Source organism: Arachis ipaensis, chromosome B1, assembly GCF_059453495.1.
Source record: "Arachis ipaensis isolate K30076 ecotype BB chromosome B1, ASM5945349v1, whole genome shotgun sequence".
Classification (NCBI taxonomy): Eukaryota; Viridiplantae; Streptophyta; class Magnoliopsida; order Fabales; family Fabaceae; genus Arachis; species Arachis ipaensis.
In genome coordinates this window covers 1,286,054-1,417,765 of record NC_142436.1, presented here as the reverse complement: position 1 = coordinate 1,417,765, position 131,712 = coordinate 1,286,054, and the positions used below count along the sequence as shown (strand labels likewise).

General features: G+C 30.0%; 13 protein-coding genes and 4 pseudogenes across 21 annotated transcripts; 7 read left to right on the top strand and 10 right to left on the bottom strand.

The window, feature by feature from the left end:
* Positions 1-5,635: 5,635 nt before the first annotated feature.
* On the bottom strand, positions 5,636-9,591 carry LOC107630341 (ACT domain-containing protein ACR4). 2 transcript variants are annotated; one of them, XM_016333476.3, is made up of 8 exons: positions 9,426-9,591; positions 8,695-8,779; positions 8,564-8,609; positions 8,311-8,425; positions 8,006-8,073; positions 7,290-7,880; positions 7,072-7,176; positions 5,636-6,336 (listed from the first exon to the last, which is right to left on the bottom strand). In XM_016333476.3, exons 1-8 carry the CDS (start codon positions 9,427-9,429, stop codon positions 5,992-5,994), a joined length of 1,359 nt encoding a protein of 452 aa, XP_016188962.1. In that variant the 5' UTR covers positions 9,430-9,591; the 3' UTR covers positions 5,636-5,991. The 2 variants fall into 2 exon arrangements, with proteins under 2 accessions (XP_016188962.1, XP_016189031.1); XM_016333545.3 differs by having other exon boundaries at positions 8,695-8,767; positions 9,426-9,584.
* A 19,640-nt stretch (positions 9,592-29,231) lies between these two features.
* LOC107643918 (cytosolic sulfotransferase 12 pseudogene) lies at positions 29,232-30,224 on the top strand (annotated as a pseudogene).
* Positions 30,225-35,242: 5,018 nt separating this feature from the next.
* On the bottom strand, positions 35,243-36,366 carry LOC107643910 (cytosolic sulfotransferase 12 pseudogene; annotated as a pseudogene).
* Positions 36,367-41,448: 5,082 nt separating this feature from the next.
* On the bottom strand, positions 41,449-42,444 carry LOC107643900 (cytosolic sulfotransferase 12-like). Its single transcript, XM_016347653.3, has one exon. The coding sequence runs from the start codon at positions 42,442-42,444 to the stop codon at positions 41,449-41,451; it is 996 nt and encodes a 331-aa protein (XP_016203139.1).
* Positions 42,445-44,266: 1,822 nt separating this feature from the next.
* LOC107630253 (cytosolic sulfotransferase 5) lies at positions 44,267-45,402 on the bottom strand. Its single transcript, XM_016333383.3, has one exon. The coding sequence runs from the start codon at positions 45,342-45,344 to the stop codon at positions 44,325-44,327; it is 1,020 nt and encodes a 339-aa protein (XP_016188869.1). The 5' UTR covers positions 45,345-45,402; the 3' UTR covers positions 44,267-44,324.
* Positions 45,403-53,545: 8,143 nt separating this feature from the next.
* Positions 53,546-54,738, bottom strand: LOC107630174 (cytosolic sulfotransferase 12). The gene has a single exon (XM_016333275.3). It carries the CDS (start codon positions 54,651-54,653, stop codon positions 53,634-53,636), a length of 1,020 nt encoding a protein of 339 aa, XP_016188761.1. The 5' UTR covers positions 54,654-54,738; the 3' UTR covers positions 53,546-53,633.
* A 1,950-nt stretch (positions 54,739-56,688) lies between these two features.
* On the bottom strand, positions 56,689-57,853 carry LOC107615909 (cytosolic sulfotransferase 12 pseudogene; annotated as a pseudogene). Its single transcript, XR_015902658.1, has one exon. The product of XR_015902658.1 is annotated as a cytosolic sulfotransferase 12 pseudogene (transcript).
* A 3,323-nt stretch (positions 57,854-61,176) lies between these two features.
* LOC107615902 (cytosolic sulfotransferase 12 pseudogene) lies at positions 61,177-62,181 on the top strand (annotated as a pseudogene).
* Positions 62,182-63,066: 885 nt separating this feature from the next.
* LOC107630095 (Translin family protein) lies at positions 63,067-66,981 on the bottom strand. The gene is made up of 8 exons (XM_088500767.1): positions 66,816-66,981; positions 66,598-66,707; positions 65,742-65,821; positions 65,094-65,235; positions 64,869-65,018; positions 64,385-64,586; positions 63,440-63,541; positions 63,067-63,318 (listed from the first exon to the last, which is right to left on the bottom strand). The coding sequence occupies exons 1-7, from the start codon at positions 66,898-66,900 to the stop codon at positions 63,441-63,443; spliced, it is 870 nt and encodes a 289-aa protein (XP_088356893.1). The 5' UTR covers positions 66,901-66,981; the 3' UTR covers positions 63,067-63,318; position 63,440.
* Positions 66,982-67,635: 654 nt separating this feature from the next.
* On the top strand, positions 67,636-72,005 carry LOC107630018 (pentatricopeptide repeat-containing protein At5g06540-like). Of its 2 annotated transcripts, XM_088500765.1 has the most exons (5): positions 67,668-69,821; positions 69,907-70,039; positions 70,448-70,604; positions 71,328-71,406; positions 71,527-72,005. In XM_088500765.1, the coding sequence occupies exon 1, from the start codon at positions 67,747-67,749 to the stop codon at positions 69,349-69,351; it is 1,605 nt and encodes a 534-aa protein (XP_088356891.1). In that variant the 5' UTR covers positions 67,668-67,746; the 3' UTR covers positions 69,352-69,821; positions 69,907-70,039; positions 70,448-70,604; positions 71,328-71,406; positions 71,527-72,005. The 2 variants fall into 2 exon arrangements, with proteins under 2 accessions (XP_088356892.1, XP_088356891.1); XM_088500766.1 differs by lacking the exon at positions 70,448-70,604 and having other exon boundaries at positions 67,636-69,821.
* A 373-nt stretch (positions 72,006-72,378) lies between these two features.
* On the top strand, positions 72,379-77,059 carry GEK1 (D-aminoacyl-tRNA deacylase). Its single transcript, XM_016332681.3, has 9 exons — positions 72,379-72,902; positions 73,161-73,344; positions 73,891-74,033; positions 74,303-74,366; positions 75,153-75,205; positions 75,402-75,457; positions 75,822-75,896; positions 75,996-76,181; positions 76,586-77,059. The coding sequence occupies exons 1-9, from the start codon at positions 72,573-72,575 to the stop codon at positions 76,671-76,673; spliced, it is 1,179 nt and encodes a 392-aa protein (XP_016188167.1). The 5' UTR covers positions 72,379-72,572; the 3' UTR covers positions 76,674-77,059.
* A 2,892-nt stretch (positions 77,060-79,951) lies between these two features.
* On the top strand, positions 79,952-82,008 carry LOC107643890 (uncharacterized). Its single transcript, XM_016347642.3, has 4 exons — positions 79,952-80,069; positions 80,208-80,269; positions 80,375-80,438; positions 81,848-82,008. The coding sequence occupies exons 1-4, from the start codon at positions 79,952-79,954 to the stop codon at positions 82,006-82,008; spliced, it is 405 nt and encodes a 134-aa protein (XP_016203128.1).
* Positions 82,009-87,377: 5,369 nt separating this feature from the next.
* Positions 87,378-90,314, top strand: LOC107629841 (bromodomain testis-specific protein). 2 transcript variants are annotated; one of them, XM_016332867.3, is made up of 8 exons: positions 87,378-87,536; positions 87,641-87,776; positions 87,940-88,282; positions 88,559-88,753; positions 88,872-88,961; positions 89,118-89,176; positions 89,658-89,808; positions 89,954-90,314. In XM_016332867.3, the coding sequence occupies exons 3-8, from the start codon at positions 87,971-87,973 to the stop codon at positions 90,035-90,037; spliced, it is 891 nt and encodes a 296-aa protein (XP_016188353.1). In that variant the 5' UTR covers positions 87,378-87,536; positions 87,641-87,776; positions 87,940-87,970; the 3' UTR covers positions 90,038-90,314. The 2 variants fall into 2 exon arrangements, with proteins under 2 accessions (XP_016188353.1, XP_016188287.1); XM_016332801.3 differs by having other exon boundaries at positions 87,641-87,808.
* Positions 90,315-92,582: 2,268 nt separating this feature from the next.
* LOC107629683 (phosphatidylinositol 4-kinase gamma 5) lies at positions 92,583-96,101 on the top strand. Its single transcript, XM_016332572.3, has 2 exons — positions 92,583-92,943; positions 93,534-96,101. Exon 2 carries the CDS (start codon positions 93,812-93,814, stop codon positions 95,741-95,743), a length of 1,932 nt encoding a protein of 643 aa, XP_016188058.1. The 5' UTR covers positions 92,583-92,943; positions 93,534-93,811; the 3' UTR covers positions 95,744-96,101.
* A 5,798-nt stretch (positions 96,102-101,899) lies between these two features.
* On the bottom strand, positions 101,900-105,105 carry LOC107629501 (S-adenosyl-L-methionine-dependent methyltransferases superfamily protein). 4 transcript variants are annotated; one of them, XR_015902149.1, is made up of 3 exons: positions 104,932-105,105; positions 101,977-103,621; positions 101,900-101,928 (listed from the first exon to the last, which is right to left on the bottom strand). XR_015902149.1 is itself a non-coding variant. In XM_016332349.3 (2 exons), exon 2 carries the CDS (start codon positions 103,529-103,531, stop codon positions 102,110-102,112), a length of 1,422 nt encoding a protein of 473 aa, XP_016187835.1. In that variant the 5' UTR covers positions 103,532-103,657; positions 104,932-105,104; the 3' UTR covers positions 101,900-102,109. The 4 variants fall into 4 exon arrangements, 2 of the variants coding, with proteins under 2 accessions (XP_016187835.1, XP_088356889.1); XR_015902148.1 differs by lacking the exon at positions 104,932-105,105 and having other exon boundaries at positions 101,977-103,975; XM_016332349.3 differs by having other exon boundaries at positions 101,900-103,657; positions 104,932-105,104.
* A 1,099-nt stretch (positions 105,106-106,204) lies between these two features.
* On the bottom strand, positions 106,205-111,367 carry LOC107615895 (uncharacterized). 2 transcript variants are annotated; one of them, XM_088502368.1, is made up of 5 exons: positions 110,784-111,367; positions 108,805-108,862; positions 108,389-108,472; positions 108,033-108,174; positions 106,205-106,578 (listed from the first exon to the last, which is right to left on the bottom strand). In XM_088502368.1, the coding sequence occupies exons 1-5, from the start codon at positions 111,286-111,288 to the stop codon at positions 106,300-106,302; spliced, it is 1,068 nt and encodes a 355-aa protein (XP_088358494.1). In that variant the 5' UTR covers positions 111,289-111,367; the 3' UTR covers positions 106,205-106,299. The 2 variants fall into 2 exon arrangements, with proteins under 2 accessions (XP_088358494.1, XP_088358495.1); XM_088502369.1 differs by lacking the exon at positions 108,389-108,472 and having other exon boundaries at positions 106,226-106,578.
* Positions 111,368-115,982: 4,615 nt separating this feature from the next.
* LOC148575530 (protein GOLVEN 7-like) lies at positions 115,983-117,296 on the bottom strand. The gene is made up of 3 exons (XM_088503344.1): positions 117,161-117,296; positions 116,893-116,930; positions 115,983-116,373 (listed from the first exon to the last, which is right to left on the bottom strand). The coding sequence occupies exons 1-3, from the start codon at positions 117,252-117,254 to the stop codon at positions 116,161-116,163; spliced, it is 345 nt and encodes a 114-aa protein (XP_088359470.1). The 5' UTR covers positions 117,255-117,296; the 3' UTR covers positions 115,983-116,160.
* Positions 117,297-131,712: the final 14,416 nt, after the last annotated feature.

Sequence of the window (131,712 nt, the reverse complement as noted above, 5' to 3'; positions counted from 1 at the left end):
ATAATGAATAAAATTATTAGAGATTATTTTACAAAAAATTTAAGATTAAAATTATTTAATATTTTTATATTTAATATAATAAAAAAATATTTTAGTTTAAAAAATATGTTTGTATTAAAGGAAAATGTTTTAATTCGCTGGATTTCAAAACATTATTATTCACCTTACTTGTTTCTAATGAAAAGAGTGTATTAATATGTTAGTGCCATGTCGACATGCACAAAGCTAAGTTAATAATAATAATAATTGACATATAGTAAAATTAAATTGACAGTGACTATTATGTCTGATAGAGAAAAATGTTGAAGATTGATCTGCGTATTAATTTTTCTGAGAACTAAAATATCGGCTTTTAAAATCCTTAGAGACTAATTTGAATAATTACTCTATCTAAAAATAAATTAGAGATTAATTTATCTGCTAGAATAAAATTTTAAGAATTAATTTATATATTATTTTTTTTAAGAATTAAAATATCCACCTAAAATTCTTTAGGACTGATTTGGCTGGATAACCCATCATTTTAATAAGAATTCTCCTAATACGCCAAGAAAAAGAAGTATTAAATAATTTTTAAAGGTTATTTATTTCTTTAGTGTTTTTAGATTATCATTTAATGCAATTTGATCTATTCTTTAATTTTTCTGTATAATATTATTAATATTATATTTTGCATTAAACAACATTTCATAAATTTGTTTTTAAATTTTTTTTTAAATGGATTTTCCTTTGTCCACTGACTTTGAATCCTATATGTCAAAGTTTTTATTGCTTTGTAAATTTTTATCTTTTTCATTATTCTATTCTGTAAGTATAATCTTAAAATGAATCACACTCTTTTAAAGTTAACACGGTAAAGTGATAAAAATAATATTTTTATCATTTTTTGGTCAATGTAATTAGATTCATATATAATAAAAACTTTTAAAGACAAACATTTACCTCTATTTATTATTATGAAAAGTTTCAAATTCTTACTTTTAAATAAAAACTTTTTTATTTTTAACAAAATATTTTATTATCAAATGCTCTAAAAGCACTAGTTAAAATTTTCTAAGTTTTATACATTTTTCACATATACAAAATACTTTAAAAGCTTAATTAACCCTTTTTGATTTTTCAATATAATTTTTTCCCAATATTTTTAACTAATATACCTTTAGAGCATTCTTAATTAAATCTTTTCATGAAATGCTAATCATAAAAACTCTTATTATTATGCATGTTTGTTGCTACAATAAATTCATTCATATTCTCTTTGTCCCTAGCGGATTCAATGGAGGTGGGGTTGAAGAAAGAGAGCGACTGGTCCTTAATTTGGGCTGACCAAATAAATTTTCATATTTCATTAATTATTGAATTTAATTAGGGGTGAGCACGGGTAGCGGGTACTTGATTATCCGTTCGAATTCGAACCGAACTAATTAAATTGGTTCTGAAATCAATGGGTAATCGAGTCTAACCCAAACTAAACCGATGATTTTTGTTGGCAATTGGTTCGAGTATCGGTTTTGGGGGGCAGAATCTGAACCAACCCGCGAACCTGATCATATATTAATTAAATAAAAATATATATATGACTTTTTCATTAGACAATGATTATTCATTATTAATATGTTTGGATTTTAATGAATTTAGTTTTTAATGTATTTGGTGTTTAACATGTTTGAATTATTTCTATTGATGTTACATGTTTATTGTACTTGTTGAATTTTTAAGATAAAAAATTGATTTTTTTTTTATGAATTTTAAAGTCATCGGGTACCCAATTATCCGAACCGAACCAATCCGTTCTCAATCGGTTTGGTTTGGTTCGGATACATGTACAAAAAAATACAAATCTGAACCAAACCAAACCAATTATATTTTGATCGAATCGATTCTAATTTTACTATAAACCCAACCAAACCGACCCGTGCTCACCCCTAAATTTAATTATGAATTTAGCTATTTTATATCCTAAAAACACAATTTAAGAGGATAATAATATTTTTTTAAGTTTTTAATTCATTCGATACATTGAATATAAAAATGTTTATTTTTTAATAATAATTTTAAAATGTACCTTTAGATACATGTCAGCAAATTCTTTTAATTATTATGAATTTTACTAAACACTTATTAAAAATATCCATTATTTATGGATAAAAAATTAATCACTATATATTTGTGTATAAATATATATTATTGTTTAACTCATTTTTAATATGTATTTATATTTTAACACATACTTTCTATATAATTGACTGATTTTTTTTTGTATACATCTAATATAGTGTTTAGTTATACATGAAAAATTTGTATTGAAAAATAAAATATTGAATCTTTTATATATTATAGTTGTATGTAACTTTCTTAATTTTATTGATAATAGAATAAATATATTATTTTATTATTTTTAGTCATATATAAAAATGTAATAAGGGTTATTTCGATTCCTATAAAATATGTAATTTTTTAGACTAAAATAAAAAAGGTTCTTTTTTTAATTAATCATATTATAAAAAAAAATTTGATTAAAATTTAAAAGAATATTTATAAAAATATTTGTATTTAAACCATATGCGAAATAATAAAAGCAAGAGAAATTAGTAAATTTAAAAAATATATTAAAAATTTTAAATTTATAGAACAAAATTAGAAAAATTTGGTCTGAAAATTAATTTACATAATATTCAAATTTATGTCCTAAAATAAGTTACTTAATAAAACAAAGTTGATGACCAAATTAATTCACTTACAAAGTTACAATAATGACATATCGGATGATATGTAGTTATAATACGTAATATTGTTATCCATGTTATTACTTCATTATATATGGCTAAACCACAATATTATGCATAACACTATTATTTTGTATTATCAAATCACATCAGCATGTCGCTAACGAAAAATGAGTATGAACTAATGTAGTTTATATATTGACCAATTTTAGAATTTTTTTTTTTTTGTAATTTGAATGTTATAGACACGGTTTTGATATGTTTTAGTCCAATATATTTATTACTTAAAGAAATATAAATCATTTTCTAATTGATGTTATTAATAAGTCAACTTAGCTGGCCAAACCTTTTAATTATTTTCTACTATGCTCATTGTAGAAATACCATTCTATCTCTTTCTTCATTAAAATTTTCATTTGAAGTGGTATAATTTAAAAAGTCTTGTTAATATGTGTATTAAGAAAACATTTTAAGAATGATAAAATAGAAAATGTTTGACTAAAAATTTTTGAAAAAATTATTTTTTTTATACTTTTGATATATTAAATACATAAAAACTTTAACCATTTTCAATTTGTCTTAGTGTACTCTTAAAATGTGTTCTTAACTAAGTTTTAGTTTAAAAGTAAAATACGTTCTTATTTTGAAAGCCTTAAAAAAATTCAGTTTTCAACCATAAAATAGTACTCGAAGATGAAAAAACAATAATAAAAAAAAAGACTAATTTTGTTTAATAAATCCGATTATTAGTCATATGAGCCACATTAGTTCACACTTCAGACCCATTAATTGTAGCTCATATTACTAATATGTTTGTTATAAGCCCTAGGAAAATTAGTATAATTTTCTCTAAAACAATAATCTCTTTAAACTAAATTATCATAAATTATCAAAATCATATTTATAGGATAAAAATAAAGTTTTATTTTATTTTATTTTTTTACGGTATTTTCTGTCTGGCAGGACAAGAACTAATCTGTTACGAATAAGAGTTTCATTTAAAGATTTGTCACGGACTAATTGATTGCTTCATGCATAAGACGAGATTCGAACTCTGACACTTGTTTAAGCGGACTAGTAAACTATCAACTAAATCAACTCAGGTCAATTTTATTTTTTATTTTTATTTTTAAAAAATACTTGTCTTAATTTGCACAAAGGCCCAACGGCTCCAATAAGTGTTTCTCTTTTATTTATAGCCTATTTTCTTAAGAGTGGAGTAAAAATAAAAAATAGAAAAAAAAAGGAGGAGGGGGAGGGAGATGCAATTAGATCACAAAATTAGACTCAATCCACCCAACACTTTATTGTTGGTATCATTAGATTCTGATTCTTCTTTGATTGGACTCGCCACCATAAAAATTCATTGTATTAAAGTTCCTTGGAGAAGGTGGAAATATATTCCTTCAATTAAATGGTTGATACATGAATTTTATTATTAAAAATTTATTTAATTGAATCTAATTGAAGTATTATAAAAAGAATAGATATTTTCCAACGATTTTTTTTTCATTTTTAGAATTGAGAACTTGATCTTTAATTATGTATTTGATTTTGTTATTGATAAAAAGAAAATCATACACAAAACCCATTACCCCACATAAATAAACTTTTTTTTTACAGTATTTTTTAATCCGACAGACTAAAAAATAATTATTTGCTCATCCACTATTTATTGGTTGATTATTGCTCTGTGAAAAATATTGATTTTGGAAACCGAAATAAAATAAAAGTTTGGAAGATTTTTTATATGGAATGATCCAATTTTTTTTTTTGTTTACTAGAAAAAGAAAAGGTTAGGCGCCACTAACTTTGGTTTTGGAAGGAAGATATTCCTTGCAAAAAGTATGGGAATTGCACATTACTCCCACAAACATAGAAAATAAAAAAATATCTCAAGTTTCTGACTCAATACAGTGTCTTTCCATGTAATTCACCATTAAGAATCTTCAAATTAATTTATAATATGAATACATGATTAGACTCAAACTAATATTTTAGGTTCTAGATTCTAGCTTATCAAATAAGACAAGGAAAAAACAAAAGAAAACAAAAGAAGGATTATTAATTTATTATATTTATAATTTTATATAGACAATTTGCTGGAAAACTGAAAATGAAGTTGCTGATCATCATTCAATCATTCAATTTTAAAAAAATCACTATTAGTGTCACAACTTAAATGTTGAACACAATAATCATATGCTAAATTTCATTTCTAAATTTTTTTTTGTTTACTCAAACGGTATCCCCCAACCCGACAGGTTAAGAACTAATCCGTCAGCATGCACAAAGCGGAGTTCGAACTCCGGCACTTGCTTAAGCGGACGAGTGAGCTGACCACTCGACCAACTCAAGTTGGTTTCATTTCTAAATTTTACTCCTTCTAGTTCCTTAAGCTTAATAGTACTTTCGGATGATAGATTTTCAATGTTAAAAAAATACTAAGAGCCTAACACTTTTATTAAAACAAAAATAGAAAATTAATTAGTACTTATTCAAATACAATAAAAAAAAATTTTAGACACCAAAAAATACAAGAAAAAAAATGATCATTTAATATTTCTCAAAAAAAAAAAAAGACTTTAATTTTTTTGTTTTTTGTGACTAGACTTTAATTAATATATATAGGTAATAATTTTGATTAAAAAAATGTACTTGATTTTTCTTGTAAGATTAATACCTCTAACAAGAATGAACCTTTCCCTTTACCTAGATTTCTATATTCACAAAAAGTTCCTATATTTTAATTTATTTTCAACATCTAATTTCCTAATGTAAAGTAACACATGATTTTTATACTGAAGATATATAAAACTTAAATCCAATTAATGTTATTAAAAATTATATATATTCAAATAATGTTCCTAAATTTTTCTAATTAAAAAAAAAAAATTCAAGAACAAGAATGAAGACACCAGATAAATCAGATCATGGTTGAGAAATTTATATACAAATTGTTTGATACTTGACCTAATTGTTTCAATTGAATTACACAAATAAGGCTCAACCTGCTATCAACATCAATAATCCAACTTTATGATTGGATCCAATGATGAACAACAAAACCAAACCTTGAGAACAGAAACTTGAGGCTTGAATTTACACAATATAATTGTATCTAAAAAGGGTTCAAATCTGCTACTAGGGTTCCTAATTCCCTACACTAAAAAGTCACACTTTTCCATGTACAAGAAAATGAAATAGATAGTGATAGAATCAGAGAAGAAGAGAGCATATTTTACACTTTCACCAAACCTTATTCTCATGAATAAGACTTTATCAAACCAAAGTTAACAAAGGACCTTGATTTGAAAAACCCACCAAAGAGGAACCTTGTCGGAGAATCCTGCGTCGTTGCCGGTTCCAACTCTTCCGGCCTACCCTTTACTTTTAGTATGGTGTTTCCGATTGCTTGCCGAATGGTGTCTATGGTTTTAGAATCTACGGGGCAACCGGATGCGCCACTAACATAAAATGTGTTAACGGCTTTGCCACCTTTGGTCGTCACTTCCGCCCTGTTAACTGTGAGGCTGTTCTCTCGAAAGATACGCGTGACATCGGACAGAAGTCCGAATCTGTCGGTTGTGCAGAGTTCTAGCTTCAAACCCTAATATGAAGAAAGTAATACATTAATTTTCAGATTATATGAACTGAAATAGTTTTCAAATCTTCAAATATTTACATCATTCTTTATGGTATTTACTGTGTTGCTTGCAATAATTAATGGATTTAATTTCTGTGCACTATCAGCATATTAAAAAAAAAGAAAGAAAAAATTAAAACAGGGACTTTTGATGTACAGCCACTTAAGTGGTAAATTAACAATTAAAAAAATTTAATGATCACAACTCACAATAACAGAAATACATACATGTAATACAAATATTTTGGATATCTACTTTTAAGGTTTGTTTATTTAGCAGGAAAAAAAAGAAAACAAAAATATGCATGACTTGCATTTTGTATAAATAATTGAGAGATGAGTATTTATAGGGTAGTAAGACTTTTGGAGCATAGAATATTAATTAATTTAGCAGAATCATACAGCGAAAGTCAAACCATAAAACATGATGGGTCATTTTCAATGTATGCTAGCTTCTGATTGAAATAATGCAGAAAATTCAGAAAATATAGGCTGAGTTTGGTTCTGATTCTTTTTAGAGAAAGTGATTTTAGTGAATACTGATTTTACAGAGAAGCTACTTTACTTATCTTTTCCATAAAGATTTCAAATTAATTATTTTTCTTTAAAATTCTGATCATAGTATAAACTTATGCAAATACATAAAAAGTGAAATTTTTGCTAGAAAAAGCGGAAAACAAACACACCCTAATGACGTACCTCGGATACTCTTCTCTGAATTGCAGCTTCAAGACACTGAATCACTCTTTGTCTTTCTGCATCCGATTTTACGGGGGATCCATCTATGTGTTTAATGTAATATTCCTGCATATAAAGACAGAAAGTATTTACCATTTTGCTTCATAAATGTCATTTAAACATATCGAAGGAATACACATGGTGCTCCAAGCGTGTATATGAGCATAATACATTAATACCTGAAATGCATTTGGACCCTCCGTATCGATACTTGCATGGAAAACCACATACTGCATATCTGTCAAAGTACAAACAATATCGAACAGAAGCTTTGCTCGATCCTTGCATCGGATAGTAACAACAGAGTAATCTTTGTCGGACCAATTCACAACGGTCACTTTTGGTCTTCTCTTCTCATCAAACTCATTGTCGTCGGGTCGTTCATAATCCCTATCGGCAAACATCATCTGGTGAAGCCTTCTATCAGTATGCGTAACTTGTTCGGTGACTACACTGCTAGCTCCCCTGACTTTGTTGCCACCACCAAGCACATTGGCTAGGAGTTCTTTAATTAGTGAGAGCCTTTGAGGGTCGGTGATTGCAGCGCCGGTTTCTTCGTCCGTTACATGCATCACGGAGGCTGCACGGGTATTGTGAGTCCACACCTCTGCATTGATTATGTTGCACTTGAGGTCAGTTAGCACCGCACTCACTTCTGAAAGCAATCCTGGCCTATCGCTTCCCATTAGTTCTATGGCGGTGTGGTCCATAGTTTGCTTGACCCCGACAGATCTCATGGACGATGTACAGCATGATTCTGGACCGAGTGACTGAAAAGGATAAAACAAACAAGGTTGTCAAACTCGAGAACTCGTCGACTCAAATGATTTTAGGAGTTAATTCAAGAGCCTATTAACCACGGAAAACCAGTTCAAGATCACTGAATGAGTCTAACCTTTCGAATGTAGTCCAGAATAGCTTCATCCATGACCTTGTTTCCGTCCTGGTCAGTGACATTAAACACTGGTACAATATAGCAAAAAAATAAAGTTTTCTTGTCAAAATTTTTTTGATTATAAGTATATTATTAAAACATAAAGTATCATGGAAATTAAATTGAATAAGAAATCCTCATATCCCCAAATATCACACACATGCGCGCGCGTGCGCGAGTGCACACATATTGACCTAAAGTATAATATAGTTTCAGAATTCTCAATGTACTAGTACTAGCAAAAGCAAGTGCGAATTTGACATTACCATCCATGAACCATCCTCCATCTGAAGAGATGTAAGCCTTATTTACGATGAGGTTTAGATCGGTCAGAATTTGCACGACTTCAAGGAGTATTCCATGCTTGTTTGCACTATCAACCTGCGAAACAAACCGAATTTCGTTAGCAAAAGGCGCAAAACTCTTCAATAAGATGGCGAAAACCACGAATTATGTAAACAAAAATGAATTGCAGAACTCAAAAAATCAAAGAACTAGACATCGAATTCAACTCCATACCCTTATAACAGTGGCTTTCTTGCTGGATTCATTATCAATTACAACTCTGAAACGAGAATCACACAAGTCAACAAACATGTGGAATCAAAAATTCAAACTAAGGGGGAAAAAACTTGAAGAAAATTTGGTACCTTGGTGGATTCATTCTTCTGAAGAGTTTCTCATATTCATCATCCATATAGTGAGAGAAACTCATATTAACCTCTGAAATTAAAGCTATTTATGCATGAGACAAGATAAATCAATCAGATGAAAGAGAAACATAATATTGAATTATAAATACAATAAGAAAAAAACACAAACCCATAAAGCTATTGAAACTCAAAATTCCAAATAAAAGAAGTGATAAAACACAAGAACAACAAGTAAATGAAGGAAAAAAAACCAGAACCACAAATGAAAAAACGGTTGTAGATTAAGGGAAGTGTTAAGACACGTGGTGTGGCATAGCTGTTTAATAATTATGCTTAAACAGAAGAAGGAATCAAGGAACAGAAAAACTCCATGAGTGTAAACCAAACAAGACAAAGAGAACAAAAACTCAAATCAAATCAACACTATGAGAATAACAATTCACACTCTCCCTTTATTTATTTTCTTTCCTATGGAACCAAATAAAAAAAAGGAATTGATTGAACAAATTCGCTATTGCAAAGAACAGAACTTTCACTCAAGAAAAGAAAAATTCCCCCCAAAACGAAAACCCCATATTTTGTTTCTTAGCCATACAATTATGGATGCAAAGAAAATCAAAAAAGGAAAGAAAAAAATCAAACTTTATGTGGAAAAAGCAGCGATTAAGAAAACCCAGAAGGTAGAAGTAAGAATTGAAGGGTAGAATAGGGATTAAGATAAGACATACCCATTGGAAGTGTTGGAAGATTGGTGAGAAGAGAAGATGATAAGCTTTTGTTGTTATAAGAGAAAGAAAGAGAAGAGAAGAGAAGAGAAAGAGAAGAGTGCGTAGTAAGTGGTTACTATATAACTCAGCGCAGTCACACACCCCTATTTTGCTGCCTTCATATTCTAACTTAGGAAACTTAATATTTTATATCATATCTACCTTTTTTTTGGGGGGGGGGGGGGGGGTGGTATAATATGCTGAGTTAATACTCTGTGGGGGGGGGGGGGTGGGTGGTATAATATGCTGAGTTAATACTCTGTACTGAAATTTTTGGGTGGAATTTAAATTGATTTCTAAAATTATAATGGACTCAATTTATATTTTACAAATTAATTATAGTAATTTATGTTAGTTTTTAACCAAGTTGGGTTGGTCTAGTGGTTAGCTCACTAGTCCGCTTAAGTAAGTGTCGGGGGTTCGAATCCCGCCTTGTGCATGCAGCAACCCATTGGCCAGCGGCAAACCCTTAAATGGAGCTCAGTACCGCGACGGATTAGTCTTTGACCTGTCGGGTTGGGGGATACCGTGGGAAACCAAAAAAAAAAAATTTATGTTAGTTTTTGAATTAATTTTTGTGAATAACGTATTGATTTTATAAATTAATTTATCAAATTTTAAATTTTTCGCTTAAATTTTGTGAGTGAGATCTATTAGACCTTTTATAAGTTTGACTAGCTTTTCAACATCTTTATGAGACGATAATAATAAGTTCAATTTAAAAAATTTGGGGCTTTGAAAACAACAGACAAACTTTTATAAGCTCTAATAAGTCTCGATCATGTGAAACTTGGGCGAGAAATCTAAATCGGAGCAAAAATTCATGCGAGTTACCATTACAAATTTTGAAATCTAACAAGTCCATTGAAATTTCGAGAATCAAATTGATGAGTCTAGTCTTAAATTTCAAGGACCAAACTAAATATTAACTCTATTAAACTAAGGACATTTAATAATAATAATAATAATAATAATAATAATAATAATAATAATAATCTAACACTATATAATAACAGAATTGCTACACATTCAAGTATTTTTTCATTCAAGTTTATTCAATTAGGTCCAATACCAACAAAAATCACTCTCATTAAAAAAAAGCGTAATTACATGCGTTTTTTTCTTCTTCTCCTCCCTTGCGGTTCTTCTTTTAAATACACGCATACGTCCTCTCCTCCTCTTCTTCTCCTCTTTCGTTATCATCATTATCAACAACACCAATATTTTGCTAATGGGTTATTTTTTCAATCGAATTGAATGGAATGTAATTGCTAAATTGAATTGAATGGACGCATGTGTTCTGAATTGAATTGAATTGATAATCTCTAAATTGTAGACACGTGTTTTTTGAAGTTGATTTTATATAATGGATAATGTTCCGTTCATTTAGTACTATACAGTTATTTCACCTTAATAACGTGTTCGGTTCATTATGCAGAAACCTGTTTTGAATTTGATTTTATATAATGGATAATGTTCCGTTAATTTAGTACTATACAATTGTTTCACCTTAATAACATGTTTGGTGCAAAAATCTGTTTTGAATGATTTTATATAATGGATAATATTCCGTTCATTTAATATTATACAATTGTTTCACCTTAATAACATGTTCGATTTATTATGAATTGAATTGAATTGAATAAATGGACGCATGTGTTCTAAATTGAATTGAATTGATAATCTCTATCTGGAGGAGGAGAAAAAGGAAAGAAGAAAAATCTGCGTGTGCAAATTTGGAAAGAAGAAGAAGAAGGAAAGAAGAAGAAGAACCTGCACGAATTTGGAAGAAGAAGAAGAAATACGAGGAGGAAGAGAAGGAGAAGGAGAAAGAAACGGAGAAGGAGAAGGAGAAGAAGGAAAGAAGAAAAAGCTGCGTGGACAAATTTGGAAAGAAGAAGAAGAAGAACCTGCGCAAATTTGGAAGAAGGAAAAGGGGAAGGAGAAGGAGGGCGTGATTTAAAAAATTGTTACAACAATTTGAATAGACTTAGATAAAAATTTTGTTTGAATGTAGAGATTTATTCTATAAAATATAGATATGCAAGAGAATTGGTATATAATTTTTTTTGGTAAAAATTCATATATAATAGTCTTTAAATAAAATTTGTAGTTAAAAACTGTTAGATAATTTAACATATTTAACTAAATTATTATTTAATATTTTTTAACAATTAATTTTACGTAAAAACAAATAAATGAGTTTTCGTTTTTTTTTTTCTAAAATATCCTTCATTATATATAATTTATAAAAAAATTATACTTTTACTATTTCAAAGATTGGAATCCAATTTTTTTTAGTTAAAAAATAAAAATTTACCATATCGACTAATCTTATCTTTTTTATTATTATATATATTTACTAGTAATAATAATTGTGTTTTAAAATAAATATTTTATTACCATTTTGTTAAATTTACAGTATGTGTTTTATTTATAATATCTAGACTAGATAGTATTGAATTTTCTTTATATATTTTTATTTTTATATATTTTTTTAAATTAAGAGTAAGATTCAAATTCTAAGATTTTTAAGTAAAAATAGAGAGATTATGTCATTTAAAGTATAGTTTAACCTTTATATTAATTCTACATGTGATGGGAGAAATAATGATGTGATGAATTAATTATACTATTAGAAGTTTATGTTTTTCTTCAAGGGCAATTTTGTCTATTCATGTAATCTAGATTTTATATGTTTTTCTTAGTTCATGTGAATTTTGCATTTTGGTTTTTTGTTTTATATATATTATGTGCTGTTTTGGGTATATAAGCTAAGGATATGGGATAATAATTAACCCCTTTATTTATTATTTAGAATTAAAGGTAAAAAAATATTTGCTAGCTGTGATTTCATGTTATAGAATGAATGTTTTGTTTTCAAGAACTTTTCAAACTAATATTTTATGTTTGTACTCTCTTTGTTTATAAGTGTACTAATTTAGCGTTTGAAAAAAAAAAGAAAAGAAAAAAAAAGAAAAAATTGCTAGTCGTGATTTATGCTAGAAAATGGAGATTTTGTTTTCAATAACTTTTCACAATCATATTTTATACTATAAACTTTTTTGGTATGTAAGTTAGGCAAATGATAATTTAATAATCTACATATTTTAATTTTTCCTTTCATGTTATTGCATCAGAAGAATTTCAGGGATTCATGAAATCCTGATGTTATAGTAATTTTAGCCATTAATTTTAATTATAAAAAATATATAATATATATTATTTGAAATTAATGATAAAAATTATTGGAATACTCATATTTTGGAAATATTTGAAAATTTTTTCTATTGCATATACAATTATACATGTATATAAATATAACTATTACTTGAACGAAAAAAATTGCTAAAAGATCAATATTTATTATTTTATATATTAATAGTTGAAAAATAAAAAAACATTTAAGTAGATACAAAAATTATTATATAAAATAATAAAAATATTATTTATACACTAAAATTACTTACTATATTTATATAAAAATATATGTGTAGTTTAATTTATTTTTAATATATTTTTTATATTACAATATATATTCTATTCTAGTGGCTGAGAGTATAATAATAACGATAACATATTAAAAATGAAAATAAATAACTGATTATCCATTTTTTTAATTTTAAAGAAGAGGTTATAACTAAAGAATCAATTTCTTTTTTAAAAATGAATATAAATACAATATATACGTGTGTATTTTCTTATAGTAAAATGATCGACTTTTAAAACAATCAAAATTAAAAAAAAAAATCAAAGCTTTTCCAACAAAATGTCAAACATTGGTCAATATTATACCGAATATTAGTTAAAAAAGTTATAGTATAATTGAATTTTATTTTTATTTTCCATTTTTAATTTTTAATATTTTTTTAATTTTATACAAAAATAAAAAACAAATTTTATTTTCTCTCTTAACAAATTATTACAAACAAAAATCATTCAAAACAAAAAACATTCTTAAACTAAACCAACATTATTATTTTCCAATTTTTCTAGTAAAAATATAAGTTATAATTTATAAACATCTCGACACAACGCCAAATAATTATTTTATGGTCAAACAATGTCGTAATATACATACATGTGATTTAGAAGGAGTGTATAATATTAACGTTGTAATCACTCCACAAATCGAATGATCTATTTTGATATTAAATAGTTAAAGCATTAAAAAATTTTATAACATCAAAATTGAAGGGTTCGATTTCTGTCTTCAGAAAATTAAAATATTTTTTAAATTAAAATCGGACTCCAATTTTACTTTTCACACAATTATAAAATTTAAAATTAAAATCAGATTCTCTAATTTTTATTTTAAAAAAATAAAAAATAAAAAATAAAAAATAAATCAGACTTTGGTTTATTTTGGTAAATAATGTCCACATTAAAAAAAAGTAAAAAATACAATATATTTAAAAATATAATATTTTAGCCCTATATTTAAATTTTCCAACTCCGACACAATGTTCCACTTTTTTATTTTTTATATTGGATTAGTGGTGGTGTATAACCGCACTATGAGAGTGTAGGGTGCTTGACGGGAGTGTGGCACCTAGAAATCGTTGGGTCCGATTTTATGGCCCTTAAAATTTTTTTCCCTCTTGCCAATAAATCGTTGGGTCCGATTTCCTTGTGCAAAAGAAAAATCTGAACATTAAGCATAAAATCGGTGGGTCCGATTTCTATGCACTGCCCTCCATGAACCACAAATCGAACGGTCTAATTTGTGTCCCTTTTCAGCTGCAATAAATCGGACCGTCCGATTACTTCTCTTCACCTAAACGCCGCCACACCAGTATAAAACTCTCCATAGTTCCGTAACCGAGCATTACAACACAGTTGGTGTCATATCAAAAAAAATTAGCCCACAATGTTCCAAAAGACAAACTTACAAGGCTACAACTTGACCAAGTACCTTTCAAATAAAAAAAAAAGTAAAATAAAATACAGTAGCCACTCTCCACCAATCACTTTTTTTTTTCTGAATTTTCCATTAAAAAAATAAATAAAAAGAAGCACATTATTTTGGTACACAACATCGTGATAACTTGAGTCACTAAAATTGGTGGAAGAAAACTAATCAAAATGAAAGAGGAGATTAGGCGAGGGATCCCATGGCGCATGTTAGCAAGATACGGTCCAAGAACTGCGGAAAGCAATTAAGGAACCAAGTGGAGAGGAGCATATTTGCCTCTGCTAAAGTGCGCAGGTAGGTAGGGTCAACTCTCAAGTGTCAACTTCTTTTGTGGAGTGTAATGTTTTGTCGGTCTAGAAATTTTATTCTCATTATTGGACAAAATCCTATAATTGGTAATTGTTTTTTGAAATTGAAATTAAAAAATTGAAAATAAAAAGAAAATGAAAAGATACTTAGTTATCATCTATGAACATGTGTCTATATTAAACATAGGAAAAAATGACAAATAGGTCCCTGATCTTTTGTCCCGCGGACATTTCTGTCCCTAATCATTGAAAAATATTTTTAAGTCCCTGACCTTCACAAAATTTGGACGGATCAGTCCCTCCGTCCAAATGCCTCCATCAGGGACTGATCCGTCCAAGTTTTGTGAAGATTAGAGACTTAAAAATATTTTTCAATGGTAAAAAACGAAAATATATGCGGAACAAAAGGTCAGGGACCTATTTGTCCTTTTTTCTAAACATAGAGAATCAACTTTTTTTTTTTTTGATAAATATTCAGTTAGAACTAAAGTAAGAGAAGAATGAGAGATATTAGAGTGATAAAAAAAAAAAATTCTACACATGATATATCTAATGATTTAGTAAGGGCATATAGTAAGGTTAAGAGACATTTTATGAAAGATTTTGGAGAAAAAAAATATTAAGAATTGCATATGATTGTGCAATTTAGAACATGCATAATGAAATTATAATTAATGTGAGATTCAAAGATAGTACGACATAAGAATTTTTTTTATTGTATAATATTACACCAAGAGTTATACATAAGTCTCTATATTTTTATATTAATTTTGAAGTTACATACTAATATATCTAATAAAAAAATTATAAAAGTATATAATAAACCTTCAAACTTCTTCTTATTTATGTTAAGCTCATAAATAAATAAATAAATGGTTTAAAGATATCAAATCTTCCTTTCATTTTCCGTTCCTCTCCTTCTAAATCATTCCATTTACTTTTTCTCGCAACTCTCAAACATGATATCTGCAATCACTTTCAAATCATCAATTATGTGTTGATTTTCCGATACCAATGTCCATATTTGAATAACTCCAATTTATTGAATAAAAATAAAGTTGAATTTTGATGCACTCATAATGTAAAGTATTTTATATAGTTATGTAATTACATATGTTTTTTTGGATATCTATTCACGTAGTAAAAAATGTGAAAGGTAATTATTTTTATTGATATGACATTACGTAATTAAATACACGTTTAAAATAATTTTCTGCTAATAGTACATCAAAATTAAATTCATACAAATAAATGCCTTAACGATTTATATATTATACTCATTCACCTCTCTAATTTGTTTTCTTTAACATTCAATTCAATATAAAAATGTAAAAGCAAAATTTGAGAAATAAAATGAAATAATATCGACTAAATTTTTAAAATGGTCTCTGAAATTGACGTTATGCATCAAAATCATTTATGAGATTCTAATTACACCATATTAGTCCATGATCCGTTTTTCGTCACGCTGGCGTGGACTTTTAGTGACACATGTCACCTCATGATTTAACTACGTGTAACGGTGTGATGACATATCGGTAGCGACACGTGACATGTTGACATGGATGGTTATGTCACGTGTCACAATACTATTTTGCCACATGTCGAATTATGCCACGTGTCACCATGTTATTTGTCCACGTGTCATCTACTATGTATCATTACATATACATAAAATTGGTCCCTTACTTTACATCAAATGACTCATTTTAATTTTTGATATTGAATGTCGTGCACCAAACTAGTTCATTCATCAACAGATTATTCTCATTTTTTTATAAATTTAAAATCCTCAATATTTTTTGATATACTAATTTTTGATATACTAATTTATAATTTCACAACTATTTTAATAAATTTCACATTAAAAGTTGATCAAGAAAGATCATCATCAAAGAAGTTGAGTTTTGAGCAAAGAGAGATCATACCATTATTTTTTTTTTTTTTAAGAATTAAAATTTTATTTCCTTCCAAGTTCCATCTTGTATATAAAACTAAGTATCAAATAAAAGAACGTAGTTGAAAAATCATTTCTGATATACACCACAAATTTGAATTGAAACAAAGTCAATCATTGAGAGCAGAAGAAATAAATCAAGAAAGTATTTAAGTATATATAAAATTTATAATTGTAAAAAAAAATTCCAAGGACCTTCTTCCATACATCAAGTCAGTGACATTAAGTATAAGGTCAACTATGTTCACTATATAGACCCCATGTTCTTCTGGTCACTTGTCATATCAAAGGAAAAAAAAAAAAACATTCTCCTACCAAATCTGCAACTATTATTAGCCTCCAAAATGGATCAAAAGAACACTGTAATGGATTCCATGAGAATCAAAATCTAGATAATACTAGATATTCATTTCTTTTTTCCTTTTTAGGTCATCAAAGTTTTTGGAAAAGAATAGATTTCCATTTTAAATTTTTTGTATATATATAAACTGGGCCGTTAAGATGGGCCACTACAATAACTAATCGAAATCAATTGAGTTGGGCTTTATATCCACTACCCAACCCATTACAAATCCCCCGTCACCCAATTTTAATATTTACAAACAAAAAAAAAATGATGTTCTATTTTGTTTATTCTATTGTGGAAATTCAGGTGCAGTTAACTTCATGTAAAGTTGATAACTGAGAATCATTAGATAAAAATTTAGTCAAATCAGTCAAATCATTTAACCGTTCTCAACTATCAACTTCACATGAAGTAAACTGCACTTGAGTTTTTACCTTATTCTATTTCTATCCTGATTATTCTATTCCCAGACACGGAGTGGTTGAGGATTTTTTATTTTAATAAATAAAATAAATATAATAATTACCAAAATAAATAATTTAAAAAATATTTACCGATTTAAATTTTTCAGTCTTATCTCGTTTACACTGTAAACGAGATGACATTTTGTGTATCTCGTTTACAGTGTAAACGAGATAAGACACGTCAGCTGCAACGTGTCTATCTCATTTACACTGTAAACGAGATAATCCCTGTGCACACCTATAAGTAGAAAGTCGTTTACAGCGGCTGTGGGGTCCCTAATTTGACTTAGTCAACCTCTTTTGACCCTTTCCTACCATATTTTAGACTGATACAGTGATGGCGCGCCAGGCGGGGAACGACGGAGATATCAACAGGCTGAATGAGACGTCGCATTACGTTAGGGCGACCGACTTCGAGGTTAGTTGCGTTATTTTTGTTTAATCTAAGTATGTGGCTATTGTTAGGGTAGTTCTGAAGTGACAAGAATGTAGTTAAATGGTTTAGTGATAGGTCTGTAGGAGGAACTCTGTTTTTCTTGTGCTAGGTTGTTAGTATTTATTACGTTCTACTTAGGAAAGGCTTTCTGGCATATGTAAGTTAGAGACATGTGTAGGCTAGAAATATGGAAGTATGTTCTTAAGTAGAAGTAACTGTAAGTTAGATAGAAATATTTGCTGTGTATCACATTAAGGTGATTTAATTACTAAAAAAAATAAAAAGTAAGAATTCAGTAATGTGCATAAATTTATGATCATCTGTTTATAAGGCTGAATTTTTTTTTATTCTTTAGAGGCCTCGCCTTCTACTGCCCCGGCGAGTGAGCCATACCCTTCCTCCACCCGACGCCATTGTTCCATATCTGGCTGAGGCCGGATTCGGCGACACGGTGCCACTCAGGGACTTCACTTTGGACAATTCCCTGATTTCGGCACTCATGGAGCGATGGCGTCCGGAGACGTACACGTTGGCTACTGCTTCTCCGGGACTTCAGGGAGTGTACGATGCTTTCCTAGGGCTCAGCTGTGTTGATCTGTACGTACTAGTCACTTTGTTCGGCGGCACAACAGGGCATCACATACATCGCCGGTTGCACTCCGCTAGGGGTGTGCAAAAAAAAAACTAGTTTTACTGAACTGAATTGAAACTGTTTTAAATAAACCAGTTTTTTTAAATAAAAAACTGTACTGAAACCATAGTTTTTATGAAAATCAGCTTATTAAAAACCAGTTTTTATAGTTCAGTTTAGTTTTAAACCAAATTAAAATTGGTTTTATTTAAACTCCAAAATTAGTTTTTACATACTCTTTCTCTCTCCCTTCACTCTCTCTCCCTTTCCTCTCTCTCTCTCTCTCTCTCTCCTCTTTCTCCCCCTCATCTCTCCCTTCTCTCTCTTTCCCCTTTCTTCCTTCTCTCTCTCTCTCTCTCTCTCTCTCTCTCTCTCTCCCTTTCCGTCTCTCTTTCTCTCCCTCCTTTCCCTATATCTTCCCCTTTCTTTTTCTCTCTCTCCTTTTCCCCCTCTCCCTCTCTCTCTCCCCTTTTCTCTCTCTCTCTCTCTCTCTCTCTCTCCTCTCCTTCCTCTTTCTCTCTCTCTCTCTCTCTCTCTCTCTTTCTCTCTCTCTCTCTCTCCCCCTCCCCTCTTTCTTCCTCTCTCTCCTTCTCTTCTTTCTCCCCTTCCTCTCTCTCTCTCCTTTTCCTCTCACTCTCTCTCCCTCTCTTTTCTTTTTCTCCCCTCTCCCTCACTCTCCCTCCCTTCCCCCTTCTCTCTCTCTCTCTTCCTCCCTTCTCCCTTTTTGATGCACGAAAAACTTGTCTCATAACAAATTTTCTTTTGGCAAGTGTACCGAATTTGTCGTCAAGTAAAAACTCACAATAGAGTGAGGTCGAATCCCACAGGGATTGATTGATCAAGCAACTTTAATTAGAGGAATGTTTTAGTTGAGCGAATCAGAATTTGAGTTGAGAATTGCAGAAAATTAAATGGCGGGAAAGTAAATAACAGAAAAGTAAATGCTAGAAATAAAGAGCTGAATGTAGATGACGGAAAGTAAATTGCAGAATCTTAAATGGGAATGGGGTAATTGCTCATAAAAGTAAATGACAGAAATTAAAGAGAATGGGTAAGATCAGAAATGGGGAGTTCATTGGGCTCAGGAGATGTTGCATTCTCCGGATCAATTTTATTTTCATCTCTTCCTCAATCAATGCACTCATTGATCTCCTTGGCAATCTTAAGTGATCGAATTACAATTCCTTGTAATTCAATCTCTCAAATCTTGATCAATAGCCAATTCCTTGGTCAATTGCTCATGAGAAGAGATGAAGTATGGTCACTGATTATACCACATGCATTTCCCAAATCAAGTGTTGAGAGGATTATAGTCACATATCCATCCAAACCCAATTTGGTCCAGCATGAGAAAATATTTCTAGCATGATCTCTTCATTCCTCTTTCAAGGTTCAAAAGAGATCCAAGTTTGAATAGCTTCTTTTCCAAGATAACTACCCAATTGGATGAAGATCGAAAGCTTTCAAGTAAAATCAAGAGAAAAGATAGAAGAAGAATAATGAAAACTAGTATTGATCCATCAAATTACAACAGAGCTCCCTAACCCAATGAAAGGAGTTTAGTTGTTCATAGCTCTGGAAAATGAAAACAAAGATGGAGAATACATGATGAAACTAGAAGTGCAGAGAAAGTAAAATATAGAGAGTAGTTTTATGCCAAGAGGCTCCCTATAATTTCCAACTCCCAAAATAATTCAAAACTACTCCTATATATACTACTCTTCTGATCTTCTAGTTGGCTCTTCAAGTCTTGGGTATGGGCCTTTGGATCTTGAGTTTGAAGCAGCTATCTTCTTCATTGGGCTTGGCTTTACTTGCAGAGAGAAAGTATGAAGTGGGCAGAGACTTTAGCTCAGGACGTTAGTGGTGTTAACGTTCAGTGAAAATATGGGTTCGAGAACGTTAGTGACAATCACCTTTTTCACTAACGTTCCTCACCCAAGTAAGAGCCACGTTAACTTCAACGTTAGTGGCACAAACGTTGCCACTAACGTTGCCTCTTTGTCCTTCGCACACGTTATTGGGACTTACCTTTCCCAATAACGTTGAGAAGCCTCCTCCTTCCCTACGTTAGAGTCCACGTTAACTTAGTTAACGTGGCTCCTTAACGTAGGCTTGCCAATCTTCGAGAACGTTAGTGACACTTACCTTTGTCACTAACATTCCAATGTGCCCCTAGCTCCCACGTTAGAGTCCACGTTAACTAGGTTAACGTGGCCTTTAACGTGGCTGTGCTAGCCATCTCCAACGTTAGTGACAAAGGTGAATGTCACTAACGTTGGCTCATCATCTCTCCTCCTCACGTTAGCTTCCACGTTAACTAAGTTAACGTAGAAGTTAACGTGGCTCATTGTGGCTTGTGTGGGCTCCTTCCAACGTTAGTGACAATGTTAGGTGTCACTAACGTTGGCGATTACCTTCCTTCTTCACTTTAGCTTCCCCGTTAACTAGGTTAACGTGGGAGTTAACGTGGCTTATTGGGGCTTGTGTGGGTTAATCCCAACGTTAGTGACAATGTTTGGTGTCACTAACGTTGTTGATCACCCACTTTCTTCACGTTAGCTTCCACGTTAACTAGGTTAACGTGGGAGTTAACGTGGCTTATTGTGACTTAGCTAACGTTAGTGACAAAGTTGAATGTCACTAACGTTGGCTTCCCCTTTACTTCTTAACGTTAGAGGCCACGTTAACTAAGTTAACGTGGCAACTAATGTGGCCACTTATGAGCTTGGCCCAACGTTAGTGACAAAGGTAAGTGTCACTAACGTTGGCTCCATTTTCTTTTCTCCACGTTGGAGTTCACGTTAACTTAGTTAACGTGACTCTTAACGTGGGCTATGATGGCTTCGAGGACGTTATTGGCGATTACTTTTCTCATTAACTTTGCAAGCTAGCCTCCATTCCACGTTAGAAGTCACGTTAGTGAGATTAACGTGGTTCTTCCTTGCTTCCTTTGTCCTGAAATCAAGCAATAAAGTGCATCAAAGTTCTAGTCCAAGTCATGGGAATTGCAACATCCAATTTGTCATTAAATTCATGCAAAATCCTCATGAAATCATGTAAAGTGCACAGTGGATGCTTGAATCAAGATGTAAGTGAATATCTACCCAAAACTAACTTATTTTCTAAAGAAATGCATGAAACTACCCTAAAAACAGTAAAGAAAAGGTCAGTGAAACTGGCCAAAATGCCCTGGCATCACTTTTCTTTCTCTCTCTCTCTCTCTCTCTCTCTCTCTCTCTCTCTCTCTCTCCCTCTTTTCCCCTTTTATTTCTCTCTCTCCTCCTATTTCTCTCTCTTTTTTTCTCTTTTCTCTCTTTCTCTCTCCTATTTCTCTCTCTTCCCTTCTCTTCTTTCTCTCTCCTCTTCTCTCTCTTTCTTCTCCTTCCTCTCTCTCTTTCTCTCTTTTCTCTTTCTCTCTCAGCCTTTTCTCACTCTATATCCCTCTTCTCTCTCTCTCCTCCTATTTTCTCCAAAACAAGAGAGAAAAGGAGAGAGAGAAAAGGGAAAAAAGAGGGGAGAATGAGAGATAGGAAAAAGAAAGAGAGAGGAGGAGGATGAGAGAGAAAGAGAGAGAAGGGAGGGGGAGAAAAGAGCGCAAGGAGAGAGAGAGGGAGAGAAAGTGAGAGAGAGAGAGGGAAGGAGAGAGGGAGAGAGAGAGAGGAAGGGGAGAGAAAAGGTGAGAAGGAGAGAGAGAGAGTGGGAGAGAGGGAGAGAAGAAGAGAGAGAGAGAGAGAAGGAGAAGGAAATGAGAGAGAGAGAGGGAGGAAAAGGAGATAGAGCAGGGAGAGGGAGAGGGGAGAGAGAGAGGGGGCGGAGAGGAGGGGGAGAGAGAATGGGAGAGAGAGAAAATGTAAATACTAATTTTATATATGTTAAACGTTAAAACTAGTTTTATCCTATAAACCAGTTTAAACTGATTTTTTCAATTAAAACTGGTTTTATTTTTATGAACTATTTAAACTGGTACAATGTATTGTAAACTGGTTTAAAACTAGTTTCTTATGTGACAAAGTAGTTTGGTTCAGTTTCTAAACTATTTAAAATGGTTTAGTACAGTTTCAGTTCAGTTTATGAAAAAAACTAAACCATGAACACCCCTACTCCGCTGTTGATGAGCTGGTTCTGTCAGAGATTTCCTCAGTGGTATCCACCAGATAGAGAAATCTACCAGTATCCGCTGGCTGCAAGGTAACGACTGTTTATTTATGTATTTCCATTATATATTGTTGTCACCTCATATGGGATGTTACTTAACGAACTGTATATATCTTCTTGGGACCTGTCAGGTTGGATGGATTGCAGCAGTAGAGTAGGGATCAGCATCAGGCGAGGGTCCTCCATTGGAGGGTTTCGATCGATCGGTTACGGTTCGATAAGTTGAGTCATGAAATAAAATATATTATGATTTTGGGAGGTTATGTGTAGTTTTACATTAAATTTTTTATATTTACATAGGTATCATGTGGTTAATTATGTCGGTAAATCTTCAATTCAGTTTGCATGGAGAGTCTACGATGATCCTGCGATGCAGGCTTTGTGCCCGCCCTGGTTCCGTGACGAAGAGGAGTGGGGGACCTGGTTGTCAGCCATCCCCTTGGTGTGCTTCAATATTGTACGGTTTCACCACGTTGATCGGTGAAACGACAGTTCAATGGGGAGCAGCAGGTGTCAGGAACTCCGGTGAATCTTGACAGGTATGCACGGTGTATTAATCTTCGAAACTTATATGAGTTTAGATGTTTGTTATTCTGATAGTGACAGTCGTCCATACACATCCTGTGTTTAATGATAGGTATCTGACTACCACTGGCCGTGGTGAGGATGTTTGGTGGCCGGAGCGACTGCAATAGTGGTACGACAGTTGGACCCAGAGGTTCGATCCCGATCGCAGGATCATTGTGCATCATACGTTTGACAGCAGGCCGACCAGAGAGTACTACGATTGGTGGCATGGGGATTGCCGTGTTTGGCATCTGTCGGGGCATGAGGTTTTGGAGGACCCGAGGCTCGTAAAGTTCCCCCCGACGTACAGCCCACTATCAGCCAGCTGAGGGACGATCTCACCCTTTCAAGGGGCGTGCCGAATTGGCGGAGACGTGCGAGGGAGGTCAGAGAGGATACTCGACGACCTGCTAGGAGGGAGAGGGTGATGCCTCGTTGGGTTAGGGTTGATGCAGACTCCAACGAGGAGTCGGAGTACGACCATCAGGAGGATCCCGGTGATATCCCATAGCACGATGTGGCTTCACCTCCGGGTCCGACTCCTCCACCTCCTCCCCCTCCCCTGGCGCATGGAGCGTGGCATTCATCATGTTCAGGTGGCCAGCAGGATCGGCAGCATGGTATACATCACCGTCTGGTTGGTATGAAAGAGGTCCATCTGGGACCCACCAGGACGAGGAGGAGATGCTCGACAAGATCTTTCTTGATGACGCCTTCCAGCTTCACACCGCCGTGCCTGTTATCATGTATCGGATAGCCGAGTCATTCCGTAAAGGCAGGGAGGTTGGTATCGGGGAGTACCAGCACCCATCAGCTCCCACGCAGACCACTTCCTGGATGCCCCAGATATCACCGGCATCTGGCTCGTCATACGGGGAGGGTATCTGGCCAGGTAGCCATGGTGGGTGCCAGACAACTGTGCACTCCACCAACCCTCTGAACCTCCCTGAACACAACAAAATAGTATTGCTTCAGCCATATCTCAAACATACTTAATATATCGTACAGAAGTAATGAAAAGCACAAGTAAAGTTAAACTTACCAGTATCCAAGGTTCTGCCGAAGGGCCATACGGAGGCTCTATTGACACCCATTCTCACCTTGACAGCACTGCACATGGTACTTTAACCGGTCCAATTCGATTACCCGGTACTCCGCACTCCTGCGAATACTGTAGTTCTTCACACCCTACAGCACTGCCTCTCGGCTTCTAAACTTGTGGCCGACCCGAAACTCTACACCACCGTTTAGGTTGTAATCCTCTTCATCCGTGTCAGAAAACGGAGTCCTCTCATGCATGGCGTCCAGATCCAGACTGTGATAGTGAGTTGGCACTGCCGATAGTGCCGGAATTGGGTGAGGTGGAGGCAGGACATGGCGGGCCACAGTCTGGACAGGTGTCTCCAGAACACACTCATCCTCATCCCCACCATCAGACGAGTCGCTGTCCGCACTGTCTGCCATGTAATCATCGTCCGACTCCTCCTCGCCCTCCTCTGCCTCATCCACTGGAATGGCGACATGAATGGGCGGTGGTGCGAGAGGTCGGTCGTCCTGTACATAGGTCGAGTAAACGAAAATCCCACCACCACTGTGTCCCACCTAGGTGGAAAGCTCCATTACCTGCTCCACTATGATCCTCCCATGGATGTCGAACATCAGTCGCACATGCTCGTCCCCTTGAAGTTAGAATAGTCAAAACTGGAAGACTTTGTTATCCATGGGTGTCAGCAACCTATACGCCACCCTTCCGATCTCCCTCACTTCTGTACCACTGAGCTTGCTCGATATCAAACTCTTCAAATTCGACAACGTATTCAGTATTCACATGCTGCGTGCGAAACAATATCGGATTCTCACACTTAAATGTCACCCCGTTGTCGCCATTTCTCATACGACAATTGGGATAAACAAGCACAACTATGTATGGACTATTACTGGCCATTGATGCCTTGTTTTCGTGAGAAATATGAGACAAAAATGATAGGAAAAGTTTGTGAAGAATACCAAGGGTTACGCATTCTTTTATAGCTGTTGCCGTTGTCTTCTATATATCTCGTTTACACTGTAAACGAGATGGACAATTCATGTATCTCGTTTACAGTGTAAACGATATATATATGTATCTCGTTCACACTATAAACGATATATATGCAGTGACGGATCCAGAAAATTTTGTCAGTGGGGGCAATGTATATATAATATGACCATAATTTTTATAATTATATTTTGTTATTGTAAAATATAATTAATTTTTAAATTATCTAGCGAATAAATTTAAACACTAAAATAGTAAGTTAAATAGGTTTTATATTTTCTTTTAATTGTCAATACAATCAAATATTTTTCTTTCTATATATGCTATTGAATAATTATTTAAAAATTTATTTTCTATATGATTATAAAATCGACTCGTTATAATATTTATAGCTAAAAAGTTTCTTTAACTAATATTGTTGTTATTGGCAAACCTAAAAGTTTTAAAAAAATACTAATAAAAAAATAATATTCTTTCGAGTCTCTGTAACAATATTTTTTTTATTTTAGAAACTAAACCATTTGATTTTAGACAACGTTTTTTTTTTTTTTATTTTCATATATATTTTACTATAAATGAGATATACGAAATGTCATTTCGTTTACTATATAAACAAGATAAGACTGAAAAATTTAAATTGATAAATATTTTTAAAATTATTTATTTTAATAACTATTATATTTATTTTATTTATTAAAATAAAAAATCCGAGTGGTTGATAGTGGAGTAATGGTGGTAAAGTGACGTGGCCGTGGTTGATGGTCGTGAGCGACTGAGCAGAATGGACAAGGGACATGAACATGCAAAATAGAACGCTTTAAGTCAATATGAATATAAGTAGTAGACATGGATAGATTGAGTGGTACAAAAATAGAGAGATAGTGAAGAGGAGAGGAGAGGAGAGGAGAGGAGGGAGAAGAAATTTTTTATTTTTGAAAAAAAAAATTTTAATTATAATAAAAACGTGTCATTTGTTATAATATTTGACTAAATTTTTATAGTAATTTTTTAAATTCATGACTTTTATTAGTTTGGTTTTTTAGATTTAATTTCACTATAGTAGTCTTTGATATTAAATTCGGAATATCATAATAGTTTTTTAATTCTTTTTCTGCCTTGGCTCAACAAATACAGTGATAATCTAACACTCCTATTTGTCCCTGGTCAAAGAAATTTTGTTTTGTCAATCTCTCTTTGTTGCTTGACAAGTTATTTAAAGAAAAAATTAAAAATAATTAAATTGAAATAAGAATTAGAATGTTATAATTTAGTAGATGTTAGAAGTTATTCTATAAATATTATTTATACACACTTTTATTATCTTAATTTTTTTTAATTTTTTAATATATATTTTTTATTTTTTTGACTGAAATTTTGCTAATATTTTTTTTAAATAATGTACAACAGTTGCTACAAATAGCAGAGATTCATGACTTTTCTGACATATTGAATTAGGGATGGCAAAATTCTGCGGGAACTGTCCCAAATGGAGATCCGACTGTGAGGAATTTTTTTCGCAGGGATGAGGATGGAGGACGAAATTTCTCCGAGGCAGGTGCGGGACCCGAGCGGAGATCTTCACCCCATCTCCGCTAATCTCCGAAATTCTAAATTTGTTTAACTGTCCTTATTTGCATAACCTTTCTTTAGTTCATAGATCTCTAACATCATCCATATTCCATCCAACCTCTCTGCAGCCACCCCCTCGCCACTCTCCCGTCTCACTGCATTGTCACCCTTCACCGCTCCATCATTCTCACCGTGTTGTTCTCTATATTCGTGGCGTTCTTTTCTACAATTCTATCGTCCTGTCCATTCTCCTCTCTGATGCCATGTCCCCTACCTCGTCCACTGCTATGTGCTCTGGCTCGCCATAACGTCTTCCATTGCGTCATTTTGAAAGTCACCATCTTGACGTTTAGACTTTTTGTATAAAATCTTGCTGTTTTTGTATAGGATGGATACTTTCAACTCTACTATAAAAATTAATAATTAGTTAAAACTATTAGAGAGATGGAGAATGGGGTTCTCGCGAAAAATGGGGCCCTATAAAAAAATGAAAATGGGGAGCAATATTCTCTCACGGTGAAGAATGAAAATGGAGATGGGGAGTAAATCTGGGGGTGAAGATGGGGAGCAAGGAGGCCTTCCCGCCCCCACCCTGTCCCGTTGACATCTCTATATTTGATGACACCGACTGCGTGCATTGGCAATAAAAAAAATATTAAAAAACATAAAAAGGTATATGAACATACGTGAATGATTATCGTAAGATACAATTTTAATCATAGTGCTTGAGATTTTGACTCTTGAAATTTTTAGATATGATATGTATTTTTTAGAATTTCTAGTTATCAACATGTTAAATTGATGACCTCTGTTCGAAAATATTCCAAAAGATCGTATTCTATCATTGACAATCATGACATTATGTGGTACTATCAATAGTAATAAATTACACTATTAATAAGACTTAAGTTAACACTTCCTATTAAAGAATAGAGTGAGAAACATACATCTTTAGTCCTTATTTATTGTTTATGACATAAAAATTTACATAAAATTATTTTTTATAATAAATAAACAATAAATAAAAATTGTGGTAAATTTTTTATTGAAGTTTTTCTTAATCTCATTTCTTAGAGCCAAATCAGAGTTATTGGAATCAGAACGAAAATGTTTGGTAACAAAAAAAAAATAACAAAAAATAGCAATAACTTGTCTTATTTAACATTTATTAATTGTTGAGAATTAAATTAGAATTACTTGCATACATAATAGAGACATCAACTACAAGGGAAAAATCTTGATTGCTGCCATGCATGTTTATTAATTTTTCTTTCAAAATATCATCACCAACTACTCTGCTTGTTTTGGCAATATAGTTAATTGCTATTTATGACATTCTGTAAGATCAAGGACAATTTTAGGTGCGGTTATAAAATTAATTTACATGCTTGTATATGTATGTCACTATCATCAATCAACATGCACCCACATACATATAATAGCACTATCTTGTAAGATTTCTGAACATAATAAATGAAGGAAACATCATAAGAGTTTGGATTTTGATGGTTCAATTAAACTGATTATAAGAATAGAATAAAAAAAGATATTAAAAATAAGATATAAAAAATAAAAATATAAAAATTAAATTTTTCGATCATATCAATTTTGATACTATCTCATAATATCACTTCTCTCAAAAAATTAAACTAATAAAAAAAATATAAATAATTATATATCTATCAAACATAAAGAAATTCCACTTATTACCAAGCACCCTATAAAGGCCGTCTTCAAAAATTACATAATTAGGTGATTATTGGTGAAAAGAAATGAGAGCTAATTAATAAAATATTTAACTTCAATAAAAAACGGAAGTTGTGTAAGTTTTTTCACTTCATATAAATAAGGGACACATCACAACATAAACTACATCAATACGCTAATTTTAAGTATTTGTTAGATAAGAGAACACGACATATATAAAATATAAAATTTTATAGATAAATTATAATCATATCTTGGTATTTTATTGTTATATTAAAGTACAAATAACTTTTTTATTAGTTTTAATATTTTAATTATATAAAGAATTTTAGATATTTTTTTAATAATTAACAACACATTATTTTTAAACTCAGTTCATCAAAAATATTTTAAAAAATAAAGTTGGATACGCTTTTATATAATCGTATAATTGGATGTGTTGAAGCATATTCAAATGAGTATTTTTATAATTTTTTTAAAGACAATATTAAATACAAAATTAAACGAATGTCGTATTTAAAATGTATCTGACACGCTTGAACATATCCATTCAACGAAATGTCCGTATTTAATAAATTAGGGCAAATTACCTTATTCTCCCCTCTTATATATGCATGAGAGCGAAACCTAATTAGCCATTGAATTCTCAAATAGCTCCCTTTACTCAAACCATGCCTCAAGCCAATAACATAATGCCTAAATACTTGCAAGAGTGTGAAGTGTCCCAAGAATGCAAGGATTTGATAGCAACCTTGCCAATGGAGAAAGGTTGGCTTGCAAGCCACTTACATCAATACCAAGGGTTTTGGCATATCACTAGGCAATTGCAAGGAGTATTGTCTTGCCAAAAACACTTCAATGCTCTTAACTCAGATATTCTCATTGTTACAACTCCAAAATCAGGTACCACTTGGCTTAAGGCATTGACATTTGCATTGCTTAACCGCCACAAATACCCTAAAATGTTCCAAAACCACCCTTTGCTCACTAAAAACCCTCATTTTCTTGTACCCTTTTTAGAGCTTGATTTATACAATGATAAGGATTTAGTACCTGATCTAAATTCAATCCCTTCACCAAGGCTTTTCTCCACACATATTCCTTATGTTTCGTTGCCGAAATCAGTAATCGATTCAGATTGTAAAATAGTATATCTTTGTAGAGATCCTAAAGACACATTTATCTCGTTGTGGCATTTCACGAACGAACTTAAAATGGAAGGTACATGTGCCAATTCACTTGAAGATTCATTGGAGAAGTTTTGTAATGGGGTGAGCCTATGTGGACCCTTTTGGGATCATGTTTTAGGGTATTGGAAGGAAAGCTTGGAACAACCAAAGAAGATAATGTTGATGAGATATGAAGAGATGAAGAAGAACCCTAGCTTTGTGTTGAAAGAGCTTGCTAGGTTTGTTGGGTGCCCCTTTTCAAAAGAAGAGGAAGATGAAGGTGTCATTGATGATATTTTGAAGCTATGTAGTTTCAAGAACTTGAGCAACTTGGAGGTGAATAAGAAAGGAAAGTTGTCAAGTGGTGAAGAACATAGGGCTTTCTTCCGATGTGGCAAAGTTGGAGATTTCGAAAATTATCTCACTATTGAGATGATTGAACAACTTGATATTATTACCGAAAAGAAGCTAGGACATTATGGATTTAGATTCTAGATATAATATTAAGTGATTTTAATTGTATATTTAATTTCGTTGTCCGGTCCATTTGGAAAAGTGAGGTGTGATCTTAATTTATTTATTTGAATTAAAATGCAATTCATGAAATGATGAAGTGAATTATATATATAAATATATATTATTGTTTTCGATAACTTTGACTGTCGATTCGACTGAATTAATTGAAAATAATTAACCACCACACTAATTTTATTTAGTATAAAAATCGGTTTTCAGCAATTCCATCAAAACTAAAAAAATTAAATCGATTAAAATAGAATAAAATAAATAATGTGAGATATATATACCGAGATTAACAGAAATAAATAATGAAAATGTGCTGGAAAAAAATGTTATATATAATTCCTTTATATTTTATGGGAAGAAATGAAATGGAAAATCAAGTATGACAAACTCTTAGCTTCCGATTCATTAGAATGTGTGTGTTTATTTATAGGTACAGAGGATACTGAAATAAAGATAAAGATATATTAAATTATAGTCGACAGATCAGACATAAATAAAAATATTATGTCCAGAGATATTAAATTAATATATTTTATGTTTATCCTAACAAAAAGAATATAAATACACTAATAAGATATATAACTTATTTTTTATTTTTTTATTATTTTTATTAATTTATCATAATTATATTTTTATTATTATATTTTTTAATTTAAAAAATAATAAATTAAATTTTTATAATTTATTTTAATTTATCATCAAATTTTTTATTTTTTAAAAGAAAAAAATAAGATAAGATAAATAAAAAGAGAAAAAAAGTTCATATAATAATTTAAACAAACTCAAAAGAAATTTTTGTTTGAGGAGATAGGTTAGAAATATAACAATTCATATGTCTCTTTTTATCATCTAAAAGTTATATATGAAAGAGATAAAAATTTACATACAGTTATCTTTATATGAAGTTGATAGTTGAGATAATTTATTGATAAATTTAGTTAAATTATTATTTAACGATTTTTAATTATCAACTTTAATTTATACAAAAACAATTGCATATGAATTTTCACATTTAGAAAGAGTGACATCATGACAACCTCAACCAATCATAGTTAAAGAAGAGAAAATATCAAAATTTATTCATCTTTTCTCTATTGTAGACAATAATTCAGTTGATATGATAAATTGATTCAAAAAATTTTAAATTTTATTTCGTACTTAATTAGGCAATAATTGAATTGTTAACACTAAAACTTGTTATAACAATAAATTTATAAAATGCAACAAAACAAAAAATATGTTGATGAAATAAAGACTAATTTTTTTATATTAATTAAATATATATGTAATACATTGTTATTGGAAGATTGAGTGTTTTTCTTTGATATGATATTTTTTTTTAATTGATATTATTCAAATCGGATGGTCCGACTTGTTTAAAGAAAAAAATAAACTACAAATCTAATTTTTTAATTTTTTTTTTTTTTGAAAATAAAAATCGGATGGTCCGATCTTAACATTAAATTTTTTTTTTATTTTCTAAACCACAAATCGGACCGTTTGATTTGTGATTGTTTATTTAAAAAAATAAAACAGTACAAAAAAATTGAAGACACCGATTTGTGTAACCCATAACAACATAAAACACTTCTCTCCTCACACCATCCTGTAATACACATCTCTCTCACATGAAAAAGAATAAACGTGAAATAAAAATTACATCATCGCTGAAGTTCAGTGCATGAGAGTAATTGTTCACTGTACACTCGCATGTGAATCTCAATTATTATATTGCAACAGAATTGACATAAATGGCATGACCTAGCTAGGTTGGATCGGATATTATTGGTAACTACTTGATTTGTTAATAATAAATGAATGAAAAAGACTTGACATGAAAAAGTTCTCAAGAGAATCAGGGTTGTTATGAAGCACACATAATTTGAGTACGATGTGTTGCCAAAAATAGGGTTTCCAAACAGCAACAAGAAAAAGTGCAGCAAAAACCAACCATGTAATGTGAATGATTTCACCTTTAATTTGTCTTCTTAGGGATATCAAATGGACCATGCAAATCTGTTTAAGGTTTTTGACGAGTTTAGGATCTCACAATAACTGAATAATGAAGATTCACGTACAGTTATTTTCATGTAAAGTTAATAGTCGAAAACCGTTACATGAGAATTTAATCAAATCTGTCAAATTCTCTAACGGTTTTCGACTATCAATTTCACATTATGACAATTGCAGGTAAATTTTTATCTAATCGAATCTGTTTTTTTTTTTTTCATGAAAATTCATTTTTATAATTGTTTTGTTTATAGTTAATTTGCGAGTCTGATCCGATTGATTGTTTATTTATTTATTTTAAAGATAAAAACTAATATAAAGTTGAAAACACATTATGTTAAATTATTTTTAATAATAATGCTAAAAAAATTTAGCAATAAATACTCCCCTTAAGATCAAATTCATGAATCCAAATTGAAAATTGGAAGCATAATGAGAGAATGAATAACATCAATAAGATACAAATTAAAGTGTGGACAAACCAATGATATGATATGATAGGGAGAATATTATCCGATACTAGTGAGAATTCCAAAAGAAAAAAAAAGGTTGAAGAAGTGAATCTTACATAAATAACCAAAATTAAATTATAAAATTATGTGTTAAATATTAAAATTTATGTATCTCTATTTAATAGTTTAAATTTTAAAGATAAATAATTTAATAATATAATATCAAAATATTTATGACTTAAAAATTAAAATTTAATTTTTTGTTGTCTAATATTTTTTAAAATAAAAAAAGTTAAGCATAAAACAAAAGTATCTATATATAATAAAAAATATGTTAAATATATAACTATTTTTATATATTTATATTTAATTATTTAAATTTTTAAAATGAGTAATTTATTAATATATAGTTAAAATAATGTTTAATTAGATTGGTCCCTAAAATTATGCGCTTTTGAAATGAATTTGAATATTAATTCATTCGGCTAATTCCTTGATCATAATATATGGATAATTTTAGTTAATAAATTATAATTTAAATAACATAATTTTTTTATATTTATCTAAAAACTTGTGGGTTTAAATCTATCTGTAACAAAAAGAATAATGTGAATAATTTTAAACGTGTCTAATAACATTAATTAAAGAGAGCAAAAGAATAAAGCATTGAATGGGTTCCACTATTATTGAATGCTGCTGCAGTGCTGCCGATCCCATGTGGCCATGTGCATGCTGTAAAGGCAAATTTCACTTCTATATTATTATTATTATTATTATTATTATTATTATTATTATTATTGGGCTTTTTTATGATATACATGTATACGTCGTACATGTGTACATGTTTTTCTCTTCCTGTGAGTATAACTAAATATCTATGCTGTCTATCACATGATTTTATTATTTACCCTCTGTATTATTTAAGTAAGCATCAAGAATTTGAATTTAATTTTTTATATATATACAATAATTATTTGATTATTTATTAACAATAAAATTTTAAATAAAATTTTAATTTATAATATATTAATTTTTAATTTATCAAGTTAAAAATTATTATAAAAAACAAAAATAAAAAATAATATAATAATATTAATATTAGTCCTTTAAGCTGGCTATAAAATTGTGCTGGTTAGAAGTAATTAAATGATAATTAAAGGTAACGACATTGAAATTCGTGTCTTTATAGGTGGCTAAATTTTTTGGACTTTTTAGCAACGAAACAATTAAAGTAATTGGTTTAGTGACGATATCAAACTATTCTACTTCATCAGCTTACATTAATAATAAAATTATCTCAATTTAGTTCATATAAAGTGATTAAATTTATTAAATTAATTAGAGTTTTTATCACATACTGTTCTATTTTTATATTTTATCAGAAGAAAAAGTGATCAAATATAAAAAAAGCATATAATAAAAACACTAATTAATTTAGTGAATTTAATTTCTTTATATAGACTATATAAATTGATATAATTTTATTACTAATATGGACTAATAAAATAAAATAGTTTTATATGCGATATAATAACATGTTATAAGTACTTCTAAAGCTAAATAATTGGGCTATATTTTTTATGTTTGTGTTTAGAATGTTTAAACTTTAAAGGGCTTATGGTTTTATTGGAATTTAGGGGCTTTTGGCGTGATTGTGTGAATATTATTAAAGGCCAATGTGATTAAAGAAAATATACTCCTAATTTCTACCATTTTGTTGTGTCATTTTCTTCGTATATATGTTAAAATACTAATTAAAAAATATTAAGGTGACATCCCATATTTGGGTTAAAAAAATATTGTTTTAAAATACATTTACATGTTATAGTGTCTCTAATTACGACGACTATAGTGACTCTAAGTGTTAAGAAAATTAAAATAATATTTTTTAATTTAAAAAATAAAAAATATTATGAAAATATAAAAAAAGTAACTTTATTTAATTTTAGCAATGTTTTTAATTTTAAGTGTTACCAAAATTATTTAGCCGTCGTAACTACTGTAATCATACACTTCGTATTGACAATATTATATTAACAACAATGGTGCGGATCATATATTTCATGTGTACTTAGGTTGGGTTTGTTTATTTTCTTGTCTAACTCTTAGAGAGAAGAAAATTAAATTAATATAAAATGATATTATTATTTCATCAATACATTTTAAAATACACCACATGCAAAACAAACATCCATTAATTAATATAGCACACAAGACACAACTATCATAACCGATAAAGATGAAGGAAGCTATATATAGAGATATAGCAAAGATATATATAATACTTTAGGATTTTCTATTTAAATAAATTAAATAAATATTTTAATTATTAAATAAATAATTATAAAAATTATTATCGTAATCCGTCCTCTAGTCTTATCTTGTTTACAATAAACGAAATAAATTTGCACAGTGTAAACGAGATAAAATATATAAGTGTGATACTATATATCTCCTTTACAGTGTAAACGAGATACGTACAATCTTATTTCGTTTATATAGTAAGCGAGATAAGGATGAGGGACGGATTTTGATAATGACTCTTATCATTATTTATTTCAGTAATTAAATTATTTATTTAATTTATTTAGATAAAAAATTCTAATACTTTATATATAATGCAAATTAAAATCCTAAAATTTAAACCCAAAAATAGCCATTTTGTTTTCAACAATAGTATTCAATTGGTCAATCATTTCGTGGGTGAGATGATTCTTCCAATCTCCAATTTCACCACGACGGAAGTAAGCTTTGTTTGCAATTCCAGATGGCCTTTTACCATTTTTATTCACTTCCAAATTCTTCAAGTTCTCAAAGCTACATAGCTTCAAGATATCATCCACCAACCCTTCATCTTCCTCCTCTTTGGAAAAAGGACACCCTAAAAACTCAGCTAGATTCTTCAAAACAAAACTAGTATTCATTTTCAATTCTTCATATCTCAAAAACATTACCTTCTTCTTTGGCTTCTCCAAGCTCAACAAGCTCTCCTTCCAATAGCTCAATATATGGTCCCAAAAGGGTCCACCAACATTGATTCCTCTACAAAACTGATCAAAGGAATCTTTAAGGGAATTCGCCCCTTTAAATAATCTTAACGAATTAGAAAAATGCCAAAGCGAAATAAAAGTATCTTTCGGATCCCTGCAAAGATACACTATCTTACAGTCAGAATCTTTCACTGATTCTGGCAACGAGACATAAGGAAGGTGAGTAGCGAAAAGCCTCGGAGAAGAGAACGAGCTTAGATCCGGAACTACATCTTTGACATGAAAAAGGTCAAACTCCAAAAAGGGTACAAGAGCATGAGGATTGTTAGAGAATAAAGGGTGATCATGGTTTAGGGTTATAGGGTATTTGGTTTTGCGGTTGATCAAGGAAAATGTTAATGCCTTGAGCCAAGTGGTGCCTGATTTTGGTTGAGTTGCAAGGAGAATATCAGTGTCTTGGGCTTGGAAGTGTTTTTGACAATTTAAGAGTCCTTGCAATTGCCTAGGGACATGCCAAAATCCATTGTATTGGTAGATGGTGTTTACAAACCAACCTTTATCGGTTGGTAAGGTTGATATCAAATCCCTAACATCTTCGCTTAGTTCATCTTCTTGCAAATATTTGGGTACAATAATGGAGGAGGGTTGCCCTTCAGCCATGGTGTATGTGTAAACTAGTTAACTAGTTAGGTTTAAAGTTGATGCTTGAGTTTGCATGGAATTGTTGGTTATATATATAACGATTTCATGAGGAGGAGTGTTAGGGATCAGCAACTTTTGTATTTTGTAACTATCAATTGGTTATCAATAGTGTTTTTAATAGTGTGAGATTACATTCAATGGTGGGAGCGAGATCACTCACTTTTCTTTTGATGGTTAAGTGCTCGCCACAAAACACAAAAGTTGCTGGCCTCTAAACTTTTTTTTTTCATGAGATATGAAATATTGATAATAAATTAAGTTAAAAGTTTTCTTTAATAATTAATCAACAATAATAATGTTGATATTAAAATAAAAAATATTTTGAAATGTAATTTTTTTGACAAATATTATAAAATAAAAAAGTGTTACTAATTAAATGTTGTCATGAAATCTTCATCATAAAAATTTATTTTTCCGGCAATATATTATGTACAATATTTGTGTGTTTGAAACAGAGGGATATGCGTATATCATTATTTAATAATTGATTTAGTAATGGTTGGCTTTTAAACTGCCGCTAAATTTGGAGAATTTATAGCACAATCTAAATTTGCCACTAAAACGTGTGTCTGTTGTAGTGATAGTCTTTTTTTAGACTTAAAACATAATTATGTACATATTTCTTTACTTTATACTGAAATTGTTTAAGAGCAATAATGCAAAATTCGAATTTTTTTAAAAGTTAGGAGTGAGATTTGAATCCGAGACCTCTAGATGATGATGAAGAGATTATGCCATTTGAGTTATAGTTCGTTGGCAAAATTCAAATTTTAAATATTTTAATAATAAAAGTTTTCATATCTAATTAAACTGATAAATAGAGACATACTAATGTTTTGTTATATACCTAACTAATATTATAAATAAGACAACTAACTATTTGACTTGTTTTCTATTATTAAAAAATCACTTTTGTTTTTAATGATAAAAAAATAATTGTTAATATATTTATCGATAATTTGACATTAGCCTTCTTATATTGTTACTAAAAAATTTTAACATCAATTATATAATTACTGATAAAAAAATTTTAATAGTCACAAAAAATATATAATTAAATAAGATATATAGTTACTATTATAATATTGTCACTAAAAATATTTTTTTGTTATAGTGGCGTAAGATGATCATTTTAAACGTTAGCTTAGCTTTCCAAAAAGAGTCATATCATTTAGCTTTTAGAAAAGATTCATATCATACATAGCTTTTAGAAGTTTAATTATAGCCATAGATAGATATGTTCAAGATTATGTAGGGTAGATGGTAGTTAGGGGTGGCAACGGGGCGGGTAGGGGCGGGTTTTCGCTCTACCCGACCCCGCCCCACCTGACAAAAAATTCGCATGAAACCCGCCCCGCCCTACTCGCGGGTAGTAAAATGTTAAACCTTAACCCGCCCCTGTGGGTACCTGCCCCGCCCCTATAATTATTAAATCCAACAAATAAAATAAAATTTTAAAAATTATATAACCACCATTTACAAACATAACATAAACTAAAGTAAAAATTTATATATGATATAATATTATTAATCATTTTACTAATTATTTTATATATGTTACATATATTATATATACAGGGGCGGGTAGGGGCGAGTTTAACCTAAACTCGACCCCACCCCGCCCCGCACAAGAACCCGCCCCGGTGCGGGGGCGGGTAATTACCCACCCAGAGCGGATAGGAGCGGGGTGGGTACCCGCGGGTTCGGGTAGTGTTGCCACCCTTAATGGTGGTTAAGAATTTTCCATGCGAACAACGTTCATGTCGTCGGCATATGAATAAGCTATTAAGCTAATGATCATGCACATACCATGATGAATAAGCTAATAATGAGTCGATTCGAATTAGACTAAATTTAAGTTTGGTTACTAATCCTACTTATTAATAATTGAACTTAATTATAAAATTTAATCTCGACGTTCAGATTATTGTTTGAAAAACTCTCGCTTTCGAAGGAGAGATGAGCTCAGTATTCAGTGTTTATAAGATTATAAACTAAAAGTTTACAATAACTTATACAAAAAAAATAATTAAAATACCGACTAATAAAAAAAAGGTTTAATTATTCTGTTGATCCTATAGTTTTGCGAAATTTTCAACGCCATAAACAATATGATAGCAAATACTCCCTAATTAAACACTAAAAAGGTATCAGAAGCTTTGAGGAAAAGTTTACAGAACAATTTAGATGCGAGAACTTAAAAGCAGAGTTAAGTGAAATTAGGGATTTGTCGTTAGAAAAGAATTGAAAAGTAAAATGCTAGTAGTTTTTATATGTGCTAAGTGAGAGTGAGATTTGTGGTTACAAGTTGGTTAAGATTACAAGTTAGTTAGGAGCTAAAATAGAATTTAAAACAGAATTGTGCTGAGCTGTTATAACTAATTTAGCAGTAAGAGCCAAGTGTGTGAAAGATTGTGAAAAGTTCTGCATTTTCTACACTAACAAACACAATCAAGACTTGATATTTATGTAAAATTATTAAAAGAAAGAGAGTCTATTACTACAAGACAAGCAAGACATCTACACACTACAAAAGACTCACCATTTTTCTCATCATTAATTGAACTTCTTTCTTTTGATTCCTATTTCTGAGTTAAATTTATATCTTCCATCTTATTTTTTTTATTCAAATCTTGTCTAATGTAATTTATCAGAGTCTCATCATTACTACAAGTCAGATTAAGTTACGATCTTGTTCTCCAAATTTTAGTAATTTTATTTTTGGATTCATTATCTTCACTTGCACTTGAAACTTCTCATTTAAAATCCGTCTCACTTTTTTTTTAATAGTTTTTTCTTTGAATTTCTATTTTGCTCTTCTCCTGAATTTACAAGTTGACTCAAATTTACGAGTTAATTTGTTAAATTTAATGGATATAAATTATGTAAAATTATAATATATAAAAATAATTATCAAACATATGTTGTCCTTAGTCAAATCCATATAATCTATAATAACCATATATAAATATAAAAATAACTAAAAATTTTATATCAAAACATTAATATAAATATATTGCATTCTTTTATCATAAAAAATCTAGTTAGGATTGGTCATGATCTGACTTATCAACCATTTGATTGAAGATAAAATAATAAAGAATTATAATTTAGCTATGACAGAAATAAAAAATATTTTACTCTCAGTTATAGGATAAAATATTATTTTAGTTTTTAATATTTAAGATAAATTAGATCTCTAATGTTTTAAACATTTTATTTTAGTACTATTCACCGTTAAATTTGACACGAATAATTAATTGAGTGAGTAATGTAAACGTCAACAACATTATTTGTTAAGTATAGGGTTAAGTATAATTTTAGTTTCTAACATAGAGGCCGAAAATTTATTTCGTCCCTGACCTTTTTTTCGCTACAAAATGGTCTCGAAGGTTTAACTTAGTTTTAAAATCGTCCTTTTTACTAAATTTTTCATTTTTATTACAAAATTACCCCTAACTAAAAAATATATAAAATAAAATAAAAAAAACGGGAAAGGAGGAAAGGAGAAGGGATTCAGGGAAGGTTGCGCTTTGGGGGGCCGCCAGGGGGGTGTTGTTTCCAGGGAAGAGGGGGAAAGGGGAAGGTCGCTGCTCCATGCCGCCGCCGCCGCTGTTCCTCGCTGTCACCACTGCTTCCTTGCCACTACTCTTTTCTTCCTCATCACACACACTAACGGCAAGAGAGGAGAGAGCAGAGTGAGAGAGAAAGAGAAGAGAGGAATGGAGCCGTTCTCGTCGCCACACCCCTTCCCTCGTCGTGATTTGCAGCGCCGCCAACCACCACAGCGCCCTCCTCGTCGCGATTTGCAGCCCGCCACCACCGCATCGCCGTTCTCGTCGCAATTCGCGGCGTCGCCACTACTACCGCATCACTTTCCACACAATCCACCACCAACACCGTAGCTCTCCTCCCCTCGCGATTCGCAGTTTACCGTCGTAGCCCCTCTTCCCCTACCATTGCCGCAGCCCTTCCCCTATAGTGTTGTTTCAATTTTTTATTCCTTTTTTCTTTAATTTTTCAGATTTAAAGGAAGGTGTTTTGCTTCTGTTTATTCTATTGTTGTTGTTGTTGATGCTTCTGGTTGCTTCTATTTATTTTTTTTATTCCATTGTTGTTGTTGATGCTTTGGTTGCTTCTGCTTCTGCTTGTTTCTGTTTTTACTTTTGCTTCTGGTTCTGTTTTTGTTGTTGCTCTGATTCCATTATCCATTATTATTGTTGTTGTCGTTCTGCTGGTTGTTGTTGTTTGATTGTTGTTATTTTGCTTCTGCTTTCTACTTTTGCTTTCTGCTTCTGCCTACTTCTGTTTTTGTGTTTGCTTGTGTCTCTGTGCTTCCGCTTCTGGTTAATTTTGGGAAAGAAGAGGGGAGGAGTATTTTCGTCCGAATGACGCTTTTAAAACTAAGTTAAACCTTCGGGACCATTTTGTAGCGAAAAAAAGGTTGGGGACAAAATAAATTTTCGGCCTCTATGTTAGGGACCAAAATTATACTTAACCCTTAAGTATATCTTTTTATTTCCGTATATTAAAAAAACATAATCAAAATATTCTTGTAATACTTTCTCTTCTTGTTTTTCTTTTCATACAAAACCTTAAACTATGACAATTAACTATCAACGCTATAAAATCAAAGAAAAATCATTCACATTGGTGATCGTTAATGACTTAGTTTGACTTGCATACTGAAATTAAACGTTATTGTTTCATTAAAATGTTAATTATTTGTGTCAAATTTAATAATGAGATAACATTAAATGTATTTAAAATTTTTTGGAATTAAAATAAAAAGTTTAAAACGTTAAATCCAAATTACCAACAAAAAACTAGTAAAAATAAAATAAATTCGCTTACATGGTCGTTGTCATAATATCATTTTAGATAATAACATATATAATTCACTTTATTTATTGAATCACATTTTAATTCAAATCACCTAGGATAAAATCAAGATAATAGAGATTCACTTATTCCAATGAAGAACCAAAATTAGACACACAATTAAGAACACTTAATATATATTACTTAATAATATTATATCTAGAATCTAAATCCATAATGTCCTAGCTTCTTTTCGGTAATAATATCAAGTTGTTCAATCATTTCAGCAGTGAGATAATTATTTGAATCTCCAACTTCGCCAAGTCGAAAAAAAGCTCTATGTTCTTCACCACTTGACAACTTTCCTTTCTTATTCACCTCCAAGTTGCTCAAGTTCTTGAAACTACATAGCTTCAAAATATCATCAATGACACCTTCATCTTCCTCTTCTTTTGAAAAGGGGCACCCAACAAACCTAGCAAGCTCTTTCAACACAAAGCTAGGGTTTTTCTTCATCTCTTCATATCTCATCAACATTATCTTCTTTGGCTGTTCCAAGCTTTCCTTCCAATACCCTAAAACATGATCCCAAAAGGGTCCACATAGGCTCACCCCATTACAAAACTTCTTGAATGAATCTTCAAGTGAGTTGGTGCTTGTACCTTCCATTTTAAGTTTGTTCGTGAAATGCCACAACGAAATAAAAGTGTCTTTAGGGTTTCTACAGAGATACAGTATCTTACAATCTGAATCGATCACTGATTTTGGCAACGAAACATAAGGAATATGTGTGGAAAAAAGCCTTGGTGAAGGGGTTGAATTTAGATTAGGTACTAAATCTTTATCGTTGTATAAATCAAGCTCTAAAAAGGGTACAAGAAAATGAGGGTTTTTAGTGAGCAAAGGGTGGTTTTGGAACATTTTAGGGTATTTGTGGCGGTTAAGCAATGCAAATGTCAATGCCTTAAGCCAAGTGGTACCTGATTTTGGAGTTGTAACAATGAGAATATCTGAGTTAAGAGCATTGAAGTGTTTTTGGCAAGACAATACTCCTTGCAATTGCCTAGTGATATGCCAAAACCCTTGGTATTGATGTAAGTGGTTTGCAAGCCAACCTTTTTCAATTGGCAAGGTTGCTATCAAATCCTTGCATTCTTGGGATACTTCACTCTCTTGTAAGTATTTTGGAATTGCATTATTGGGTTGAGATGACATGGTTTGAAAAAAGGGTTGGTTTGGTTTGGTTTCACTCACTAGCTCTCATGCATGTATATATAAGAGCAAAGAAATAAATTAATCTAACCAATATAATAATGTATGTATAGTGTGTGAAAGCTAGAAGCAACAGAGCAATGAGCATATGAATGAACATTAAAAACGAGATTTAATTTTAGAATGACATACATGTGTACAAGTGTTAAGTCCCACAATGATATAACAAAATAATATAACGTTGTTTTAAGTCCCTGACCTTTACAAAATTTGGACAGATCAGTCCTTCCGTCCAACTATCTCCATCAGGGACTGATCCATCCAAATACCTCCGTCAGGGACTAATCTGTCCAAATTTTGTGAAGGTCAGGGACTCAAAAGTATTTTTCAATGGTCAGAGACGAAAATGTCCACGGAACAAAAAGTCAGGAACATATTTATCCCTTTTTCTAGTTTTAATAATCTCAATTTCTTATGATTTAGTTTTGGGTTCTACTGTGTTCTTTTGTTAGTTTGGGCTAGTGGGTCAAGTTATGTTTTCTTTTTATCATTTATTTTATTTTTATTTTAGGCTTATGTTTTTTTTTTTTTTTGTTTAAGTAGCATTTTTTATTAGACTCAATGCACGTTTCCAGACCAAAACAAAAGACTCAATGCATGTTTTGTTATCCTTTTAGTCTTATACTTTGTTTATTCTTTTTGTGTTAAAATAAAAAAATAAAAAAATAAAATAAAAAACCAAATAAATAAAATAAAAATTAGATGGTATTTAGTATTTAATTTCACCTTTTATTGTTCTCTCTTTTTTCTTTATTTTTAGTCCCACTTGTAGAATTAAAGGTGAGAGATCACACTTTATTCTCTTAAGTATTAAAAAAACTGGAGACGATACATTCCCCGTAGACACCTATGTCAACCAAACAAAAGTTTTTATATATTTTGTCTTTAGTTACCTATCATCCCTGTAATTTAATTTGTAGTGTCGTTATGGTTTTGTTATTTAAAATGAAAATATAAATGTTATTTAAATTATAAAAGTTCACATGATATACCCAAAGTAATTGTTTTAAACATATATATTAAAAGTACAATAAAATTAAGTTTTCATCATTCTTTATGCATAATCAAACAGTTTTCGAATTCAAGACAGCTTTAAAAGTTCAATTTTCACAAATTAATAGTTCTACTCAATTTCCATAATAAAATTAGTAGCAGTTCCATTGACTTTATTAAAAAAATATAAAATCCCAACTATTATTATTAAAATAAATATTTTAATTAAAATATTATTACAAAAAATAACATAGCTAATATTTTTTATTTAAATTTATATAATTATTTTATAAATATATTTGTACTTTTTTATATAAATATCATGTTATATAAAATATTTTTTATTCATAATAATAATTGTAATTTTATAGCAAAGTACTTATATTGTCATATCCTAATAACTTAATTCTTTTTTATTATAATATAAAATGCTTCTATAAATATATTCAAAAAAAAAATATTTTTCTGTTCGTTTTTGTTTCTACTTTTTCTTCTTCATATAAAGAAGTATGTTTTTCGATCGATCTCACAAATAAACGACATCAAAAAAGTCGTTTTAGGCACGACCCAATCAATTAAGGTCAGGAACACATCGGTAAAAGAAGGAATTAAATTAAAATAGTGAGTAATGACACTATAAAATTATTGATCTGGATTAACATTAATACCATAATTTTTTTTTCATAATAATAATGTCTCATAACTTTGGCCGGGCATAGCATCATTCCACAATAATATATAGTAACGCTTCCTACTAATAATAAAAATAAACATTAGAAAGAAAATATTTATTTATTTATATCTCATAACATTATTATTACAACAATCATCTAAAATTGAATCCCATGTTCAGTCAATTTATTTGCAATAATATTGTTCAATTTTTCAACCATCTCTGTTGTGAGATAGTTTTTCCAATCTCCAACTTGGCCACGACGAAAAAACACATTGTTTTCTACTCCAAAAGGCATCTTTCCATTGGTGTTCACTTCCAAATTGCTCAAATTATCAAAACTACAAAGCTTTAAGATATCTTCCACCACTCCAAGAGCCTCTTCTTCTCTAGAAAAAGGAAACCCTAAAAATTCAGCTAGTTCTTTCAAAACAAGCAATGGATTCATTTTGATCTCTTCATACTTTATAAACATTATCTTCTTCTTATTTAAACTTTTCATACCTTGATTCCAATACCCTAACATGTGATCCCAAAAGGGTCCAGAAGCACTCACTCCTTTGCAAAACATCTCAAAAGCCTCTTCAAGTGAGAGGTTGTCTATGATTCCTTTTCGCACTTTGTTTGCAAAATGCCAATGTGAAATTAAAATATCTTTAGGATCTCTACAAAGGTATACTATTTTACAAGATGATTCCTTTACTGAATTCGGCAACGAGACATAGGAAAAATGAGTAGATATGATCCTTGGAGAAGAGGAGAATAATGATGATGACGACGACGACAAGTTAAGATTAGGAAGAAACTCATTATTGGAATTTAGGTCAAGCTCAAAAAAGGGTACAAGAGCATGAGGGCTATTATTGATCAAAGGGTGATTTTGGTAATTTGGATACTTACTTCTATTTACCAAGGAAAATGCTAATGCCTTAAGCCAAGTGGTGCCTGATTTTGGAATTGAAACAAGGAAGATATCATTGTCATTTGCATGAAAGTGCTTTTGAAGAGTTACTAGGGCTTGAAGGAGAAAAGGGTTGTACCAAAAGCCTTGGTATTGGTAAAGGTGTTTTTCTGTCCAACCATTTTCCATTGGCATGGTTGATACCAAATCCCTAAGTTCTTGGGGTAACTCATCTTGAACAAATTTGTGCAAAAGGGAGGGTTGATCTTCTGCCATGGTGCCTAAAATTTGTTTTAGGAAAGAAAAGCTTTATTTGATTATGGAGCTGGTGGATTTGATTTACATACTTGATGGGTATTTATAGATGTATTTATCATGTTATATATGTTTTTAACTCATAAATTGTGCTTGTTTATAAACACAGAATACTGAAATAGAGATACAGAGACATACAATTATGTTTGATAGATAAAACAAAAAGAAAGATATTATATTCAGAGATACTAAATTACTAATAAGAAAAATACTAAAAAAAAAAACTCAATTTATTTTTATTTTAGTAGACCTTTAAAATAAACCTTTCTTAAAACCCCATATGTTTTATATGATCGTCTGTGTTCTAAATAATAAGCCAATTATTATTGAATGTTATGGTCCCATTTTAGTTTCTCTTCGTAATAACAATGTCTAGTGCTCAATCATTTCAACAACTGTAACAAAGTTTCTCTATGGCCAGTGTTGCCACGACAAAGATATGGGAACACACAACTAAATTTAGCATGCTTTAAAAAAAAGAAAAAAAAATTGTCGGCAGAACCTGCCAAGAAAGAGAAAAATATAATAAAATGTTGGGAATAAGTAGTATGATCACAATCCAATCAATCACGTGTCAAATAATTTGTTATTGTTATTATATTAAAATGTTAATATAATAAAGTCCTTGATTAAATTTAGAGATTTATCATTGTGATAGTGATCATAATATTGAGAGATAAATCTTTTAATAATTTAATCTAAATTGTTCTTGGTTATAGGATTATTAAAAGGGACATTAATAATCCGGAAAGATCAATATATATATAATGGTCTTCATTGGATGAAGATTAATAGATCTCATTTATTAAATTATATATATAGATGGTGCATATAGAGATATATGACCATTGAATTGACTCACTTTGAGAATTCCTAATGGTTATAATTACCGCATATTTGTCAATAGGATATTCTCAAGATGAACATAGTAATAGAGTTTCCTTTGACCTGCGACTATCATAGTAATTAACAATGTATTTATTATACTTTGATTCCGGACACCTAATACCCTAGGGTACTAGTTGAATAGATATTGGGTATGATTTAAATACTTGTAGAATTACTGATTAGTCAATAAGGAATCCGTCAACTCTCGGTAAAGAGTTTGAGCTCTATGATTATAATGACTGAGATTAATAAAACCTTGGCCAAGGGGATTGAATGAATGAAGAAATGAGTTTCTTAAGTCATTCACAGTTCATTATAATAATGATAACAAGTTAGAGTTTGACAATTAAACCATACTCTAAAGGTTAACCAAGAGCTAGAAAGATGGAAGGAATTATACTTTGTTCTTCTGAGGTTCTTAGTAAAAATACATTACTTCATACTATCGGGTCGTTGAGGAGTGTTGCTAGACGCCAACCTTGATTAGTAAATTTAGTATGACTAATTTACTACCCGCTTAGTATTGAACCTATGGGGTCACACACTAACGAGTGTTCTAATCTTTGCTGTAGAATTATTTAATTATTAATTTGATTTGATCAAATAAATAATTATATTAATTCAAATGGAATATTATTATATTTTTTGCTAGCACCAAGAATATAATAATAGTATGATAATTGAGAATATTATATGAGATTTGAGAATAATTAGTTATTCTATTTCTAAACTTGAATTCTAAATTTGGATGAGATCCTAACTGATTCTGTTTCAAATTGAGTTATGATATGATTCATAAATTTGAAAGATTCAAGTTTAAAATAACAAGATATGATTTAAATTTGAATTGAGAATCAAATTTAAAATCAGTAACAAATCTCATACTATATATATGTATGCCAAGAGTAAAGGAAAAAAAAAGAGACGAGAATAACAAGAGTTTTATTCCGTTACCTCTACACACATAAACGTATGTGAGTCTGATTCTTGGAGAAGAATTTTATGGCGTGCAAAGAATTGTAAGAGGTTTCTCAATTTAGATTAGATGTCCATTGGTCAAGGAGTTGACAGCAAAGGTTGGTCTCGGTGTGGATACGCATAGAGTCTTCGTACAATCGAAAAATAAAATTTTTACTAAAGCGCCTAAAAGTATTTAGATCTGATCTATATATTACTAGAATAAAATTTAAGTACAAAATAGATATTAAGGATTACTTTATTTTCTTCCGCTGCGTGTATTATGAACACATAGTAATCCTTCATAAAATAATGTTAAAAATTGAATATACATCATTATTTGGATTTTTATTTTTGATATGTCAATTAAATTTGTGTAATATGGAGAAATGAGGCTTTGATCTGTGTAATGCATAAATATGAAATTCATAACGGTGTTTATAGAAATCAGTAAAATCAATTTGAAAGAAATGGTTAATAACAATTTGTCAATGAGTTATAGTTCAAATGACATAGTCTCCCTATATTTAATTAAGAGGTTGCGAATTCAAGTCTCCTATCTTTAGTAAAATATATATATAACAATTTCAGTAAAGAGAGAGAAAGTGAAAGAAAAATCAAGAATAGTTGGATTATTGATTAACGGCTAGGATTACTGATTTTATAGTGTTAAGAGATTCTAAAAATCGTTAGTCACATTTTACTTTATTTTTTTGTTCCTTTCTGAAATTATTAGTGAGTTAGTCATGATTTTTTGTGATAATGATAACTTTTATATCACAGTGCATTACACTAAATTAATATAATATCACCGTATTACATCTTTTATTTTATAATAGAAAAAGTATGAGAAACCAATGAAATATTTATACAATATGTACAATAGAAGTTTAAGAAGTATTAGAGATATAATTATTAGTGTTACTTTTTTTCATTAGTTGAAGCTTTTGGGATGAGTGGTATCATGATATGGTATTAGAGCGCTAAATACGAAAGGTCAAGAGCTTGATTCTTCGTGAATTCCAAAATCAGTTTAAATTTTTAGAAAGATGTTTATTATCCCTAATACTCGGATGGTTATTCTAAATAATATGAGGGATGTTCATTTTGTAACTCATCAATAATTCATTATAGTCCATTATCTTCCTAGCGGGATCTATATCCAAAAAAATCTGCCTCATTATTTATATATATATAAATTTGATCTCTTTTTATTCTAATAGAATCAGGTAATTATCTGCTTTAATAAAGTAAGTGTGGATTGGATATATATGAAATAAATATCAAGAGTATGTATGTGATGATTGAAAAATGAAAGAAAGTGGTGGTTAATATGTTTATATGAAGATTTTTTTTATGGTGTCTAATTTTTATATGTAGAATTTAAAAATAAAAGAGTGGGTTTTATTTTTTTTATTTTTATTTTTAAATAATTTAAGTAAAAAAAAAATTAGATGTAAAAAAAGTTCCCTTATATAAAATAAAAAAAGTAAAAATAAATCTATATTTGTGAAAATTAAAAATGAATTAAATAAGACGTGATGTGTATCTATATAAATAAGATAAAGTATATTTTTTATTTTTAATATTTTTTAAAAATAAAAAAACTTTAGCATTTAATTTGTTTTAATTTTGTTCTTAACATTTTAAATATCATTTAATTATATACTTGATTTAATATTTGAGAATTTAACGTTTATTATTTTTATTATATTATATAATTAAGAAATACTAAAGTTATTTTATCTTAATTATACAAAAATTATTACTATAGTTTTTATCGAACCGAATAATTCTGTGGACCTCCATGGAACCAGAGACAGATGTATTCATAAGGGAGTGGGGACAACTGTCCCAGTAAAATTTCAAAAAATAGAAAGTAGTTCTTAATGAAATTATAAAATTGTCCCCACTATATAATTAATTTTGACCCCAGTTCAAAGTTCCAAATTCCTAACTCTTCTTCTTTCTTTCTCCCCAAATTCTTAACTACTTCAGCCTCCGTCCTCTAGCCTCCAGGCTCCAGAGTTACTACCGACCGCCACTCTGCGTCTCTGCCAGTGTGGCAGTGTCATTGGCTTCCTGCCGCTGATGTCGCTGTCATGTTCGGCATTTCTCCTGTGTAGCTCTGTTAGTTTCTCCTTGTATTGCCGCGATTATCCCGCGTGGCTCCGTCCTCCATCGGTTTATGCTTACATTGAAACGAATATCTGCTTGCTTAGTTGCTTCGTTGCTCAGTTAGTTAGTTACTTCATTCAGTTTATTACTCGCTCATTTGCTTTATTGTTTGATAATTGATAATTTGATATAGTTGGTTTAGTAATTGTGAATTTGGAATTGAATTTGTTTTAATGATGTAATTGATAATTTAGTTTTATTAATTTGTTTGTTAATTGTTTTTGTGTATTGAGTTATTTTGAATTAGGAATTTGGGATATTATTAGTTGTTGGCTCTGCGGTTGCTTGATGGAAATTAATTTTATTAATTGATCAATTTTGTATTTATAATTTTATATTGAACTTTTTTAGTTGTGTAGAATTGTGAATTAATTTTATTAATTAATTAATTTAGATTTATAATTTTATCCTATTAATAATGGAAAAATATTTTAAAAGAACTTCATTATTGAATATTGGATTCCAAAATAATTCATCGACCTCTTCTAATAAGATGAGGTTTTTAGAATTTGTAGTAGAGAGTCTCATAATAGATCCAGGACAACGACCAAAGATTTCAAGTTATCATCCGAATGACAGAGACAAAATTAGATGTGCATATTTGCAAAAAGGTCCTTATCAACTAAAGACTCATGATTTTTCGCAAACTACTTGTGGTTCTTCTTTTTAAAGATTTAATCCTAATTCGTTTGATGATTATGGCAATTGGTTAGAGTATAGTATATCAAAAGATTCTATTTTTTTTGTCTTTGTTGTTATCTTATGAAACCTGAGATTGAAGGTGGCGATGCTTTTGTAACCAATGACTTTTCAAATTGAAAAAAAAAAAAAGAGAGATTACAAACTCATATTGAGATTCATGATAGTGCTCATAATCAAGTTTTGAGAAAATGTGAAGCACTTATGAAGTCAAAATAACACATTAGTGCTGCTATTAAAAAACAATCTGAGCAAGCTAAAAAGAATTATCAAATTCACTTGATAGCCGCAATTGATTGTATTAGATTTTTTTTACGACAAGAATTAGCCTTTCGTGGTAATGATGAGACAGATGATTCAGTTAATCAAGGAAATTTTTTGGAACTTCTAAATTTTCTTGCACAACATAATGAAGAGATTGATCGTGCTTTCAAAAATGCTCGTGAAAATCTTAAACTAAGAGCACCCTCAATTCAAAAATACATTGTAACTTGTAAGAGCTATTGCAAGTGAAACGATAAAAGTTATTGTTAATGATCTTGGGGATAAATTGTTTGTTGTTTTGGTTGATGAAGCCCGCGACATTTCTATTAAGGAACAAATGTCAGTTTGTTTAAGGTATGTGAATAAAGAAGGGCAAGTTAAAGGAGAATTTTCTTGATCTTGTTCATGTTTCTAATACTAATATTTTATCTCTAAAATTAGCATTGGAGTCTAAATTTATCAAGAGTACGTGGCTAAGGATATGATGGTGCAAGTAATATGTAAGGAGAATTTAATGGTTTGAAAACTTTGATATTGAAAGAAAATTCTTATGATTTCTATGTACATTGCTTTGCCTACCAACTTCAGTTAGCCCTTGTAATGATTGCAAAAAAATAAGTTGAAATTACTTTACTTTTTAATGTGTTAACCAATTTGTGCAACATTGTTGGAGTTTCATGTAAACGAAGAGATATGCATCGTGATAGTCAAATGACTAAGACAATTGAAGCATTACAAAGTGAAAAATTTCTAGTAGACGTAGTTTGAATCAAGAAATAGCTTTGAAAAGAGTTGAAAACATTAGATGGGGTTCACACTATGAAACTATACTTAGATTAATTTCTTTGTTTACTTCTGTGGTCAATGTTCTTGAATATGTTGAGGAAAGTGAAAATAATTCAGAACAAAGAGCTGAAACATATCATTTATTGAATGTCATTCAATATTTTAAATTCATTTTCAACTTTCATTTGATAAAAAATATCTTGGAAGTTACTAATGAATTATCTCAAGCATTACAAAGAAATGATCAAGACATTGTAAATGCTATGGTATTGGTTAAAGTGTCTAAGCAACAGTTGCAAACTATAAGAGATGATGGTTGGTATCTTTTATTTGACGAAGTCTCATTATTTTGTGACAAACATAATATTACTGTTCCAAAAATGGATGATATATTTGTGTCACAAGAAAAATCAAAACGCAAAGCTCAAAAGATCTCAAATTTGCATTATTTTCAAGTTGAGATATTCTATCAAGTAGTCGACATACAACTTTAAGAACTCAACAATCATTTTACAGAGGTGAATACTGAATTGTTTCTTTGAATAACTTGTCTGAATCCAAGACACTCATTTGTTGTGTTCGATAAGGAGAAGTTGATCCAGTTAGCCAATTCTATCCATTAGAATTTTTTTCTACTCAACTTTTGGCACTTGATAGTCAACTTGAGAACTTTATATTAGATGTGTGTTCTGATGATCAATTCTCAAACTTAAATAGGATTGGTGCTCTTTCTCAAAAATTGGTTGAGACTCGAAAAAATATTATTTACCCATTAGTGTTTCTACTTTTGAAGTTAGCTTTAGTTTTGTGAACTTTTTCTGCTATGAACACCATAAAGAGTCGGCTTCGCAATCGTATGGGAAATGAATTTTTAAATGATTGTTTAATAACATATATATATATAGAAAGAAAGACATTTGATTGTATTCACAATGAAAAAATTATTCAATTTTTTTAAAATATGAAACCTAAAAGAATAAATTTTTAAATTATTTTTTTATTTTAAATCATTATTTTATTATTTTAATTTGTTAGTTAAAAAATTTGAAGAGTAATCATATTTTATAATACTGTAGTATAATTATAAAAATTATTATTATACTACATATATTTTATTTCTATTAATAAAATTTTCTAGATCCGTCAATGCATGAAACTATATTTCCTTGTGTGAATGAAATTAAATTAAACTGGAAAAGAACGTCTCTAGGTCGTTAAAAATGAAGATGAAAACAAATTTTAGGATTTGAAGTAGGGAATGATTCGAGGCCTTATATTTCCATCACTAGTAAAAATTAGGGGTGTATATAGTCCGGTTCGATTTGAAAATTCGATCTGGACCTAAATATTTTAGGAGTTAGTTTGGTATGATTTTATTGGATTTAGAATTGGATACAGGTCTCAAAAATGGACTTGGTCATTATTTAGGACCGAGTCTGGATCAAGATGAACTCAATTTTATCTGGTCCATGTACATCCTAAGGAAACTAAAAAAAGTATATATGAAATGGAGCTCAGATCTGCGACGGATTAGTAATTGACCTGTTGGGTTGGCAGATACCATGGGAAACAAAAAAAAAGTATATATGTTTTAAATTAATTCTAATATTATGTTATGTTAATTATAAACTTATTATTTTATTTTTAATCACACTTGTTGAATTAGAAAATAGATCAAAGAAGTATCAAATTAGAATTTATAGACAAATTCAAGTTCAAATATGAATATCAACTTATCAGTAACAAGTTTCTTCTTTATAAATAAGTGTATCATAAATAAGTTATTTTATAAATAATTTTTTTATAAATTATTGTTAATTTTTTAAAGGCTTGATTTTCATCTGGTTTGAACTCGTTATAATTGTGGCTCGAAAATGTTTAGGTTTCATCGAGTCTAAAATCGAATTAGGGTCTAAAAAATAGATCCAGTATATATTAGAAACGGGTCTAAATTAAAACAAACTCGATTTCACTCAATGGATCCATGTACACTCCTACTAAAAATTTCCTGAAACAATCATAGTCTAATTCTTAGGAATATTAAAAGAAATTCCTAATAAATTGTCCTATTAAAACAAACACCTTGTTTTTTTTTATAATAAATAAACTTAATAATATTCTAAGAAATATAATTTCATAAATTTTTTTAACATTAAAACAAATGCTCATTTAATATTAAATTACAAGTGGCTAGCATGCATTTAACATTAGAATTGAAGTTAGTTAAAATTCTTTAGATTATTGTTGTATAGCTGACTCATCAAATAGTATATATATATGTTTCTGTTAAAATTTTAATTTACCACATTAGTAGTCCTAAAGCATATAGAATAATAATACATAATATCATAATCATGTAATTACATGGGTAGCGGAAAAATCAAATGAATTATAAAAAAAAATTAAAATTTTACTGCATCAACGCTTCATTATATATACATTACAACAATCAACCAAAATAAGTACGCATAAAATAAATCATACCATGGTAAAATTCTCAAAATTTAGGCCATATTGAGAGAATTTCTTTAGAGTAATAGTGTTTATTTTCTCAACCATTTCTATTGTGAGAAAATTCTTCCCATCACCAATTTCACCACGGCGGAAGAAACTTTTGTTTTCTATATCAAAACCAAACATTGATATTTTTCCTTTTTTATTCGCCTCCAAATTTCTCAAGTTATCAAAACTACACAACTCTAAGATATCATCAAGCATGCCACTATCCAACTCTTGTTTGGAAAATGGAAACCCTAAAAATTCAGCTAATTTTTTCAAAACCAAAGTAGGATGCAATTTCATTTGTTCATACCTTAGAAACATTATTTTTTCTGGCCTTTTAAAGCTTTCTTTCCAATACTCCAACACATGCTCCCAAAAGGGTCCATATAGATTCACTCCTCTACAAAACAACTCAAAAAATTCATCAAACGAGTTAGATCCTCTAATTTCCGGCATAAGCGTCTCCATAAATTTCCACATCGAAACAGATATATCTTTCGGATCTCTACACAGATACACTATCTTACAATTAGACTCTTTCGCCGATTTCGGCAACGAAACATAAGGAGCATGAATGGATAGTAGCCTTGGAGAGGGAAATTGGCTTAGATTTGAAACAATATACTTCTCATCATAGAATAGAGACTCTAAAAAGGGTACAAGAATATGAGGGTTGGTAACAAGCAAAGGATGATTTTTTTGTGTATGTGGATGTTTATTCCTATTAAGCAATGCAAAAGTCAAAGCCTTAAGCCAAGTGGTGCCTGATTTGGGAGTGGTAACAAGGATGATATCTTTGTCATTGGCTTCAAAGTGATTTTGACAAGATAAGATTCCTTGAAGAGCCCAAGATCCATACCAAAAGCCTTGGTATTGGTAGAGTTTGTATGTTGGCTCCATTGGCAAGGTTGACATCAAGTCCTTACACTCTTGCCTTAAGTCTTCATCTTTTAGGAGTTTGGGGAGATTGGAGGGTTCATCACTTGCTTCCTCCATTTTTGTATCATTAACTTTGTTGTTAGCCAGAGATTTTTTTATTTGAATATATGGTTATGTTTTATGGTGCACATTATTGTTGTCCATATTCATAGGACGGAATCTAAGTTTAATAGTATAGGCAAAAAAATAAAGTAAAAACTCAGGTACAGTCGACTTCACGTGAAGTTGATAGCTGAGAACCGTTAGATGAAAATTTAATCAAATCAGTTAAGTTATCTAACGGCTCTCAACTATCAACTTTACGTGAAGTTAACTACACCTGAATTTCCACCAAAAAATAAACTGACATTTTAAAAATCGAGTCGGTCATTAAATTGATAGAATTAAAAATTTCAAAAGTTTAATTGAGATTTAATTAGAATTAAACTGCTTATAATATAATAAAATAATATATTTTATATGTATAATATATAATATTTTATAAAAAAATATTTTTGTATTTTATTATTTTACACCAATAAAATATTTAAAAAATATACTGATTTGATTAATTAACTAATTTTTTGATCAATTTTTTAAAATTTTTTATCAATTTATTACCAATTTGTTTTTATTTGAATCGAATTGGTCTGATGATTGATTTTTGATTAATTTAATTAAATTAATTGATTTAATTTGATTTTTAAAATTACGAAATAAACCTGTTAAGACGTTTCTTTTATTTATTTATTTCTAATTATTTAAAATTTTTTGTTTACATTATTAAATAAAAATATTTTAAATATTATAAAATTAATTACTTTGTCAGCATGTTAAATAATTGCCCAAAATAATGAACTTTCCTTACAAATTTAATGATCCTAACAACCTTATCATGTCGGAGTGACACAGTTGAATTATGGTGATAGTTGTCATATCACTATCAATGTGGGGTTGCTGCAACTATTAAATATTAGAGTAACACTAGACAGACAAAAAAAAAAAAAATCAGAGTTTAATAAATATTTATTAATTATTATGATAATTAATAAATATTAAATAAAATAAATTATAATTTTTTTATTATTAAATGTTTTCGTAAATATTAATAAATGAAGAAAAATAAAATGATGCATACTACATTGGATTTATATAGTTTGAATCATTCACGACGATGATGGGATGATCAATGATGTACCCAAAATGAATTTTAGTATCTAGACACTAAATATGACCATTTTTTTTGTTAATTACGTATGAAACCGAATACTTTCAAGTTTTGTATATATTTAATATTACTAAAAATTTAATATATGTATAATTTAATATGTATTTTATATTAATAACTAATTTTAGTATTGAAATATAAATAATAAAGTATCAAAACAAAATATATAAAAAATGGTTACATTATTGGTGCTTTTTGGGTACATTATACTAGAGAAATCCAGAGATAACTACTAGATAGATATAAGAGAACATGCAGGATGACGTTAGTTGATTTTGATAATAGAATATGAAAAAATATTAAAAATAAAATATAAAAAATAAAAATATAAAAAAATATTTTTATATTTTATTTGATAATAAATTAAATATAAGATAAAATAAATAATAAAATATCTGATTTATTTTTATTTTTTTATATAAAATTAAATAAAAGAATAAATTATATTTTTATTCAATATTTTTTATTTTTTATAAAAATATATAATACATTAATTTAATATTTTAAAATATAATATTTTTATATCTATATCTTTACATGTTTGAAATTTGAAATGATTGAATTTTATATTTGTTTTAAAAAATTTGATATTTCTGCGGGTAAGATAGGGTAGGGTAAGGTTTAGAACTTTAAAGTGCGGGTAGGGTTAGAATTGAGAGATTCTCAACTCGCAGGTAGGGTATGGTAGAATTTTAATAAAATTTTCAATTCACGGGTAGGGTTAGGGTAGGTATCCCTACCCTACCCATTGCCAACCTTATTTGTAATGTTTATTTTTAGTGTTTTTGCTTTTAAAATTTTATTTTAAAAAAAATATTTTTTTTTATCTTTTATTTTTTTTCCGTAAAATTATAAAAGTAAAAACATTAAAAATAAAACAAAAAATAAAAACACAAGAAGTTCTTGAATTTCTTAATTTTCCACATTTTACAATAGCATCGAACAACTTAATGTTATTGCTATACTAGCGTATAATAAAAGCTAAAATCTTAATCCATGTTTAACCAATTTATTTTCTGTAATCTTATTCAATTGTCCAATCATTTCACTTGAGAGAAACTTTTCTCCATCACCAATTTCACCTCGGCGAAAGAAACTTTTGTTTTCAATATCAAGTAGTGGTGATATTCCGGTTTTGTTCACCTCCAAGTTACTCAAATTATCAAAACTACATAATTTCAAGATATCTTCAAGCATTCCTTCATCTAATTCTTCTTTGGAAAATGGGCACCCTATAAACTCAGCCAATTCTTTCAAAATTAAAGTAGGATGTAATTTCATTTGTTCATACCTTAGAAACTTAATTTTCTTTGGCCTTTCCAAGCTTTCTTTCCAATACCCTAATACATGCTCCCAAAATGGTCCACATGGACTCACTCCTTTACAAAATTGCTCAAAATACTCATCAAGTGATTTCTTTACCTGAGTTTCTGGCCTAAGTTTGTTTGCGAATTGCCACAACGAAATAAATGTGTCTTTCGGATCCCTACATAGATACACTATTTTACAACTCGACTCTTTCAGTGATTTCGGCAATGAAACATAAGCGAGATGAGTGGCAAATAATGATGATTTAATAAGGTTATTAGGGTTAATCTCTACTTTATCATCATCATAATTACCAAAGAGGTTGAGTTCTAAAAAGGGTACAAGAAGATGAGGGTTGGAAGTGAGCAAAGGGTGATTTTCATGTGTATTTGGATATGTGTTGCGGTTAAGTAATGAAAAAGTCAAAGCTTTAAGCCAAGTAGTACCTGATTTTGGAATGGTAGCAAGGATTATGATATCATTATTAATGTGATCATGGGATTGAAAATGTTTTTGACAAGATAGGAGGCCTTGAATCTGCCTAGGGTTGTACCAAAATCCTTGGTATTGGTAGACATGGTTTGCAACCCAACCTTGTTCCTTTGGCAATGTTGATATCATGTCTCTACATTCTTGGCTTAAGTCTTCATCATCTTGCAAGTGTTTTGGCACAAGAGAGGGTTGACCAAGCTGTGATGACATTTTTTTTATGATGTGCACACTATAGCTATATAGTTGTGTGGAATAGATAAAAGAATTTGATATGTCTAACTGAAATACACATGTTTATATATTCGTGAAAACTCGACTGCAGCCAATTTCATGTGAAGTTAATAGTTGAGAGTCGTTAAATGATTTGAATTATTTGATTAAATTTTCGTCTAACGACTCTCAATTATCAACTTTACGTAAAGTTGACTGCACCTGAGTTTATTCTACCTTATCTATATGTTTGAAAAATAATAAAATTAAGTTTAAAATAGTTAATTTTTTTAAGAGTAAATGTCCTTTTCGGTCCCTAACCATTTGTCCGATAGACTTCCCAACCCCTAAAAAATTTAAACACCCAAATCGGTCATCTACTTTGATATATGTACGTTCTAGTCCCTATCTACTTTGAGTAAATGCCCTTTCCAGTCCCTAACCAGGAACTGAAACGTACATATATCAAAATAAATATAGACCAATTTGGGTGTTTAGATTTTTTAGGGGGTATGAAGTCCATCAAACAAATAGTTAAGAATCGGAAAGGGCATTTACTCTTTTTTTAATTTTATATTCATTAATTATAAATATTTATATATATAAAATTATAAATATTAAATTAAATAAAGTAAGTTTATATTATTTCTACCTAGCATTACATTGTATATATAGGAATCACATCTTATGTAACTTTAATTAGGAATGTACAATAACATTTGGTCTTTAGTGGTGGTGGGTTTGTGGCCCTTATATTATTCCAGAAATAATAACGAGATATATTCGCCATTATTGGTGAGAATTTATGCAAAGGTGGAGAGATACATAAGAAAAAAAATTAATTAATTGGAATTTTCCCTCATTTTGTAAAAGAAATGATAATGAAATAAAATTGTTGATTATATATTGGTTAAAAATTTGTTGTCACCTAAACTTTCTTATCAAAACTTTCTCTTTTTATGGTGCACATTCTTGTAGGGTTCATCAAGTCGCTTCTTCTATTTACTTATTTTTTTTTAATTATTTTTGAAAGTTTTGTTTACATTATTAAATAAAAGTACGAATAAATAATGTATATTTTAAGATATTATAAAATTATTGTATAAGTAAAATAATTACTTTGTCGGCATGCTAAATTTTCAGTGCCCCAAAATAATGAACTTTAATTTCCTTACAAATTAAATGGTCCTAACTAGCTTAGCACAATGAAGGGACACAGTTGAATTATGGTGATAGTTGACTAACTTATCAATGTGAGGCTGCTGCAATTATTAAATATTAATGAAGAAAAATAAATTGATGGATAGTACATTGGGTTTATACAATTTTTTTTAGGTGGATACTTAAACGAAAATTTTATAATTTTTTTCATGTAAAAATATATTTTTTTTTATTTTTGGATGATAAATTGTATAGTTAAATTTTGATATTTATAAAAGTGTTATTTTTGTTTAAAATGTGACTAAATAAATAAATTACACTTTTAAACAAAACATCTTCATTGGAGTAATTATTTTTTTTTTATGGTATTTTTCATCAATCTGACAGTCTAAAATCTGACAGTCTAAAGACTAATTCGTCACAAATCGAAACCCCATTTAAAAATTTATTATTAACTAATAAATTATTACATGTACATATCGGAATTTGAACCCATCAACCCAATACAGTCGCGACAATGATGGGATGATGTACCCAACAAGAATTTTAGAATCCAGACCCTAAACATGAGGAATTTGAGAGAAAAAAGTGATAAGAATTTTGTTAATGAGTATTTTTAAAAATGTATTAATTATATACATAAAAAATATATTTTCAAGTTTTTTATATATTTAATATGAGAAAAATTCAAAGACAATAATTTTAACTTATATTGACCAATATTTTTGGTCAATGTTCAGTAATCCAATACTTTTAATATGAGAAAAATTAAATTGTGCTAGCTATATAATATTACTCATTTAATATTACTAAAAACATAAAATCTTATTATTTATTTGGTTTATATTTTAATTTTTATTTTTTCCAATGTTTCTTTTAGAAGATTTTTTTTTTAAGGAGAAAACAAAAAATATGATTATACTAATTTTCTTTTTCTATTTTTACATTTTCTTCGCACAATCTTAAAAGTAGTAAATAAAGTTTACAACTACTTCTTGTGACCTTATCCTTATAAATTTTCATTCTTAAACCATTGTTTTAGCAAGAGTCTTAGAAAAACCAAACCATAGATTTTCTCCTAAAGTGTATATACAGCAATTCATTAGCCAGAAATGAAGTTCCGATCTATGACAAATTAGTCTTTGGCTTGTCGGACTGAGAAATACCGTGGAAAACCAACAAAAAATGTTTGAACCAATGACGAGTTTTGAATAGTCTCCATTGTTACAGATAGTATAAAGGATAAAGTATTTTTTGTAGTTCCTAAATACATTTGAATTGAAAATCAAAATTTTAAAAATAAATTCTCCTTTTGAAAGACAAAAATCTTAACACGCCAAAATGTGGGGAAAAAGAATTAGAGCATATATAACAATGAAGCGAAAACATAATAGAAAATAAAAACAAAAACATTTTATCAAACTTTCTCCAAATTCTAACCTAAGCTTGTTTACAAAATGCTATGCTTAGGATCCTTACATACATATATAGATACACTATATCTACAATTTGACTCTTAAACCATGTTGTGCTTGATTTTTTTGGAAGGGTAACGGGGATGATAATATCATTTGTCTTTGGCATGAAAGTGGTTTAATTTTGACATATAATAGTGCTTGAAGGATTATTTGTGAGCCAACACCATATGTTTGAGCAAGATATTCTTGTATTATTATGTGATGAAATTTGAATGAATAATCATAATAACACTGGAGAATATCAAGGAGAGATCTATCATAAAGAGGGGATGTTTTGTTATTATTTTCAGGAGGAGGTTGCTATTAGGAATTTATAGCCCTAATTTTTTTTTATTGATTGCTTATGTGAGTTTGCTATTTTGTTGATTTTTTTTAACCTAATCTAATCTTTTTATATCCAAGGCTTCTTTTCTTTTTTAGTTTGTCTATCTTTCTCTATCCTAAATAATTATCTATTTAAATAAAGTGATATATTAAAACATTAGTTGTCTAAATATAAATTATGTTTTATGTTTAATACATTGATAAATAGCAAATGCTCTTCCTATATAAGATTATCCAAATATAAATTGTCCATTTAAATAAAGTGATATATTAAAAGAATTATTTATCTAAATTTAATAAGATACAAATAGCAATACTAGTCCATATATAATGAGAGATGAAGGTGAACCTTAGAAACATCATCATACATGCATAAATTCAACCCTAGAGACTTATCAAAATGGCAATGGCTCAACTCTCTAATAATGTGATCAAATGTGTTGAAGAAGAAAAAGAAGAAGACTACTTATTAAGTAAAGAATGGAAGGGATTGGTATCAACCTTGCCAAAAGAACAAGGATGGCTTTCAAGGAACATATACAAATACCAAGGTTTTTGGTATGACACTAAGCACCTTCAAGGAGTCTTATCTGTCCAAAAACACTTTAAAGCCAAAGAAAAAGATATCATCCTTGTTACAACTCCCAAATCAGGATCAACTTGGATCAAAGCTTTAGCATTTGCATTGCTAAACCGCCACAAATATCCAAATGCTCAAAAGAATCATCCTTTGCTTACTAACAACCCTCATCTTCTTGTACCCTTTTTAGAGATTAGTCTCTATTCTAAAAAAGACTTTGTTCCTGACCTTGATTCAATTCCCTCTCCGAGATTATTCTCTACTCATCTTCCTTTTGTGTCTTTGCCAGAATCAGTTAAGAACGTAAATTGTAAGATAGTGTATCTTTGTAGAGATCCTAAAGATGTATTCGTTTCGCTATGGCATTTTACAAACAAACTCGGGCCAGAAACTAGGTCAATTGATGAATCGTTCAAGCAGTTTTGTAGGGGAGTAAGTCCGTTCGGACCGTTTTGGGAGCACGCATTAGGGTTTCAGAAAGAAAGCTTGAAAAGGTCGGACAAGATAATGATTCTAACATTTGAGAAAATGAAATTGCATCCTGCATTGGTTTTGAAAGAATTAGCTAAGTTTATAGGATGTCCATTTTCTAAAGAAGAGTTATCTAAGGGCATGGTGGATGATATCTTGAACTTATGTAGCTTTAATAACCTAAGCAATTTAGAGGTGAATAAGAATGGAAAATTACCAAATGGTGTAGAAGCCAAAGTTTTCTTCCGTCGTGGTAAAATTGGTGATTGGAAAAACTATCTCACGACTCAAAAGATTCAGAAATTGAACACAATTATTGAAAATACTTTGGCTAAACATGGGTTAACGTTTTAGCTTGCTTGGGTGAGGATATAATTAATTAATTATTGTTGCAATTGTTGTTGCATATTGAAACTTAATATAACCTAGGAATTTAAGTTTAGGGTTTAAGATTCTCCAGTGAGGCATATGTTAATTTGTCTTTGAAATACTCATTATGATGAAGCATCAATAGTGAATTAAATTTCCCTTATATTTTTCTTTTTGTGCCTTATTATACTTCTTAGTTGCTCATGCGGAGAGGTTAAAAAAGAGTTTTTTTTTTTTTTTTAAAACAAATCTAAAATAGATTAATAAATACTAGCATGTCTATTATCCCTCCTTTTTTTTTAATTTTTAATGTTAAAAGTAGCTAGCAATAATAAAAATATAAATTATTAACATTTGTTGTCAATACTAATTGTATAATTTAGTGTTAGTTTTCCATCACATGTATAATATTCAATTCTGAAAATACAGTGATTTAGTTTCGGAAAACCTGCATTATGATAACTGCTTTTTTTTTTTTTTTGGGTAGATATTATCATAACTCTTTAATGACTTGAAACTAATATATTGGTCTAGTGCAATGGCAAAATAAACACAAATAACAATAGGGTTTAAAACAACAAATATTTATAAAAGCTTGTGTTTATATCTAATTGAAAAAGATATTACAAGGGCCAAACAATTTTTTTTTTCTAATAATAATAATAATAACAAGAAAACTTAGGTGCAGGAAAGTTTCAACTCTGAAACTGAAATGGTAAATAGTAAAACAATTTTCTAAGAGAATTTTTTAACTATTGCTTTAGAAACATTTACAACCAATTAGATTCTAAATACTACTCTACAATGGCTGATTTATGCTTAATTAGTTAGTTATATGGATTAAATGCCAAAACGAAGACATAGACACAATGATGTATAGCTACTAGATTTTGTGATAAACTAGAAAGGAACATGGATGTTAATATCATTGCATAATTCAAACTTCATGTCAATGATTTCTTTAATCTCAAAATATCTAGTACAAGCTAACACTAAGATTATGCGGTCAGCTCAAACTTTACCAGTAAAATGGCACAACCGTTCGTACCATGTTTGATGAGAACGAAGTGCAAAATTTCCTTGCCAATATTGTTGATATTGATTTTGTGCAGTGATATCAACCTTAACAATTTAAACATTCAATGGATTGCTGTTATATGTAAACTCCGGCTTCGTTGGAAATCGTTAAATAGAAAATTGACAACTTAAATGAAGGAAGATTGCGACAGAAGAATGAACATACCTCATAGTTCGATATCTGCGACTCCAACTAAGAAAGAACCCGGATCATCGGATCCAAGGAGTGGAATATACTCTGATCCTCTCACATGAACACTAAAGCAAGCTACATTAAGAAACATTTGTTAGCAAGATTTTGGGTGAAAGTTGAATACATTAGAAGACCTGAAACATTCTCAAGACAAACTAAAAAGCTCATTATATGAGTAGAGAATGCATAGGTAGAAATCATCATTATCATCATTCATGCACGCATTATAATTAAAGGGCAAGAACAACTCTAGATGTAAATACATTGTAAAAATTAAGAAGATACACTTCTGATAAGCATCAAGTACATGTATGCAGGAATAACATCAAGCACTAAAGGGTTGGCTTAAGAGAACAGAGCACTTTTTTATCATCTAGAGGCTATATCACAAAATTTTCAAAATAAAATAACTTGGCTAAAAAATATTTAAGGGACTTAACTATAAATTTTTAAATCATTGGAACTACAAATGTTTAAAATATAGGTCCCTAAAAAAGGGCAGCCCGGCATACAAGCATACCACCTTAACGTAAAGTCTGAGGAAAGACAGCACCCAAAGAGAATAATGCAGGCAGTCTAACCTGAACCTGATAATTGCATCAGGTGGCTGATTCCACAGCTTAAACTAGTGACTTTGAAGTCACACGGAGACAACTCAACCATTGCTCCAAGGTTTTCTCCAAATTATAGGACCCTAATTGAAAACTTTTATACAATATAAGACTTTATTACAAACTTCTAAATTTTAAGGACCTAACTGAAAATACAATGAAACTATAATAAAATAACCCCAAAAGTAGTTTTTACCTTTTTCTTTCTCCATCAATGGCTATATTACTATCTTCGTGACTCAAGCAAGACTTTAAACTTAAGGCAAAAAAGTTTATAGAATGAAATTTTCAATGTTGCTAACGTTACCATTCTCTATTTTCATGACACTTTGGAGCATTATTTCCATCTTTGTCTTCATATCATGACTATCATCCATATGTGGCACTACAAGCGTAAGCTCCCTGTATATATCACGCGCAAATCTGCATATCTTCTGAGCGAATTCAAGCTCACCATCTGATATCCTACCGATAGCCAGACGCATCAGTTCTCCAGTCAAATCTGCAAGCTGTAAAAAAATGTTCAGCACCTTCAAAAAACAGCGTCGGGGAAAAATCGCAATTTGATTTAAAGCATACTTCATGTTCTATAAAAATCATATAACTGTATTTAAAAAGAAGACATAATTGGTTATATTCATTACAAACAAATCAAGCACTTGTAATAATCTCTTTGAATGGCAACATATTGTTATATGGTGTTAGTGTATGTGTTATATCTACTAATATTCTATTAACAGCATAAATAAGTCACTGACATGGATAATAAATTAAAGGGAAAATATATTTACCCCTAATAGATAGTCAAGGATATTTATTTGTAGAGGCTGAAGTGATGGATCACTAAGTGGTAACAATGTGTTGTTTATCTCGTCAAGCGTCAAAAGTGTTCCATTTTTACAGAAACCGCAGAAAGTAGCTGCTTCAACATACTCTTGTATCTACAAACACCAAAGGCATGTATCAGATGAAAGTATTTTTGTCCTCAACCAATAAAAAAGTTACATTAAGCATACCCCAGGTGAGTATGCTCGTCGTAGCTTCCAAAAATCGGTACCCTGCAATTCTTTGACTAATCGAGACATGTACTGATTTGTCACTGCTGCTAGATCCTTTTCAGCTTTCTGAAGTACTTCCTCTTTATTATACTTACTCATCCTAATTAAGACATTAAAATAAAGTATTGCCAATAATATCAGAAAGATCAACATTACATGAAAGAATAAATCAGTAGCCATCACAAGTAGATTTTGGTTTCACATTTCTTATCATTTTTTTGTTTTAATTAAGATAGAACATTTTCAAACTCACGCTATTCACAGATTTATTAAAGAACAAAGGAAAGCAAAGGATATGTATAAAGTATGAATATGAGGATAATGTGATTATTAAGATAAACTTACTGCTAATAGAAAATAAACTCATTGTAGTACATCCAGGGAACAAAATGAGAGGTTGATTCAGATGACCAATTGAAAGTATATATAATAAAGCATTGGCAAAAATAATCAAAACAAAGGCCGCACAACGATCATGTTTATGTAATTTAGCTGATCCGAGACGGAACTTGAATCAGTTGAAGATCCTAAAATATCTACCCAATCATTCACAAGGCACAAGAGAGAAACAAACAGAGAGAGAAGAATGGAAAAGCGAAAGCTAACCTGTGAACTTGAAATATGACTTTTTTGCTGTTCATTGTTACATCACGACTTGCTTTAACCACTCTTTCCCGTTTCTCATTCTACAAACATAAGTAACAAACAATGAGCAGTGTATACAGAACACGCACGGCTTCTCGATATCCATATGTTTTTTCAACATGCCTATTAATATAAAGCATGTTTCAAGATATCATCATTGAAAGAATTTCTTAAAGGGCCATGTAGTGTGTGCTAAGTTTATCAATTCTAACCATCCAGAATGAATTGAAACCACTACTCTTGAGAAGGTAAACTAGTAACACAACATTTTAGGCGAGCTTGTCTGCTGTGCAATGCTTCCTACATAAACAAACCCTTCCACTTCAAAGCACTAATCCTTTAGAGTGTGTTTCTGAGTTGAGGTGTTGGAGAGAAGAACAAACAAAAACAATCAATGATTCTAATTTAATATCCCAAAACTCCCATTTCTAATGCAATGATCAAACAGTTCACCACTCTCCCAAGCATAAGTTTGGAGAGAGAAATTTTCATTTCAATTCAAGTAAATATAATTATTTAGAAAACAAAATGTTATGAATAACATGATATTACCAATTAAACCTTCCAATGATCCCTCAATCACTTCCTAAACACTTCATAATGCTCCAAATATACATCATCTAAAAATAAATTATAAATTTATGCACCTCAATATTTACACTTCAGCTAAGTTCAACTCAATTTCCACTAGCTACTGAAAATCTATCAGAGTGTCGTACAAACTAAAATAACGAATCATCAAAAAAAAAATTGAAACTTCGAATGAAACAAGAGCAAAATAGTTAAAGTAGGGTATGAAATCAATAAGAATACTTACAAGGTCATTGAGATATTCAACATATTTGGTGAAAGGAGCCTTCATTGCTGACTCAGTAGCCATAGTTCTTGCCCTCTTTACCGTTGAAGCTTGAATGTTACCACCTGCAACTGCCACAACCGAAATCCCCCAAAAAAAGCGTAACTTTTCAATGTTAGTGACTCAATGAGAGAGAGAGAGAGAGAGAGAGAGAGAGAGAGAGAGAGAGAGAGATTTACTTTGATGGAGACGTTGAGGTTTGGAATTGGAAGCCATGATGAAGAGAGAAACCCTGAAGAATGAAGCGGTGAATGAATGCAACATCTGTTATACATAGATTTGGGGTTTTGGGGTTTTGAAACATTTTCAGGAAAAAAGAGGGTCAAAAAGTTTGGTTTGTATTTCAATTAATTGTTTCTAAAGAATTTCTATAAACAATAAGAATTACGGTTTTTTATTTAAATAAAATATATATTATTTAAGAAAATGTGTAAAGATTGAAAAAAAAAAATATTTGTAGGTACGAATATGATAATGAAATAAGTGGAATATTTTTTAAATGGATTTTGCATGTTTAGTGTGAAATATGACAAACTATGAAATGATTATTATTTATATCAGGAAAGAATATATTGATATTCGTAATTTTAAGTTAATATTTCTATTAATTTTAAAATATTAATATTAAGAAAATAAAATATAAAAAAGATTCAAAAAATTTTAAAATACTAATAAAATAAACTTGTAAGATGAGTTTATATTGATAAAACTATTCAAATGTCAAATTTTTATTGATTTTATTAAAATATTAAATAAATTTTTTAAATAAAATAATTGAATATAAATATTATTTTATACACATTTTTAACTATTTTATATATTTTTAATAAAATAATAAAATTAAAATAATAAATTTTTTATAGTTAAATCATGTAGAGTTAATAGTTAAAAATTATAAAATAATTTGATAACTAAATTTTTATCTAATAAACTATCAACTTCACGTAAACTTCACCAAAATTTTCACCTTAAATTTTAAAAAAAGCAGTATATGAAACTGAGCTTGTGCATGTTTTCTCGATCAAGTTTACTTCCGACAATGAAGAAGAGATTGTTGTGAATTTATAAGCTTCATTGTTTAAAACCTGAATTTATTGTTCTCTCTCTGCTATGAGCTCAATTCCACCATGGCTTCGTCTCTTGCAAGGAACCATAAATCGAAGCACGAGAGAGTTAAAGCGAATCCACGCCCACGCCATCACCAATGGCCTTGCAAGATTCTCCTACGTCTCCAGCAGACTCTTGGCCTTCTATTTCCGACACCACCAGCGCAACCGCCGCGATATGCGCCGTTTAGAGGCCTTTTTCATTCACATGCCAATTCACACTGTGTTTGACTTCAATGTCATGATAACAGCTTTTTCAAGAGACTCACAGTTTTACAACTGTTTTCTGCTTTTCAAACGAATGCTAGCCACTGGTGTTAGGCCTAACTCTCACACCTTCACCATGTTCGTCAAATCTTGCCGTGGATCTTTGTCTCTCCTCCAACAAGCCCATGCCCAAGTGGTGAAGTTGGGGAGTGTGGATTATGACGCTTTTGTGGTGAGTTCTTTGATTGGTGTTTATTGCGATCATGGAGAAGTTGGTGCTGCACGGCAGGTGTTCGATGAAAGTTCCAACAAAAATGTGGTGTGTTGGACTGGTCTTGTTAGTGGTTATTGCAATAATGGTTTAGTTGAGGAAGCAAGGCTGTTGTTTGATGAGATGCCGCAAAGGAATGAGGTATCCTACAGCGCCATGGTGTCTGGGTATGTGAGGAATGGTTGTTTCAATGAGGGCATTCAAGTTTTCCATGAGCTCAAGTGTTGTGGAAATGTTATTAATTTGAATGGCTCTCTTCTGGTGAGTGTGCTCAATGCATGTGCTGCTGTGGGTGCATTTGAAGAAGGCAAATGGATTCACAGTTACATTGAAGAAAATGGTTTGGAGTATGAACTCGAACTGGGGACTGCATTGATTGATTTCTACACCAAGTGTGGGTGGGTGGAAGAGGCAGAGACAGTGTTTGATAGTATGCCTAGTAAGGATGTTGCTACTTGGAGTGCTATGATATTGGGTTTGGCTATTAATGGAAAGAATTATATGGCTCTTGAGCTTTTCGATAAGATGGAGAAGGTTGGACCCAAACCCAATGCAGTTACTTTTGTTGGTGTTCTAACTTCCTGCAATCACAAGGACTTGTTGACTAAAGCGTGGTGGTTTTTTGAACAAATGAGTGAAAAATATGGCATCCTACCATCCATTGAACACTATGGATGCATGGTTGATGTTTTGGCGCGAGGCGGGCGAATCAAAGATGCTTTAGCGTTAGTTGCTAGGATGCCGATAGAACCGGATGGAGCCATATGGGGGTCTTTGCTCAATGGATGCATGATGCATTGTCATGTTGAACTGGCACATAGAGTTGGGAAGTATTTGATAGAATTGGAGCCTCAACGTAGTGGATATTACATCCTTCTAGCAAACATGTATGCAAGTATGGGCAAATGGGAAGGCGTCTCCGAGATGAGAAGACTGATGAAAAAAAGGGGAGTGTCAACCATTTCTGCTTGGAGTTTCATAGAAATTGACCAGTCCATCCACAAATTTGTTGCTGATGATAAGTGTTGTACATATTCAGAAGAAATTTACGGAGTTTTAAACCACTTGAGTAAGGGACTCGAGGATTTAACCAGATCAAAAAATACATTCTATTTATTTGAAGTAATATAACTTAAAAAATAGTGGTCTCAGACTCATATTGCATATGAATTTCAAGATATTACTTATTGATCTGATCAGCCATCTGTACATTATGGAATTCAGTTTGGCTTCTGAAAATTGAAGGGCTCATTCTTTATTTCAATACTAAAGTTGGTTGTTGAGACTGCCAAACTCACTTTATGGCTAATGAAATGGTCTTGAGGTCTAAACTCATTTGGAGAAGGTTAGTTATCGGTATCTTCAAATTCAATACTTTCCATTAGAACAAGAGCATCATCCACTGATGTCTATGAAGAATGGTCATGTTGTGATGCTGACAAACAAGGAAGATTTGGAATTAAATCGAATAGTTGCACAGATCATTGAGCAGAACATGTTGGAATTCCAAACATCAAATTGGAAGAGCTGTTTAAAGGCCATGGAGTCCTCTAAAACCTATTGCAATGGAAGAAGCCCTTAATTTTGTCCTCAAGATTAAGGTACAAACCCTTTGATTCATATCTGTCTATCTATCATAAATAGAAAGCTCGTGAGTTTTTGATTTGGAATTTTCTCTGCATACAGAATTTCTTTTAAAAGGTGAAAATTGTCACCATCCGTGGTTGATGTCGGCGATGACGATGACTTGCGGTTTCAAATGGTTAGGGTTGGTAAGGAATCGGGAAATGGTGCTTGCTGCAGACATTAGTCACTGTTGGTACGGCCTGCTGCGGTGTTGTGTCTGAATCGTGCTCTGGTTCTGTCCCACCGCTTGACCCTGTTGTTTCTGTGTTTTTTTGTGTTGGATTGTTATGTGTTTTCTTGCCAATTGATTTGTTAGGGTTTGTGGTTTGCAATTTGTTCGTGTGTGTATGCCAATTCTGGAGTTTGATCCTTGTGTTCTTAATCTTTGCATATGGAATTGCTTTTTGTATTTGTGTTTTGAATGTCCGGTTATATCTTTTCATCTTCTGTTTCCCTCATTGTTCTTCCTTGATCATTGTTTGAATGTGGGATGTTGAAACTTGCATGTCTTTGGTGGGTATTTTGGAGAGTGAAAATGAAGTAGATGATGTTCTTGTTGACTATGCTTAGCTCATGGTTTCTTGACTGGTCCGATGTGCAGGGTATGGCTTGCTTATGTAACTTCCTTGAACAGTTTACAACTGTTTCCTTGATTATGTAGAATTCTAATTCATAGGAAGTTTGAAGAAGTTTTCAGTTGGAGTTTTGACTGTTCCTGTTTAGTGGAGGAATGTCAATGGTGTCCTTTTTCATGAGATGTAAGTGTTTTATGTTTTATTAAGTTGATATCAATTAGGGTTGCTTTTAGGCACATGCTGCATTGTCCAATTGTTGGGTTCATAATATTGTAGTGCTCTGTTTTTAATGTGGCAAAATTCAGTTTGGTTTTGGAGTGATGTAGTGTGGAATAAGTGTTGAAAGAGTATGTTTTTTGTAGGTGTTTTTATTGACTATTGAATCTTGCTATTTGTGTCTTCATAACGGTTTTGGAGTTTTGGTTACTTGGTTATATGTATATACTATTGGGCGTAAATTGCTTGGATGTTTATATAAAATTCCTCCTCATTCTTTTAAACATTGTTTCCTCTCTGGATCATGGGGGCAATTGATATTTAGATATACATTTTGTGTTTAACTTTATTTGAAGATTTTGTACTTTTTCTCATCGAGAACTCATTTTATAAGTGTTAAATAACAACAAATTACATAGTTATAGAAAGAAGAGAACAAAAATTTAGACTTGGAGACAAAACTTTAATATGAAATGATGAGATCCATATCCATACTGTAGTGCATTAGGAGAGACTTGGGTGGAAACTTCGGGCAGGAAAGTTAATTCATTGTGTTTTTAAAGTTGTGAGCAAGATGTTTTTCCTTTTGGGTTCACTTTTTTTTAGCATAAGTTGCATAAATTTTTGTTGGTATCATTTGATGTAATTTAGAGTGACAAATTATATATTCCTGCACTTCCTTGTGCTCAGTATTGCTAGGAAAGCAATTTGGAGAAGTCAGACTTGGATCCAGAAAGCTCCGAAGGATAGGTCGATGACCAAGAATGTGGTATGTATCTGTTATGGACCCTGTTTTTGTTTCCTCTTGTATATCTAATAAGTGGTTTATATTAAGCTACTTTTGCTCTATGAAACTGGCTAATTTTTTCCACACTGCTATCACTTTTAGGCTGAGGAAATAGCTGAGAAACTATGTGAATCAATGGCAGCAAGTCTTGAAGGCAAGAAGCTAGCTTCATTTACAAGGATCTCTTCAACAGTGCACGTACGAACCAGTCTCCCCCTTAATTCTGGCCTTTCTTTTTAATTATTATAAGGCTTGTCTGATGCTGTGGTTCAAAAATCAAAACAGGCAGCAATGGAAGAAGCCCCTGTTCGTATTTAAGTTTTTAACCCCTAGACACTATTCAGGGATGTGCATGCTGCCAAGGAGCTAAGGAAACCATATGTTGTTGTATTTGTTGGAGTTAATGTTGTTGGAAAATCTACTAATCTTGCTAAGGTGAAGGAGAATAATATTTATTGGGCTTTTCCAACTGTTCAAATTAATTGACAAGAAGTCAATTTGTATCACTTTAATGTTCATCGAGCTTGTGCTAATTTGTGCTACTTTAATATTAATTTTTTGTTCAAATTAATCGGCAAGAAGTCAATTTCTGTTGTGTGTGATCTCGGGAATATGCAGGTCAAAATCTTGTATGGTCTAATCTCCATTTCTATCTGCTGATATTCATAAATTGCTCTCTTCGTTTAGCTTTTTAGATATTTTTGCTTCACCAAAAGGGGAATCAATGAAGACAATCGATATATCTATATAAAGTTTTTTGTTATTCTTATATAATATATATTTGTCTCTAAAATTTAAAATTTTTACATCCGTCACTACACGAAGTTAAATGCTTTTCTTGATTTTTTTGGAAGGAAATTTTTTTGACCAAAAATTGTCTATATCTAATATTGTATTGATTTTTGTTAAGATGCAAGAGAAGCATTCAAGTTCATGAATGTGATTGAAGTGAATGGAAAATAGCGAAAATGCAAAAAAATTCCTTCAATTCCAAAGAGTTACTGCTGATTTGGGATTTATCATTTTGTATGTCCAAAAAAACACATTTATTTTAATAAAAAAAAAAAAAGCCTCCAAATTCCAAAACCAATTTGGAGTTTTACTCCTTAGTCCTTGGTCCTTGGTAAATCAGTGGCAGAAGACATAACATGCTACTTCGTACGATTGGTTTTTGTTGGACAACAGCTGCAGCCGCCAGTGTTCCACTTTTCATTACTAGCAGTTACCTTAACCGTGTGCTACCACCTTTTTCTTCAATACCGCTTTCAAATTCCAAACCATTATTATTCCCTTCCCCTTCTTTTTCTCCTTCTTCTTCTTCTTCATTATCATCATCATCAAATTCAATTCAAGTGAAGCACCACCACCACTCAGCAATGGTGACTCTTCTTGTTGCTACAACCTCCGACCCTGCTTCCATCAACCCTGCCAATGCCCTCTTGGCCATGCCAGCTTGGCAACCAGGTCCCCATCTCCAGGTTCAATTATCAATACTTCATTTTCAAATTGATTCTGATAGATATGATAGTGAATTAATTTGAGGTATTTCATGTTTCGAGAACTGAATTAACAACTGTTTTGACTATTAACCGTTTTCTACTGTAGATATCATTGAGTTAGTTAGATATTAGTAAGTAATGTTTCTTATAATTAGTAAAAATTCATTTCTAGGTTGTTTTCTATGAATTATTTATTCTGATCTAATGGATTGCAACACCTTTGATTCTTTATTATAGGATGATATGAAGAGTTTCTGTAATGAAGGGGTTAGGGTTTTGCTTCATGGGAAGAGCATAGTGGTGGAGGATGACTTGGACAAGAGGTGGGAAGAGAAGACTGGTGAGGTTGTTGATGAGGTCATCTTCTTCAGCAAGCACACTGCTGTTTCTAACAAACCTGCCCTCACTGTTCATCCCATTGGTATTAATTTCTTGTCTTGATTGCCCTCTTTTTCTGTTCTTCTTGCTTGAGATAGCAACTTATATAGTTCTTTCATGGTTCTTTAATATGTTTTGTCTAGTTCTCAGTTCAAGCTATGATAAGTGGATTTCTTTTTTTTTTTTTTTTGTTAGACATGAGTTAGATTAAGGCCACGTTTGGATAGGTTTGTGACTTTGTGTCCCGGATGTCTCTATTTTTATCCTAAGGCAATATCCAAATGCAACCTAAAAGTTGAAAGGGTGACTCTTTCACGAGGAAAATGTCCCCTCAACCCTTAGTCGATATGAAATTTGGACGTAACGGATATAACAAACTTGATCTAATTTTTACACTTGTGTCGTAGATTTTTTCTTTTCAGACATGTGTTACCTTAAAATTTGAAAGGGTGAGTCTTCATGCCCTTGGTTGATTCAAGAATCGAATATAATGGATATAACGGACTTGATCTATTCTTTATCTTCTTTTTTATATTATGTGGAGTAAAAATGTGTGTGTTGATCATTTTTTGGTGGAACGTATGCGCAGGAGTTCCTCATTTGCGCGAGGGTGATGTTCCACCCCAGGGTGGGAAACCGGGATGGGCTGCACTGCCGAATCCTCGGATAGGTCCTTGGCTTCGACTTTTGAAGAAATTGGCTCAAGCTCATAATCTGGTCCCTGAATTTGAGGTGTGTTTCCTTTTGAGCAATTGAAATTCAGAATGCCTTTCTTTAGAGCCTTTTGATTCTTTCCTGCATGTCAATTTTCACTACGAGAAATGAGCCATTTTTTTCCAGTTATATGTCGAGCATTTCTTCTTAAATTTAGCACTTTTCGAAATTACATGCCTTCTTTCCCATTGGACAAAAATGGCTTATTGTCAAATTGTGTTTTTGATAATGGGATTGTACTTTCCAAAAGCTATTCTATCAGAATTTGATATGTTTCCTCAAATTAGATTACTTTGGAGGCCACTCATCACGGGCCATTCACAAATAAGCCAACAATGTTTCTTGAGATTGGTGAGTGCTCTTTTCTTCCTCTTAGATCTGTTCTGAATTGATGGATTTGATATACCATATATCATAAGTACATTGCATAATCTATTATTAAGGTATAAATTCATTACTATTCCCCCAATGTTTAGTTTCCAAGTCAAGACCGTCTTTCTTTATCTTGATGTTTAATCTCACATTCAATTCATATTAATCTTTCCCTTTTGTGAGTACTTGTTAGTCGTGTAGAAGGTTCCATCTTTCAAGTTTTTTGGGTGGGAGAAAAAAAAAACTGATGTTCAAAGAGAAATATAGGTGAAGCTTGTAAATCACCAGTGTTATTGTAGTTTAATACTTGGTGCAGGAACATGATTTTGGGTTATTGGAATTGTTGACTGTCCTTAAGTTGGTCCTCAATTAACCGTCTCTCACCTGTACCGATACCCTTTTATGTGTTGGAATCCTTTTTTTTCTTTTGGGTACAACGTTAATATCTTTTGGTTCTCTTAAGTAATTTGCACCATCTGAACAGCATTCTCATGTTTCATTAGAAGCTGTTAGCTATGACTTTAGGGGGGGAAAAGGGGGAAGATAAATACATTTGAATTTTGAATGAATAAATTAAGATGGTATAATTTCTCTCTTGGTGATTTGATGACGACTTGTAGAAGACATAGAAAAGTATCATTAAAGAGGGTAGACCTAATACAAAATATACGAAATCGCTAAGGAGTTATTTGATTTGGTTATGACTTGTGAAAACACTTTGTTGTTGAATAGCTTAATATAAACTGGTTTTCTTTTATGGTATAGGTAGTACCGAAGACTATTGGAAAAGACAGGATGCTGCTCAAGTAATGGCTCAGGTTGAATGGATTTGTGCTTTCTTCACTTTGCATCAATATGTAGAATTTTGCTTCTACGAAATTCCTTCGATAAGGAATTTTATCTCTTAACTATCTATACCTAAATAAATGGAGTAGGTAGGAGCTGATTAGGAATAATTTAGTCTTTTTTTTTTTTTTTTTTTTTACTGAGATGATGGTGTTTGTGTTGTTGTAGTTAGTATGGGAAGGACTTGGACTCGGAGGAGGGACAGATGTCGGAAACTGGAGCAGGTAGAATGATGAAGCCAATTGCGCTTTTGTTCCGTATTTGGTGTTTACATGAGGTCATGTGTAATGTGTTTTCAGATAGCATCATTCATTCATTCTCACTCTGTTTCGCAAGATGGAAAATACGTTTAACTATAGTCTTCCAATTTTCACACTCGACTTCGTGGACTATAATTTAGCATCTGCTCTTGATCTGCTCTTGATATCTTTTAAATTGTTCTAATGCTGCCAACATTGCATAATGCATCTTATGGAATATAGTTCTTGAGAAAGATCATGTTGTTTTCTTTAGTGTAATATCTTCGTGCTACAGTTTTCAAAATTTGTTCTAACTTCTAACCTGAATCTATATCTTATGATCTTGTAGGGAGAATGATAAGAAGAAAGTCCTTCTTGGGATAGGTGGCGGACACTATGCGCCTCGGCATATGGATGTAGTATTGTGAGGAGTCATTATCCTTGTAATTTAATTTTCTCTCTGACTTTTGATAGACATTGTATCTTCTCGTTAATGCATGTTTTTGTGTAAAACAATATACAGGAAAGACGATGTTTGGGTGGGTCACCTCCTTTCCGGATATTCAATTCCGATGGAAGATCCGAACCAAGCGAAAGGAGAAGCAAATGCGGAGATTGGTGGAACTTGGAGACAGTCTATATTAGCTGCATATGAGGCCACTAGAGTTGCTTTCCCGGGTGGCGAAATTCTCGCACATCTCGACCACAAGTGAGCTTTACTAACCCTTGTGCCTTTTGCATACAAAACAAAAACTCAATCTTGCTATCTTTCCTCGGACATCATGTTAGAATATCTCATAAAATCAGTTAAATGACTCATGCTATCTGTATCATATCATGGAACCAATTATCTATATCGTATGTGGAACCGATATCATAGATAATCGCTTAGGTACCGTAGGGTAAGCATCTTAAAATGAAAAACAAGGAGACATTGGGACTGTAGATTAATTTGCTTATTCCATTAGGACTTGTTAGTTTACAATTAGTATAAAAATATAGATTAATTACAATGCTTTCTTGGCTGGCTATGATATGGCTGATAGGGATTTATGCTTTGGCGATTCCTTGTTGCGCAAGTTAGTATTGACCCTAAAAACTGCTTTGTTTCAGGAGTTTCAAGAGCTGGCAGAAGAATGCTATAACAGCATTCCTTACTGAACAGAACATAAAAATTGGAAAGCCAACTAATTTTTACTGAGTATTGATTTTGAAGATTTTTTTGTAAGACCAGATTAGGCATTTGGTCAAGTCCATTTGAGATAATTTGGGTAAGTGAAATTTGAGGCAAAATGGTAGATAAATTCTAATTACAATGAAAAACAGAACAAAATATTGTTTATACAAGTCAAACACTAGCGATCCTTAGCATTTATGCAATGTAATGCTTGCATTTATTTTGCAGAAATTTGTTTTCCCTACACTTGTAATGAATTACAGAACAGGAAGGAGAAAAAAAACAGGTTTAGAAAATTTGATAAAAAATAATTATGGTTAGATATAAGAGTGATGATTCAAAACCATGACAGGAAAAGTAGTTATATTATTTTGGCAATATAATCATTTTTGGCTTTTCATATCATTGTTGTGTATTATTTTAAGAGGCATTCTTTGATTTCTTTCTGTCATGGAGTAAGAAAGAGAAAAGAAACAAGAGAAAATACAACAAATTCTTGATAGATATAGTAATGGAAGAAGAAACTATTTTACATTATAGAAAAAACAAGAAATTTTCTTATTTTAATATATGCTTGTTGCTGATGACTGATTTCTCCAGAATGTTTAAGATGTTTCTGGCAAAACAAGAATGTTTTCGGAACTCAAAATTGTGTTTTAAAAATGGGTTTGTATTTTTTTTTTTTTAATTTTTAGTGTTTTATATTTTTAAGATTTTGTTAAAAAAAAAAAAGTAAAAACAATGAGCCTTTTGTTTTTTCTTTACAAAATTCTAAAAATAAAAAATATTAAAAATAAAAATAAAAAATAAAATACAAACTAAACACACTATTATTTCTTAATAATTTTTTTTAAGTTAAATATTATTGAGTAGTTTCTTTTGGAACAAACAAACTCATATGGTATTAACATAGGTCATATGTCTTATTCAAGGACAAATGCTAATGTGTTCCAATTAATTTTCAGAATGTAATACTCACTATAAAATGACATGCTATCAGAGATCATAAATAAAGTAATGAGTAATGAGTATTCGTTTTTCTTTTAATTAAAAAAATGATTAATTTAATTAACAGATTATCCATTTAAATCTTAATCATTCATAATAAAACATAACAAAACAAAGCATTAAAATTATCTAATTAATAAAGAGAAGACAAATGAACCAATTTAATATCTAAAGAGGAGAAAGATCATTTAATCTGAGAGAAAAATCCTAAACGACTCCTGACAATTATTTTGAAAGACAACGAGACCCTTAAAAAAAATATCCAACCCAACCTTTGAGTTTTATTTTTATAGGACTGATTAGCCCCTATGTGAGTGTTTTTTTTTTTTTGGCACAGGTTAATCAATCTCATAAAAGTAAAGTTCAGAGACTGGGTTGAGTATTTTTTTATTTTTTGTTAACGACCTCGTAGTCCTTTCGAAGTAATTGTCAGAGACCGAATTGGATATTCACTCTTTATCTGAAATGACATTTTTAAATAAGTGACCTACTATATACATGGCTTCTTTTCTGAAACACAAAAAAATTAAAGATTTATACAAAATCATTACCCAACTCAGGGTCATGAAAACGGTGCTTATGTTTTTTTTTTTTTTTTTTTGCACTTTTAACTATAATAATGCATGTGCTTTAGCTTTGGTAACAGCAAGAGTTTCCATGAATGATGCTTTGGTGTAGCTGCATGTCTCTTGAATTATTTTTTTTTTTTTTTTTTGTGATGGTTACTCATAGGGTTGTAAATTATCGAATTGGATCGAAAATTAATGCAAAATCTAATTGAAATATGCTACAACTGAGTTAAAATCGAAAAAATTGATTTTTTTTTTAGTTCAGTTCAATTGTAGCAGAAACAGCAAATTGATTGGTTGATGTTGTGGAGGAACTGAATTAGTTGATTCAGTTGGTTTTGGGCCCAAAATCAAATTGATAACACTTTTGTATAAAACTGTTTTTATGATAATTAAAATATTTATATATAATATATTAAATAATTTAATAAAATATGTGAAACTATTTAACATTTTTCAATTATCATTAAGAATCTGATTAATCCGACCTAATTTTGCAGAAATATGTAAAGAAAATTTTTTCATATCCAAAGTTTAAAATTGAAACATCTAATTAAGAGATCAAGTCACAGTCTTCATTGGTGTACGTCTCTTGAATTTGACAAGGAAACATGTGATCTTAGATTATAAATTTGAAACAATTCCCAGTTCCCACTACATATTATTTTCTTGGCTTGCATCAATGTCGGTCAACTTGGGTGATTTCTTCGAGGGTTCAATTCAACAATAATATGTTTAATCTTTACCATATAAATATTTGGAACCATTGGGAGTATAATACAGAATTTAACAAGTTTTTAACACATTTTTTTTTTTTGTATTTTGATTGCATAGATAATTAAATACATGTATAAACAGAGCTTTTAACACATTAATACTTTTCAACATTCAAGTTGAAAAGTTTCTGTATTTTATTTGAACACAAAAATATATGTATTTTGTTTGGAAAAAGAATAGGATAAAATACTTTATTAGTTTCTAATATTTAGGTTAATTTTTAATTTCGATTTTATAGTTTAAAATGTTATATTTTTATTTCGAATATTCTCTGATCAAAAATAAATTTATTATTATTATTATTATTTTCTTTCTCTTATTCTTTTATCATTTCCACCTTTAAATTACTACAATTACTATTATGACCATTATCATTATGATTGTTATCGTTATTTAGAAGAAGACGAGATGATAATGAAAAAAATGGTAATTTTGGAAAGAAAGAATTTTAATGTTATCAAATAATTAAAATAGGATGAAATAAGATAAAGGAAATAAAAAATAAAATATTTTAAAAATTATAGACAAAATTAAAATTTAGTACAAATATTAGAAACTAAAATAATATTTTATTCAACTATATATATAACTAGAAATATACACATATACATACAAAAATAGATATTAGCTCTTTTAAAAAATACTACATATGCACCAAAATTAGCCACCATCTATTTGTGTATAAATATATTTATAGTTTAACTTATTTTTATGTGTATTCTATATTATTAACTGATTTTAGTATACATCTAAGATAGTTAAGTTGTTTTTTTTTTTTTTTAGTGCCTAATGTAAACTAATCTTGGTTATTATATTAGAAAAAAAAAAAAAACCAAGGGCCCTATTAATGTTCTTTTACTTGTTTTGGAGCTCTTCACTTTTTGGAGTGTTTGGTCTCTCTTCTCATGTTAATGCTATTTCTCAAGCTTGAATAGAGTAAGAGTAGAAATGGTGCTCATAATCATCATTACTTTGCTAAGCATCATTTTCATCTCTTATATGCTACCACCTTCTTCTGCTTCTTTTCCATCAACTACTCAATTTCAACCTTCATTCCAACATCAAGGTATGCAATAATAATAACAATAATAATATTAATTAATAATTAATATGTAAATCTTTCTTTTTTATTCTTGTATATGTATATTTATTATGAGTAATAATCCAATAAATAATTATTATTTCTTATCATCCTTTTGATTAGCCAATAATGCACACAGTAATCACCCAAGGCTGGTAAGAAAGTTAATAAGGGCTACTGAGAAGGTACTTGCTAATTATTTATAAATTAAATATAATAATTAATTCTTCTTCTTCATCATATTTGACTATTCATCAGCATTATTTTTACGTTTATATATGTTGTTTAAGGGACATAATGAAGATAGAGACTTCATTGCATCACAATACAATAAGCAGAAGGGTTACCTTTCAGGTAATAATTATTAATTTAATTAAGAAGTTAATTTTTTCAGTTAATTTTTTTTATCTTGAATTCTAAATTTTAAATGTTAAAATTTAAATTATATGTCCTAAATTTTATAATAAACCCTCAATTCTAATTTTAAATCCTAAATTCTCCAAAATGTGAAAGTTAAAAAAATTAATTTTATAATAAAAGATTAATTAATATTAACTAATTAAACATTAATTCGCTGTACTTATTCAATAGTTATTACATTACCGATCAATATCTAATGATTAATTATATACACTCGTTAAGGTTAATACCAAAGAAAAATTTTAAACTGGTAACAAATTCAATGTTGTTGAAATTATGAATAATTTCAAGTGTGATAATAAATTGTTAAAACGATTAAAAATGGATTAATATACTTTTATTAAATTTTGTGAAGGTCTTATGGCCTCAATTATGTTCACTACTATTGTTGTCCAAATTAAAGTTTGACTTGTTGTATTTTTGGCCCCTTCACACTACAAAAAAAAGTGGCAGACAATGGGTTTTTAGCGGCGGTTTCAAAAAATCGTTACTAAATAAAAAATGACAGCGTTTGACGCGACAAAAAAGAGAAGAGCTTCCAATAGTTTGTTATTTCAGCGGTTACTATAAATCGTCGGTAAGGGTTTTGTCACTCTCTATTTTGGAGCGGATTGGCAACCGCTGCTATCCATTTTCTGGTGGTTAAAAAATGTCGCTATCTGGCTCACTAATCGCCAGTATCTGCCAGAAGTGGTGTAGTGTCATTTAACCTATTCCTATAATTAATTAAGTTATTAAGATATTTTGATGCATGATACTTGAAATTTCAACATGCATGTATAGCTCACAAAACTTCATCTTAATAATTAGTGAACCTTTTAGAATTATTCATGCATCAAATAAGGTAATTGCTTTTGTTACTTTGGTTATGATGATATTCATTTTTTCTTTGTCGAATTCTTTCCTCTTTTTGTTATCAACATTATTTAATTTATAGAGAAGAGAACTCTTTATTTGTGTGAATTATACTCTTAGTTTGTTTAGTTCACCTTCCAAAATAGACTTCTAAATTTGATAATAATTGAAACTCAACATAATATATTTATTTAGAATAGAATTTAATTATCATACATTGATAATATAAAAAAATTACACAGACATGCAATTTTATATTATTATATTATTAAAAATAATTAATTTTTAAATTTATTATTTAAAAAGTTATTTAAATTCATGAATTTAATTAGATAATATTATTTATACTGCTAATACATTAAAATTAAACTTTTTAAAATATATATAAATAAAGATTATTTCAATTAGAGATGTATAATTATACATGCAAGATCCTTTAATAAAACTCATTCTTTTTCAATGAATATGCAACTTTTTTTTTTTTTCAGGAAAAGTACAACATAGGAAGAAAAATATGGTGGCCGGAAAGAAGGAGACAAAAGAAGAAAAATATGATGGAGAAGACCCTTCACAATATTTTGCTAAGGATTATTCCCATGTTGGAGGGAGACGTCCCATACACAATAAGAATTTGCCAATTGGTCCCTAGAATGTCATCATTGTGATATTGGTTAGAAGATAGTTAGACATATGTTCTTACTATTTCGTATTACAAAAATATTATTCGTATACTAAAATCAGCTAATAAAATTAGTCACTAATGTATTTGTATATAAATACATGTGTGGTTTAATTTATTTTCAATGTTTATTTGAATTTCAACATATATTTTATACTAGCAACTGATTTTAGTGGCTGATTTTAATGCATAACCGTTCATATTATTAGAAGCACAACAAATTTGGAAAGCCCTTTTAAATTTATGTTTAAAGTTTGCACAAGTGTATGTGTTAGTTGCAATATTGAAATCAATTAGGAAAAATTAAGTAGTAGAGAATGTCATTTTGTTCTTGGTTCTTTAAAGTGTATCTTATATTTGAGAGGTTAAATGTGCAACTTTAGTTTTTTAATAGTAAAAAACTTATGAACAATTATTCAATTTTAGGTATTATATTATAAATTGATGTATATTATACATTTATATATACTATTTTAAGTGTTTTTATTCACTATTTGATGTCAGTCAAGATTTAAATTCGGATGTGATTGTTTATGACACACATGAATTGCCACTATACCAAAGTCTTAACCAGGCTTATTTTTTTTTATATGCCATGAGTTTGTGAGTTGTGCATGAATATAAATTATATGAGTGGTAGGCTTTGGTGTAGGACAGCTTTTAACTAACACAATAAAGAAAGAAATTAGACTATCTGATTTTTTTGTTTAAAAAATTTGGTCACCAATCAGACGGTCTAATTTGTGTGGGAACGAGAATTTAAATTTTGGCTTAGTTAATCGGACAGTCCGATTTCTATATATATCATATTTTTTTTATTTTGCGAAAATTAAATCGGATGGTCCGAGTTGATTATTATATAATTTTTTGAATCAGTTAAAACTAATCGTTGGGTCTGATATATATATATATAAGTGTGTGTAACTCATAAATCACTTCTCAGATCTCCTTTTCTTGTTCTTCTTGTTCTGCTTGTTCTTCTTTTTTCCTCAGCTCCTGTATCTCTCTTCTTTCGTATGAACTAAAAAAATTGATAGTGAAGTTTCTATTTATGCGAGTGAGAGAAATGAATGATAGAGTTTTTTTAAAAATATATTATTTTGGTCAGATTTTGTTACAAACATCTGAATGAGTAAAATTTACTTGTGAAAATCCGTTAAATGTTGTTATTCCCTTCACAATCTCATTTGAAGAGCTTAAATGTGTGATTTGTGAGAAGATAGATTTTGAGATGTCAAAGAAAATATCATGTATTTTATACAGATATCCCATACCAGTATTTGGTGGATTCGTTCAGTTTAAAACCAAATATATAACCGACGAAGCGAGTATGCAATAGATGTTTTCAATGTATATGGAAAGACGCGCTCAGATCTCGTTCATCGAATTGTACATTGAATTCGAACAATCTGAGGCCGACCGAAATATTGAACGGAAAGATTACAATAGTGACAGTGAGGAAGAGTTCAAAAGCAATTACGAAGTTGTTGGTCCAGACGGAAATGAAGATCAAGGTGACAGCACTATGGCTCTAAATGTGACAGACGTGGCAAATGCACTCGCAAACGAAGTACCATTTGAGGAGCCATCTTTCATGCGAGTTTTGGATTTGGAAGCCATGCATGCTCCGAAGTTTTCGGAATATATGAGTGCAGGTACGTAATTACCTATATTTATACGAAGGATTAGAATTTTGTAATAATTTATATTGAATGATGGATCAAATAGTTAGGTGACATGTGAAAATATACTCAATTAGCATTTATTTATGTGTTTATTTAGTTAAATTTAAGATAATAATATTTTTAGTGAGTTATTGATTTAGTTAAATATTAATTAATATTTATTAATCAGTATTTATTTATGTCTTTATGTTTTTTTTTTTTTTTGTTAAGATTGAGATAATAACCTGATATAAAGTTTATTTATATTAATATTAATGTAGTGAGTATTGATTTACTTTTAATTTCGGTTATTAAATATTTGTGTATTAAATATTTATCGTATGGTTGTCGTCGTGGCAGAAATTCCTATTGTCGCAGATGGTGAATTTGCCGTGGGAATGGAATTCAGTTCCAGGGAAGCTGTTATTATGGCGATGAAAGATTATACCATCCGAAGAGGTGTAGACTACTGGGTGTATGAGTTGGAGCCGTGACATTTTATGCCAAGTATACACAGTATGAGTCAGGGTGTGATTGGCTTATCAGGGTTAGCTTGATCACCAGAAAGTACTGTTGGGTTATAAGTAGGTATAATGGTAGTCACACATGTATCAGAGTCACCATTTCTCAGGATCATTCGAAACTGAATTCGAACACAATTGCAGAAGCAATAACAGTAAGACTAAACCCGAAACAAATACTTCTTTAATGAAAACACACTTGGCCTTCCTGAATATCATCCAATGACTTCCTAAAGTGAGCAAAAGTAAGAAATCTATAACGTCGGTCTACACGGACCCAGTTACGCCACCTAATATGATTTATTTCATTAACACAATTAAAACATAAATATGAAAATACGATGTAAGTCGATAATGTTACCTGTTTGCAAGCGAAAAACTGCGGGTTTCCTAGGAACCGGCACAAGATACGGTAGATAGATCCAAGCCCAAGTTAGCAGAAGTGTTAGCAGACCATCGATTTTCTTACAGTCAAAATGAGATGCCCTGCATAGTGCCATGTACAGGTGTGTTAGGCATGCCGATCCCAATTATACTGTCCGATACTGCCAAAATCACGAAGCAAAGGCAGGAACTTCGAGTGCACAGATGCTCCAAACTTGTCTCCAAACAAGATCGTACCAAATAACAACATAATGTGGCACTTCACGTACCTCTGAATACTGTTTTCGTCAATCAACTGTAAACGTTCTTTTAAATCTCGAAGCCACGTCAATTTTATGCAGCTTCCTCTGCAGTCTGACTTTCTCGGTGCATTTTCAAATTGGTGCAAACACTCAACCTCTAAGGCTTCAAAACTGCTCATAGTCATTCCTGTGACTGGAAGACCGTTTGTCGGAAGACCAAGAATTACAACCACATCTTCCAGTGTTACAACACACTCATCAACCGGAAGTTGAAAGGTGTGTGTCTGGGTGCCACCTTTCAATTAGAGCATTTACCAGTACTTTCTGACATTGAACTATTCCAATCTGAGAAATATGATAAAAACCAGTAAACCGTAAATATTCCTCCGCATTTTCATGGTACCTATCTGGAGGTAGTGGGTGGTTACATGTCAAAATCCGTAAACTCTACAAAAACATAACAAACTATTAGTCAAATCATTAATAATTACTAATTTACTATTAAAAGTTAATATTTTTCTAATTAGAGTAACTAATTTATTAAACTAATGCTAAACTTTCTATTAATTAGTTAATTTAGTAATTACTATGTATCAATAAATACAACTAAAAAAAATAATTTTACTACATCCAATTTAGTACACAGTTCACTACACAAGATATATTAATTAAAATCACACGGCTATCATAAATTAAAACCAACTAAAACAAATAATTTTACTAAATCCAATTTACTAAACTCCCGAGTAATAATAATTTAACTTCTAAATTTAATTAATAATCCTACAAATCATTGTGAATGCTTTTTAATTTTTAAAAATTACGATATTATTATGCATATTAATTATTTTAGCCATACTGTTTCCTAAAGTAAGTATCGAATTGTTTCTTACATAATTATTTATTTATTTAGTCATAGATAATTTATCGGATAATAATTCCTATATCACTAACTATAATTTCTAACTTATTATTAATAATAATAACTAACAGATAAATCCAATTCTTATTTAACTAATAATGTCCCATTTTATTATTAAAACTTCAACTACAATAATATATTTATGTCAGTTAAAAAGCTAACAATAAACAAATAAATATTACCAAAAAATAAATATATTATATTTTACAAAACCTAATTATTAATCAAAATTCCCAACATTATTACAAAAAAGTTTACACCAATTTAGTTTATTTATTTTTACAAAAAATTATTATAATTTCTAAAATTATAATTTCTAAAATTAATTATAAAAGTTAATTAATTAATTATAATTTCTAAAATTATTACAAAAAACTTCTAAAATATTCTATAACAAACTACATCTAAACATATATATTTCTAACTATTATTTAAACATATATTTCTAAATTTCTAACAATAATAATATTTCTGTCACATATATATTCCTAAATTCAATTTCTAACAATAATAATAAAAATTAAATTTCTAACAATAATAATTAGAATTCTGAAATATAAAAAAATTTTAAAAAATAAACTTATATAATCAGGATGGCAGAGATAATTTACAATATAAAATTTAGGATGATCAACATCTTTATATTTGTGTTTTTTTTGGTATTGTAATTTTTTTTTCATGCACCTAAAAGAAGAAGAAGCTGCTAAACAAAGAAGAAGAAGAGAGAATGGCTGCTGGTGGGTTGAAGGAGAAACTGATTTCGGAAGAAGGGAGTGGGTGCAGGAAGGGGGTATGTTGGGTTTAAGAGGCACCATTCTGGGGAGCTTGGCATGCGCAACACGTGGCAGAAATGACACAACTTGGACCGTCTGTGTTGTCACCCTCAAATCAGACTGTCTGATTGGGCAGTTTCAACTCACACCGTCCGATTTCTTCTCCCCTAACACTACACCCTGGTAAAATACATATGCACTCCATATTTGCGTCCTACTCCATTCCCCCTCCATATGAAAATTAAAAAGCGTCTTGACCACTACCAAAAAAAAAAAAAATTTTGCAAAACCATGTGAGGAGTTATAAAAAGGCCTTATGGCTGCATTTGTTTATATATTGAGATAGAGATACAAACTTATATTATTATGTTCAAAGATATTAAAATAGTATACTTTATATTTTTTAATAAGAAGATTCTTTTTGATAGGAAGGTACTTCCTGTTAAAAAAGACGCAAAGATACTAACAAAAAATATAATTATTTTTTTTATTATTCTCATTAATTTTTTATAATTATGTTTTTTATCATTATATTTTTCTCTTCAAATTTTTTATATGAAAAAAAAGAGTAAATTAAACTTTCATAATTTATTTTAATTTATTATCAAATAAATATAAAAATACTAAGTTTTATATCTTTATTTTTTTAATCTTATTTTTAATATCTCATATCAGTATCAAAAACTAGAAGCCACTTGTAATTCTTTTCTTTTTGTCATACACTTGTAATCTCTTTAGTTTCAAAAATTAAAAAAAAAGAAGAGATTAGGTCAACGGCCCAGCCCAATCAAATATTCTCTCATAAAAAAACGATAAAATTAAATTTTGAAACCGCCTTTAGAAAAAAAAAAGAAAGAGAAAACTCTCTTTCTTCTTTCTCTTCGCACCAAAAGCAACATCAGGACTTGGCGGTGGTGGCGACGGCGGCGAAAGTGACAACAGCCAACAGGAACGGCGGCGGAAAAATGTTTCTCAAATCAGTCCGTACACATGTAAAACCATTTATCAATTTGGAAATTTAGGGTTTCATTTTGATAGCGTTTCTTAAGTTGTTTGATTATACTAACATAAGCTAGATTGATTGTGCTTGATGCAGATCCAAGTTTGCGTGATTGGACATGCTTAACAATAAGAACAAAAGCTTTTTCTCAATGAGCTGCGACGAGTTTATGGATCTTTCAAGAATATTGTGTTTGATGAGAATGCTCACACTTGAAGAAACTTGTGCCAGAGTATGATCAATTTTTTGTAACAAATTGATTACGTAAACCACTCTTTTCTCTGTCTAATTTTAGCTTTTAAATTATTTTGTGGAGAGGTTTCCTCAAGGTTCATTAGTTACTCATCATTTCTGTTAATTTAACTAGTCTTGTGTCTTGTGGTGGCTAATTGCAGTTATCAGTTTCTGTGATTCATTATTTTAGCAATGTCGGAAGCGTCGAAAAGTTTGGGTGGCCATGAAAGAGTAGGACCTGATTACTTTGGTTATTATTCTTCTGAAGTTGTTAATTTGTTGTCACAAGATGAGGATGTTTTGTCTGTTGCTACTGATGCGTCCGAGGTGCCTCAAAATAAGTGTGGAGAAGGAAAAGAGAACAATGCAGTTGATAGCAATGGCAATTGTTCCGGGGAATTGTTCAGTGACGGCATTGGAGCTGGACTTTCAGACCTGAAAAAGGACAGATTAAGATCACTGCTCAGACAGAGTGTCACTACTCTTTCGTCCGAAGTTGATGAGGTATATCATGCAGCTTGAATCTGTTCTGGTTGTAATTAAAATAATTAAATAAGACCCATTGATGATATGATATTACCAAGAATGTTCATCGCATAAGCTCTACAATTTTTCATATAGAAATTTAGATATTTACCAACAACATTGAATATTGATACAAAAACGATATTGATGCATGTTTTGAAGCTGCTTCTATCGATACATTGCATACCTGCTGAGTTGCTGTCTTGATTATTTAAGGAGTTTGGGTACGTTACTGATTGTCAACCGAAAACGCAGGTGGTAGACCCTGTTTTTGCTATACATCAATTGCAATCTAAACAAAGAAGTAAAAAACAGACGCTGGATCATACAGCTGTTGCATCAAACAATGCTCAGCATATTCCTTGTAAAAAGTCCAAGATCTTATCACCACCCTCTTCAGCTAGCCTCCATGAACAATTTAGTGATGTCAATCCCACATGCAGTACAGAGGTAAGAGGTATCATTTTCATTAAGATTCTAATTAACATGTGTCTGTAATTTAGTGTACTAATGTGCTCAAGAATTGCGCTAGAAACTAATTTTTTCCTTCATCCCTTTTAACACTTAGGTGAATGATGATCTCCAGTTTCTATTAGAGAATGACAGTGTCGAGGTTCAGGAGATGGTGAAGAACTGTGCAAATGAACTGAATGGAACAGTAATTCTTGAAAATTCTGTGTCTAATATTGATCGTCTTCTTTTAGCTTTTAGATTTCTGTGTCAAATTCATTGCATTTGTCATGTGATGTTTGTATTATATATAGTGCAAGCATGTAATGCATGTATCTAATTGGTGTTTATTGTTGACTTTTAGTTGGAATACATGGAAAAACAACTGGAGGTACTACTTGATGCTGTAACGTCGAAGTGCAGGTATGCTGTGATACTCTATGTCAATATGTGAAGAATGCTGATTCTTGCATGCTTTATTATGTCTCCTGATAAGTTGACATTGACATAATATTGCAATAAATCTTAATATAACAAGTGAGATAAATATATCAATGGTGAACTTTTCTGCTGTTTCTCTCACGAATGCATTGTTGGCTTGAAATCTCAAGTGTCCACCTTTCACCACCTTATCAATCCCAAATGTAAATTGGCATTGGATTTTGATAAATGGTGAACATACTTTACTCTGGAACTTGAGATTAAAGTCTCATGCATGGCCTTGAATGAGAAAAGTAGTGAGGAATCCTCTTTCCACCTTTGATTCTTCACCTAAACAGAGCTTCTAGCGTATTTTGTAACTGCTATCATATCAAACTTATTTGTCCTTTGTGGTGGTTATGAACTATAGTCCCCCCTCCCCCCTCCAACGGAAAAAAAATCTGCATAATTCTAAAACTTACAGGCCCATGACCCTTGGGGAGAGGCAACAGCTTCAGAGAATGATTCAGAAACTACCAGCAAAAAATCTTGACCGAATCGCTGAGATAATTTGTCGAAGTAGGCCTACAGAACAACCAAATTGTGATAAAATCTTTGTTGATCTGGAAAAAGAGGTACTACAATTGGGATTATGATATGATGATATATTTCTTGGTTCCATTGTTATATTGCTTAGTGACTTAGTGTAATTTGGGTTATGGATTATGATCATGATTTACATTATAAGTTGCTTATTATGTTATGTTACATATTCTGCAGGATAATGCTACACTTTGGAGACTGTATTATTATGTTGAAGCTGTTGAGAAAGCCAAAACACTCTCTTGCACTCCAGAGGTTTAGTTTTATAAGTGTTTTTTGAAAACTTGAGCTCTAATTCTAGTTCATTAGAATTCAATATCAACATTAAGAAAATTCATTTGTGCTGAGTATATAGATTTTCATCTTTCTAATGTAGAGGGGGCTTGGTGATACCAATTACCAAATGAAGTATCAACCATACTTTGTGCCCCAAATTGGAAGCATTTGACATTTAATTAGATTTTTTTTTATGAGCCCCTCTTTCCCTATCTTGACATTTATATTTTGAAGAAATTAAATGCAAAAAATTCATTTACAAGATAGTTATGTACTTGTGTGTCTATTTTTTTTGGTAAACTTATTTCTTGCTTCTTTTCTTTTTTGGGTCATGGTCACAAATGGGCCTACCATGTTCTGCTTTCTTGGGTCATGGATTCTCTTTCATGAGACTGGGTTACTACTTTGACTCTAAAAGAGAGTTAATTTACAGCCCAAAAAAGGGTTAACTAAAAGACCGATAAGAAAAACAGAGGTCAATTTAATACTACCAATGCATTAGGGCATTAGGCTTTCTCAAAGATCAGTTACTTGACCAACTCTTCTGGGTTTTTTGGATTATCAATAGTTTAATTGTTGAAAATTATCTTTATTCATTTTAATCTTTGTGTATGAGTGACATTTTTGTATTTATATAACGGTACAGATCATAAATAAATGTGACAGATATACTAACTAAATTCCGATATTAAATTAAGGAAAAGTCTAGGGGCAGCAACTTTGTTAAATTCTAGCCAGCATGTAACTAGCAAAGAAAAGTGAGCCATTGGATGAAATCTCACACCAATCTCACACCATTAAAACCATCATTGATGGCTATTTGATGGCTACAAATCACAAAAGTCATAAAAGTTGCTGCCCCTAGCATTCCTCGTTAAATTAGATTGTCCTGTTATTATTACACTTCTGTTCTACCTGTTCTACAGTTATGACAGAAATTGTACCATTCCTATAAATCAAGGAACATGCGGTAAACAATGATTATGTCCTGATATTGTCATGTTTTTTAATTTTGCAGGAACTGTTTGTATTTTTTGAGATTATTTTTTTGTTAATAATATAAATTTTTGAGTATTATCTAAGTAGTTTATCTAAAAATTAAATAACTAAAATAAATGAATGATAATGATATTTCTATTATAACAACTTGATTGATTCTTAATAATATTTTTTAAACTTGTGATATTTCAACAACTAATTCTTTTACTATTAATTGATTCCATATGTATTAACAAAATACTCTTTCATTAGTGATTAAATTAAATCGGTCTGTTAACTACTAATTTATAAACTTACTGATTTGTTTTGTTACATTTTGAGATCTAATTTGTCAAAATAATAGTTGAAAAACCACTATAAAAAATAAATAGATTTAACTAATTTATATTCTAAAAGCACATTTTAAAAATATAATAATAAAATTTTTTAAATATTTTTAATGTATTTAATACATTCAAAACATAAAAATAATAATTTTATAAGATTTTTATAAAAAAAAAATTTATAATATACTTAACTTATGCCTTTTTAAGACATAAGTTAGCAAAAATTCTAAATAAATTACCCCAAATTCAGTGAGTAGGAGGAAATTCCAAGGTTGTCAGGGTACTATAGGAATTTCACATGGCGCGAATCCATTGGCCATTAAGCTGTGCGCGCTCACAGGATTACTCAACGATGATCACTCTACGGGAATGGGCCCCAATAATTGCGATAAAGCGCCCCATTCATTCGCTGACATTGCTCCCTTTGACCGTGACACAATGACACGTCACTGTCCAATCCGTTTTCGCCACGTCATCATGTTAGACGGTTCTGATCTCTCCTTTCTTCAGGATCAGCGGTATCTGATCTCATATTCTAGACTATTCTTCTCACGTTTGATCGTAGAGAGAGAAACCATGCAAGTAAAAAAGAGCGTACTTATTATTTTTTTTTCTTTTTTCTTAACTTAATAAATCTAGGTCAAGGAAAGAAAGAGTTAAGGAATGTAACAGATTCTTATTTAAGATTGGAATTTGAAAATAAAAAAAATATAAAAGTAGTGCCTTTTCTTAACAAAGTAAAATTTTAAAACTATATCAATTACTTTGGAAAAATATATATATTGAGCCTAATTATGTTAAATTAGTAAATTTTAGCTTGCCATTTGTTAATACTATAAATATACAAAAAAAATATTTTTTCTATAAAATATAAATATTTAATTACGTATCATTGAATATAAAGACTGTTTTTAAATTAGTGGATGTAAGAGAATATTTAATTACATATCAATAAATGTGAAGACTGATTATAAATTAGTAATTCTTTTACCAATATAAAATTTCACAATGCACAATTAAAATATGTTTTTGGCTTTTTGCTTCTTAACCTGTTAAGCTTGCTTAATTTTAAGACAAAAATTCATATTCAATAATTAAGACCCCATTAAATATTTACAGCACACGTGGCCGAATCCAATATGTCAGAAGAAAACATAAATAGTGCGTGTCTTTCATCACAGAAAAAAGAATGAGTAAGAGAGAGAGAGAGACTGAGGGTTAATTTTAACCGTGGTTAGTTTTCGAGCCACGAGTCAATGATTCATGAACCCGTTTGAGTTAAAGAACGTTCTGAGCAACGAGGAACCAAAAATCACTGAATAGAAAAAGAAGAATAAAACCATGACTCACACGTAAATATAAAAAGAGAGAGAAAGGGTTTTCTTCTTTTTCTGAATTTATGTTGTGAATTTTAATCAAACCCTTCCTTCTCCTCCGAGTTAACTCGGAACGAGTCATTTCCCCCTAACACACACACAACTCGCTCTTCTTCTTCTTCTTCTTCTTCTTCTTCTTCTTCTTCCGATTCGATCCCCAAATGGCAACAACAATAATCATCATCATGTGGTAAATAATAATAATTTCTTCGCAGTTCTTTCTTTTTCCCTTTCGATTTCTTCGATCCTTTTTTTTTTTATATTTTTCTCAGCTCAATTTTATGGTTTCGATTTTGGAAGCTTTCTTTTATTTAGCGTCAATTTTGTGTTTATTCTTTTGAGTGTTTGATAAATCTTGCATCTTTTCCTTTTGTTTCTTTAATATTTCATTCAAATGCTTATCGGTTTTCAGGTTTGTTTTAATTTATTCATTTTTAAAAAGAATTTATTAAATTTTAATGCTCGGCAGCTTGACAAAAGAGAAGAAAAAAAGGCACAAAATTTGTGCATGAAATGCTTAATTTTTTAATTTGTGATTATGAAAGTGAATTTTAGGAAGCATGAGTTTGCTGAGTCTGGATCTGTGTTTCTATGTTAGGAATTGGGATTTTGTGAATAGTTTCCATATAGGACCGTGTGTGGCAATAGAAATAAGCAATCAAGAAGCCTTTGATATTAATATAAGCTCATTCATGTATGAACCAAGTTTGATTTTCTGTTTGTAATATTTATTATGTTGTTATGAATTATGATGGAAAATATTGGTATTATTATCTGCAGATTTATTGTTCTTCCATGTGGGGATAATGATGATGGCTTCAATGTAGAAAACCAGCTAGAATCTATCTCCATTTTGTTCAACTCTGGATCTGTGCTGATATTTGGATCAAATTCCCTTCCAATTAATGATTGTTGGGGAACAAGAGATCGGTCCCTCAAAATCGCCGTTGGCTTTGGAGTTCTTGGCAACTACTGCGAGGGAAGAAGCTTTCTTCCATCGCTGCCAGCTCTGTCGCCGTCTGTGAAAACTGTCTGATCTCAGCCGTCAACCACGGTTCATGTCTAGTAAATTGGACAGCCCAATTCAAACCCAGATGGCTGTGGCAGTGATGAGGAGCCCTTTAAGCACGGAGTACCGTGGGGGGAACAAGAGCATTGAAGGAGAGAAGCAACCTGCTGGGAGGAGAAGGGTTTTTGTGCAAACCGATACCGGGTGTGTCCTGAGCATGGAATTGGATCGAGGTGACAATGCACATACTGTGAAGAGGAGGCTGCAGGTTGCCCTTAATGTGCCTACTGAACAGAGCTCACTAACATTTGGGGATTTGGTCTTGAAGAACGACCTTAGTGCTGTACGGAAAGATTCGCCCCTTCTTCTCACAAGGAATCTTATTCATAGGAGCTCATCCACACCGTGCTTGTCACCTACCGGACGCGATATGCAGCAAAGGGACAAGAGTGGGATTATTGAGATATTGGGGCAGTCAAATCACCTTAATAGGATGAAAGATATGGTCAAAGACGTTGTGAAGGCAATTAAGATGGGGGCAGATCCAATTCCTGTTCATAGTGGGCTTGGGGGTGCTTACTATTTCCTGAATAGCCGTGGTGAGAATGCAGCAATTGTGAAACCAACTGATGAGGAGCCTTTTGCCCCAAACAATCCGAAAGGTTTTGTTGGTAAAGCTCTTGGACAACCAGGTCTGAAGCGCTCGGTTCGGGTGGGGGAAACAGGGTTCAGGGAGGTTGCTGCTTATCTTCTTGACTATGAACATTTTGCAAATGTGCCTCCCACTGCCTTGGTGAAGATAACTCACTCAATTTTTAACGTCAATGACGGGGTCAATGGGAACAACACTCAAAGGAAAAAGCTGGTTAGCAAGATTGCCTCTTTCCAGCAGTTCATACCTCATGACTATGATGCAAGCGACCACGGGACATCAAGCTTCCCAGTCGCTGCTGTGCACCGTATAGGGATATTAGACATTAGGATTCTTAATACAGATAGGCATGCTGGCAATTTGTTAGTTAGAAAGCTTGGGAGTTTTGATCAAGTAGATTTAATTCCCATTGATCATGGTCTTTGCCTACCAGAAGCTTTGGAGGATCCTTATTTTGAATGGATTCATTGGCCTCAGGCTTCAATTCCTTTCTCTGAGGACGAACTTTCTTACATTGCGAAGCTGGATCCTGCTCAAGATTGTGACATGCTACGTGCTGAACTTCCCATGATCCGAGAGGCGTGTCTTCGGGTCTTAGTACTCTGCACCATTTTCCTCAAGGAAGCAGCTGCTTTTGGTCTGTGTCTTGCTGAAATTGGTGAGATGATGACTAGGGAATTTCGCAGTGGTGAGGAGGAACCCAGTGAGTTGGAGGTTGTTTGTTTGGAGGCAAGGAAGATGCTGGTGGAGAGGGAAGAACTGTCTCCCTCCCCGAGGACTGACTTGGGAGAAGACTACTTCCAGTTTGATATAGACTGTGATGAAGCTGGGTCTGATTTCAATCCAAAGATGGCCATGGATGATCCTTTAACAAGATCACCTAAACCCATTTTTGGAAATGGGTATGCTCGCAGCCCCCTCTCGAAACTGGATGAGAGCATTGAAGAGGGAGAAGAGGGCAGTGATGGCGAATATCCTGAAGGTCCTGCCAATCCTACCCATGACGGAAATATCCCACCCGTTTCAAAACTTTCTGTGTCACTGAAGAACACCATGCTAAGCGAGGCAAGCCAGAAACATCAGACATACTTTGGAGGGAAATCCGATACTGATGCCTATTTTGCAAATACATCATCTGGTCATAGGAGTGCCAATGAGCAGCTTCCTGCAAGCATAAGCTTTGTGAAGTTGGTTGATATGACTGAGGATGAATGGACTATGTTTCTGGAGAAGTTTGTAGATCTGCTGTATCCGGCATTTGCGAGGAGGAAATCCATTACCTTAGGTCAAAGACAGAGGCAGAGGCTTGGTACGTCGTGCCAGTTTTGAACTTGAGCTTATATACTTTGTTCTGATAGAGTGACTATAGAATGAAGAATAAGGCTTTTATAGGTTTTCCGGGAATGAAGGGTTTGCTAGGATAGTGTTATGGTTTGATGATATATATGGATGAAGAGGATGAGTGTTTTTAGTGTTTGGGAGTGAGGGTAGGATGAAGAACTGATGTAAATATGCTTGGTATCAGCCAAGTGGTAGGCCAAGTAGAATTGCTTGTAGTTTGATCTTATGATTTCATTTCTTCTTTTCTCAAATCACTTTGTGTTGTCTGATAAATAATATGTAGGATTAAAATCTTGAAATGAAGCTTATGTATATAATGAAAATGTCTTTCCCTTTTTGTTCTTAATTTGTTTGCTCCTTCAATCTACATTTATTCTCAGCTCTAAACTTTGATGCATAACTAGTGACTGGGATAAGGGGTCCTGATTTCTAGTTTCCATTTCCCCATGATTGTGTTACCAATTCATTTTAAGGATAAACTTGTAAAATCTGGTTAGTTATCCATTTTCTAGAGTTTCTTGAAACATACAACTTTTAATTTGTGGACAATATCTTTATTGATTCTAAAACTTACAATAAGGATGATTGTGCTTGCTCAATAATAATCCAGCTAAGGTGGAATCTTACTTTATTTTCCAAGAAAGTTTCATAAGACTCTTAATTTTTTATAAATCAATGTTATACCTCACAATTGGTGTTCTTGATTATAAGCTATTTGATAATAGATTTAGTTTTGATATTTACGTATTAAATCTTTTGTTATATAGTTACATAAATGAACTCAGCCTGTTCTGTTAGATTTTTTATAGTCAACGTAAAATTTTGTCGAATTTCAATAAGATGAATTTAGAAACTAATATTGTATAATTAAAACATAACAAATTGAATGTCTTTAATAATAATAATAATAATAATAATAATAATAATAATAATAATAATAATAATAATAATAATGTGTATCCATCAATCCTAGGCAAGTTGTGTCAAAAATTTCAAAAGAATGATTCATTTTAGTCACTTTCTTATCTTAAAAGCACGTTTGATAAAGCCCCAGTATAGGTGGGGTTGGAGGAATCATCAAATCACTAATTTGGACTTTGGAGTCCAAATCCAAATCATCAAAACTGTGAATACTTTCTGTTTGCATTTGTTGTGTTCTGCTGCTTCCATGTAAGTCTAAACCGCCCAACGCATATTATTGTCATCAAATGTGCTTTTTATTCATCAATATGGTCGACTAATAAGTTTACTCGTTCGTTTAAATAAGTATTTAAAATTTGAATTTTATTTCATATGTGCAATAATTTATTGGTTAATAACAGATCCTTAGATAAAAAATATTTTTTTTAATTTTATTTTTAAGAAAACCTTTATGTAAGTAGGTTTGATACAGGTCATTTAGGGTTAAGTGACTAAGTCATATCTTCTTTGAGTATTTATAAGTATTGATAGTAAGAATTGAATTTATAAATTATAAAATTAGAAATAAAAAAGAGAAAATTTAGAAAGCCAGCATTTTTATTAAAATTTTGTCAGTACTTAACTAGAAAAAAGAAAAGTGAGTAATGTCACACTATTGAATGTAATCTCACACTATTAAAAATATTAATAATGACTAATTAATGGCTATAAATTATAAAACTTGTTGGCCTCCTAACACTCTTCAATAAAAAAATACACTTTATTTAAAGATAAATAAAATGAGTTAACATAACATACATATTAATATCCAATACAAAAATATATGAACTAAATATTTCTTTATGCAATTAATTGGCTGTCATCAGCAATCTGATTTTTTTTTCACTGAATAGTGACACAAAAATTTTGTTATTGCTCAGCAAAGATAAGTGTGGAAGCAAGTTTTATTTTCGATATTTTCTATGTTTGTGACTCATTATTTGCACTATACTCCGTTAATTAATTGGATAATGCTAGGAAGACAAAAAATACAGCTAGAATTTGTCTTATTTAGTATTTATTAATTGTCGCAACAATTAATAAATGCTAAATAAGACAAGTTATGACTGTTTTTGACTAATTTTCTTTGGTTACTAAATATTTCCGTAATTAATAATTCAGAAATAGACACTTTATTTAAAGTCTTTAAATAATTGAACACTGACTAAGAAATAGTTGAGGAGGTAAACAATCTTAACCTTATATGAAGAAGATGATGTAAGTTCAAATTTTAATAAGTCAACTTTTGTGAAAATATTAACACTAACATTAATAAATAAATAAAAAATTGTTTTTGAAAATAATTTAGAAATATTATACTTATAGAAGTACAAATTGTACGGCTTAAATATTTAAATTTTCTATATTTTTAAATTCGTTTACAAATATGTTTTCACTTACATATATCCTCAACGAAGTTGATCAAAGTAAAAAATAAAAGAAATAAAAGGAAAAAAAAATGTAGCTAGCACATCATTATCAAGACTTAACAAATATATATTATTCCTCAAGTTGGCAAAATATTTAAAAATAGGGATAAACATACATAGAGATTTGGTGATGTATTCTTGATCACTGATCAGTGATCATCACATCATTTTAGTAAATCTTTTCTTTTTTTAATTGGTGGGCCGGCGATGATTTTTCATCATAGCTTATGTCCTTAGTTGGAACATTATTTTAATTATGTAAGAACAATATGTTTATAATTAATTGATATTGATATAAAAAAAAAAAAACAAAATGATGGTTATTTAATTCAGATAATAGGTAGAATACGCCAAACTTGATTGCCTATATTATTTTTATATATTTCTATTGAGAGAGTGCTTTTATTAAAATTCTCGAGCACTTCCATCACTCCAATAATAATGAAATTTTATTATGAGAAGTGTAGTATTATTAACTTTAAAAATAAAAATAAATAAATAAAGATAAAGAATGGTGCATTTAGTTGGGTGCATTATTATTGTCTCCTAATAGATTGTATTTGTTTACAGCACACCGAGATAAAAATACAGAGACACAAAATCGTATTTAGTATATGAGACATAGATAAAGATATTAAATTTATGTATTTTGTATCTATTTTAATAAAAAAAAACACAAAAATATTAACAAGAGATTTAATTTATTTTTTATTTTTTTTCACTATTTTTATTAATTTTTTATAATTATATATATTTTTTAATTTTTTAAATGAAAAAAATAAAAATATTAATTTTTATATATCTATTTTTTGTGTTTTATTTTCAGTATTTTATTTTATCACGTTCTCAAAACCAAAAATAACTCTATATACATAGTTAGAATGATATATGAAATAACTACTCTAGTTGATACTACTAAATAGGATAAGATTTTATATATATATAGTCTTTATTAGTTATGTATATTGTAAAGCTGCTAGGATTAACATTATAAAAACCAAAAGTAATTTCAAGTGATTCGTAGTAATAAACATAACAAAGTACAATGTTATGTATTGAGTTTATGATTGTTTTATATACACTAATCAGTGTTTGTTGATATTTTAGTCATCAAAAATCTATTTAATCAAATAATCTTGTATGATCTAACAAGTAAAGAAAAATTATTACAAGTGCAGCATCGATCAAGAATATGTTTTCTATATAGTGTTTATGTGAGGTAATCATTATTTTTTGAACTCATTTTTAAAATTGAATTAGATTTAACAATTAATTCAAATCAAATATGCATGGTATTAAAATTTATCCGATTCAACTTAATTGAATTACCCATTTTTTAAATTTCATATTTCAAACGTTCAACCTTCACCTTTTGAACTTGTTTTCTAGGGTTGATATTTGAGATACCCATAATACAAAATTATATAAAAAAAAATGTCATTGAGAGTTAAAAGTATTATTGAATATTGTGTATATATCTAAAATTTGTATAGGTCAAAGTTAGATATATAATCGTATATATAATTATCGACAAATTCTAATTCAGATAGTATATGTCTATCTCCCATCTAAAAGTCTCGAATTCGAACTTCACCTGATGTAACTTGAAAAAAAAAAAAATTTACATAATACTTAACTCTTTACAATAAGTGATCATAGTTAGGGATTTGATTTGATATATGAGGATTATTGAAAAAGTGAGTTGGTGATGAAGTGGCAGCCTAATCTGTTGTGTTTTCCGTAATATTATATTACAATTTGTCATAAAAAAAAAAAAAAAAAAACTGGCCAGTGAGAGTGTCCTAATGTGAAGCTTTAGATTTCATGGTTTGCATTGCAAGATACTATAATGATATGCAACAAACACATATATAAATATAATAAGGTGAAGAAAAAAGAAAAGAATTAAAGTGAGACTGAAACTTGTCTTCTTGTCCCCTTAATTAACCTTTCAAATCAAAGGTTTTTTTTTTTTTTTTTAGTTATGACATTCTCAAGTTTAATTTTCAGAGAGTAATTTGCATATTTAAATTTTAGTTTATATATATATATATATATATATATATATATATATATATATATATATATATATATATATATAAAACATATTTTTTATCATATTAAAATGTAATTAACCCTTAGAACGGTTAGAAGTCTTATGGTTTTATGCATACATTTATAATTTATTATATATATATGGTCATAATAATAACCCTAATATTTATAATGCATATATTTCTTTAATAAAAATAAAATAATAATGTATATATTTCTGACCAAATAAAGAAATAATTCTGGTAATTAGTAGCCATGAGAGAATTGTTGATTGATGGAACTCCACCAACATGAACAGAGAGGAGTATTGTCACGTTATCTTTGGAATATTTTCGAGTTTCCAATAGAAATGATATATAAATCGTTTAAATGAACATTTTCAGAATTTATTCTTATATATATAGGTGAAAACTCATATGCAGTCGACTTCACGTGAAGTTGATATCTGAGAGTTGTTAGATGATTTGACTGAATTGACTAAATTTTTATCTCACGGCTCTCAAATATCAACTTCACGTGAAGTCGACTTCACCTGAGTTTTCACTGTATATATGAAAATGACGACATGTAAGTTTGTTTCTTTGCATGCAAAGGTATCAACAATTAATACTTCAAAAGCAATACATTCAATTAAAAGATATAATTAGATAATTTAAAATTAATTCATCCTAATTCAATTTAGTAAGAGATTTAAATACTAAATATAAGTTTTTGGTTTCAATTTTGCTAACCTTACACCACAAGATATATAGTATGATGTTACGTATAACTTAAAAGTTCTTATAATTGAGATATAAAGCAAGGCATCTAGGTCCATTTCAACAAATCAAAGTAACAATAATTAATATGTGTGTGATTATCTATGAACAATGGAAAGCTAAACAGCATACAAGTGTTAAGATGCATGTGAGTTAGAGTAAAATTTGTGTCAAGAGAAACCCTTTTTTATGTGTGATTCAGTCACATATAAAGAATAAAAGCAGGTAGAGACCAAGGCACATGTCTGTGAATGATAGACAAAGGTTAGACATGGAAATTAAAATACTCTTGAGGCTCAAGTTTCATAGAATGTTAATTGAAAATTATGAGGATGAGGATTCTTGGTTACTCTCTCTACCTTTGGATTATGTGGGCAGAAAGAATGAAACATTCTTGGTGAAAATTCAGGTGAAGTTGATATCCGAGAGCCGTTAGATGAAAATTTAGTCAAATCAGTCAAATTATCTAACGACTCTCAGATATCAACTTCGCGTGAAGTCGACTGACACCTGAGTTTCCACCAACATTCTTAGTCACACCATGAAATATCTCTCTATTATGGGTGCTTTTTTTTAGTGTTCTTTTAAAGGGTTTTTTTTTTGTCATGTGATATAAACTTTTATCCTTGATACCTAATTGAAGAATTTTTGGAATTTTTTACGGTATCTTCCAGTCCAACAAACTAAAATGGTTGTTTCGGTCACTTTAAATCCGAAAAATTCCCTTGCACTTCAATGTACTCCAACCCAAAAATTAAAAAGAAACCTAATTTTATTAAAATACATATTAATATTATCTTGACTCAATGATAATCTCTTAGAGATTATTTTCAGCATTAATCCAATTATCCTCTGTTCCAAGGTCTTGAAATCCTTGCTCAAAGATGTGATTATTTTACACTGGATAACAATTTAAAGCACAAGTAAACCCCCAACATCAATGAAGATATGAATAAAATGTGTCATTCAACTTCCTTCACCAAAATGATCATATTCTGGAGACTCGCAATGCATTTACAAGTTTATGTCCCTAGATCGAGTTTATGAGTTTGAGCTTTACAATTAAATTTTTGAAATGTTTACATCAAAACAATTCAAGAAGTTACAAATGTTCAATTAGTACTGCAGTGCAGAAACTGGATGGTAAGACATCATATCTTGCTTATGGAATTTATCCATGATTCTGGAATCACTGATTTCAATTGCATGAGAAATGAATCGCAATGATCCGAAACAGGAGAAATCTGAGGCGATACAGCAGCAATAAGAACAAAATTTTCGCCATTTCTTACATCTATCTTGTGCAGTTCACAGAAAACTTCATGCAAATGGTTTTCCAGGGACTCATAGAAGGACTTGCTCAGAGGAATGACATTAATAACAAGAATTCCGTTTTCGGACAGAATTGATTTAGCAGCAAGAAGAACATCCCTTCTGACAAATTCCAACGGCGGCGAACTAGTGTCGTTTCGTATGTCTCTTGAATCTAGATCTACCATAACAACATCAAAATTAGGGCTGATCTTGGCATCTAAAAAGTGATCAAAATCATTATGCTCGGAACTAGCAAAAGAACTACCATTGTGCATCTTTTTGTGGTATGCAATCTTCTTCGTAAATTCAATTCCATCTCCGATAACAACTCGAATAGATTCATCAGCTTCCAATCCAAAATAGTGCTTTGCCACACTCAAAACTTCGCCGTCGTTCTCCACACCCGTGACCTCAAAACCCAATTGAGTTGTCAAGAAAGTAAGCAAAGCTCCACCTCCAACCCCAAGGCATAAAGCTTTTGGTTTAAACCCATCTTGAATTTGCCTTGCGATGTTTTCGCTGATCAACGAAAGACTAGCCACCATTGGGGCCAAGTAAGGATGCACCAAAACCCGATGATCAAGCATAAACTCCACATCTTTGATGCTTACACCATCACAACTATGGTCTGTTTCTGGAACTATATGAATCTCTGTTTGAATCAAATTAGGCATCCTCTTAAACCTCAACCGCCTTCGAAACTCTCTTTTAAGGCTACTATGATGAATACCATTCTCACTTTCGATTTCAATTTCAACATCTTCAACCAACATCTCACCAACAAGACATCCAACACATCGATGAATTACTACACTAGAAATTAAATTATCTTCATAATTCAAAAGGGGTATCTCAGGGATACCATTCTTGAACAGAGATCTAGGAGACAAAGCCAAGAGAAGAGGCTTAGACCACACCTCGAATCCCTGCTGATGCAATGAACATTCTAATGGACGATGATAAATATTCGATGTACAATCACCCTCCTTCAATTGGTTTCCTACCAAAATTAAACGAGATATTCCCTGAGAACTATACAGAAGCTGAGAATGACCTGATTCGGTAGAGAAGATCCAATCCGCTTCACGGCCATCCGGAACTAACATGCCACCAACTTGAGGGCTGTCATCAGCAGGTTGGATATGTGAGTCAAGCACAGCAACTCGGAGCAGCGAATCTGAACAAGATGGATTCGGTATAGTGAAGCAGATAAAGCGAGAAGGATGAATGCTTTCGAATGCTCCTGCTTCAAGGGCCATCAGTATAAACTCATCTAAAACAATTGATTTTAACCATAATTATCTCTTACATCATTGCTACTCATAACATCACCACACCTAAACTTGCACCTTCTCAATATATTGGAATCAACGAAACAAATACACCTTGAGAACATAAAGGAAAATACAAAAATAGGGTAAGTACAAATGAAGCCACGAGGATGGATAATTAAACATAAAACAGAAAGCAAGTATCAAGCAAAATGTGAAATCAAACAAAAACAGCAAGATAGATGCAAGTTATTGCAGTGACAACAATTTTAAAAACAAAACCACGGACAGTGGTGGAGCTTAGTTCAGACAAGGGGTGGCCATGGCCCCCCCAAACTTTTTATAAAAAACTTAGTAGTACTTTTTCAAAAGAGAAAAAATAGTTCAATTGACTTAAATACTTTACTATGACTTAAAGTATCTAATAAGTTCAATAAACAACACTCTCTCTATCTTTAGGTTCAAATATAAAAAATTAGATATCTTTTATTTATTTAATTTAATATTATTTTATATTTTACTATTTATTTAATTTAATTTTTTATATGATAAAAAATAATAGAATATTCAATAAGTATTAATATTATTATATTTGTATAAATTGATAAAAAAAATTCAATAAATATTATAAATTTTAATATTTGTCCTTCTAACTTCTTCTTTATATATTTGACAGGATATATATTCAAATTTTTATATAAAATAATAATGAAAAATCAAAGAATTGATACATTTTTTAAGAGGAAGACTAATATTTAAGAAGGAGAACATATAACTTTTACAATATCAACACATGTAGATAGTTCTTCTACTTTAATGAATCACAAAGAAAGTGAGATATAACCTTCAAAAGTTCAAAAAGTTATATCTGATGACTTTAACTTTAACTTTTTGGAACGAGATCTTGAAAAAGAGCTTTAAATTTGACAGTATCACCCAAACCAAAGAGATGAGATTAGACGAGTTTATTTTAAATGAGGTCCATATAAAAAAATATTTGACAATTATTTTCTATTTGGCCCCTCCAAAATTTTGTTTCAAGTTCCGCCACTGACCACGGATACACTCATATGAACAAAACATACAAATATGCAAGTACTTAACTTAATTCATGCAATGACCAGAAGCTACTATTTTCTTTTTCATGATTATGATACTCATTTATCCATCAAAAGCTAGAAATCGAAAATGAAAATGAAAATACAAAATCAAATCATTAATTCCATTCAATAGGAGGTGTTTCTAATTTCTTTCGGGCATTTCATCAAACACCTTGTATGCAACTGTGCAAGTAACCATAACAAATACTAAACTAAAAGAGAGACTCAATTCTCAATTAAAAATTAAAAAAATTAAATTTAAAAATAAAAAAGCCATAGATTAGCTACCGTAGTGAGAGGTGATTCTCAAACAGTGATGAGGTCTGTAGCATAAGCTTGCTACGATCCTAAGACTACTTGTTTTTTTTTCTTTTTGTGATACTGGAATCCTAAGACTTGAATACCATACGTGGTTGTTATTTTATTTTTGGTTGCGCGTAGTATCTCCTAGCCTGACAGATTAATGACTAATTCGTCGCAGATCGGAACTCTATCTAAGGATCTGTCGCTGGTCATGGTTGCTGCATGCACAATGTGAGATTTGAACCCAACACTTGCTTAAGTAGACGAGTGAACTGACCACTCCATCAACACAAGATAGTTATTTTATTTTATTTTATTTTTTTACTGAGAGGACTAGTTTTTTATATATTGGGTTTATATGATACACTTTACTTGGGATTAAAGCCCAATAAGGGCCCAAAATAAATCACAGTTTGATTTTAAAAAACTATTCCATGTCCAAAAAGAATTATTCACAACTAAGTAAACATCAAGTAAAAAAGTATTTTTACAAATCTCTTCAACACTGTTGTTCATGACTTAAGCCAAATTAAAGGACTTGTCTTCTTTTAATTAAGAATTGAAGGATCAAATTTTACTTTGAGTATGGATAAATTTTTAAATTTTGGGTCAAAATTTTATTTTGAATATAAAAAAATTTTAAAATTTTGGATCAACGATTTCATCTATCAAAATACCTATAAGCTAATAAGAGATTAGCTACTTTATTTGATCGTAGATACTTGATTGTGAAAAAAAAAAAAAGAAATAACCATTTAAAATAATTCTCCAAAATTATGAAATAGGTTAAATTAGTCTTTAAAAACTTATAAATGGATATTATTTGATATATTCCCTTTTTTTTATGTTTGTTTCTAGACATTAAACTTTTCCTTAATGAGATTGCATCAATCACTTTTGAAATCTACATCTTCTCATTTTTTTATGCACTTGCCATACCAACTCAAAGAGTTTGAATGTCTCACAATCACTCTAATTGAAAGTATCATTTTTTTCAAATAAAAATAGATACATAATGAACTGTGAATATTAAATCACCAAAAAAGAAAAGCATAATTCAAAAACAAAATGAATGAAAATAAAAAGATAAAACACCCCTTGGTTGCTAAATAGTGAAAAATCAAATTAAATTTAATCAATTATATAATATATAATTATTGTACATAAAATATCATATAAATTCATTTATCATTCACTCTGTATAAAACATCAACCCTACTAAAATTTGATTAAATATTGGTTAATAAATGAACAAAAATAAGTATAACAAATATGCATTAATCATTGAGTTATTACATTGTTTTTAAAAGTAAAAAAAAAAAAAAAAAAAAGGTGATAGTGACATGATGTTAATTAGATATGCCTCCAAGGTCTTTCAGCTAATCTCACACAATCACTATGCCTATAACAATGAAGAAGATGGTCAATGGTCAACCCTGCAGCTTGCATGAAAGAGTGAACAATAACTGGGCCCACAAACCTAAACCCACGTTTGACCAAGTCCTTACTAAGGGCCTCAGCTTTTGGGCTTCTCAATGGCACATTTCTTGGGTACCTGTATCTGTTTATTATTGGTTTGTGGTTCACATAGCCCCATATGTAGCTACTGAATGATCCAAATTCTCTCACAATCTGTCCACAAATAATAATAATAATAATAATAATTTAAGGATTTCTCATTAACAAAAATAAATAAAAAAACTAGGATGAATAATATTAAGAAAAGTAAAGTATCGTTTTTGTCTCCAATGTTTGGGGTAAGTCCTATTTGTGTCTCTAACGTTTAAATCGTTATATTTGTGTCCCTAACGTTTATAAAAGTGATTCAATGTTATCCTACTATCAATTATACTAACAAATCAGATTATATTTTTCAATTATTTTCATTTAGATGTATTCATTCTCAATTAGGTATCACTTGGATGTGTTCGATTTTAATATTATACCCACTATTTGTGTTTAGATTCAATTATGTCCCTAGAAAAGTGAATTATGTAACGTTGTAGAAATTAGTTTCAACTTTTGATGAGCTATTTTTCGCAGTGGATCATCGATTCTATCCCAGACATTTGTATTCTAACTTTAAGAATAGATTTTTAAAACTCAAACTAAAGCGTTCATGATGTGTAATTGACGGTAGGATAACATTAAATATCTTTTACAAACGTTAGGGATACAAATAGGACGATTTAAACGTTAGGGACACAAATAGAATTTACCCCAAACGTTGGGACAAAAACGATACTTTACTCTATTAAGAATTAATGGTCAAAATAATTCTTAAAAAAATTAATTATACATCAATCTTTAAATTAATTTTTAAAAGATATAACTGTGAATCAAATTAATTTTTCTATATATTAGATAATGATATGTTAAATTAAACGTCATGTGGCATGCTGACATAATGTTTGACTTATGGATAATCTTTCAGATGTTATTTTGACCATTAATTTTGAAAAAAAAAAAATTTGTTTTATCCTTCTACAATGTTGGATCATATTATATATGGTGCTTTTTTAATTTGTAAAAATTAGATGGTATTATTAATTATATTGTATGTTATGAAATTTGAAACTCTTTTCTTTTTGATAAAACATTTTGGGAGGTTAATGTAAGTATGAAAAAAAATACATTAAGTGATTTAATTTTATTTATAGAAATGAAGTTATCTTTTCTCCATCTACTACCACAAGATAATTTGAGTCTTAAGAAATAAATACTTCAATTATGGGTTCAAAACTTCAAATAAATAGTATATATAACTGCTAAAGAAATTAATAAAAAAAATTATATAGACATGAATATAATAATAAAAAGGAAAAGTATATGGTACCAACATATTATCTGTCAATTTATTATCAACAATAATTAATTATTATATTTTAAATACATATATAAAGAGACACATCCAGAAAATAGATTTATAAAGATACTTCTATTAAATACAGCTATAAAAAAGATATTTTTATTAGACACATCCATAAAGATACTTCCATTAAACACAGTTATAAATAAGAGTTGGCAGAAATTTGCAGAAATGCTGTTAATAACATAACGGGATTGTAATAAAAATGTGTACTTGCCTTCATTATGCATTTAGCATTGTCTACTATGCACATGATTCTACTATCTGCTAAAGAAAGTGCCTTGTTTGATATTATGTCCATGATTTCCTTTTCCTCCATTTTTGCAACAATATTTGGATCAAACCCAGCAAAAACTTCTCTGTGCCAAACACATATAATAATCTAATTACTATATATACCCATATGTATTTTTAATATAATTACTTACAAAAAATAATTAAAACTTAGATACACAATTATTAGGAATATTTACATCATCATCATCATCATCATCATCATCATCATCATAATAATAATAATAATAATAATAATAATAATAATAATAATAATAATAATAATAATAATAATAATACCTAAGTGTTTCCTTTCTTTTTAGAATTTCTGTCCAATTGTAATCCATAAGCAATCCACACAATGCTAGCAGTTCAAACAATTTGCTGTTTCATAATAATTCAACCAACAATATAATCAAGAGACTTTAATTAATTTGGAATCAATAATGCATTATAGGTTGTTGGTGTTTTTTTTTTTTTTAATACATTTTTCTGTTAATATATGTCTTTATTGATAATTACATATGTGCCAAAATATTGTTCTATTCTATGTTGTTAGTTATGATATATTAAGAAAAAAAGACAACCTCTTTAATTTTTTATTTTTTAAAAAGTAATTAATTAGGAACTAAATTTTTTTATAATTATAATGAAAATGAAAAAGATAAAATAATAGGCTAAAATTATAAACATGTTATTACACACTCTATACTTACTTGTCATCATAAGCTGGAACTCCCCAGCATTCATCATGAAATTCTATATACACCTTATCTGCAAGAAGAAAAATAATTTTTTATGTCTACTTTTTTGTATTTTTCTATGCCAGCAATAATATTCAAACACAACTTTTATGTTTAATTTGTATTGGTTAATAAAAAAATACTAAATCTATAATGTTTTTGTGTAAGTGTATATAATCATTCATTCCATATTTAATATATTAGGTGATAAAAAAAATGTTTAATTACTCTGTTGATCTCTATAGTTTCACAAAATTTTCAATTAGGTTCTTATATTTTTTTTTTTTTTTAATTGGGTCCCTGCACCAAATATTTTTTTCAATTCGGTCCCTCTTAACAGTAATTGGTTAATTATATAGGATCCAATTAAGGAAAAAAATTGGTGCAGGAACCCAAATAAAAGAAAAAAAAAAAGTATAGGGATCTAATTAAAAATAAAATTTGGTACAAGGACTCAATTAAAAAGAAAAAAAGTATAGGAACCTAATTGAAAATTTCGCAAAACTATAGAGACCAACAGAGTAATTAGACCTAAAAAAAAAAATAACATTGTTAGAGTCAACTTATAAATAGTTAGAAGTAGGTGGAACCCAACCATATATAGTTGAGGAAGATATGACTTAAAATTGTATATATATGGTAGTGTTTTAAATTTTTTAGATGAACATCATAAATGTTAGCTCCAACAAGAATTTGGTCAACACTATTTTTCAATTATTGTTATTTTTATTGTCAATAACATTATAACTGATTGTAACAAAGTACCAACTTTAATTTCATTATTTAATTTACTTCTTCAGATAAGTAATTAATTAAGTTAAGCAACACAAAATAAACAACCAAATTCATATATAGGCATGATTTGACATTTGAACTAAGTAGAAATAAATTAAACAATATGGTTCTTTGAACCTTCATTACATAAAATAGAATCTTGTGATAATAGAATATATAATAAAGACTTGTTTTCAGAGGGAATATAATAATAAAAAAATATGTTTTGCATTTTTTTTTTTTGTAAATATTTAGAAACAAACCAATCCAAATAATATACAATTTCTTAGCATTATGATGAGTGGTGATGAGAACTTCAACTTAATTATTAGGTAATTATATATATATATATATCAGATTATATTCAAAAATTCAAATAATTATTTTTGTTTAAAAGTTAACAATTGATGAGAGTAACAAAAGTTATAGTTATGACTCACTAAAAATTACTACTATGTATATTCTTCATACTTTGCACAATAATAACTTATTGTTCATCCCAAGAGAAAAGAAAGAGCCTAATGATATATAAAATTTTGTTGAAAAAAAAAAGGTAATCTTACACACAAGATTCACTACAACAATTTCTTAAGATAGCGCCGGTTATTTTGCGGCGGTTTTGTGAAACCGTCGCGAAAAGACAAACTGCAGCGCATATAGTGAGATAGAAGTTAGGGTTGCAATCAGGTCGACATTTAGCGACAGTTTTTCTTAAACCGCTACTATATTTCTATCAGGTTTGTAATTCGCTGCGTCTTTTCGAAAACCGCCGCTAAATAGCGTTTTTGTTGTAGTAATTCTTATATACTAGTAGATGGGGTTAACAATATATACAATAATAATCACTATAATTAATAAAACACAGCCAAAATATCTATAATAATAAAAAAAATGTTACTTTTAGGCCATAGGGGTCACAAAAGCAACAATATTACTACTGTCGTATACACTAGACTCATAATAACCATAATTTAATTAAAAAAATAACTATGTCACATATACCTAAAAATTAGTTACTAATTTAACTATTTATAATAGATATATTAAAAATAAATTAAAAAATATATATTTATATATAAAAATAGATAATGACTGATTTAATAACTAATTTTTCGTGTGCATATAATATTAATAAGATAATTAAAGTGAAAATAAAATTGATCATAAATAAATCATACCACTATTCTTTGTGATCCAATTGCATCTTCTCAATTCACCAGGCTCATCATCATCATTGTTGAGTAATATTGTTAGTGAACTTGGTTGTTGTTGATGATGAACAATTTTAGGCAGTGAGTTATTAATATTAACCTCATCTCTAAGAACTTCATGACTAGTAGTTTGTGGTGAAATCAAACGCAATGCCAATGAAATCTTCTCATCAAGTGGAGTAGTATTAGTGACTGAATCATCAGCTTGAGACAATAATGAATCATTTGAGTTTTGAGACAAAGACAATGATATTGAAGACAAAGACAAAGATGAATTGCTTTTTTGAAGACCAATTGGGTAAACTTTCTTTAAGAATTTTGGGAAGAAACTTTGGCTCAATAATAATGCTTTATGATTATTATTATTTTTACTACTATTATTATTATTATGATTATTATTATAACGTGTTTCTTTCACACTCTTGCTCTTCTCAAGAACATGTTTTCTTACACTATTTGATTTAGACATCATAAAAAGAAGAAGAAGAAGAAGAAGATAAGAAGAAGAAGAAGAAGATGTTAAATTGTGTTGTGTTGATTGTGGGATTCAAAAAAATTAAAGAATTTGGAGGGTTTTTATATGGAAAATAATATATATATAGCATGTAACAATGATGTCTAAGGTGGTTGTTAAAATGTGAGTTTCATGCAATATGAATTTTTTTTTTTTTTAAATGTTTGGTTCTTAGGGTTCAAGCAAAATTTGATTATTGTGTGAGCATATAGCATTGGCAACTAATTTTGTTTTCTTTGAAATCAAACTTCTGACCATGGCCCACTGAAAACATATTATAAAGTATGTAAGATTACCTAAGATCTTTGTATTGAAATATAAAAGGTCCATATATTGATAGTAATTATAGTGTATATATATAACTATATATATTATATTGTTAATTATAAGTAGACTAAGACAGTTGATGGTATATATAATGATTTTATGGTCAAACAGCAGCACCATTTAGCTAAATGTGTGAGTATTAATGAATTCAACATATATATATATATATATATATATATATATATAGGGCTGGCAATTCATACCCTTGCCGCGGGTACTCAACCCGGTCTAACCCATTCGGGTAGGGTAGGTTATCCGACGTGCTGCGAGTAGGGTAGGGTACGGTCCGGGTATGTTGTACCTCATATATAACACATATTTTATTAAAAATTGAGTATATAGTGAAGGAAGTGAGAGTTAAACCCACAACCTCCCTTATGTAATGACTTACAATAAGTGAACAACTACTAAACTAGTTAGTTAATTTAGTAATTTAGAGCATTAGTTTTTTATTTTTTATGTTATTAATATGTATAAAATTTGAAATGATTGAATTTTATATTTATTTTAAAAAATTTTGATATTTCTGCGGATAGGATAGGGTTTAGAATTTTAGGGTGCGGGTAGGATTAGGATTGAAAGATTTTCAACTCACAAATAGAGTAGAGTAGAGTTTTAATAAAATTTTCAACCCGCAGATAAGGTTAGAGTAGAGTCCAAACCCTACCCTATCCTATCCATTGCCAGCCCTATATATAAGTCATACAGGAATCTAAAGAAACAAAATATTGGGTGCTTTTATATATATATATATATATATATATATATATATATATATATATATATATGTATGGTTACAAGATAGATATGCTGTATTTTCTTTTAAATTAGGAAGAAATTTCATTACCGTTGATGAAATTAATTTTAACCTTAAATCTTTTTTGCAATAATCCATCACCAGATTTTTTATTTTTTATAAAAATTCTATAAATTGCAAGATTACATATATACATTTGTATATTTATAAAAAATAAATAGACAAATATAATACTAATAGAAATTGTTCTCTCTAATCTGTTTTCTTCATTTCATAAACCGCACATATATACAACTAATATCCTCACACACCAATAAAAATTTTTAAAAAATCGAGACTAATTATAAATTAAACAATAAAAATTTTCCTAAATTATATACAAATTGATATTATCTATATTTATTTATATTTTCAAATTATAACTCAGTTATTGATTGATATTTTCTATATTTAACTAAGTTTTTTGTTATTTTTTATATTTGGCTAAATTTTCTGTTATTAAATACCATCATAAAGGAAATTTGTATATCGTTTCCTGACTAAATTAAAGCTGGAACATGAATCACACATTATTATGAAACGTATATAGATCCATTTAAACCAAAGTTAATTATCAAAATGATACAAGAAATTTTATTCATCATTATCATTAATTGGTTTTTATAATTAAGACTCCTACAATATAGGGTTTCTTTTTTCGTGCAAGATAGAATCTGTTATATATAGGGGGTTTCCTTTATCCTTTTTAGTTAGGTCGGAATTTTTTCATTTAATTAACTTTAGCTTAAGTTTCAGTTTGATATAATTCTAAATGTTGCAAATTTTGGTTTAAAATTTTACAAAAATACTCTTTAATAATTTTTTTAAGTTCATTATTGAAGAGTAGTTACTATAATTTATTTTAATTCTTTTAAAATAATATATAATTTGAGTTTCTTGAAAAATCAAATTTTGATTATTTGTTTACTGTTGTATAATATATATATATTTTTTTATTGTTAGACTTTAAAACAAATATACACTAAAAATCACTAATAAAATCAGTCACTATTATTCTAATAATTTTAGTGATAAATTATTTAATTAGTAAATAAATATATATACAAATTATACATATATATTGACTGATTTAATAAATAATTTTTAGTTTACGTTTGTTTACCAAACTCCTAATTATTTATTCGATAATGTTAGGGAGACAATACAAAAAAATAATCCAAATTTATTTTATTTAATATTTATTAATTTTAACAATAATTAATAAATACTAAATAAAATAAATTTTAATTGTCTTTTATTATTTTTTTTATTATCAAATATTTTCGTTATTAATCTAAGACAATAATAATAATGAGAACTCTTTTTAGTTGCAGTGTTTTTCTCAATGCAAGGTGGTAAGGGGTCCGCCATGGCATTACATTCTTAATTCTTACTCTTAAAATTAAAATATTATATTATTATTATTATTATTTTTGTGCCTTTAATTCTGAGACATACCTTTGGCCTGCAAAGACAAAGATATACCATCCTTCATTCTTCTTCTTATTCTTTCTTGTCCTTAGTCATTTAATTTCCCCTTGAAAATTCTTGCAAAAAATTATATATCTTTGTTCTTTGATACAATCAATCAGCTTATCTAACGTGAGATTGAGATATTAATGATTTGATGTTGATTGTATATTACATTATTTAATTAAGTATCTATATGAGAGGATATCACGTGGAAGATATATAAATATAGTATTCAAAAATATTTGGTAAAAAAATAACAAAAAATAATAAGAATTTGTCTTATTTAATATTTATTAATTATTATATATCGCATATTATTACAGAAATAGATATTAATTAATATTTTTGCATGCACACCAACTAGAAAAAATGAGCATTGTTAATTAATGGTTATTAGAAATTAAATACTTTACACATGTATTTGAAAACATAATTATTGAAACATTTTAAATTAAGAGTAATTCAAAGATAATATGAGAGTGACAAATATTTTAAAACAAAGAAATAAACTAATAAAGTGAAGAAAACATAATAACGGACTTTAAAGTATAAACATCTATCCATAAACTTGAAACCAACAATTAAGGCATTTAGTAACCTTTAAGGATTTATACAACTAAAAGTTTTGTTCTATATATTAATGCCCAAAGTAACGTAATCCAACCGAAACTAGAAAATAGAGTTTAAATATATTGTCTAAGGTCTTAATAAAATTTAATAATTATTAAATAAATATAGGCTTGTTAAGTCAAGTCATACTACACTCAAGTTCGACTCATAAAAATGATGTTTAATTCAGAATTCGATTAAAAATTTAAGTTTAATTACAAAAAATTCATAAATTAGTTCAAATTTATTCTGATAATATGAACATAATTTATAATTTTATATAAATAAATTATATTCTATATACAAAAAAAAAACTATCAGTTATATGTTATGTATTTATCAATTATAATTTATGCCATCTATTATAATTATATATAAAATTATATTTGTCTGTAAAGTTATATTATATATATGTGCATGATTAAATTATATATAATCTGATTGATTCATAAATCGATGAGCGAGTTTGTCCAAGTTCAAATTCAAAATTTAGACTCAAACTTAGCTCAGACATTCATATATTTAATTTTTTGATTTATTAATAAATTGGGTTAGTTTAAACTAATTTACGAGTTGACTTCATTCACTTTTAATTTTAACTCTATGTATGCATAATGAAAAGAAAAATTATAAAAATGTTCCTTAAGATATATTTTCATCTACAATAGATGTTCGGATATTGACATGAACACGGGATACGATACGATACAAGATACGTTAAAATCTTATAAAATCTTATAAGATACGGGATACGCATATATGTAAAATATGAAGTATTTTTTAGAAAAATAATAATAATATTTTGATATTTTATTGATATTAAAACATAAATTAAATTTTTAATTATTTTTAATATCTTATTTTAATTATATAAAATATTTAAAATAATTTTTGTTTTAATAAATAATAATATATACTATTTCTAAATTTATTTCAACAATACATGTTAAGAATAAGGTTGGACACACTGATACATGATGGTATCTAGATGTGTCCAAGCGTGTTCGAAGAAAAATTTTTTATTTTTTATTAAGACACGGTTAGACACGACAGACACGCGTATCAGATGAATGTCGATAAATATCGTATTTGAAATGTGTCCAACACACGAACACAACAACTCAACAAAGTATCCGTATTTTATAGATTTTTATATTACACGTCTCCTTATTTTAAACTCTGTTTATTTCCTTTTTTTTTTTTTTACCAAATTCCACAAATATCCCTTTATTGTTTTATCTCCGTTATTTTAAAACTAGAAGCTAATCTAACATGCATGAGTGCAAAAACATTATACTTCTTGATTAATTAGCCGGAGAATGACTATGCTAAAGGAGTAGAAAAAAAAAATAATATAGTCCTAGCCAAGAGTTATTGGTATTTGCTAGCAAAAAGTTGAAACAAATTAAATACTCAAGGAACAAGTTCAAAGTAAAATACACATCACTTTGATTTGACATGTTTAACCTTACTATGAAAATCAAGATACAAACACTCATCTCATATATCATAGACACAAAACATAAACAAAAACAAAAGTTTGAGTAAAAACAAGAAAATTAAAATATACCATATATTTCAAAATGAAAATATGAAATGGATAATAATTTCATGATCATATATATTCATTTGTTGTTCTTAGGTGGATGGTGCCTTGGTGAATGGTAATCGGCAGTAAAAGCCACAAATCCTCCATCAATTTCACCACCCAAACGACTCCTTAAACTTCTCTTATTCTTCACATATTTTCTTACATTCTCCTTTGCACTTTTCTTATTCATCAACTTGCCTTCAATTTCAACTTGATCTCTCACCTTAATAGTGTTTACAACACTAACCTGTTTAATGTAAAACCCAGTTAATTAATAATTAATTAACCTATAAATTAAAATTTATTCTAAAAAATTAGAAATGTAATTTTTATAGCTTAATATGATATAAAAAATTAAAACGAGAATTTTGTCTAGGATTACCTTCGACTTTCTTAAAACATTACGTTTAACAAGTTCCTAATGATAATTAATATATGGTAAATCACTTTCTATTAATTTATCCAAATAAAAACACATCATTATTTTTTAAAATATATTTGGTTAAAAAGTAAAATATGGCTAAAATTTTGTATATACAACATAAAAATTTTAATTCGATCTATTTAATTTTTACGTTAAAATAATATTTGCGGATAAAATTAAGGGTGAGATAGAGTTTTCATAAATGAATTATAAGTGTAATTTTACATATTATTAAATTCATCGATAACAAAATTTCATCCATTTTTATCTTTAACCAAATATACCCTTAATTATTATTATATAAAAGAAGATTAAAAAGATAATATATAGTAAACAAATCACCTTTGTAATAACAGGAATGACATTAACTTCAGCTCCACCTGCATTTTATTTTCATGCTTAATGGTCAACATTTGACTATCATAATCATATAATAATGTATTCTTACAATTATTAGAACAAATAAATTCTAACTATTTACATATATATATATATATGAGTGACTATTAATACATACATAATAACACTATAAGAGTATAAATAATAATAAAAAAAAAACTACATAAATATATGAATAAAAACAAGAGAGAAAGATTTAAATTAAAGAAACCTGAAGGGTGTAACCGAGCATTGGAGAAGCAAGAAGCACAAAGCAATAAAAATAAAACACAAAAAATGCTTCTCTTCAACATCACCATGACCATGTATGAATGTGTTTGTTTAATTTTTTCACTCTACTCTCCCTTTGGTGTATATATGTTTCTCCAAAATTCATAAATGGCAGAAAAGAGGGAATGACTCCAAAGGAACAAGCTGCTATTTATAATTAATCTAGTGTATGTTGTGTTGATTTAATTATTTAAAAAAGAAATTAATAAAATAAAAATAATGTTAGTATAGATATACGTACACACCTATAGCTAGCTATATATTATTAAACCCTAAGTCAAAGATAGGAGCTATTCTTCCAACATTCGCCTTCTTCAAAATGTTTTCAAATCCCCATACATTCATCTAATGTCTCAGATGAATCTCATGCATAATAATAATAATAATAATAATGAAAATTGATGGAGCTACGAACCAATCCTTTGTAAGACTGGACTAAAACCCTAAAGTAGTCCATAAGATTGGGCGAGTTACCCCTAATCGTTCTTGACTTTTAAAATTCTCTAACAGTATCTTTTACATTCAGTTTCGGGATTCATAGTTGTCCTGCGACCCTTTACGGCGCATAGTCAACAAACGGAGTAATGATCTAGCACCTCTCATGCCATGCTGGAGCCAGCAACGGCTAGCTGACGTGGCAAATCTTAATTTTCTATCCAATGTGGACCTGGTCCCGTTAAAACCCTAAAAGCTAAGAATGATTATTATATGTAGTATCTATTCTTCCCTTCTCCTTCGTCCCATAATTGTGGTCCACCATTATGATTTAACGGAGATTCCATTGATTCTCTGAAGCAATGTTTGGAGGTGAAGGGCAAACCAGTGATTATTCAGCTATGCATAAATGCCCTTTATCTCAATTTACTCATTCCATTGATATAATATATAATGCTAAAAATACAAGGAAAAAAATATTGGGCAAATGATAAATATTCATAAGTGAATTTCAACCCTAATTTTCAAACATGCAATCCAGACAACTGTGCTAGATTGATAATAGGAACAAAAGAATAATTAATACCTGGTTCTTCCTCCTACCAAGTGGGTAATTAAACTTGCAATTGAATCTAAATTCGCAAGTTTCAGTTTTAAGATAGAAAGCACAATCTTCAACATCAGGCTTCAGTGGATATTGTTGTTGAACTCTACCACTGCTTCTATCTTTCTTCTTCTCCATTTCTTCATCACCTTCAACTTCAACTTCATCATCACCATTACCATCACCATCAACATCAAAATCTCCACTTACCTTATCAACCTCACTCTCTTTCACATTCTCATTCCAGCCATAACCCTCATCATCATCCCAACCATCATTATCATTACTCCCTTGTACTTCACCTGTTTCCGGGGCACAACCACCTTCACCGCCCAATTCCTCACCACCATATTCTCCACTACTAGCTACAAAGTCCGAATCTTTCTTCTCATTTTCAGCTACCCTTTCATCCTCATCCTTCAAATCCAACTTCTTGTGGAACTCTGCACAAAGTTCATCACGAGTTTCATCCTGCAACCCCAAATTTTCACTGAGATCTGGCTCTGACAGGTTGATTTTATTATGTGAAAATCACCTTTGCACATGTCAATGGAATCTCCGTTAAATCACAATGGTGGACTACAATTATAGGACGAAGGAGAAGGGAAGAAGAGATACTACATATAATAATCATTCTTAGCTTTTAGGGTTTTAATGGGACCAGGACCACATTGGATAGAAAATTAAGATTTGCCACGTCAGCTAGCCGTTGCTGGCTTCAGCATGGCATGGAAGGTGCCAAATCATTACTCCGTTTGCTGACTGTGCGCCGGAAAGGGTCGCAGGACAACTATGGGTCTCCGAAGCTGAATGTGAAGGATACTGTTAGGAAATTTTGAAAGTCAAGGACGATTATGGGTAACTCGCCCAATCTCAAGGACCACTTTGGGATTTTAGTCGTAAGACTGTCGATAAACGTTAAAGAAATTAAAGATGCAATTTTTTTTATCAATCTTAATTTATTCTGTTTCTAGAAATGATAGATTTATGGTGAAATTCTTTTAATTTTATTGGGCAATAATCAAAGTAAACGTTATCAGTGCGATTAAAATATTTTTTGGGAAGTAAATTGCTTAAAGCTTTCAATCATACTCATATTTATCTCATTTCAAAAATTCAGAATGCTACCTCTATGAAACAAATCAAGCCTATTAGCCTTAGCAATGTGGTATATAAAATTATTTAAAAAATTCTTGTGCATAGAATGTAAAGTGTGATGAATAGAGTTATTAGTGATTTGTAGAGTGTTTTTATAAAGGACCGGCTCATAAATGACAACATATTGATAGCTTATGAGTTTATGCACTATTTGAAGAAACAAACGGAATAGAGATCATGATTTAGCACTTAAACTGGATATGATCGATGAGTAAGTCATATGATAGAATGGAATGGAGTTTTGTTTGGGAGATTATGAAAAAATTGAGTTTCTGTAATCAATGGATAGACTGGATCAAGGAATGTGTGATAATGGTTTTTTATTTTGTTATTGTAGATGGTCAACCTCATAATTTTTTTAAACCATGCAGAAGAAATTGCGTCAAGGCAATCCGCTCTCTCCCTACCTATTTCTTTTTTATGCAGACGGTTTAACCCACCTGCTCCATAGAGGAGAATAGAGATTGAAATTTTTCGGATTGAGACTCAATCACAGATGTCCTAAAATTAACCATTTGTTCTTTGCTGATAACTCGATTTGGTTCAGCAGAGCCACAGAATAAGATTGTACGTAGTAGATGTTTACTAGAAATACTACATGTGTATGAGAAGATCAGTGAACAGATAGTGAATTTAGACAAATCATCATTCTTTTTCAACAATAATACCCTTACTCACACTTAAGATTACCTAGCTAGCATTCTCTTGGAACCCATGTGAAAAACAAAGATAAGTATTTGGGATTACCATCTATTATACACAAATCTAAGAAGACCACCTTTTGCTATATAAAGGACAAGGTCAATTAAAAATTGCAATTGTGGAAAATAAGCTTTTTGTCTATAAGCAGCAAGAATATGATATGCAGGACAAAATTACAGAAAAAGATGAATGTACTGAATAAGTTGGAATATGATATGCAGGCCAAAGAAATAAGGAGGTTTAAATTTTAAAGACTTGAGAGTATTTAATCTCTCATTGTTAGCTAAACAAGGGCGACTACTCACTAGACCAAACTCATTAATTTACAAGATTCTCAAAAGTAGGTATTTCTGATTCTCAAACTTTCTCAAGACAGAAGTAGGTTTTAACTCGTCTTGGAGCTGGAGGAGTGTTGAAAAGGAGAAAAGTTATGAAAAAAAGGTATTTTGTGAAAAATTGGCAGAAAAATTTTGGTCAGAATAAGAGAGGATAATTGGATAAAATTGTCTAATTCAATGCCTTTAATTATTATTGTTCTCACTAATTTTCAAATAGAAATAGTATCGGACATTATGTTATCAAACAGACAATGGAACCAGACATTAATTTCAGAGATATTTAAGAATTTATCATTAACCAATAGATTGCTGTATGCATAAGATAGAATTTAAATTCCTAATATTTATTTAAACAGACTAATAAATTAACTATTAGACTAACCTAACTTGATTTGATATTTAATCCCACAAGAATTTTAATCTTAATTAAGTATGGATTAATAGATACTAAATTAACCAGGTATGAAGGCATGTGGTCCAAAGAATGTATAGAAGAAAAAAGGCATGAGAGAGTGTGATAAGGGCTGAAAGGGCATTGTGCCACCCACCATATATACCATTGGGAGAAGAGAAGAATGCAGAAAGGTTGACACATACAACAATGGAAATGGAAAATGCTTATAATCACAATACCGTAGAATGCAAGTTAATTAATTAGGTGTGTTTTGCGTTTGTCTACCACCGTTTTTCTCATGCATCCATGCATGGATTTAATTTATTTCCCAAAAGCTGTGCTTTTATTTCAATTGCCGAGCCAATAGTACATATAGTACGTAAAACAATGTCTTCTTTAATTATTATTATTATTATTATTCAATTTCACACTGCGATTTCCCACATAGAAGAACATGAACATTTTGCAATTCAAGGACTCAATTTAAGTTTTGAAAATATATAACATATGTAGGTAGCAAATTAAAGTTGGTCAAAATTAACTTTTTACTAATAAGCTTATATTAGGCGGATGTATGTTATTAGAGAAAGTATGGAGAGTCACTATATGTAGTATATAATGTGTATAATGAGAGGGATTATGTAGTGATGGTTACTTTTGAAATTAGGATAAATGTGGGTAAATTTTATTTTTATCTCATTATGTTCCATTGTTCGTTAGGATAAATGGTAGGTGGGGTGTCGGGTCGAGAGCAACTAGAGAGAAGAAGATATCTAGACTTGATCGTAAGCTTTGCAACTAATAGCAATTGAGATAGAGTAAAGAATTGGAAGCATGAAAGTGTTCTCATACATTGATGCAGAAAATAGAATTGGAGAAGAAGAAGGAGACTTAAAATATGGAAATGGAAGTGAAAGTGTGAAACTGAAACTAATACATTGCAATTGTAACTCCTGTATTGAATAATAGAGTAATACAATATATATATAGTGAAGTTACTAATAGAGACTAATTAATTCACTTATATTCATTCATACAGCCCCCCTCAAACTTAGTAGTATGGGTTGAAGAACCACTCTAAGTTTATTTCGAAATTTGTGAAATAGAGATGATGAGAGGGGTTTGGTGAAAATATCTCCAATATGATCTATAGAGGGTATATGGAGGGTATAGAGTTGTTTTTGATTCACTATCTCTCTTAGGCAGTGAAGGTCAATTTTCATGTGTTTGCACCTAGTATGAAGGACCGGGTTAGCCGCTAACGAGCAAGGACTTTGATTATCATAGTAAATAGTAGGTGCTATTGCTTGTGGAATCCGAAGCTCCTTTAGAAGATACTGTATAGACACTAATTCTGATTGACATGCTGCCATACTTCTATACTCTGCCTCAGTGCTATTGCGACTAACTTTGGCTTGCTTATTGCTCCTCCATGATACCAAATTGCTTCCTAAGTATACACAATAGCCAGTAATTGATTTTCTGACCTCCAGATCTCCTGCCCAGTCTACGTCTGCGAATGCAAGTAGTCTCAAGTCAGCACATTTTTGAAATTTAATGCCTGCTGATACTGTACTTGCAATATATCTGAGGATGCGTTCGACAGCTTTCCAGTGCTCAATTGCTGGAGAGTGCATGTATTGAGATACATTGTTCACAGAGAAAGCAAGATCTAGCTTTGAAATAGTCAAATACTGAAGTGATCCAATAATCTCTCTATACAATTTAGGATCCTGAAAATGCTCAGCACCATTTGATGTAAGCTTCAAGGCTGAGACCATAGGGGTAGACATTGAATTTGTAGTGTCTATTTTGGCCTTTTGTAACAAATCTCGAGTATACTTTTGTTGAGAAACTAGAATGAATCCATCTGTTAAATAGGAGAATTCTAATCCAAGAAAATAACTGAGTTTTCCAAGATCTTTAAGTGGAAAGATTTTATTGAGATCAAAGATAAGTTTGTCTATTTCACCAGTGTCACTTCCAGTGACAATAATATCATCTACATAGGCTAAGAGAAAGGTGGTAGATGTATTAGTGTGTTTAACAAACAATGAAATATCACTTTTGGTTCTAGTGAAACCAAACGTAATAACGTAGCAGTCAATGTATTGAACCAAGCTCTTGGAGCTTGCTTCAATCCATAGATTACTTTAATTTGTTCAACTTACAAACCTGTGATGCATTCCTAAATTGGTAACCTGTTGGTGGAGACATGTATACCTCTTCTTCAAGAATACCATTCAGAAAGGCATTATCAAAATCAAATTGTCGTAGTGTTCATCCACGTGATAGAGCTATAGTAATTACAATTCTCACAGTAGTAGGTCTCACAACTGGACTGTATATTTGGCTGTAATCGATGCCTTCAACCTGCAAAAAACTCTTCGCAACTAACCTGGCTTTGATACCATAATAGCAATTGAGATAGAGTAAGGAATTGGAAGCATGAGAGTGTTCTCATGCATTGATGCAGAAAGTAGAATTGGAGAAGGAGAAGGAGACTTGAAATATGGTAGTGAAAGTGAAAGTGTGAAACTGAAATTAATACATTGCAATTGTAACTCCTGTATTGAATAATAGAGTAATATATATATATGTATAGTGAAGTTACTAATAGAGACTAATTAATTCACTTACTAATTCACTTATATTCATTCACAGCAACGAAGAATGTTATCACGAGCGTCGATGGATTGGTGAATGGAGCCACTGTAAAGACATTCCGATGTCAAAGTAAGTATCCGTACGATGAATCGATTAATTAGGATAAAAAATGACGTACTTTGGGGGAGGGGTAGGTTCCTCCCCATTTATACTTTGTATTCGGACGGATTCTCTAACTTTGGTTCGTCTACTTGGGAACTTCTGCCACCTATTTAAGTCTTTTTTAGGTGATAGAGTGACACGTGGGTCATTTTAATTTTGCACGTACGAGTCGAGAATCCGTCGGATCGATCAGTAATCCATAAAGTGGACCTCCCGTCTATATTAGACTGGATTAGAACAAATTAATAAATAAATTTTTTATCTTTAAAAATATAATATATTATAACAAGATTGATTTGAAATTAGTAGATCTTGAGAATTAGACAAATACAATAAGAATCGCTGGAAAATTTAAAGGATATATAATTCAGATAGAAAAAAAAAATAGAAGAAATTGATTGCATAGCTAAAAGAAAAAGGATTAAGCAGCAGAGAGCGAGCCCGTGCGCACCTTATGGATACTTTGCAAATAAAAAATGTGATTTGTATACTAAATAAAATTAGTCATTATATATATATTATTTAATTTATTTTTAATATATATTTTATATTTATATTAATAATTAATTTTAATAACTGATTTTAATATATTTTTAATATAATTATATTATTCACAAATTTCATTACGAGTATTACAATAATTAAAGGACGGTGTTCTACCAAGTATTATTAAACCGATTATTGTTACTTTATACTTTTTTTTTATATATAATAAAGGAGTATATTGGTAATATAATTATGATACACAAACATTAATACAAATACTATATAACACGAGATATATAGATATACGAATTTTAAATTTTTATAAAATATATATAAAGATATATCATATATGATGAAATGAGTTTAGAGGTGAATTTTTGTGTGTTCCCATAGAGATGAGAGAAAAATTGAGTGAAAGAATAAGCATGTGAGTTTGATGAAGTGATTTTATTATAATGGTGAATCACACTTTTGCACTATATATACAGTTAGATTATTTATATAGTAAAGGCCTAACAGCTACTTGTACCGCTAATAATGTAATTAATTAGTCTTAATCAGTATAGAAAAATATAAATGAGTCTTTAATAAGAATATTAACTTAATTAACCATACATTAGGTTATGTCAGTAAGGTAGTGTTTGTTTTGAGGTATGAAATTGAGAGATTGAGAGATTGAGATACTACAACAATATAGACTATTTTTTAGGATTATTATGTGTCAAAAAAATTAAAATTCATTAAAAAAATAAATTTTGACACTATTTTAACTATAAAAATATGTTAATAAAAGTTTTGTCAAAAATAGTGTTTTTAACGTATAAGTAATTGTAAAAAAAAAATTAAATCTTATTTTGATAAATATTGGCCGTCAAAAATAATTTATTAGAAAAATTTGAGAATATATTTTTTGTGATACTTATTAATCGTCAAAAATACTATTTATTTTGACACTTATTGATCATAAAAAATTCTCAACAAAAATTTTTAACAAAGAATGAGATGAGATCTTGAAATTGAAGAATAAACTGAGATTTTGAAGATGAAGAATGAGTAGTATGATCCTAAACTGAGAGTAGTGTGATGCCAAAATTGATGGAGCTCAACGAAGAAAAGGAATAATAGAGTAAGTTGAAAACAAATGAGTGTCAAAATTGAGAAGTAATTTTCTACAATCAAATTGTTCATAAAAAAAATATAGAGAATTTGACATTTATGATATTTGTCAAAAATATATATTAATTTTTACACTTAACCATGACTGTTAAAAAAAATTATGTTAAAATAGCTCTCTTTTCTTGTAGTGAGACTCAGTATCATGTTTGTTGGTTCAGAGATTGATACTAAAATTTCTGTCTTTGTTTCTAAAATTTTAGTATTTCAGTACCTCCAAAAAGTGGGGACACAGTAGACTAAAATTTTTAGAAATTGAGACTGAAATTTTAATAATATTTTATATATAAAATACTCCTATTTCAATTAATTAATTCCAATTTTATTTTTTGTGTAAATTAAATTAGAGTTTCATTTTTGTTTCAATTTTTGTCTTTCATTTTGTACCAAACAGAATACTGAAATTTATTTCAATCTCTGTCTGTTAGTTTCTGTCTCTCAGTCTCAGTCTTTTTGTCTCAGTCTCTCACCAAACGCTACCTAAGAGTGAAGAGTAAAAATATTTTTATTCTCTAATAATATATATAAAATATAAAGTATTTTTTAGATAAATTATGATGATATTTTAGTAATATTTTATAAATATTACAATATAAATTAAATTTTTAATTATTTTTATGTTTTTTTTTTAATTATATAAAATATTTTTGTTTTAATAAATAGTAATATATATTATTTTTAAACTAATTTTAATAATATATATTAAAAATAAAGTTGGACATATACTGACATATAATGCCATTTAAGTATATCTAAACGTATTTAAAAAAATTTTTAAGACACAAAAAATATGTATGTCGAACAAATATAAAAAAATATCGTATCTAAAATATATCAAAAATATATACTCACACGATAACTCAATAAAATGGTCATTATTCGTAGGATATTAGTGAACCCTAAACCCTACTAATATCACGGCCACATATCCTCATGTATGTGATATTAGACTACTTAACTTTTAGTTACATCTAATTTGAATGAAATTGCGTTCCTATTTATCATTTTATTGTCTTCTCCTGAGTTGTGTTGGGTCACGGATGGATCTAGAGGATTGAATCACAGCTATAAGCAATTGAACAAAACCTACAAGAACGGTAAGAGGGTCATGATTTTTGCATCGAATCAATAAAAATTAAAATTTGCTGAGACTTGAAAACCACTATGCATGGCAAATTCGGTTAATTAGCACTTGGAATGAACTTCAAATAACACTTAAAATCTAATCAATTTGAGTTGGTCGAATGCAGGGACGGATTCACTTATGTGAGTGTGGGAGCAAACACTCCTACTACAATTTGGAATTATATTAAATAGTATATAATAATAATATTTATTTGTCTCCACTAAATTATTAAATTTGACTCCACAATAATTTTTTATTTAACTTTCGACACTTGATAGCCAATTTGAAAACTTCATATTAGATGTCCATTATAAATTTATAATGATTAATTTTTAAATTTAAATAAGAATAATGTTCTTTCTTAGAGATCGACTCGAAAGAATATTATATATCCATTTGTGTTTCTTCTTTTAAAATTAGCTTTAGTTTTTTTCATAATAACTACACTAATTGAATGAACTTTTTCAACTATGAATATCATCAATAGCTAATTTGTATGAAAGTTGAATTTTAAATGATTGTTTAACGACATATACAAAAAAAGACATTTTAATTATATTGTCAAGGTTTCAAAATATGAAATATAAAAAATTAAATTTTAAATTATATGTTATTATTTAAATTACTATTTTAGTATTTTAATTTGTAATTAGATATTTTGAAAGCTAATCATATTTTACAATAAAAAAATATAATTATAACAACAATTATGCAATGTATAGATAAAATAATAATCACTTATACAAAATAAATCTTAAAATATAAATTTTGAAATACAAAATATATATTAAAAATAAGTTAAATGATATATGTATTTATACACAAATTTATAATAGATAATTTGATAGCTAATTTTTTATATAAACATAATATTTTTATTATAAAAATTATATATATATTTTGCCCCACTATCAAAATTTTTTGGATTCATCACTGGTCGAATGGTTAGTTTATTTGTTCGTTTAAACAAGTGTTAAAAATTTTTAAATTTTATTTTGTGCATGTAATAACTAATTGGCCAACAATAAACCTTCAAATATACGATAAATTAATTTTTAATCTGTCAAATTAAAAAATATTATGAACAACAAAAAAATAAAAATAACACTTGAAACCAGTGGGTTTTGTCCTTGATGACTGTGAAACTCTACATCTATTTTTCATTAAATATATAAAATTTACATTTATATATATGTACATGCAAAGGGCCCATTATATGTATATAGGTGGGAAATTGTGCAATATTGGACACCAATGTGCCATATAATTCCAAAATCACATGGCCACACAAATCGGGTCACAAGTTTTAAAAAACAAGAAGTTTGGGTAGATATCACAAAAATTGAAGATCATGTTGGTGAAATAAATTAATAAACAAATAAATAAGTTAATTATCAATTTAGTATCCAAACAATTTAGCGACAGACAAAAAAAATTTTAAATGATGCTATCGTTAAAATAATTCTTGAATAATTTAAAAATCCGATAAAAATAACTAATAAATAGTATATTTTTTTAGGTAACAAAAAAATTTTTATATTTAACAAATGACTTATCCTTTTGATTCGAATTTTTGTAACAATATTTAAATAAATATCTAGAAGATGTACAAAAAGAATTTAGAATAAAATTTTATCTATAATTTTTCTTTTTATTTTTTTTAAAATATGATCATTCATAATAAAAAAATTATAAAATGGCCAAATTTTAAAATAAAAAGATCTTTTTTTTTCTAATAATAATTTCAAAACTTTGTATTAAAATTTGATTTCTAACGTTTTTTTTAAATATATATTTATTATTTAATTTTGTTTCGTATTTTTAAATTTTCAGAGACTTATTTATTGTTAATATATTTTAAAAAAAAAAATTATTAGCAATATAAATTTTTAGATACTATTTAGATGGTTTAAATTAAATAAGTATATGGGAGACAATATTGTATTAAAATTGAACAAAGACTTAAACCTAGCTAAGGAATTGGTCTGAATGTCTGATCTACTTATTTTACATTGATTGAATTTCATAAATTTGCTTAGAAATACAAATTAAGAGATGTGATAATAATGATCTCTATGAGGTCAGACACAGATATACACATGACACGATATAATACAAGATACACCTAACACATTGATTTTAAATTTTTGTTAGGCACAAAAATACAACACACATATATAAAATATAAAAGTACAAATCATTTTTTTGTTAATTTAGAATCAATTTTAATCCTATATATAAAGTATTTTAGATAGTTTTTTATATTAATAACTAATAATAAATATTATTTTTAAATTTATTTTAAGAATATAAGCTAACAAAAAGAATTAAACATGCCAGCAACTCGTAATCATATTCAAATTTTTTTATATTTTATTAAGATATAATTAAACATGAATATTAAACTAGTATCGTGTTTAAAATACATGTAACACATATCTAAATATAATAATTTAACAAAATATTCATACTTTTTAAATTTTAATAGTTAGATGAAGATTTCACTTAGTTTATTTATTGAAAGTTTTGTATTAAGTTTTGGAATAATCAGAAGAAGATCACGGATTAAACTTGATTATGCAGAATTAAAATAGAGAGGAATTGAAACCTAGACTTATAAAAGAAGATTGATATTATTATTGATTATTAGTGTGTCATATCCTTTTACAATGAGCAACCTCTAAATATATATATAACACACAGAAAAGAAGAAAAATAGAAAATATCTCTAACCGAAGAGTGCCAATTAGATAACTAATTAACCAACAACTAACTATTCTGAACACCCTTCTCAAACTTAGGTAGAATTTTAAAATCACCCTAAGTTTGTCTTTGAACTTGCTAAATATATAAGTGTAAGGACAGCGATTTGGTTAAAACATTAGCTAATTGGTCTAATGCGAGTATGCGAACAACATAAGTTCTTTGTTGTTGACTATATCTTTGATGCAATGCAAATCGATTTCTAAATGCTTGCATTTATTGTGTAAAACAGAATTGGTAGTAAGGATCAGCAAGCACTCTGAATGTTGCAAAAGATAGTAGGAGCTATGGATTGAGCAATATGTAATTCCTTCGATAATTGTTGGGTTGACACATGCTCATTTTGAGCAGTAGCCATCAAGCGGTATTCTGTTTCTACTAATTTTGGATTGCTTGTTGCTCTTCCAAGAAACAAGATTGTCTCCAAGATAGATGCAGTAACCTGTGATGGATCGCCTATCATCAATATCATTTGCCCAATCTGTATCATAAAAGGCGAATAAACGAACATAAGAGCTCTCACAAAAAATAATTCCATGATCTAAGGTTTTCTTTAAGTATCTGAGGATCCTTTTGACTGCCTTCCAGTGATGCAGTCTCAGATTATGCATGAATTGGGACGCCTTATTCACAGAATACACTAGATCTCAGGTCTAATTATTATAAAATATTGAAGTACACCTACAATAGATCTATATAGTTTTGAATTTTCAAAATGTTCAGAATCATGAACATCCAATTTTAGATTAGCTACCATTGGTGTAGGCATAGTATGACCATCAGACATGTTAGCATGACTTAGAACTTCAGCAGCATATTTATGTTGATTTAGAAATATAATAAGTTTTAAGTCCCAGAAAATAATGAAAACTACCTAAGTCTTTGAGAGAAAAAATATTGTTAAGATTTGTGATTAAATTGTCAATTTCAATACTATTATTACTTGTTATAACAATGTCATCAATATAAACAAAAAAAATAACAAAATTATTATTTTGTTTAACAAATAGTGAGTAATCAGATGTTGTATGCTTGAACCCAAATTGTATTAAGACTTAAGAGGTATGATTTAGAATATTAAACCAGGTTTATAGGACTGTTTGAGGTCATAAATGGCCTTTTTCAGTTTGCACACAAGATTAGAATTTTCATTTGAATATCTTAGAGACTGAGACATATAAACTTGTTCTTCAAATTTTTCATTAAAAAAAGTATTGTCAAAATTAAACTACTTCAGAGACCAACCAAAAAACAAAGCAATACTAATAATAATTCTGATTGTACTAGGACGAATTACAAGATTGAAAATTAATAGTGGTTTCAAACTTATTAGGGTCATCAATAAACATAAGTCAACAACTAATACAATGGTTGACTTATTAGTGCTAAACAAACAGTATTTCAAATAGAAAAGTCTATCAGTCAGTAATTTTATTAAATTTTGACTAGCATGTAACTAGCAAAAGAAGAGTGAGTAATTTCATACCATTGGATGAAATCTCACACTATTAAAAACATTATTAATGGCTACTTGATAGGTACAAATCACAAAAATTGCTGGTCCCCTAACACTCCTCATTTCAAATAGCAACAACTAACTCAATCTGAAAACCGTATTATATCATATTTTTTACTTTTTTGTTGTCCATGGTATTTTCTAGTTCGACAGGTCAAGCATTAATTTATCGCAGATTTAAGTTTTATTTAAGGATTTGTCACTGGCCAATAGGTTGCTGCATGCACAAGACAAGATTCGAATCCCCGATACTTATTTAAAAAAATGAATGAGTTGACTACTCGACCAACCCAAATTGATTTTGAGATATCATATCTTCTGCTCTTGAAGCTAGGAGCAACAACTTAACAGCATCAGCAATAAAATAATGATAATAACCTTAACTATTTGTTCAATAATTTTCCAATTAGTCCAATAACTCCCTCAAATGAAAGGCCTATGCAATGATAGTAGCAGTTCTTCTTCTCCAAATTCACCATGGCTTCTTTCATGCTCAAGCAATAATAGCATACCATCTCCTTCCATTGAGGTTCCACTTCTCACATATACTAATATAGTAATATGGACAATATAATTCAAATGTAGCTATAGCTAGAACACCATTTATTCAAAGAATTTTTTAATGTGTAAAATTACACTTATATTATATATAGCATTTCATTGAGTAGGTGGAATGCTACTATATATTTTTTTTGCATGTCATGAAGAAAGTTAACTACGTGCACCCAATTTAGTTTCTGATTGAAATTTCAGAGACTAAATTGATGTACATCGTGAATTTTAGTTATCATTTTGGAAATTCAGTCATCTGGAACAGACTATTCTAGAGTGTATATTATTGTATTCTAGAGCTTAGTTTAATGTTGCTTTTGAGAAGAAAATATGGAAAGGGATATTGGTAATTCCAGAATCCAGAGCATAAAAAAGTTGACCTTTTTCCCCCCAATTTTTTCGTGTGAGTGTTTTGGTCTGTGAATGAATCAAATTTTTAATCTTTTTCATTTCAATTCATGTGAAAGGGTGAAAGAT

Bases quoted from the DNA above. Each gene is read 5' to 3' on its own strand.
- LOC107630341 (XM_016333476.3), bottom strand. The intron at 7,881-8,005 runs GTTAGACTCATT...TATCCTTTTCAG, and splicing joins TTCTGGACTACATTCGAAAG to TCACTCGGTCCAGAATCATG. The intron at 6,337-7,071 runs GTACGTCATTAG...TCTTCATATTAG, and splicing joins TTCAGAGAAGAGTATCCGAG to GGTTTGAAGCTAGAACTCTG.
- LOC107643900 (XM_016347653.3), bottom strand. From the start codon at position 42,444: ATGTCATCTCAACCCAATAATGCAATTCCAAAATACTTACAAGAGAGT.
- LOC107630253 (XM_016333383.3), bottom strand. From the start codon at position 45,344: ATGGCAGAAGATCAACCCTCCCTTTTGCACAAATTTGTTCAAGATGAG.
- LOC107630174 (XM_016333275.3), bottom strand. From the start codon at position 54,653: ATGGAGGAAGCAAGTGATGAACCCTCCAATCTCCCCAAACTCCTAAAA.
- LOC107630095 (XM_088500767.1), bottom strand. From the start codon at position 66,900: ATGTTGCATTCATTCACCGCTTCATTCTTCAGGGTTTCTCTCTTCATC. The intron at 65,822-66,597 runs GTAAGTATTCTT...TTATGTTTGTAG, and splicing joins TTGAATATCTCAATGACCTT to AATGAGAAACGGGAAAGAGT. The intron at 65,019-65,093 runs GTATGCTTAATG...TGGTGTTTGTAG, and splicing joins GACGAGCATACTCACCTGGG to ATACAAGAGTATGTTGAAGC.
- LOC107630018 (XM_088500766.1), top strand. From the start codon at position 67,747: ATGAGCTCAATTCCACCATGGCTTCGTCTCTTGCAAGGAACCATAAAT.
- GEK1 (XM_016332681.3), top strand. From the start codon at position 72,573: ATGCTACTTCGTACGATTGGTTTTTGTTGGACAACAGCTGCAGCCGCC. The intron at 75,206-75,401 runs GTTGAATGGATT...GTGTTGTTGTAG, and splicing joins CTGCTCAAGTAATGGCTCAG to TTAGTATGGGAAGGACTTGG. The intron at 75,897-75,995 runs GTGAGGAGTCAT...AACAATATACAG, and splicing joins CGGCATATGGATGTAGTATT to GAAAGACGATGTTTGGGTGG.
- LOC107643890 (XM_016347642.3), top strand. From the start codon at position 79,952: ATGGTGCTCATAATCATCATTACTTTGCTAAGCATCATTTTCATCTCT. The intron at 80,270-80,374 runs GTACTTGCTAAT...ATGTTGTTTAAG, and splicing joins TAATAAGGGCTACTGAGAAG to GGACATAATGAAGATAGAGA. The intron at 80,439-81,847 runs GTAATAATTATT...TTTTTTTTTCAG, and splicing joins GCAGAAGGGTTACCTTTCAG to GAAAAGTACAACATAGGAAG.
- LOC107629841 (XM_016332867.3), top strand. From the start codon at position 87,971: ATGTCGGAAGCGTCGAAAAGTTTGGGTGGCCATGAAAGAGTAGGACCT. The intron at 88,754-88,871 runs GTAAGAGGTATC...TTTAACACTTAG, and splicing joins ATCCCACATGCAGTACAGAG to GTGAATGATGATCTCCAGTT. The intron at 89,809-89,953 runs GTACTACAATTG...CATATTCTGCAG, and splicing joins TTGTTGATCTGGAAAAAGAG to GATAATGCTACACTTTGGAG.
- LOC107629683 (XM_016332572.3), top strand. From the start codon at position 93,812: ATGTCTAGTAAATTGGACAGCCCAATTCAAACCCAGATGGCTGTGGCA.
- LOC107629501 (XM_016332349.3), bottom strand. From the start codon at position 103,531: ATGGCCCTTGAAGCAGGAGCATTCGAAAGCATTCATCCTTCTCGCTTT.
- LOC107615895 (XM_088502368.1), bottom strand. From the start codon at position 111,288: ATGATGTCTAAATCAAATAGTGTAAGAAAACATGTTCTTGAGAAGAGC. The intron at 108,863-110,783 runs GTATGATTTATT...TTCTTCTTGCAG, and splicing joins TTGGATCACAAAGAATAGTG to ATAAGGTGTATATAGAATTT. The intron at 106,579-108,032 runs GCAAGTACACAT...ATTTGTGGACAG, and splicing joins ATGCTAAATGCATAATGAAG to ATTGTGAGAGAATTTGGATC.
- LOC148575530 (XM_088503344.1), bottom strand. From the start codon at position 117,254: ATGGTCATGGTGATGTTGAAGAGAAGCATTTTTTGTGTTTTATTTTTA. The intron at 116,931-117,160 runs GTTTCTTTAATT...AATAAAATGCAG, and splicing joins TGCTCGGTTACACCCTTCAG to GTGGAGCTGAAGTTAATGTC. The intron at 116,374-116,892 runs GTGATTTGTTTA...TACATTAAACAG, and splicing joins TCATTCCTGTTATTACAAAG to GTTAGTGTTGTAAACACTAT.